Source organism: Lingula anatina, chromosome 5, assembly GCF_051362555.1.
Source record: "Lingula anatina isolate TDL-2025a chromosome 5, LinAna3.0, whole genome shotgun sequence".
Lineage (NCBI taxonomy): Eukaryota > Metazoa > Brachiopoda > Lingulata > Lingulida > Lingulidae > Lingula > Lingula anatina.
The window spans coordinates 21,603,156-21,727,914 of NC_141771.1; the positions used below are offsets into that span (position 1 = coordinate 21,603,156).

The following is a 124,759-nucleotide window of genomic DNA, read 5'->3' on the forward strand; positions in this document are numbered from 1 at the left end:
ACTTAAAATAGTTAAACTTTAATAATTTTGTCAAATCTTGTCCAATATTTCTGAAATTTGTGCAAATGATGCTTAACAACAATAAAAATCTGTGATAAGCTGATCAGTTGACCGTGTCTAATGAAAAGTGTTTTTTGGAACAATATATTTGGGAGAACTGAAAATTACACTGAAAAGACTGGGAAATCGCGGGCCTTAAAATAGTTAAACGTTAATAATTTTGTCAAATCTTGTCCAATATTTCTGAAATTTGTGCAAATGATGCTTAACAACAATAAAAATTTGTGATAAGCTGATCATTTGTCTGTGTCTAATGAAAAGTGTTTTTTGGGATAACATATTTGGGAAAAGTGATAATTACATTGAAAAGACTGGCAAATCCCAGGATTTAAAATAGTTAAATGTTAATAATTTTGTCAAATCTTGTGGAATATTTCTGAAATTTGTACAAATGATGCTTAACAATAATAAAAATCTGTGATAAGCTGATTAGTTATCTGAGCCTTTTTTTTAAGTGTCAAGTGTATGGGAAATTGATCATCAGAAGAGTGAGAATTAACCAAAACAAATATTTCAATATTGCAATGTATCATTTACTCTGAAAGTAAACAGCACATGTGATGATTTGAGGTTGTTTGTGTAAGAGGTTGCAAATTACCTATAACTGTCATCTGGAAAACAATATATACCAATACAAGAGTTCTCCTTACTACCTCTGCAAGATGCAGATTACTCCTTTCTGGAAGGGGTTGTTGTTATCACAATACTCAACAAGGCCCTAAATCTTGCCAAATATCATGTATTGTACACATGGAGAAGAAACAGTGCTGCTCTTGGTGGTATCTTTCACTGCCTGCTTTTTCAGCTTTTTCATGGTGAGGGTACTCTGAAACAAGAACAATATAACTGAAATGACTGAAAATTACATTTGAAAAGAATGACAAATTCGGTGACTTAATTAAAATAGTTAAACGTTAATAATTTTGTCAAATCTTGTCCAATATTTCTGAAATTTGTACAAATGATGCTTAACAACAATAAAAATCTGTGATAAGCTGATCACTTGTCTGTTTCTAATGAAAAGTACTTTTAAGGACAATATATTTGCGAAAACCAAAAATAACTTTGAAAAGACAGGGATTTTGCAGGACTTAAAATAGTTAAACGTTAATAATTTTGTCAAATCTTGTCCAATATTTCTGAAATTTGTACAAATGATGCTTAACAACAATAAAAATCTGTGATAAGCTGATCAGTTGACTGTGTCTAATGAAAAGTGTTTTTTGGAACAATATATTAGGGAGAACTGAAAATTACACTGAAAAGACTGGGAAATCGCGGGACTTAAAATAGTTAAACTTTAATAATTTTGTCAAATCTTGTCCAATATTTCTGAAATTTGTGCAAATGATGCTTAACAACAATAAAAATCTGTGATAAGCTGATCAGTTGTCTGTATTGAATGAAAAGTGTTTTTTGGAACAATATATTTGGGAGAACTGAAAATTACACTGAAAAGACTTGGAAATCGCGGGACTTAAAATAGTTAAACGTTAATAATTTTGTCAAATCTTGTCCAATATTTCTGAAATTTGTGCAAATGATGCTTAACAACAATAAAAATCTGTGATAAGCTGATCAGTTGTCTGTATTGAATGAAAAGTGTTTTTTAGGACAATATAATTGCAAAAACCAAAAATTACATTGAAAGGACTGGGATTTTGCAGGACTTAAAATAGTTAAACTTTAATAATTTTGTCAAATCTTGTCCAATATTTCTGAAATTTGTACAAATGATGCTTAACAACAATAAAAATCTGTGATAAGCTGATCAGTTGACTGTGTCTAATGAAAAGTGTTTTTTGGAACAACATATTTGGGAGAACTGAAAATTACACTGAAAAGACTGGGAAATCGCGGGCCTTAAAATAGTTAAACGTTAATAATTTTGTCAAATCTTGTCCAATATTTCTGAAATTTGTGCAAATGATGCTTAACAACAACAAGGCAGCAAAGCTGTCAAATGTACAGACAAAAAGCAGGAAATAACAAGATAGGCTACTGTCAATTCTGATGCAAAAGTACATTATGTTACACTGCAAATTCAACATCAAATTCTAATTATGCTCAACAGGTAATACCAATGTAAGTAAAATGTGTAACAAACATAAGGCTTCAGGCCCATGGGAGTTCAAGTTCACCCTTTGAAAATGTAAAACTTCCAGAAAAAGAAGTCAATTAGACTGCTTTTCCAACTGAGGCTGCATTTTAGTCCTGTATTTCTTTTTTGAAAGTTTGGCAATCATAAGTAACATGGTTTTCCCATAATGGTCATCATGGCAGCAGCACCCAAAATTGTGTTTTCTTCTATTCTGATGCAATATTACATAATGGTTACCAGCATAATGAAAATCAATTTTTAATAATAAAATATACGTATCATGGATTTTCAGAAAATGTGACAAGCATGGGTCTTCAGGCCTGTGGAACTTCAAAGTCACACCTTGAAAATGCCAATATGTGAAAAATTAAAATTTCACAAAAAAACTGTTTAACTGGCAGATTGCATTGCCTACTGAAGCTATATTTTAGTCCCATGTTTCTTTCCTGTAAGTTTGAGAACAGTAAGTGACATGGTTTTTCTTAAATGGTCATCATGGGAGCAGTGCCCAAAATAGGTTTTTTTCCAATTTTGATGCAATATTACATAATGTTTAACAGCATAATGACCATCAATTTTTAATAATAAAATATTAGTATCATGGATATTCAGAAAATGTGACTAGCAAAGGTCTTCAGGCCCATGGAACTTTAAAGTCACAACTTGAAAATGCCAAAATGTAAACAAGACAGCACTGTTCTGAAATGTTTTTTTTTCCATTTTTAACATTTTTTAACATAAAATAAAATTAACAGTTTACTGCCATTTTTATATGATCAACTAAAAAAATTGATGAGATGGGAAAAATATCAATAGAGCAGTGTTAAATGTCCAATTTCTTCCATTCTGAGATTCTGAACATAGTGAATGATTGAATCTAACAAACTGCAATGATATGAGTTTATTTCCAATTTTTGAAACTTTATTACACAATACACGATAACAAATTAACCATCATTTTTACAAAATCAACTAACAATGTTGTAAAGATGCAGGAAATGTCAAACAAAAACTTTTACGCATCTTATTAGTTTAATAATGAGACTGTTAACATGCCTAAGAATTGAATCTGAGGAAATGTGAAAAATATGCTGAAAAGTGAAAAAACAGCATAACTTCTACAATAATGGCCCGATCATGCTGATTTTCGAACTTGACCTGCGTTTTATGAATATTCATCAGCTCTGTAAATATGAAGCCAAAAAGTAAAACTGCCTTCCACTTATCGTGTTTACAAGGAAAGTGCACGGCGCCGGCATCGCCATCGCCATCGGCATCGCCATCGGCGACGACAGACGCAGGTGATGGCAATATGCACAGACACATCTGTGTCTGTACATAATAAAAATTTGTGATAAGCTGATCATTTGTCTGTGTCTAATGAAAAGTGTTTTTTGGGATAACATATTTGGGAAAAGTGATAATTACATTGAAAAGACTGGCAAATCCCAGGATTTAAAATAGTTAAACGTTAATAATTTTGTCAAATCTTGTGGAATATTTCTGAAATTTGTACAAATGATGCTTAACAATAATAAAAATCTGTGATAAGCTGATCAGTTATCTGAGTCTTTTTTTTAAGTGTCAAGTGTATGGGAAATTGATCATCAGAAGAGTGAGAATTAACCAAAACAAATATTTCAATATTGCAATGTATCATTTACTCTGAAAGTAAACAGCACATGTGATGATTTGAGGTTGTTTGTGTAAGAGGTTGCAAATTACCTATAACTGTCATCTGGAAAACAATATATACCAATACAAGAGTTCTCCTTACTACCTCTGCAAGATGCAGATTACTCCTTTCTGGAAGGGGTTGTTGTTATCACAATACTCAACAAGGCCTTAAATCTTGCCAAATATCATGTATTGTACACATGGAGAAGAAACAGTGCTGCTCTTGGTGGTATCTTTCACTGCCTGCTTTTTCAGCTTTTTCATGGTGAGGGTACTCTGAAACAAGAACAATATAACTGAAAGGACTGAAAATTACATTTGAAAAGAATGACAAATTCGGTGACTTAATTAAAATAGTTTAACGTTAATAATTACGCAAATCTAGTCCAATATTTCTGAAATTTGTGCAAATGATGCTTAACAACAATAAAAATCTGTGATAAGCTGATCAGTTGTCTGTATTGAATGAAAAGTGTTTTTTAGGACAATATATTTGCGAAAACCAAAAATAACTTTGAAAAGACAGGGATTTTGCAGGACTTAAAATAGTTAAACGTTAATAATTTTGTCAAATCTTGTCCAATATTTCTGAAATTTGTACAAATGATGCTTAACAACAATAAAAATCTGTGATAAGCTGATCAGTTGACTGTGTCTAATGAGAAGTGTTTTTTGGAACAATATATTTGGGAGAACTGAAAATTACACTGAAAAGACTTGGAAATCGCGGGACTTAAAATAGTTAAACGTTAATAATTTTGTCAAATCTTGTCCAATATTTCTGAAATTTGTGCAAATGATGCTTAACAACAATAAAAATTTGTGATAAGCTGATCATTTGTCTGTGTCTAATGAAAAGTGTTTTTTGGGATAACATATTTGGGAAAAGTGATAATTACATTGAAAAGACTGGCAAATCCCAGGATTTAAAATAGTTAAACGTTAATAATTTTGTCAAATCTTGTGGAATATTTCTGAAATTTGTACAAATGATGCTTAACAATAATAAAAATCTGTGATAAGCTGATCAGTTATCTGAGTCTTTTTTTTAAGTGTCAAGTGTATGGGAAATTGATCATCAGAAGAGTGAGAATTAACCAAAACAAATATTTCAATATTGCAATGTATCATTTACTCTGAAAGTAAACAGCACATGTGATGATTTGAGGTTGTTTGTGTAAGAGGTTGCAAATTACCTATAACTGTCATCTGGAAAACAATATATACCAATACAAGAGTTCTCCTTACTACCTCTGCAAGATGCAGATTACTCCTTTCTGGAAGGGGTTGTTGTTATCACAATACTCAACAAGGCCTTAAATCTTGCCAAATATCATGTATTGTACACATGGAGAAGAAACAGTGCTGCTCTTGGTGGTATCTTTCACTGCCTGCTTTTTCAGCTTTTTCATGGTGAGGGTACTCTGAAACAAGAACAATATAACTGAAAGGACTGAAAATTACATTTGAAAAGAATGACAAATTCGGTGACTTAATTAAAATAGTTTAACGTTAATAATTACGCAAATCTAGTCCAATATTTCTGAAATTTGTGCAAATGATGCTTAACAACAATAAAAATCTGTGATAAGCTGATCAGTTGTCTGTATTGAATGAAAAGTGTTTTTTAGGACAATATATTTGCGAAAACCAAAAATAACTTTGAAAAGACAGGGATTTTGCAGGACTTAAAATAGTTAAACGTTAATAATTTTGTCAAATCTTGTCCAATATTTCTGAAATTTGTACAAATGATGCTTAACAACAATAAAAATCTGTGATAAGCTGATCAGTTGACTGTGTCTAATGAGAAGTGTTTTTTGGAACAATATATTTGGGAGAACTGAAAATTACACTGAAAAGACTTGGAAATCGCGGGACTTAAAATAGTTAAACGTTAATAATTTTGTCAAATCTTGTCCAATATTTCTGAAATTTGTGCAAATGATGCTTAACAACAATAAAAATCTGTGATAAGCTGATCAGTTGTCTGTATTGAATGAAAAGTGTTTTTTAGGACAATATATTTGCAAAAACCAAAAATTACATTGAAAGGACTGGGATTTTGCAGGACTTAAAATAGTTAAACTTTAATAATTTTGTCAAATCTTGTCCAATATTTCTGAAATTTGTGCAAATGATGCTTAACAACAATAAAAATCTGTGATAAGCTGATCAGTTGACCGTGTCTAATGAAAAGTGTTTTTTGGAACAATATATTTGGGAGAACTGAAAATTACACTGAAAAGACTGGGAAATCGTGGGCCTTAAAATAGTTAAACGTTAATAATTTTGTCAAATCTTGTCCAATATTTCTGAAATTTGTGCAAATGATGCTTAACAACAATAAAAATTTGTGATAAGCTGATCAGTTGACTGTGTCTAATGAAAAGTGTTTTTTTGGACAACAAATTTGGGAAAACTGAAAATTACATTGAAAAGACTGGCAAATCCCAGGCCTTAAAATAGTTAAAAGTTAATAATTGTGTGAAATCTTGTGGAATATTTCTGAAATTTGTACAAATGATGCTTAGCAATAATGAAAATCTGTGATAAGCTGATCAGTTATCTGAGTCTTTTTTTAAGTGTCAAGTGTATGGGAAATTGATCATCAGAAGAGTGAGAATTAACCAAAACAAATATTTCAATATTGCAATGTATCATTTACTCTGAAAGTAAGCAGCACATGTGATGATTTGAGGTTGTTTGTGTAAGAGGTTGCAAATTACCTATAACTGTCATCTGGAAAACAATATATACCCATCATACAAGAGTTCTCCTTACTACCAATGCAAGATGCAGATTACTCCTTTCTGGAAGGGGTTGTTGTTATCACAATACTCAACAAGGCCCTAAATCTTGCCAAATATCATGTATTGTACACATGGAGAAGAAACAGTGTTGCTCTTGGTGGTATCTTTCACTGCCTGCCTTTTCAGCTTTTTCATGGTGAGGGTACTCTGAAACAAGAACAATATAACTGAAATGACTGAAAATTACATTTGAAAAGAATGACAAATTCGGTGACTTAATTAAAATAGTTAAACATTAATAATTTTGTCAAATCTAGTCCAATATTTCTGATATTTGTACAAATAATGCTTAACAACAATAAAAATCTGTGATAAGCTGATCAGTTGTCTGTTTCTAATGAAAAGTGTTTTTTAGGACAATATATTTGCGAAAACCAAAAATTACATTGAAAAGACTGGGATTTCGCAGGACTTAAAATAGTTAAACGTTAATAATTTTGTCAAATCTTGTCCAATATTTCTGAAATTTGTACAAATGATGCTTAACAACAATAAAAATATGTGATAAGCTGATCGTTTGTCTGTGTCTAATGAAAAGTGTTTTTTGGCACAACATATTTGGGAAAACTGAAAATTACATTGAAAAGACTGGCAAATCCCAGGCCTTAAAATAGTTAAACGTTCATAATTTTGTCAAATCTTGTGGAATATTTCTGAAATTTGTACAAATGATGTTTAGCAATAATAAAAATCTGTGATAAGCTGATCAGTTATCTGAGTCTTTTTTTTAAGTGTCAAGTGTATGGGAAATTGATCATCAGAAGAGTGAGAATTAACCAAAACAAATATTTCAATATTGCAATGTATCATTTACTCTGAAAGTAAACAGCACATGTGATGATTTGAGGTTGTTTGTGTAAGAGGTTGCAAATTACCTATAACTGTCATCTGGAAAACAATATATACCAATACAAGAGTTCTCCTTACTACCTCTGCAAGATGCAGATTACTCCTTTCTGGAAGGGGTTGTTGTTATCACAATACTCAACAAGGCCCTAAATCTTGCCAAATATCATGTATTGTACACATGGAGAAGAAACAGTGCTGCTCTTGGTGGTATCTTTCACTGCCTGCTTTTTCAGCTTTTTCATGGTGAGGGTACTCTGAAACAAGAACAATATAACTGAAAGGACTGAAAATTACATTTGAAAAGAATGACAAATTCGGTGACTTAATTAAAATAGTTAAACGTTAATAATTTTGTCAAATCTTGTCCAATATTTCTGAAATTGGTACAAATGATGCTTAACAACAATAAAAATCTGTGATAAGCTGATCACTTGTCTGTTTCTAATGAAAAGTACTTTTAAGGACAATATATTTGCGAAAACCAAAAATAACTTTGAAAAGACAGGGATTTTGCAGGACTTAAAATAGTTAAACGTTAATAATTTTGTCAAATCTTGTCCAATATTTCTGAAATTTGTACAAATGATGCTTAACAACAATAAAAATCTGTGATAAGCTGATCAGTTGACTGTGTCTAATGAAAAGTGTTTTTTGGAACAATATATTTGGGAGAACTGAAAATTACACTGAAAAGACTTGGAAATCGCGGGACTTAAAATAGTTAAACGTTAATAATTTTGTCAAATCTTGTCCAATATTTCTGAAATTTGTGCAAATGATGCTTAACAACAATAAAAATCTGTGATAAGCTGATCAGTTGTCTGTATTGAATGAAAAGTGTTTTTTAGGACAATATATTTGCGAAAACCAAAAATAACTTTGAAAAGACAGGGATTTTGCAGGACTTAAAATAGTTAAACGTTAATAATTTTGTCAAATCTTGTCCAATATTTCTGAAATTTGTACAAATGATGCTTAACAACAATAAAAATCTGTGATAAGCTGATCAGTTGACTGTGTCTAATGAGAAGTGTTTTTTGGAACAATATATTTGGGAGAACTGAAAATTACACTGAAAAGACTTGGAAATCGCGGGACTTAAAATAGTTAAACGTTAATAATTTTGTCAAATCTTGTCCAATATTTCTGAAATTTGTGCAAATGATGCTTAACAACAATAAAAATCTGTGATAAGCTGATCAGTTGTCTGTATTGAATGAAAAGTGTTTTTTAGGACAATATATTTGCAAAAACCAAAAATTACATTGAAAGGACTGGGATTTTGCAGGACTTAAAATAGTTAAACTTTAATAATTTTGTCAAATCTTGTCCAATATTTCTGAAATTTGTGCAAATGATGCTTAACAACAATAAAAATCTGTGATAAGCTGATCAGTTGACCGTGTCTAATGAAAAGTGTTTTTTGGAACAATATATTTGGGAGAACTGAAAATTACACTGAAAAGACTGGGAAATCGCGGGCCTTAAAATAGTTAAACGTTAATAATTTTGTCAAATCTTGTCCAATATTTCTGAAATTTGTGCAAATGATGCTTAACAACAATAAAAATTTGTGATAAGCTGATCATTTGTCTGTGTCTAATGAAAAGTGTTTTTTGGGATAACATATTTGGGAAAAGTGATAATTACATTGAAAAGACTGGCAAATCCCAGGATTTAAAATAGTTAAACGTTAATAATTTTGTCAAATCTTGTGGAATATTTCTGAAATTTGTACAAATGATGCTTAACAATAATAAAAATCTGTGATAAGCTGATTAGTTATCTGAGCCTTTTTTTTAAGTGTCAAGTGTATGGGAAATTGATCATCAGAAGAGTGAGAATTAACCAAAACAAATATTTCAATATTGCAATGTATCATTTACTCTGAAAGTAAACAGCACATGTGATGATTTGAGGTTGTTTGTGTAAGAGGTTGCAAATTACCTATAACTGTCATCTGGAAAACAATATATACCAATACAAGAGTTCTCCTTACTACCTCTGCAAGATGCAGATTACTCCTTTCTGGAAGGGGTTGTTGTTATCACAATACTCAACAAGGCCCTAAATCTTGCCAAATATCATGTATTGTACACATGGAGAAGAAACAGTGCTGCTCTTGGTGGTATCTTTCACTGCCTGCTTTTTCAGCTTTTTCATGGTGAGGGTACTCTGAAACAAGAACAATATAACTGAAAGGACTGAAAATTACATTTGAAAAGAATGACAAATTCGGTGACTTAATTAAAATAGTTTAACGTTAATAATTTTGTCAAATCTTGTCCAATATTTCTGAAATTTGTACAAATGATGCTTAACAACAATAAAAATCTGTGATAAGCTGATCACTTGTCTGTTTCTAATGAAAAGTACTTTTAAGGACAATATATTTGCGAAAACCAAAAATAACTTTGAAAAGACAGGGATTTTGCAGGACTTAAAATAGTTAAACGTTAATAATTTTGTCAAATCTTGTCCAATATTTCTGAAATTTGTGCAAATGATGCTTAACAACAATAAAAATCTGTGATAAGCTGATCAGTTGACTGTGTCTAATGAAAAGTGTTTTTTGGAACAATATATTTGGGAGAACTGAAAATTACACTGAAAAGACTTGGAAATCGCGGGACTTAAAATAGTTAAACGTTAATAATTTTGTCAAATCTTGTCCAATATTTCTGAAATTTGTGCAAATGATGCTTAACAACAATAAAAATCTGTGATAAGCTGATCAGTTGTCTGTATTGAATGAAAAGTGTTTTTTAGGACAATATATTTGCAAAAACCAAAAATTACATTGAAAGGACTGGGATTTTGCAGGACTTAAAATAGTTAAACTTTAATAATTTTGTCAAATCTTGTCCAATATTTCTGAAATTTGTACAAATGATGCTTAACAACAATAAAAATCTGTGATAAGCTGATCAGTTGACTGTGTCTAATGAAAAGTGTTTTTTGGAACAACATATTTGGGAGAACTGAAAATTACACTGAAAAGACTGGGAAATCGCGGGCCTTAAAATAGTTAAACGTTAATAATTTTGTCAAATCTTGTCCAATATTTCTGAAATTTGTGCAAATGATGCTTAACAACAATAAAAATTTGTGATAAGCTGATCATTTGTCTGTGTCTAATGAAAAGTGTTTTTTGGGATAACATATTTGGGAAAAGTGATAATTACATTGAAAAGACTGGCAAATCCCAGGATTTAAAATAGTTAAACGTTAATAATTTTGTCAAATCTTGTGGAATATTTCTGAAATTTGTACAAATGATGCTTAACAATAATAAAAATCTGTGATAAGCTGATCAGTTATCTGAGTCTTTTTTTTAAGTGTCAAGTGTATGGGAAATTGATCATCAGAAGAGTGAGAATTAACCAAAACAAATATTTCAATATTGCAATGTATCATTTACTCTGAAAGTAAACAGCACATGTGATGATTTGAGGTTGTTTGTGTAAGAGGTTGCAAATTACCTATAACTGTCATCTGGAAAACAATATATACCAATACAAGAGTTCTCCTTACTACCTCTGCAAGATGCAGATTACTCCTTTCTGGAAGGGGTTGTTGTTATCACAATACTCAACAAGGCCTTAAATCTTGCCAAATATCATGTATTGTACACATGGAGAAGAAACAGTGCTGCTCTTGGTGGTATCTTTCACTGCCTGCTTTTTCAGCTTTTTCATGGTGAGGGTACTCTGAAACAAGAACAATATAACTGAAAGGACTGAAAATTACATTTGAAAAGAATGACAAATTCGGTGACTTAATTAAAATAGTTTAACGTTAATAATTTTGTCAAATCTAGTCCAATATTTCTGAAATTTGTGCAAATGATGCTTAACAACAATAAAAATCTGTGATAAGCTGATCAGTTGTCTGTATTGAATGAAAAGTGTTTTTTAGGACAATATATTTGCGAAAACCAAAAATAACTTTGAAAAGACAGGGATTTTGCAGGACTTAAAATAGTTAAACGTTAATAATTTTGTCAAATCTTGTCCAATATTTCTGAAATTTGTGCAAATGATGCTTAACAACAATAAAAATCTGTGATAAGCTGATCAGTTGACCGTGTCTAATGAAAAGTGTTTTTTGGAACAATATATTTGGGAGAACTGAAAATTACACTGAAAAGACTGGGAAATCGTGGGCCTTAAAATAGTTAAACGTTAATAATTTTGTCAAATCTTGTCCAATATTTCTGAAATTTGTGCAAATGATGCTTAACAACAATAAAAATTTGTGATAAGCTGATCAGTTGACTGTGTCTAATGAAAAGTGTTTTTTTGGACAACAAATTTGGGAAAACTGAAAATTACATTGAAAAGACTGGCAAATCCCAGGCCTTAAAATAGTTAAAAGTTAATAATTGTGTGAAATCTTGTGGAATATTTCTGAAATTTGTACAAATGATGCTTAGCAATAATGAAAATCTGTGATAAGCTGATCAGTTATCTGAGTCTTTTTTTAAGTGTCAAGTGTATGGGAAATTGATCATCAGAAGAGTGAGAATTAACCAAAACAAATATTTCAATATTGCAATGTATCATTTACTCTGAAAGTAAGCAGCACATGTGATGATTTGAGGTTGTTTGTGTAAGAGGTTGCAAATTACCTATAACTGTCATCTGGAAAACAATATATACCAATACAAGAGTTCTCCTTACTACCTCTGCAAGATGCAGATTACTCCTTTCTGGAAGGGGTTGTTGTTATCACAATACTCAACAAGGCCTTAAATCTTGCCAAATATCATGTATTGTACACATGGAGAAGAAACAGTGCTGCTCTTGGTGGTATCTTTCACTGCCTGCTTTTTCAGCTTTTTCATGGTGAGGGTACTCTGAAACAAGAACAATATAACTGAAAGGACTGAAAATTACATTTGAAAAGAATGACAAATTCGGTGACTTAATTAAAATAGTTTAACGTTAATAATTTTGTCAAATCTAGTCCAATATTTCTGAAATTTGTGCAAATGATGCTTAACAACAATAAAAATCTGTGATAAGCTGATCAGTTGTCTGTATTGAATGAAAAGTGTTTTTTAGGACAATATATTTGCGAAAACCAAAAATAACTTTGAAAAGACAGGGATTTTGCAGGACTTAAAATAGTTAAACGTTAATAATTTTGTCAAATCTTGTCCAATATTTCTGAAATTTGTGCAAATGATGCTTAACAACAATAAAAATCTGTGATAAGCTGATCAGTTGACCGTGTCTAATGAAAAGTGTTTTTTGGAACAATATAATTGGGAGAACTGAAAATTACACTGAAAAGACTGGGAAATCGTGGGCCTTAAAATAGTTAAACGTTAATAATTTTGTCAAATCTTGTCCAATATTTCTGAAATTTGTGCAAATGATGCTTAACAACAATAAAAATTTGTGATAAGCTGATCAGTTGACTGTGTCTAATGAAAAGTGTTTTTTTGGACAACAAATTTGGGAAAACTGAAAATTACATTGAAAAGACTGGCAAATCCCAGGCCTTAAAATAGTTAAAAGTTAATAATTGTGTGAAATCTTGTGGAATATTTCTGAAATTTGTACAAATGATGCTTAGCAATAATGAAAATCTGTGATAAGCTGATCAGTTATCTGAGTCTTTTTTTAAGTGTCAAGTGTATGGGAAATTGATCATCAGAAGAGTGAGAATTAACCAAAACAAATATTTCAATATTGCAATGTATCATTTACTCTGAAAGTAAGCAGCACATGTGATGATTTGAGGTTGTTTGTGTAAGAGGTTGCAAATTACCTATAACTGTCATCTGGAAAACAATATATACCCATCATACAAGAGTTCTCCTTACTACCAATGCAAGATGCAGATTACTCCTTTCTGGAAGGGGTTGTTGTTATCACAATACTCAACAAGGCCCTAAATCTTGCCAAATATCATGTATTGTACACATGGAGAAGAAACAGTGTTGCTCTTGGTGGTATCTTTCACTGCCTGCCTTTTCAGCTTTTTCATGGTGAGGGTACTCTGAAACAAGAACAATATAACTGAAATGACTGAAAATTACATTTGAAAAGAATGACAAATTCGGTGACTTAATTAAAATAGTTAAACATTAATAATTTTGTCAAATCTAGTCCAATATTTCTGATATTTGTACAAATAATGCTTAACAACAATAAAAATCTGTGATAAGCTGATCAGTTGTCTGTTTCTAATGAAAAGTGTTTTTTAGGACAATATATTTGCGAAAACCAAAAATTACATTGAAAAGACTGGGATTTCGCAGGACTTAAAATAGTTAAACGTTAATAATTTTGTCAAATCTTGTCCAATATTTCTGAAATTTGTACAAATGATGCTTAACAACAATAAAAATATGTGATAAGCTGATCGTTTGTCTGTGTCTAATGAAAAGTGTTTTTTGGCACAACATATTTGGGAAAACTGAAAATTACATTGAAAAGACTGGCAAATCCCAGGCCTTAAAATAGTTAAACGTTCATAATTTTGTCAAATCTTGTGGAATATTTCTGAAATTTGTACAAATGATGTTTAGCAATAATAAAAATCTGTGATAAGCTGATCAGTTATCTGAGTCTTTTTTTTAAGTGTCAAGTGTATGGGAAATTGATCATCAGAAGAGTGAGAATTAACCAAAACAAATATTTCAATATTGCAATGTATCATTTACTCTGAAAGTAAGCAGAACATGTGATGATTTGAGGTTGTTTGTGTAAGAGGTTGCAAATTACCTATAACTGTCATCTGGAAAACAATATATACCCATACAAGAGTTCTCCTTACTACCTCTGCAAGATGCAGATTACTCCTTTCTGGAAGGGGTTGTTGTTATCACAATACTCAACAAGGCCCTAAATCTTGCCAAATATCATGTATTGTACACATGGAGAAGAAACAGTGCTGCTCTTGGGAGTATCTTTCACTGCCTGCCTTTTCAGCTTTTTCATGGTGAGGGTACTCTGAAACAAGAAAAATATAACTGAAATGACTGAAAATTACATTTGAAAAGAATGACAAATTCGGTGACTTAATTAAAATAGTTAAACATTAATTATTTTGTCAAATCTAGTCCAATATTTCTGATATTTGTACAAATAATGCTTAACAACAATAAAAATCTGTGATAAGCTGATCACTTGTCTGTTTTTAATGAAAAGTGCTTTTAAGGACAATATATTTGCGAAAACCAAAAATAACATTGAAAAGACAGGGATTTTGCAGGACTTAAAATAGTTAAACGTTAATAATTTTGTCAAATCTTGTCCAATATTTCTGACATTTGTACAAATGATGCTTAACAACAATAAAAATCTGTGATAAGCTGATCAGTTGACTGTGTCTAATGAAAAGTGTTTTTTGGAACAATATATTTGGGAGAACTGAAAATTACACTGAAAAGACTTGGAAATCGCGGGACTTAAAATAGTTAAACGTTAATAATTTTGTCAAATCTTGTCCAATATTTCTGAAATTTGTGCAAATGATGCTTAACAACAATAAAAATCTGTGATAAGCTGATCACTTGTATGTATTGAATGAAAAGTGTTTTTTAGGACAATATATTTGCGAAAACCAAAAATAACATAGAAAAGACTGGGATTTTGCAGGACTTAAAATAGTTAAACTTTAATAATTTTGTCAAATCTTGTCCAATATTTCTGAAATTTGTGCAAATGATGCTTAACAACAATAAAAATCTGTGATAAGCTGATCAGTTGACCGTGTCTAATGAAAAGTGTTTTTTGGAACAATATATTTGGGAGAACTGAAAATTACACTGAAAAGACTGGGAAATCGTGGGCCTTAAAATAGTTAAACGTTAATAATTTTGTCAAATCTTGTCCAATATTTCTGAAATTTGTGCAAATGATGCTTAACAACAATAAAAATTTGTGATAAGCTGATCAGTTGTCTGTATTGAATGAAAAGTGTTTTTTTGGACAACAAATTTGGGAAAACTGAAAATTACATTGAAAAGACTGGCAAATCCCAGGCCTTAAAATAGTTAAAAGTTAATAATTGTGTGAAATCTTGTGGAATATTTCTGAAATTTGTACAAATGATGCTTAGCAATAATGAAAATCTGTGATAAGCTGATCAGTTATCTGAGTCTTTTTTTAAGTGTCAAGTGTATGGGAAATTGATCATCAGAAGAGTGAGAATTAACCAAAACAAATATTTCAATATTGCAATGTATCATTTACTCTGAAAGTAAGCAGCACATGTGATGATTTGAGGTTGTTTGTGTAAGAGGTTGCAAATTACCTATAACTGTCATCTGGAAAACAATATATACCCATCATACAAGAGTTCTCCTTACTACCAATGCAAGATGCAGATTACTCCTTTCTGGAAGGGGTTGTTGTTATCACAATACTCAACAAGGCCCTAAATCTTGCCAAATATCATGTATTGTACACATGGAGAAGAAACAGTGTTGCTCTTGGTGGTATCTTTCACTGCCTGCCTTTTCAGCTTTTTCATGGTGAGGGTACTCTGAAACAAGAACAATATAACTGAAATGACTGAAAATTACATTTGAAAAGAATGACAAATTCGGTGACTTAATTAAAATAGTTAAACATTAATAATTTTGTCAAATCTAGTCCAATATTTCTGATATTTGTACAAATAATGCTTAACAACAATAAAAATCTGTGATAAGCTGATCAGTTGTCTGTTTCTAATGAAAAGTGTTTTTTAGGACAATATATTTGCGAAAACCAAAAATTACATTGAAAAGACTGGGATTTCGCAGGACTTAAAATAGTTAAACGTTAATAATTTTGTCAAATCTTGTCCAATATTTCTGAAATTTGTACAAATGATGCTTAACAACAATAAAAATATGTGATAAGCTGATCGTTTGTCTGTGTCTAATGAAAAGTGTTTTTTGGCACAACATATTTGGGAAAACTGAAAATTACATTGAAAAGACTGGCAAATCCCAGGCCTTAAAATAGTTAAACGTTCATAATTTTGTCAAATCTTGTGGAATATTTCTGAAATTTGTACAAATGATGTTTAGCAATAATAAAAATCTGTGATAAGCTGATCAGTTATCTGAGTCTTTTTTTTAAGTGTCAAGTGTATGGGAAATTGATCATCAGAAGAGTGAGAATTAACCAAAACAAATATTTCAATATTGCAATGTATCATTTACTCTGAAAGTAAGCAGAACATGTGATGATTTGAGGTTGTTTGTGTAAGAGGTTGCAAATTACCTATAACTGTCATCTGGAAAACAATATATACCCATACAAGAGTTCTCCTTACTACCTCTGCAAGATGCAGATTACTCCTTTCTGGAAGGGGTTGTTGTTATCACAATACTCAACAAGGCCCTAAATCTTGCCAAATATCATGTATTGTACACATGGAGAAGAAACAGTGCTGCTCTTGGGAGTATCTTTCACTGCCTGCCTTTTCAGCTTTTTCATGGTGAGGGTACTCTGAAACAAGAAAAATATAACTGAAATGACTGAAAATTACATTTGAAAAGAATGACAAATTCGGTGACTTAATTAAAATAGTTAAACATTAATTATTTTGTCAAATCTAGTCCAATATTTCTGATATTTGTACAAATAATGCTTAACAACAATAAAAATCTGTGATAAGCTGATCACTTGTCTGTTTTTAATGAAAAGTGCTTTTAAGGACAATATATTTGCGAAAACCAAAAATAACATTGAAAAGACAGGGATTTTGCAGGACTTAAAATAGTTAAACTTTAATAATTTTGTCAAATCTTGTCCAATATTTCTGACATTTGTACAAATGATGCTTAACAACAATAAAAATCTGTGATAAGCTGATCAGTTGACTGTGTCTAATGAAAAGTGTTTTTTGGAACAATATATTTGGGAGAACTGAAAATTACACTGAAAAGACTTGGAAATCGCGGGACTTAAAATAGTTAAACGTTAATAATTTTGTCAAATCTTGTCCAATATTTCTGAAATTTGTGCAAATGATGCTTAACAACAATAAAAATCTGTGATAAGCTGATCACTTGTATGTATTGAATGAAAAGTGTTTTTTAGGACAATATATTTGCGAAAACCAAAAATAACATAGAAAAGACTGGGATTTTGCAGGACTTAAAATAGTTAAACTTTAATAATTTTGTCAAATCTTGTCCAATATTTCTGAAATTTGTGCAATTGATGCTTAACAACAATAAAAATCTGTGATAAGCTGATCAGTTGACTGTGTCTAATGAAAAGTGTTGTTTTGGACAACAAATTTGGGAAAACTGAAAATTACATTGAAAAGACTGGCAAATCCCAGGCCTTAAAATAGTTAAAAGTTAATAATTGTGTGAAATCTTGTGGAATATTTCTGAAATTTGTACAAATGATGCTTAGCAATAATTAAAATCTGTGATAAGCTGATCAGTTATCTGAGTCCTTTTTTTAAGTGTCAAGTGTATGGGAAATTGATCATCAGAAGAGTGAGAATTAACCAAAAGAAATATTTCAATATTGCAATGTATTATTTACTCTGATAGTAAACAGCAAATGTGATGATTTGAGGTTGTTTGTGTAAGAGGTTGCAAATTACCTATAACTGTCATCTGGAAAACAATATATACCCATACAAGACTTCTCCTTACTACCTCTGGAAGATGTAGATATACAACTCCTTACAAAGGGTTACTGGAATCAGTGAGGTGGAAACGTGAAGTGACGCAGTGTATTGACAGTTCAGGTGAATCCTTCCTTTCAGATGTTTGTGGGGTTTGTGGACAAGGAAGCCTGTAACCCGATTTTCTCAATATACCTCCTCAATGCTACAAGGAATGCTGCACTTCACAAGGTCAAAGGTAATGTCAACGTCATTTCTGCTTTCTCCAGTCCTGTATATGTCTGCAGTTACTGTCACAAAAAACATTTCATTTCACAGTGTGAGAATTAAGTTTTGTTCTCTGACACTTGATCATTAACGCACTTATATTCGTGACAACAATCCTTACAGGTGTTTACATTACGGCCAGCAGCAAGCAGCAAATTTTCTCCAGATAGACCAAGGTAAAGATGACAGCACCTCCATGATAGTTCCAGTGTGGGTTTCCAGTAGGGAAAATCCGTCACAGAAAATCCTGACATCAGCTCTCCTGGACACGCAAAACATTTTAGATATTTTTTTTCACTTTCAATATGGCAGATAAGGTGGTCCATGCTAGTAAAAGTGGTAAGCAGGGCAGAACCATGTCTCTGGACACTACCATAATGAAATGGCGTAAGCTCACAGACTTTGTAGCTGATCCAGTTGTAAACACCTCGCCTAGTTTAGACTAAGAATATAATGATGAATGCAATAAGAGTGACAAATTTCCAAGGCCGTTATGTCCCAAAGTTTCGGTTCATTCAAAGGGGAGGAATCTTGCACCGCAGGACAAAAGCAACGTGATAGTGATAGTGGATATTGGCTATTTTAAAAGCCATAGCGGACTCAGAGGCTAGAGTGATGCTGCGAATATCTCAGCTGGATCAACACTTTGAAGAACGCATTTTAGGGAAGGTGAATGCAATTATCGATAGCAAGGTGGAAGCGGAATTACGTGGGATACGTGACGCGTTTGAAGTGTCATTAAATAATGTAACAGACAAGCTATCTTCCATACGCCAAACTACAGTGCCCACGGAGGACCTGTGGCTATAAGAAATTTTAATTATGGTGATAATTAATGAAAACATGATGAGCAAGGTGAATGCTTTATTACGAGAGGGCCTTAAGCTCAAGGTTCAGGTAGCAACAGCTGAAAGAAAACCTGTGTACAACAATAGACTGGCATTGTCATCGCCCGTTTTCACACAAACGAGGACAAAAAATGTGTTATGCAGGTAAAAAGCCGATTGAAGGATTCTTGTGTACATTTAAATATCTCAGTTAATCACAACAAACCTAAGCACGTACGTGACATGGAAACAAGCATGCAAAACCTTATGTAGGGGTCCATGTTCCACCCTACCCAGGTTCTTCTAATATTTTACTTGTCACTGATGCATGGGAGAGGGAATATAACTACAAACTCACATCTTCAGTTCCAAGTCTAAAAGTCCTTTATTAAGTCCAAGCATTCAGCCTTTATACACATTATCTCCAGAGAATCTATCTGCATGCCACAGTGGCAGCAACTCATTTAAATACTAATTGCAATGCAATAGATAACAATTGAGGGCTTCTACTTTTAAGTTATACCTTGTGAATAGCATTCCAGGGCCCCGTAACTCAAAAGCATTGCGCATTGTGACTGAGCACAAGCGTCTCAATAACTCACCCATACCATATAATACATTGTAGCCTCTATGTGATATCGCTATTTGCAATGCTTTCGAGTTGAGGGGCCCTGGTACACGGGACCATGTGATATTTGCAGGTAACTCCATTGTGGAAGCCTGCCATTATAATAGGTCCAGTAACCTCAGATCAGGAGCTAGTGCTAGAAACCGCAATGCTGGCTGGACTACTGTTAATCCAGGTCGGCGTAGAGGTATTCACAGGGACAGGTCAAATGATGATAGGGAGGAGGTGTATTATTGTATTATTGAAATGTGAGGCGATTGGATTTAGAACTCGACAATCTTGAATATGTTGTATTCGAGGTAATAGGACACGGTAACCAGAAACATGGCATAGTAGTGTGTTACCGTCCTCCTGCTTATGACGCTGTATGAACTCCTGAATTTATTAGTCAATTCAGAACTATTTTAGAAAACTGAGAGAACGGTTACTGATTTATGCGTTATGGCCCTTGGGTGATTTCAACTTTTCCAGTATTGACAATCAGTATACAATGAAGCACTGTGATCCGTTCTTTAATTTTACTTTGACACAGATGGTACATGAACCTACACATTGGTCAGGGAATACTCTCGATCTAGACTTGTAAAACAGACCTGAGCAAATATGTGATTTAGAGGTCTGGCCTGACGGTTTTTGCTTGGATCATTATCCAGTAGTGTTTACGTTTGAAATGAATGCGAGTAGGGTACGCTCGCTGATTCAATATTAGATTGGAAGCATGCAGATCTACAAGGGTTGAGAAATTTCTTTTGTGAGAGGCTTATTGGTCATGGTTCTGATTTGAGGGTAGATAATGCCAATTATAATGTTAAACGTGTGGAATGATTGGCTGTTTTGTGGTAAATGAGGGAATAGATTGCTTAGCACCATAGCGCTATTGGTCATTTTACCACAATAGAGTAAATGCCGATAGAATACCAAAATCTGTTAGTTACAATGGTGTGAAGGGAGTTGATTGCAGTGATAAAGCCAAATTGTTCAATGATTAATTTACTGTTGTCTTTTCTAATGGTGATTTTTTTATTGCAATAAAAAAAAATGTAAGTACATTTAAACGTTACAAGCACACAATACTCATTACAATAGCACAGTCCACAAGGTTTTAACATACAGAAATAATTACTGTCGATAACTTGTATACATTTAACTACACAAACCATATACACATATCCATTTCTGCCATATAACATTGAATGTTTCTACATTTTGAGATACAATGTATTTTTCCTTATAGATTTTGAGGCTTATAGAGACGCTGTTCTATGAAGAGATGTATGACAAAGGATATAGACAAGTGAATGATCTTATTAATGAACATGGTAGACTATATTCATATAAAGAATTTACTGAACTCGCTAACATTAAAATCAACTTTTTACAATATAATATTATTGCGACCATAAATGATCTGTACAGAAAAAATGACAATCCCCATAAAATCAAAACTTACTGTCCGTGGCAACCAGAAAGTACACAAATTATTGTTAGACATACAAGTGGCTCAAAAGATATGTACGACATATTCTAATGATAGTATAGTTTTGCCAGATATTGACAATGTGGTCGAACCTTCATTAGAATGTTTTGAATTTATGACCGAAGAGGTGTTAAATTGTATTTCAAGTCTTGATGTAAACAAAGCTTATGGTCCTGTCAGAATTCTGCCAAAACTATTGAAGGAATGTGCCACGTACATCATAAAGTGACTCTTGTGCATTCTTATTTAATTTTAGTACGTTGTCTGGCGAGCTGCATATTATTTGGAAGTTGGCGAATATCACGCCTATGAACAAAAAGGGTAACAAGGGTAAGGTAGAAAACTACAGGCCAGTATCTTTGTTATGTACTATTTCCAAGGTTATGGAGAGGTTGATCCACACTAAACTGACCGAACTAATCCTACCTTAACGTTATGACGCTCATCATGGTTTTCCTGCACAGCATTCAACTAGCACCCAGCAAGTACAAGCATTACATTCAATAGGGGAAAATTTGGATAGAGGTGAACAGATTGTCATTTATCTAGATTTTAGCAAGGCATTTGATGTCATGCCTCATCAACTTTTGGTACACAAGCTGCGTAGTTTTGGCATAAATGGTAGATTATTGAACTGGTTTAGTGGTTATCTATTTGGAAGATAGCAAAGAGTATGCTTAAATGGTGAAACCTCATATACTAATGGTGTAACTTCTGGAGTTCCACAAGGATCAATCTTGGGGCCACTGATGTTTTTACTTGATGTCAGTGACTTACCTGAGGTTGTTGACCAGTTATTGCATTATTTTAAAGTGTCGTACTATTATTTGCCAGTTGTTTTAATTATGCTCTTTTAAGTTCATATATATAATTTTGTAATCAATAAAGTCATTCAAATAAAAAAATATATATTACAAGAGCATTACAGCATAAAGATAGCTGTTGTTATCTTAGATATTGTTGTCAACAATGATCGCCACAAACAGTCATTAATTGTTCCCAGATTTCTGGCTTACAGGTAAATTCATCTGAAATTGTACCCATTATTTCCTGTTTCACTAAAGACTTTATTCCAGCAAATCGATCCCACATAGCAGTTACGGAAGGCCTTTTGATTGGTTACAACTGTCCGATAGCCCTTGCTCCTAGAAAGTCTTGATTGGAAGTGAAAATCAGCCATTTGCAGTCCAGACTCTAGTTGGTTGGGGGCATGGAAGGGTATTCTATTTCTTCCAGTGTCAATGTCAATGTTAACATCGCTCATCCTACTACCATTAAAGAATGACCCCAGTGTTTTCACGAGAGGTGATCAGAGTGCTAGAAAGAAGCTTCCCTCATGATAAAAGCTGTGATGCTCAAGTTTCACAGGAAGACACACAGTTCCTCGACTTATTGGAGATGAACATCTGCCAACGAGGTGATGGTCATCTTGAAACGCCACTACCATTTAAGAGACAACCAATGCTTCCCAACAACAAAAACCACTTGCCTGACTCCACCTGAGTCACCTGAAAAGAAAAATAGACTAGATACCAAAGCCAGCAAATATACAGACATCTTATTTGAAACGAGGCAGCAAAGCTTTCAGATGTTCAAACATTAGACAAAACTGCTCAAGCAAACATTGGTCAAGGTGGAAAAAGGGAATATGTCATTCAGATTTCTCTCTGACAGTAGTGGCATAAACCTTGTTGTAATATCATTATGTTTACCTGCAAAAAATCCATTGCCCATTTTTATTTCCCAAACAAGGTGGATTCCTATTTGTGCTGAAACTTGCCACATCCCACATCTTGCAGGCCTGGGTGAGACAAAGGGTTGTTCCTGCTGGCAGCACTCCCTGGCTTCTACCTGTAAAAAAGATGACAGGCACAGGCGAAGGCTCTATGTACAGACAGTGTCTCTAGACTGTGTCTGTACATAAAAACCATGCCCAGCCTGGTAACGTCAGTACATGTGCACCTAGAAGCCACCATGCAGTGTGGAAACAGGAGCTGCAAAAGGAGACAGGAGAAGATATGTGATGGACACATTTTCTGCTAAAAGACAGAGACAGTACTAGAACCAGTTGTGACAAAAATTACCAAAAATTATTGCACCCCGATCCTTTCTGTAATTTGATGAAGTTTATTTCTAGTTAGCGTTGTTTTACCTGAAATACTATTACCGCACTGCCGTGATAAACAGACGAACATGGGAGCCGCCATTGTGTTACATCATATAGCCTTGACATATTTAGGTGGCCTTGTGACCTCAGAATATAAACAAACAACAATGGGGATGGAACCTAGATGTAAATGATGCGCACGTACAACATACGTTAAAGTAAATTGTGAAAAAAGAAAAAAACGCAAGGAGAGTGTTGGAGTGGAAGCATTGTAGTTGGGTTGAAGAAAACAGTACAAAGAGACGTATGTAGAAGAGCGGAAGAGCGGAAGAGCGGCAACATGAGTTACACTGATCTTTCGGACCGCAACTCCAGTAATGTGTTAGCGTAACTGGGAAAACTCTTTAGTTTTGTTATTTTTGAGTTTCTTAGATTTAGCTCACTTGACCAGCAGCCGTTCATGGAGAAATTTTTACTCTTCTGACCCGCGTTTAAATTTACGTGCCCACTGGACTCCCGAATGGAGGGCTCGTGTCACACTGGTGTCAGAAGTGGGATAGCACACACAAGAGTGGAGTATTGTGTATGTATTGCTGTTCATATCGATTCTCCCCAAGAAAAGAAGAGGAAAGGAGAAGAAGAAAGGCAGAAGAAAGAAGATGGAGAATAATTATGAAAATCCAGGACAACAGAATTCGGATGACGGGTGGAGGGAGAGTGTACAGGGCAGCCTACAACAACTATGCGACAGTAAGGAATTTGCTAAGCCACTTATTCAGCTCATCTCTGGCTCTGCAAGTTAACTGGTTAGGGAAAGGGGAAAGGGGGCTTTTTCAAAGCTGAAGCAAATCAGACATCTTGTTGCAAGTAAGTGGAAATAAGTGTTCAAATAAAATGTACTAGAAATGACTATCCAAAAATGCACTTGGGTTCTTTTCTCCTTAAACTTTACTTAATTGTCTAATAAATATAACTTATATATTTTCAGGGAAAAAGAGATATGCTGCAAAAATTCTATAACTCAATTACTCATTCCGTACACCTCACTAGTGTTGCAGAAGTAAAATATGATGATGGTTAAATCATTGCTAATCATCCTTTGTTATCTTTTCTTCCAGCTACTGTAAGGAAGAATAGGCTATGTCATGTGGTAACAGAAGCCGAAATAAGTGAGACTATCAAAAAAATGGTTTCGATATGCATGTGACAGGAACGGTGTGCCTATGAGGAGGCATAAGAACAGCATGGTGTCATCACCACCCTGCCTCAATGAACCAAGGGAATACTGCACCATACTGTAGGTTTACATGCCAAGCTAAATACTAGTAAATTGCTGCAATGTGTTTCAGCAATATTAGACATTCACAAATCACTCATCTTTGTCTCTGACCATACTCATTACCACTTTATATTTAAAAAGTCACAGATCACAATATTAAATAAAACCGAACTAAATATTAAGTAATAGCATGACGAGGGGATTATCCGAAAAAAACAACATGCTTTTCCAACAAAATATATCAAAAACAAAATCTACAGCACATAAAGCTCTATGACACATACAAGGGAGACGGAGACAACTTTTTATGAAAGCAACAAATTAGACATTGGCAAATGATTTCGTTCTTTCAGAGACAAAAAGGGCACTAAGATATCCACTTCAGCATCAGTTATATGTAATTGAAGTTCATCAATATTATCATTTTTAGTATTTCTATTAACGTTGCAACTGCTTTATTCCATTTTATATTTCAGGTTCATGTTGTAGTCAGCAAAATAAATCATCACCTACCTCCATCCACTTGGTTTTCTACACCAACAGACAGAAAAGCTACAAAAAATTACAGTTATGGAGGAATAAGGAAATGCTTGCAAATCTATGCTGTAATTTCTGTGATTCTGAATTTTAAACAGCAAAGTTAATTTACTTTGAATGATTTATAAATTGGTAAAACATGGCAGATAATTCTAGACACATTTTCCTTAAAAATCTCAGTTGTAGACAAAGGAGAAAGATACATAGTTTGTTGTGTCTTTGAGTGCATTTGATGGAGCTTAAATTTGCAAGTTGGTGGGATTGTTCCTTCTTCACAAGATAAAGGAAGAAATCTGGCGGAGTTGCGCATATAACATCTGTGGGACTACAGAGACAACTGCATTAATTGGAGTAATACAATCTTGTGCTGTAAGAACATGCAACATATTCAGAATAGAACCACAGGCCTACCCAACTACCAGACTCGATACCTACAGATCCAGAATAAACCGGTATATCAGACCACACTACCCGTTTTCAAGGTGTGTGTCAGATCGCATTACAGAGTATCATACCCCATCACAAATTTTGTAGCCCTACCTGTCGTCCGGGTATCGCGCCTCGTTTTCGTCAAGTAGGAGTCGTATGAATATGTACAACAACATGGCGACAGACGGTAGTCGGTGAAAAAATCACATAATTTTATTTAACCCCTGACAGAATATACTTCCGCTATCAAAATTAGGTATACTTTTCTAAATTAATATATAAGTTTGCAAGTTCTTATTTATAAACCATCATTGGCTATGTTCAAACCTAAATTTTATGTAAAAAAATTGCGGTATTGTCAGATTTTTAGCATAAACAGGGAAAATTGCAGCAGCACATGAATCTAGATGAGATGCACTACTTTCCAACCCTGCTTAGGATCATGGCTATCACATAGCGCACCAGGCAAAATCAGTGTGGTGGCTGATACTCTGTAATGCGATCTGACACACACCTTGAAAACGGGTAGTGTGGTCTGATATACCGGTTTATTCTGGATCCGTAGGTGCCCAGTCTGGTAGTTGGGTAGGCCTGAACCAGTTGAACTGTTAAAAACAGTTTGCCTTGCTTTAACTGTAATTATGAACCTAAGAGCAGCTGAATTCCTAAATGTAAATCTGAAAAACACAATCCTTTTCACAAGCTGAACGCAGAACCTATTTATGAACATGTATAAGAACTCAAATCACCCCCTTGAAGTAATATGAAATATTATAGGGAGTGTGGAGGAGGTTGGCACATGGGGCAGCTTAAAACATTGCCTTTCTTGGAAAACTAAGGACTCTGCAGGAGACGGTGCTGCCACGTACATGCATATACATATTTAAGTAATTATAATAGTGAATTCAACTTAGGAATATGCTTCAGCTGTAACTAGTAGTTTGTAGGTGTAAAGAAAAAAACAATACATATCCTAATTCCACGCTCGGAACTCTCCCCTCTTATGAGGTGAGAAAATACATTGGGCCAAGTGCCTTATGAAATGGTCAATAATTCTTATAAATCACAATAAATGAAATGTTGTGTGTTCTGACAATCCATGTATTCGTCCCTAGAAGATATTTCAAGAGAAAGATTTATCTTTCAAAGAGTCTTTTCATGTTTTACACCATATTTTTAAGAGGGTCAAAGTGGGGATTCCTGGCGGGATTCCGAGAGCAGGAATTCTCCCTTAAAGCGCTACGACATGGGTGGAACTCCCCCCAAATTTGATCGAAATTGAAAATTAAAGATTGATAACAATTCATTGATTTATGAACCTAAGAGCCTATGAACCTTTGGAAAACACTTCAACTACTAAAATCAACGAACTGTTGTTGGTGTCACAGTGTTTATTAAATTTATTTTTGAAAAAACAAATCATCAAATGGTGTCAAAAATGAATAAAGGTAAATATTACCCAATCAAGAGCCGATCAGTCATAGGGAAGATCAATATTGATTGGAGACGATAATTTCCTGCGGATCTATGGGTATATGAACGAGCAAAAATCACTAATTGCACCTATGTTTCTCGGGAGAGATGGCAGCATACCTTATTTTCAATGTCGAAAAAGTTCAGACACCCCACGTCTACAGGAAGAGGATTGACCAGCATGGCTGATTCAAGGATGCTGAAACAAGCAAAGAAGAGATCTGGAGGCTGGTGAGGGTATGGAGCCGGCACTTGTAAGATCCATCAACACACCGAGGTGCGCAGAACTCAAAATGACTTCCATTCCATCGCCGGATTCCCGAGAGTGCTGGGGTGTGTGGATAGCACCATGATTGCCATTAAATCCCCTACGGCTGACGTTGAAAACGCCTAAGTCTGCCGTAAAGGCTTCCATGCCATTAATGTCCAGGCTATTTGTAATGCTCAACTTATGTAAGTACATGTTTTTCTTTTATCATTTATTTTTAACAGTACAAGGTCAATATATATGTATATTTATATATATCTGTCATGATATCATCAAAATGTAAACACACATAATTGGGTCACGTGTAGCAATCACAACTACCGCAATTGTGTTGGTTGTACTTCCAGTCATATTAAACTATTAATGGTTGAGAAAAAAGAGAAAAAAAAGATTTTGCATTTCTGTACACAAAAAAACAAACAAAAAAACTCATTGTTGAAAGAAGAAATCATTTTAATTTTCAATAACTTTTTTTACGCTTTGAATATACAGCAACTTTAAATTAAGTATCTTTACCATTGTAAAATATTATTTCATTATAATCATTATTTATTTATTTTATCTATTTTATTTATTTTTTTGTTTAAATTTTTCTGATGCAGTGTGCAGATGGCCAGGGAGCACTTACAATAGCTTCATTTTCACTAACAGTGGGATTGGACAGCATTTTGAAGGTACGGATGCAGAGGATATTCCAGGATTCCTCCTGGGAGATTCCAGTTATCCTCTGTGCCCATATCTTATGACTCCTAAAGCCAACCCTCAAACAGATCCTGAAATTAAATACAACAGGGCACATATATCAACAAGGAACACCATCGAGAGGGCCCTTGGTGTTTAAAAAAGCAGGAGGAGGTAATTATTTTCTTTCTTTTTTTTTTTTTTTTTTTTTACTTTTACATCATTAACTTGCAAAACATTCGTAAAATTTTTTTAAATAAGTTTTCTTACATCAGCATTTGCTTTCTGGATTAATTGAATTTCTTGTTTCATTTTTCCAGGTGTCTGGACAGATCAGGGGGCAGCCTACAATACTCCACAGATGTGGCCTGTAATATCATTATGGCTTGTTTCAGGTTGAATAACTTATGCATTCGCGCTGGACTCCCATTACCAGGGGATGTCCAGCAGTTGGAGCCTGATGAGCTGCTCCCCCACCTTGGCAAAGACTGTCCAGATGGGTTATAAGAGCCAGGGAAGAACTCATCAGGCACAAGTTTTCATGATTTTTTTTTTCTTTTTCTTTTTTTTTTTGGTATGGGCATAGGGCACCGTCCTAGTTACTAGTAAGAATGCAACATAAAAGACTGTGTCAATTTCATTGTGTTGTATATATTGCATACATTGGCAAAAAAAAAAAAAAAAAAAAAGGGTGGAGCAGGTTGGAACAATGTTTTTTCAACAACTGACAGACCCTCTCTTTATGCCTGGAGATATTTGGCCTTTTGGTTAAATTGCACTAAAAATCAGGTGGAAGAAAGTCAGGGAGAACTAGATTCTTAACACACTTTTTTACAAATGGATTCTTAATTGCACAGCAAGCAACATGAAGAATTCAATGAAAACTACTGGAAAAAAGAAATCAAAAACAGGTTAGCATTTGGTTGAAGCCACTCAGCAGTAATGCCATTGGAGACAAGCAGCCAGGACAACGCCAAACAAAATAACGAATAAACAAGAAAAAGTTGCAATTGTACATTGCCAGACAAGTGTCCTCAACCAGGGGAATGCGACGTTGAATGTGAAGGCCAAATATAAATAGGTCACCACTAATGGCGCTTTAATCCCTGCGAATTTTTGATCAATGCGATGAACATTTACATTTTATCTTTATTTTTTTATTTGGTTTTTTGCATGGACAAGTTGCGCAAGTTGTGTAAAGAATTGTGTTTAGAACATGTGTCCACATAGGGTTTGTAAATATGAATCCAAATGTTCATTGACATATATAAAGAAGTGTTAAATGAGAAATGTCACTTTATTGTTTAGACTGGATTGACATTCTGTGTCAAGTGTCAGTGAAACTACAAGCATAACCATTCAATATTAACATTATTCAAATGTATGCACCTACTGTACTGGTAGTGTGCAGTTATATGTTTTATGCAGAGAGCAATGCCTCCAATGACCTTGACACTGACTGAACTCCATATGACCTAATGGATAAGACGGCTTGATGGCTGTGCCTTTAAAGAGGCGCAAATTGGAATGCTGTATGTTGTATTCAACAACAACTTTATGTCCTCATTACTAGTAAAAGGAAAGTCAAGTACCTTGTTACAATTCACTGTCAAGCTTACTGTTTGTAATTAGGGATGGTTGTCCCATTAAAGACCACTATAACAGAATTAGTGCTTCTCTATGGACACTACCACCAGAGTCCTAAAGCTTGGAACTGAAAGCAATGAGAAAAATATTGGAGGAAAACCCCACCAAACTGACCTAGGACAGTTGAAGACATTGTTTTAGCAAGAGGTGCCTCACCAGAAGTGCCTTCAACAGGTTGTTCAGAAGACAGTTTACTGACCATGTTGACGCTTGCTATGAAAATATTCGATTCTCCGCCTACTGACTGAATAGTTTTGATTATCATTGTTTTGCACAAATGTGTGTTGATAACAAAAATATAAATATATTTGTGTTTTCAAACTATGTATACAAGAGATAATTATTAGCAATGGGAATTTCCAGTCAGAACAACATGCACCTCTATATCAGATGCATCAAACTAAAATTACATCTTAAATTTATACACTGAACTCTTTGTCACATGAAAGGGAGATGGGGGCAACTTCCTTCCAAAAGGGCCAAGCCAGCTTTGCTGCACAAAGACAATCACTGGATTCCAAACATGATGGACGAGGCCAGATAGAGGTATGCCAAAACTTGGAGAATTGAGGTATATAAATCATTAAAAGCACTTAATAATAAAATGTATAAAGCTAATTTTAAAATATGGAATATTACATACCTTACAGCTTAACCATTTACTTTGGCAATTTTGAAAATTGTTTGAACTATGGTAAAGTCAAATTACAGGAAATGTCTTCAAAATACTGCCATCTGATCTCATTTTTGGAAGTAGCGATAAAGTTAAAAACCTTGTAATTCTTCATTCTAAATTTTTTATTTTCAAAAGTACAAAATTAAATTCTAGATTGCTACTTAAACCGGAACTTAAATCTACTTTAATGAGTATAGCAAATCAAAACATATAGTTATTGTTTCAGTTTGTCTTTTTTACTTTTTATTACTTATTAGTTTACTTCTAATTATACATGTATATAAATCTGTATATATTTGTTTGTATATAAATAGGGTGTGCGTGCTAGTGTGTGTGAGGTTGGGTATGTGTGAGTGTGTGCAGGAGCCTTTATTTAAATAAAAATTAAAAAATTGTGATAAAAATAGATAAGTCACTCTGGTACACTTCAAATGTTATCAATTCCTTATCAACCTGAATGTTTAACGTACCATAAAAAATTTAATTAATATAACATAGTATATTTTCTCTTAAGTGTGAGAGTGGGAGTGACTGTAGTTTTCTTTTTTGTACTACATATATGCTGTATTTGTGAAGTATTGTGTCAATAAAAAAAAAAAAAAAAAAAAAAAAAAAAGAATGGTAGACAAGTTGAAAAAATAAGATGTAAGACATTACTGTAGTCCTATGTTTTTTAAGACTGAAAAATTGATTATATATTTCAAGAAATATTGATATATGTTTCAGATTAGATATCTGGCAGCGTATACGATTGACAACATCGGTGCCGAAGAGTAATAAAAGAAACTGTAGCCCACGATGTGCAGTTGTTATACCATGTGTTACAATATCGAAAACCAGTTGTACCATTACTATAGTACAATACACCAAATTAAATATGACTTTCTGAACGATATTTCAGAATGTGATTCAGCATATTTTTACAGTGAGAGATAGAAGTTTTTTTCTAAATATTTATTCTTTATTTCTATTTACAGAGGCAGTTAGGTCGCATCATTCAAACAATGTCTCTGAAGACATTTTTAGATCTTATGTTAAAAATTTTCTGAACGGATTGCAAGACAGGAATGGCAGAAGAAGGAAAAGAGCCGTGAAAGATCTAATTTAAATTATTTGGCTAATTATTAAAGGGGTTCTTACCAATATAGATCAGGCTTATATACCTGTTGGAATTTTAATTATTTAATTTATTTAATTACATGTTTGTAAACATTGTAACAGGATAAGGAAGATTCTTAATTTATTACCTCATGTTAGGGGGTAAGTGCTCTCAGAGCAATGTCTGTACTTGCAGAGAGTTTGGCATGTGTCAGGGATATTGTTATTTACAAGGTGCCTTTTTCATGGGTATTTTTTATGATCTGTTTTGCTTTGCTGCATTGTTAAACTTTGCATTCTATTTGTACTTTTAATATGAACATTATATGTTGCTGTTACTTTTTATTTTAATCTATTAATCAGCTGGTAACATTTGAAGCTGCATTCAGCACGTTTTATGCAGGTGTTGCTTTTATCTTTTTAATGTATTGATCAGCTGAATGTTTTTTCTTGTACATTAGAGGTATTATTCTTATCTTCTATTTTATGTATTAATTGGCTAATTATTTTTGAAACTGCATTCTATACGGATATTGCATTTGAGGAGTGGCCCTTAATTTGTTACATGTATGTTGCCAGCAAGGTTATATAATGTGTAATAATTTTGTTTAGTTTTGAAGCACAGAATAAATACTCAAACCTTGTATGTCTCTTTTTATAGTAATCTTATTGAATAATTTAAAATTTATTATTATTTAAAAAAAAAAAAAAAACTGGACCATATGTGGTCCACATCCGGCCCTAATCTGGCCTCTTTGATATTGATCTGGCCCACATCTGGCATGCCATAGTGATAATGAACTTAGAAAATGATTTCTTATTGCAGAGAAAAGGAGCGGCCAAGGGCACAAAAATGGCCCCTCAGTATGTTAACTAATTTATGATCAACTTACAAAAGTCTGTCCTTAACAAAGCCCTGAAAAAGCCTCTATTCTATTGATGACATCTTAATACTTTGAACACAGGGAGAAGCAGACCTTAAAGAATTTGCAAAACTTTGAAGAAAACCCTTGATTCGCTTTACTCTCAACTACTCTAACCAAAAACAAAACCTTTTGGATACCACTGTCTCCATAAATAACAATAGACTGGCAACATGCATATATAGAAAATCCACAGATCACTGACCTTACCCACATAACAATAGTTTCCATCCTTTGCATATAAAAAAAATCTATTGTATATCATCATACTTCAAGATATTATCATCATGCAGGTGAATTTATATGCATGATAATATCACAGAGTGACCTTGGAACCCAAAGCATCAGTTCACTCATAGAGTGCTGATCTAAGAGCAGATCACAAACCCCAAATGGTGCCACAATAGGAATGTGTGGAAAGGATTCTGGGGTGGTTTCTCTCTGATTTCAAGAGAGTGCACATGCAGTGCAACAACATGACAATAGAAAGTGTTCCAAACATGCCTAGCACCCAGGAATAGTCATGGACTGGGACCTAGAATTGCCTTATGATATTTTTTGCAGTGTCATTGCCTCCTAAACATCACGTCTGCACCCTGTATTCAATATCAACATCAGCACTGACAGTGTCACGTCTGCACCCTGTATTCAATATCAACATCAGCACTGACAGTGTCACGTCTGCACCCTGTATTCAATATCAACATCAGCACTGACAGTGTCACGTCTGCACCCTGTATTCAATATCAACATCAGCACTGACAGTGTCACGTCTGCACCCTGTATTCAATATCAACATCAGCACTGACAGTGTCACGTCTGCACCCTGTATTCAATATCAACATCAGCACTGACAGTGTCACGTCTGCACCCTGTATTCAATATCAACATCAGCACTGACAGTGTCACGTCTGCACCCTGTATTCAATATCAACATCAGCACTGACAGTGTCACGTCTGCACCCTGTATTCAATATCAACATCAGCAGTGATAGTGTATCTTCTTAAAATTATCAACAGAAAATGACCCCACTAATTCATGGCCATTTTCTTACCATGTTATACACATTCACTGCACAAAATATTATTGATATTTGTTATACATTTGTGTTAATTCAACTTCTTGCAGAATTTACCATTGCGTGTTGTATTAATAAAGAGAAAAGTGTCCTTCCAAGTGAGTTGTCTCAGATTCCTTTGTACCTCAGCTGGTACCTTGTGAAACAATAACGTCCCCCCCTCCCCGTTTGGATTCCAATACCACATTTTTACCTGATCTCTTCAGAGTTTCAATTTGGTAGGGTTAGCAGTAACGTACCTGCCCTCCAGCTTTGATTCCCCCTACTGTAATTGTTTCTGTCAATTGTAAGAAACTTTAATCTTAAGATGACAAAACTAAAACTACAGTGCATTGACGATGGATGGAAGCTGCCATATTTGCCACTTCATGCTGACCTATGCAGCACGCGTAACTCGTGCTCTACGCGACTGCTGATGTTGCTGCGTCAGTGTATAAATAGAGAAGCGCGCTGATGGAAGCGTCCTGTCTGGCTGTCGATTCAAAAGGGATGGAGAAGAATCAAGGACAGAAAAGACTAAGAAAAGAAGAACCATCAGTGAGTGTTAGGGCAGCCCTTTCGGGCTAGTCCGCTTCATTTTTATTATTATTATTTTTTATTTATTTATTTAAAGGGGGGAAACCCGATAAGGAATTTAAATGTTCAGTAGATTTAAAGGTAGATCGTAACCGCATTTATTCCATTGCTAGATTAACGTAGAACTTTTATGGAAATTTTATTCCCATGCAGCCCCAGTTGTCATTACTAACTGTAACAGTTCATACTGAGTCCAATTATGGACACAGATCAGTTAAGTTATTGTTACTGCAGTCGTTTTATTGACAGCAGTAAGTATTTTAGTTCATTATTTTCATAGCCATCAATCCCTTGACAGTGCGTAGTTAAGGCTAAGCGTAGGGTAGTTCTTATTTTAATTTTTTTATTATCTTGTCGTCACTTCAGTCATTGTTAGGTTAGGTCGTCTTTTAGGGACAATGTCAGTTATTACATGTTGTCATCTAATGACCAAGTCATATTTCAGTCATGGTTAAGGCATGTTGTTTGTTTTAGGGATAACATACTAGGGTCACATTTAGCACTGTACGCATAATAGGTTGTTATGTTAGTATACGGGGCAGGGGGAGAGATTACCAGTGTTTAGCACAGTGCATATTGGGACAGTGACTCTCTGTACACCAACAGCTAATTAACTTGGATTCCCTAAGTGACTGCGGACTTGCGATGTGGTATGAACTCCCTACCATGAGGACATCTTGAAGAGAGAATTACAGAACAGACAGCACCACAGAGATGAGTGACATTAAGAAAAAAATGTGTCTGAGCCTGTCGGCGGTTTGTGCTGAGATAATTTCTTGACCACTTCAATATCAGCCAGCCACGGCGCTACCATGAAGATGACTGTGCAAGCAACAACGCTGCCATAAGATGACTACGTACCATAATCCATACAAAGGGATATGTGATCTATGAAACTGCGGTACTATCCATAAGATGACAACGCAAGCCACGACACTAGCAGAGATGTCTTCTTTCTACTACCCAGATGATGCCGTCAAGCACAACATTTGAAATTTATTTACTCTAATGACCATAAGTCATGTCAAAGGAAACTTGGAAATGCATGAACTATTGTGGCCATAAGTCACGTTTAGATTGCATGAATTTTTGCATTCAATGTTTGAAGATTTAATAATCATATTGGAAATGTAATACATGTCTTTTTATTTCCGAAGGTTGGGAATAAACTTTCCCCAAGGTACAGGTAACATCAATCCCATACCGCGTTGGGGTGTTGTCGCCGACTCGAGGTGGACGGCCGCGTCGCATAATAAAATAATAAAACACATTTCCTCTTGTGCTGTGTCAATATTCATATAGTACACTTGGGACTGGGTTCTACATAGGAAGTGTAATACAAAACCCTGTTAAATTAAACAAACTTCTTAATCTGAAAAATATGAAAGAAACTAGCGAGGAATCTCCAAGCTACATGTTTTGTTCATGACATTTTGTTTTGTAATATGTCACACTGGAGAAAATGAGAGGATGTCGGTTGGTGCCTAGAGAGAACATTTTTTATAATTTCTAACATATTTTATCACAAGAAAACTGAACTGCATATTAAAAACCGGGCCTATCTGAAATAATAAACAAACAATAACCAGCTAGATCTGGTTACTCCCATGGAACTAGTTCAAGGTTATGAAGAATCATTTCTCATCAAAAATAAAAAAATAAAGTCTCCAAAAATTGACATTATTTGCTGCTGCAACATTTTGTATTGCTATAAGTTGCTTTTGGAAAAAGGCGCCACTATCTCCCTTGCATCTGGTGTTGAGGTCATCATACAAAAGATTTTAATTTTGGGATATTTTGGTGTCATAAGGTAATTAAACCTGACAACATACACATAATTTAGTTTTGAATTTTGGTGAATTATCAGTGATGTGACATATGTGACATATATATTGTTATAATTAAAGGCTTGCTTTAGGAGACAATTTTTCAAGAGTAAAACAGCTTTTTGCACTTTGGGTCAAAAAAATTTTACGATCTGTGAAGGGAGAATAGTCTGAGCTCTGAATGGCCACATTTGCCATGTTTTACCCTTTCTGCGAAGGGAGAATAGTCTTTTGAGCTCTGAATGGCAGCATTCGCCTTGTGATAACCCTTCTGTGAAGGGAGAATAGTCTTTTGAGCTCTAAATGGCCATATTTGCCATGTATTACCCTTTCTGTGAAGGGAGAATAGTCTTTTGAGCTCTTAATGGTCATGTTTGCCATATTTTACCCTTTCTGTGAAGGGAGAATAGTATTTTGAGCTCTGAATTGCCATATTTGCCATGTGTTATCCTTTCTGATGCAATAGAAAATCACACATTTTTCAGCTCTTAATGCACAATTTTGATAATAAATATAATCAATTTAAAAAAAAAAAAAATTATTTCATAGTATGTTGATGGGAATTACATGTAAAAATAATGTAAATTTTGATTTCAATCTAATACATCAAAACTAAAATCTAATGTACATATGTAACTCAAAGTCACATGCAAATTAAAGATAGCAGCAACGTTTTCCAGAGGCAACCAAATGTGACAGCAACAAATAAATTTAATCTTTTCAGAGACTATAAAGGTAAAAAGTGTACTTTTAATAAGCCTGGAAAGAGTTTCACTAGTTTCAGATCTGTTTATTGTTTGTTAATTATCACAAACAAGATGCTAAATGATGTATAATGACAATCAAGCTAGATGGGCCTTCTATCAGGGACTCAATCCAGACCTTGCCACTGACAGATGAATGGTAATATATGGCTGTTGGATAGAGATAATTAGAATTAATGTTGACTCCTCGCATTATGGAACGACCAAAACCCAAACTGCAAGTTGCCGTTTTTACCCAGCATGCAGAGCATAAGCAATTCCTGTTACCACGTACGTTTCAAAATAACTGGACAAGCCCTATCAAAACTATAATTGACTGAAAGAGAATGCCCCACGTTGCTGTTATGCAATGCACATGTTATAGCCAAACACAACAGGTGAAATTGTTTTCTAACTAACGCTAATTGCATAGGAAATGAAAGTAGAAATCACTGTTGCATTGTTTTTCAGGTCCATTAATCTTGTGTGCCATCTGTGGCCTGTATTAGAGTCTGGGGACATGCCCTCTGGAAACATCTTAGGCGATTCGGCCTATGTTCTGAGGTCTTGGCTCATGACACCCAAAATACAGTCGGGTAGAAGAGAAAAGGAAGAAAAGATGTGGGGAGAAGAGGAAAAGGCTGAAGAAAACGGGAGAGCAGAAATGTGAGTTACACTGTTCAATACAGCCCATAAGAAGACATGAATTCTCACCAAGTGCGCTTTTGGGGTCCTTAAGAACTGTTTCAGTTGAATGGTTAATTTTAATTTGTTACTTATACTATGTAAATTTAGTATTACACATTTCTTTCCTTGTGTGAAATTTATTTCAAGTAAAGTAATAACAATTACACTGTCATTCCTAGTATTATTACTCTTACGCACAGTTGCTATTATCATAATTAATGTCATTTTTCATAACAAGGCAGCAAAGCTGTCAAATGTACAGACAAAAAGCAGGAAATAACAAAATAGGCTACTGTCAATTCTGATACAAAAGTACATTATGTTAAACTGCAAATTCAACATCAAATTTTAATTATACTCAACAGGTAATACCAATGTAAGTAAAATGTGTACCAAGCATAAGGCTTCAGGCCCATGGAAGTTCAAGTTCACACTTTGAAAATGTAAAACTTCCAGAAAAAGAAGTCAATTAGACTGCTTTTTCCAACGTCAGGATGCATTTTAGTCCTGTATTTCTTTTTTGAAAGTTTTGCAATCATAAGTAACATGGTTTTCTCATAATGGTCATCATGGCAGCAGCATCCAAAATTGTGTTTTCTTCTATTCTGATGCAATATTACATAATGGTTTACAGCATAATGACAATCAATTTTTAATAAGAAAATATACCTATCATAGATTTTCAGAAAATGTGACTATCATGGGTCTTCAAGCCTGTGGAACTTCAAAGTCACACATTGAAAATGCCAATATGTGAAAAATTAAATTTTCACAAAAAAATGTTTAACTGGCAGATTGCATTGCCTACTGAAGCTATATTTTAGTCCCATGTTTCTTTCCTGTAAGTTTGAGAACAGTAAGTGACATGGTTTTTCTTAAATGGTCATCATAGTAGCAGTGCCCAAAAATAGTTTTTTTTTTCAAATTTTGATGCAATATTACATAATGTTTAACAGCATAATGACCATCAATTTCTAATAATAAAATATTAGTATCATGGATATTCAGAAAATGTGACTAGCAAAGGTCTTCTGGCCCATGGAACTTCAAAGTCACAACTTGAAAATGCCAAAATGTAAACAAGACAGCACTGTTCTGAAATGTTTTTTTCCACATTTTTAACAATTTTTAACATAAAACAAAATTAACAGTTTACTGCCATTTATATATGATCAACTAAAAAAATTGATGAGATGGGAAAAAAATCAATAGAGCAGTGTTAAATGTCCAATTTCTTCCATTCTGAGATTCTGAACATAGTGAATGATTGAATCTGACAAACTGCAATGATATGAGTTTATTTCCATTTTTGAAACTTTATTACACAATACACGATAACAAGTTTACCATCATTTTTACAAAATCAACCAACAATGTTGTAAAGATGCAGGAAATGTCAAACAAACACTTTTACGTATCTTATTAATTAAATAATGAAACTGTTAACATGCCTAAGAATTGAATCTGAGGAAATGTGAAAAAACAGCATAACTTCTAAAATAATGGGCCGATTATGCTGATTTTCAAACTCAACCTGAGTTTTAGTAAGATTAACCACTCCTGTGAGTTTCATGACAATTGGCCTATCTGTTTTTCTTATATTGTGTTAACAGTGTTGTATATATGCTGAAAAGTGAAAAAAACAGCATAACTACTAAAATAGTGGCCCGATCATGCCGATTTTCGAACTTGCCCTGCATTTTAGTAAGATTAACCACTCCTGTGAGTTTCATGACAACTGGCCTATATGTTTTTCTTATATTGTATTAACAGTGTTGCATATATGCTGAAAAGTGAAAAAAAAAAACAGCATAACTTCTACAATAATGCCTTGATCATGTTGATTTACGAACTTGACCTGCATTTTATGAATATTCATCAGCTCTGTAAATATAAAGCCAAAAAGTAAAACTGTCTTCCACTTATGGTGTTAACGATAAAAGTGCACAGCGACGGCAACATGGACTGCGACGACAGATGCAGGTGATGGCAATATGTACATAATAAAATATATGTATCGTGGATTTTCAGAAAATGTGACTAGCATGGGTCTTCAAGCCCATGGAGGTTCTAAGTCACACCTTGAAAATGCCAATATGTGAAAAATTAAATTTTCACAAAAAACCGATTAACTGCCAGAAAGAATTACCAAACAGACTGCATTGCCTAATTAAACTGTATCTTAGTCCCATGTTTCTTTCCTGTAAGTTTGAGAACAGTAAGTGACATGGTTTTCCTTAAATGGTCATCATGGGAGCAGTGTCCAAAATAGGGGTTTCTTCAAATTTTGATGCAATATTACATAATGTTTAACAGCATAATGACCATCAATTTTTAATAATAAAATATTAGTATCATGGATATTCAGAAAATGTGACAAGCAAAGGTCTTCAGGCCCATGTAACTTCAAAGTCACACCTTGAAAATGCCAAAATGTAAACAAGACAGCACTGTCCTGAAATGTGTTTTTTTCCATTTTTAACAATTGTTTACATATAACAAAATTAACAGTTTACTGCCATTTTTATATGATCAACTAAGAAAATTGATGACATGGGAAAAATATCAATAGAACAGTGTTTAATGTCTAATTTCCTCCATTCCGAGTTTCTGAACATAGTGAATGAATTAATCTGACAAACTGCAATGATATGAGTTTTTTTCCATTTTTGAAACTCTATTATACAATACATGATAACAAGTTTACCATCATTTTTACATAATCAACTAACAAATGTTGTAAAGTTGCAGGAAATGTCAAACAAACACATTTACATATCTTATTAGTTAAATAATGAGACTGTTAACATGCCTAAGAATTGAATTTGAGGAAATGTGAAAAAACAGCATAACTTATAAAATAATGGCCCCATTATGCTGATTTTTGAACTTGACCTGCATTTTAGTAAGATTGATTACTAATGTGAGTTTCATGACAACAGGCCTATCGGTTTTCCTTGAAATGTGTTAACAATGTTGCATATATGCTAAAAAGTGAAAAAACAGCATAACTACTAAAATAGTGGCCCGATCATGCCGATTTTCGAACTTGACCTGCGTTTTAGTAAGATTGATTACTCCTGTGAGTTTAATGACAACAGGCCTATCGGTTTTCCTTAAAATGTGTTAACAGGGTTGCATATATGCTGAAAAGTGAAAAAACAGCATAACTTCTACAATAATGGCCCGATCATGCTGATTTTCGAACTTGACCTGTGTTTTATGAATATTCCTCAGCTCTGTAAATATAAAGCCAAAAAGTAAAACTGCCCTCCACTTATCGTGTTAACAAGGAAAGTGCACGGCGCCGGCATCAGCATCGGCGACGGCATCGGCGACGGCATCGGCGACGACAGACGCAGGTGATGGCAATATGTACAGACACTTCTGTGTCTGTACATAAAAATCATACTCTTAAGTTAAATATAATAATAAATAACACAGTTTTCTTTTCATAATGTTTGCAGTAGCAGTGCAAAAAGATTATTGTCAATTTTGATGTAACATTACATAATAAATTATACACTTATCGTGTTAACAAGGAAAGTGCACGGCGCCGGCATCAGCATCGGCGACGGCATCGGCGACGGCATCGGCGACGACAGACGCAGGTGATGGCAATATGTACAGACACTTCTGTGTCTGTACATAAAAATCATACTCTTAAGTTAAATATAATAATAAATAACACAGTTTTCTTTTCATAATGTTTGCAGTAGCAGTGCAAAAAGATTATTGTCAATTTTGATGTAACATTACATAATAAATTATAGAATAATTATCACCAATTTTTGATTATTGACTATAAATAGCATGAACATGTAGAAAATTTGATTACCATCCGGCTTCATGTCCATGGGAGCTCCGAGTCCCACAATGAATATGCCAAAAAGATAATGAATATTTCACTAAAATGAATAACTTCCAGAAAAAGAAGCCCATTAGACTGCTTTTCCAACTTGGGCTGCATTTTAGTCCTGTGTTTCTTTTTTGAAAGTTTGACAATCATAACGAACACGGTTTTCCCATCATGGTCATCATGGCAGATGTGGATGATTGAATCTGACAAACTGCAATGATATGAGTTTATTTCCGTTTTGGACACTTGATTACACAATACATGATAACAAGTTTACCATCATTTTTACATAATCAACTAACAATGTTGTAAAGATGCAGGAAATATCAAACACACACTTTTACGTATCTTATTAGTTCAATAATGAGACTGTTAACATGCCTAAGAATTGAATCTAAGGAAATTTGAAAAAACAGTACAACTTCTAAAATAATGGCCCGATAACACTGATTTTCGAACTCAACCTGCATTTTTGTAAGATTGACCACTCCTGTGAGTATAATGACAATTGGCTAAGCTGTTTTTCTTATATTGTGTTATTAATGTTGCATATATGTTGAAAAAAGTGAAAAAACAGCATAAAAAAATTAAAAGAAAATGTAAAATAAAACATAACAAAAAATACCAATAAAGCTGCTATTCAAACTTTTAATCTAGCTGTACAATTACTAACATGATATGAATAACCCTATTGAGTTTGAGAATAATAAGGCACTGTTATTCATCTTTAGCATTAATGTAAGCGTTACACAAATTTTTTTTTGTAAACTTATTTTCCATATTAAATAACATTTACCTGCATAATAATCATCGATTCCTAATTATGTGACACAGTTAAGAAAGCTAAACCGATGGGACTTTACAATGAAATCTCAATGTGTGTTTTTGTAATCTCATTTAATACCCACTTGAAAATTAATTAAGCAAATTATTTTATAACCCTGAAATAACTTGAAAATCAATTAAGCAAATTATTTTATAACCCTGAATTAACTGCCTACTATCCATATACATTTATTGCACCAAATAGCACTGTACTGCATTGCTTTCAAAACAGAAAACAATTACGATGGTTTTCCAACACAAGCTGCACTTCACTCTTTTCAGTAAGGTTGATTATCATAAGTAACATGGTTTTCCCTTAATCGCTATCCTGGCAGCAGTGTCCAAAATAGGGTTTTCTTTAACTTTCATGCAATATAACATAATACTTAACAGCATAATGACCATCAAATTTTTTATAAAAAAATAAAAGTATCATGGATATTCAGAAAATGTGATATGGAAAGGTCTCCAAGGACATGGAAGTTAGGGTCACACTTTCAAAATGCCAAAATGTTAACAAGAGATAACTGTACTGAAATGATTTTCTTTCCATTTTCAACACCTTTTTTACATAAAACCATCATCAATTAACTGTCATTTTCAAATGATCAACTAGGAAAATTGTTGACATAGGAAAAATATCAATAGAACAATTTATAATGTCCAATTAGCTCCATTTGGAGATTCTGAACATAGTGAATGATTGAATCTGACGAACTGCAATGATGAGTTCCTTTCCATTTTTGATACTTTATTACACAATGCAGGATAATAGGTTTACCGTCATTTTTATATAATCAACTAACAATATTGTTAAGAAGCAGAAAATGTTAAAACAACACTTTAACATATCCAATTAGTACCGTTATGAGACTGTTAACATGCTTAAGAATTAAATCTGAAGAAAAACCACTTATATACAAAAAGGCTAATAACTTCATCAAAACTTAACTGATCAAGCTTATTTTCAAACTTGATCTGTATACTGGTCAGATTGATCACTCCTGTGAGTTGCAAGACAAAAGGCTGATTGGTTTTCCTTAAAATGCGTTATCAGTGTTGCATGTATGCTGAATAAAGGGAAAAAAACAGCATTACTTTTGTAAAAATAGTCCAATCATGCCAATTTTCAAACTTGACCTGCGTATAATAAATATTCACCAGTTCTGTAAATTTCAATCCAAGGAAAGGAAAAACATTTTTACACTTATCATGTTATCGGTGTTATAAAAGTGCTGAAAAAATTGAAAAAAAAAAAAAAAAAAAAACAGGATAACTTCCATAAAAATTGCCCGATCTTGCTGATTTTCAAACTTGACCTGCGTATTATGAATATTCATTAGTTCTGTAAGTTTCAAGCCAAATGAAAAAACAGTTTTCCACTTATTGTGTTATCAGTGCTGCATATATGCTGAAAAAAGTGAAAAAAACAGCATAAATTCCCTAACAATAATCGAATCATGCTGATTTTCGAACTTGACTTGCGTATTATGAATATTTATCAGTTCTACAAGTTTCAAGCCAAAAGGTAAATTGGTTTTCCACTTATGGTGTTATCGGTGCTGCATATATGCTGAAAAATAGTGAAAAAACAGCATAAATTCCCTAAAAATGACCCAATCATGCTGATTTTCGAACTTGACCTGTGTATTATGAATATTAATCAGTTTTGTAAGTTTCAAGCCAAAAGGTAGGATGGTTTTCCACTTATCGTGTTATCGGGGTTGCATATATGCTGAAAAAAGTGAAAAAAACAGCATAAATTCCCTAAAAATGACCCGATCATGCTGATTTTCGAACTTGACCTGCGTATTATGAATATTCATCAGTTCTGTAACTTTCAAGCCAAAAGGTAAAATGGTTTTTCACTTATCGTGTTATCGGTGCTGCATATATGCTGAAAAAAGTGAAAAAACAGCATAAATTCCCTAAAAGTGACCCGATCATGCTGATTTTCGAACTTGACCTGCGTATTATGAATATTCATCAGTTTTGTAAGTTTCAAGTCAAAAGGTAAAATGGTTTTCCACTTATCGTGTTATCAGTGCTGCATATATGCTGAAAAAAGTGAAAAAACAGCATAAATTCCCTAAAAGTGACCCGATCATGCTGATTTTCGAACTTGACCTGCGTATTATGAATATTCATCAGTTCTGTAAGTTTCATACCAAAAGAAAAAACAGTTTTCCATTTATCGTGTTATCGGTAAAAGTGCACGGCGACGGCGACGGCGACGACGGCAACGACGGCGACGACAGCGACGACAGCGACGGCGACGACAGACGCAGATGATGGCTATATGTACAGACACATCTGTGTCTGTACATAAAAAAGGAAAAAAAAACAATCTGCCCTCAACAAAACTTTATTTTTTAATGCTTTCAGGTGCCTTCACAAGTCAAGAGGGTGCCTGATGTATTCTCCTGAGGCCAGTGCCAACATCATTCTGGCATGTTGCAAGCTACACAATTTTTGGATCAGGGAAGGGATATGCCTGATGTTGAGGTGGAGGCTTGTGTTCAAGAGTGTCAAGATGTGCATCTGGGAGAGTACCCAGCTGATGGGATACAGTGTAGAGAGTGTCTCATTGCTATAGTACAATACACCAAATTAAATGACTTTCTGACCAATATTTCAGAATGTGATTCAGCATATTTTTACAGTGAAAGATAAAATGTTATTTTCTGAATTTTTTTCTTTATTTCTATTTACAGAGGCAGTTAGGTTGCATCATTCAAACAATGTCTCTGAAGACATTTTTAGATCTTATGTTAAAAATTTTCTGAACGGATCACAAGACAGGAGGAAGGAAAAGAGCCGTGAAAGATCTAATTTAAATTATTTGGCTAATTATTCTATCTTTGATGAGAATGGCTTAACACAAGAGAACATTATTGGATTAACATCAGATGGCACTAGCAACATGACTGGAAATGGAAAGGGGTAATGTTGCCCTATTCAAAAAGGACCACTCTCAAAAGTTACCATGGCATTGTCCTGCCCAACATCTCAAGCTGGGCTGGCTTTCACAAAATGTTACGCAATTTGCATACTCACTATAGTTTGCGCACTTGCGTTAATTATTTTTTTGAATAACTTTCACGAAACCATTTGCAATTTTCTTCGCTAAGAGCGCACAATGTCGTGACAGGAAGAAACATTGTAATCTCGAAACCCAATCCTTCGGCAGCAATGGCAAGAAATATAACAACAAATGCTTGTCCTCCATTGCGCTCCGTGTCCATGTGTACAGTTATCGCAATGAAGGAGCTGACAGGGTTTCCAAAGAAGAGGAGTCATTTTTTCCGACAAAGAAATAGATATTTTCACAAATATGTGATGTTTTATTCCTAAAAACTGGGGAAAGTTTACATAAAAAATGAAATAAATTACTGTGATTTATATAGATATATATTGTTATATTCTTTTTTATCAGGATCAACAGTGTCTCCCTAAATATATGGAAATTTTCAGAGGTGAGAAAGAAATGGTACGACTATTCCAGTTGTACGAAAAGGAAGGAGGCAGAGAGAAGAAGAAAGGAGATGAGGAGGACTGGGGGAGGTCCAGAACCTCCACAGCTCACAGCTAGGGGGCAAAAAGTAAGTTTATAAAAATATAGTTTAAATTATTATTTTAAAAAAATTGTGTCCTGTGTCTATTATTATTATAAAAAATTATTTACGAAACTAATATATTTAATATATTTTGTCCAGGTCATAGAGATCATTGGTGACGTGGCCGTAGAGGGTGTAAGAAGGCTGGAGCAGAATGACTCTTTCTGCTTTGAATCTGGTACTTCTGGTTATGATTTACTTGATTTATATTCATTCATTGAACTATTATTTTGAAAAAAAAGGGGGGGGAGGGGACTTTGCACAATTTGCAAAATGTTTCGTGAAAGCGGGGCCCTGGCCCTGAAGGATGCTATATGAAAAACTGCATAATTGATAAGATAACCTCCAGTTGGAAGAGCTCAATGAAGTTTTATCTACAGGGCTTTCAAAGGTGTGGCCCTAATGGGAGCCATTCCAAAGATGAAACACAGGGCCAAAATGGTCGCACACTTACGCCAAGTAATCACAGACAGTTTTGTTACTTTTCCAGATAAAGTGTTTATGTCTATGAAAGTGTTAGGTGGAGGTAAAGACGAGGAGGATATAGGAAAACCACCAGCTAAAATACCTTGGAGCATAGGTGTTGTTTGTCTGAAGTCAGTTGTGAAAATCCTTCAATTTTATCTAAAATAGACTATGCAAAAGAACAGGTGGCCCAGTGCTTCACTACTCTCTATTCACAGCGGGGGCCATTCTGATTATAAGACAGTGAGTCAAAAAATTGTATCAGCTGTTGACGTTTTTGATGACATATGGTCTAGCTTTTATCATTTTCACTTTAGGAAAGGTTTTGTTGAAAGAATTAAGAGAGGATTTTAATGGACGATCTCAGTGTTCATTCTAGGATGCGCCCTTGCGTCATTGACGCAGAAAAAATGTGATTGACGCATTTCGTAGAGTGAGCTGCGCCAACAAAATTCAAGAGAATTAACAGCGGCGCATTTTTGTGTTCTAAACGCGCCCTCCAATTCAGCAAATTCACGGCCGAAGTTTGATTGTTAACTCGACTTCTCTTGACATCAAGATCTAATGTTAAACGTAACGAAGATATTCTTTACGCGTCGCAGTTTTAACAAAGATCTTAATTTATGCTGACGTCATGCGCTTTATGCTAATCAGTGGCGATCGCCCCTCCTTTCCTGAATCCCTGATAGGCTGAGAATTGTCCATGTAAGTCAATTTGATCAACCCGTACATTGTGCATGACGGCGGAGAAAGCAAAATGGTATTTTAAGTTTTTAAAAGAAAATCGATCCCGAAGATCACGCTAAAACGGCTCAGAACAGTAGCGACGGAGATGGTCATGATCATGCACAGCAGACATTCCCACCAGAAAAGAGAACAAAAGTTTGTGCAGCCGTCACGACTGCTGATACCGCGTCGAATAGCAATGCAACTTCCAAGGTCGTTTCAAAAATGGTGGAGAAATACTTACAAGTGACTTGTACACGACGATAATGCTTATGCATTGAAAAAAAGGACAATATCTTCTTTCAAGGGACTAATAAATTTCGAACGAGTATCCTTATGTGACATGAGACGTCCGCTGCCATGCAAGAAACGTCGGAAGCAGCTCAAGCTAAACAGACTTTTTGCAGAGCTTTAGAAGGTAAGATATTATTTTTTTGTCAATATTTATTTAAACACAGAGCAATAGACATCAAAGTGATTATCGTGACGGTCCCGGACCCACGTGTTGTAATTATATTTGTGCAGTTTGAGGAACTCTTGACAGTGCATTCTGGGATATCGCAATGCTGAACAACTATGTAAACAATGTGTTTGCTGCGTCGCATTGACATAGGGCGTCAAGCTCATGTTATTTCCCTGAACCTTATTTTTTGTATATATAGGTAAAAATTTTCACATTCATTGTTCATAATTTTATTGTGTTGAGAAATTTGGTCTCAGTTGATGGTGATTAAGGGAAAAATAAAGTAAGGGATAGTGTGCTGGAGTATTCTTTGTGGATACCTTCAACACTACTTAACATTTTATGTAGGTTTTTATGCCCAAATTAAAATTTAATTGTAACTTTTATAACATTTCTAGGTAGAGATGGAGCAATCATGGCAGTGGTGAAATCAGTTTACTGGATTGTTTAAGAGGGCATTGCAATTCACAAGTTCGGAAGGACTTAAATGTTGTCTGGTATACCTGGCAGCTAAATTGAAGAATTTCTCCTGAAAGTGGGGAAAAGGTCATCGTAAATTCTCCAGGGACCACCTTGTGACTTATGCTAATTATGAGAAACAGTGCAAGGCAATACAGTGTCAATTCATTGACAATCTCATTAACAACATCAAAAAAAGGAACAATTCTCAGTGATTTTTAGTAAGACCTATGTCTCTGCTGTCGAAATATGTGTGATATCATTCTCAATCTGGTAGCTTTTTATCAACGAATTATATATCATTATCAGGGATGAGACAATTAATTTCATAAGTCATGAATGCATGCCAGTTAGTCAAGGGTCATTGATAATGGGACAGAGGACAGAAGAGGTAAAATTAAATGGATTTTTCATAAAGTGAAGCCAAAAATGGGTTTAAAATGTTGTTATAGTAAGAACTTGGTTATTGGTGAATAAATCGTGAACATATTTTAGTGTTATCTTATACTTGTTAACAAAAATTGGAGCGTCAACTCAAGGGTTTTGTTTTAGAAAATTGGGATTACTTATTGAATTTGATCAACTATAAGTCAACATATTTTTATAATAAATTTTTTTCATCTCTGAACATAAATACTACAGCAGTAAAACAACATGCGTTACATATTGTAATTTCAAGATTTGAACAAGGGCCCACTTTAAAATGTAATGACCCACTTTTTTTAATGTTGGGGGCCATTTGTCCCACATTGAAACATTCCTAGAATGAACACTGCGATCTCACTAAAATGCTTAATGTTATAATGACATGCACTGGACTTAGAAATGGATGAAATTCTGCCCTTGAATTATAAAAAAGTTATTATTCGTAGACTTAATGGTGTTTGGAGCTAGATTAGTAAATATGAAACTTGGGAATTCTGGCACAATTTTATACATGGGACTATTTTGCTTATGTGTCATACTATCTAGCTATTCATACTGGGAACTGATCACTAAGAAGGGTTTGTTGTCAACATAAACTGGGCACCCTTACAGTAGTAAGGCATTAATAGGGATATAAAATAAGAAAATAATAAACTCTCCCTCAGAGAGTTTGTTCAATAGGATGATTTACTACCTTCCCTTTAGAGCTAAGGTCTTAAAAATCATTGAAAACATTATTCCACATGGTAAAAAAACAAGAATTACCATACAAACAAACTGCTGTTAAGTTACAGTTTGGAAAAAAAAAAAAAAAAAAAACATTATCTAAAGTACATAAGTGCAAGCCAGTGTTCACTGTTTAGTGTCAACATTGATTTAATAAACGATGCCAATAAAATCCCACTTATACACATTTTTACAAAAGGAGTGGCAAACAAAAACCAGCGTCAGGATTTGTTGAACTTTCTTTATGTAGGTAATAAAAAATATGGAAAGTTTCTCAAATATAAGATATTAAAACAAGATGAATTACAAGAAAGAGACATTTTGCATACTTTTAGTACAAAATTGGAGAACAGTTCAATTAAAAAACGACAAATGGATTATCAAAAACTTTCAACTGATAGCTTTAGGAAAAAAGGGCAAAAAAAAAGGGGGGGGGGAGACTACCAGTAAATGTTCAACAAATTATACCAATACCTTTGGCTATATGTGGAGAAGATGGATCCCCTTATAAAGGAAATAAAGTCTTTATCCACAGGCTTTTAACATAGCGTTCCCTAAGGAAGTTACTTATTACTAGCGTAGTTCTTGATGCAATGTTTTAGGTTACATCAACCCCCGTATCATAACATAAAACTTTCAAACAATATGCACAATCTTTTTACAATCAGATATTGTAGAAATTCACATCATTTTTGACAAACCAGTCTATAAAAATATTTTCCTAAACAAGTTGAACGTGAAAGGAGAGATAAGGGCTCCTTAGGATTAAATGTGGAAGAAATCACCAACAGTCTGGCATAATTTTATAAGCAAAAGAACTAACAAGGGCAAACTATAATTGCCTACCTTGGTGATACCTTATTGAAGCTTCACTGTGAGCAATTACACTAAGATAGGTGAACTAGGTTGTATGTAGCTGGTAGTTTTAATGATCTATGCAGGGTAGCTGTAAATGTTCTGTTAAGGTCTTAGGAGGATGCTTTACTAAGTTCAAACCATGAAGAAGGGGACAGTTTAGTTTGGCTTCACTATCTGAATTGTTCACCGAACAACGTGATAATCTTATCACCAGATACTGATATACTAGAAATAGGGCTTGGTTTATATGATAGCAGAAAGTATCGAAATAAAAAAAACATTTTGATAAAAATAAGTTGTAAATTGTATGAGGAAACATATGTTAATGTTAAAAAGGTGCATGACCACATAGTGAATGATCCTGTCTTGAATAGGTTACATAGATCAAAGGTAGGTAACATTGTATTTTCAGAGTGTGGTGATGTTTCATATTTTGGGGGATTTGGCTTAAAAAAGTCTTCTCTGTATTTCACAGGCATGCTGACATTACATCTGGGATTAATGCAATATTAGGGGCTCTTGATGAAGTTGGTGCAGGGAACTTTAGAAGTGGACTTTTAGCTTTTTACCATCTGTTAGGTTGCCTTATTTTAGAAAATGTTCCAATGCTTTTTTTGCCGGTTATTCGAGACAGTAAGCCCTGTTAGATACTAAAGAAGTTTGTATGATAAGAAAAAAAAAAAATTATTCAGAAAATATTTCTATTTGATTAGGTAATATAAGGTCAGTTTTGTTAGATATAGAATCCTTGGAGCATGTATTGCCACTAGAAGATAGCTTAGAGTTACACTGGTTAAGGACTTGTTGTATAGCACAGATGTGGGGGCAAGCAGGCCAGAATAGGATAGAGTATTTAGATGTCTTAGAATTGGGGTATGGGTTAGAAGAAAGAAAGCTCAAGTATGAAATCTCAACTAATGAGGTGAATAAATTAGTACAGGATAATTTTAATTTCTTAATGAAAGGATGTAGTTGTAGGAAGGTAGATACTACATGTGGCAATCGTTGTGGATGTAGAAAGAAAAAAAAAACGTGGGCCAAGTTGTGTATGTAGTGGGGAGTGTTTAAATAGCTTAGATAATTTATGTAGTGAAAAAATTATAAAAGAAAACAGCAACAGTGAAGATAGTTGTAGTGAACCAGAACTTTAAAAAAAGTTATAATAATATAAGACAGATGACTTTTTTTCCATTACATTAAAAAAGACCACCTGCTCCTCAGCAAAATGAGATAAATAGGGAATATGCATTGCTAATGCTGTCACCAAGATGAATTCAATTGATTAACTATGGGAGGTCTTCAACAACTTTTAAAAACTTCTAAACCATCAACAACTGCTGACTGCCTATTTTCCTTACATCAACTTTGGATTCTGCCTTTTTGACCACCTCACCCACACAGTAAAGATTGGCCAGTTATAGCTGAAACCAAACAGTGGACATCTCTGATTCACTGTGATAAAGAATACAGACTCACAAGCAACACATTTAGGTTTCACTGGGGCAGCGATAGCCCCCATTTGTATGCCATTCATCCCCGTTCCAAGATACCATCGAGTGGGGGCGTGCGAAGGGAAACCACCCAGAAAGGAACTATATGCCGAAGAGGACAGTGCCCGTACCACAGAAGCTGCAAATACAAACATATCTGCCTAGCTCCAAGGAAACAGCACCTGCTCTCACAACACGGCATACAAGACGGACAGCAAAACACAGGGAGAAATGGACAGGGAAACTAGACACAGTGAGGTTGGGAAAACGAACTCAAAGGCGATTTTGACAGAGAATTTCTTTTGGGTGGAATTAAAGATGGTTTTAAAATTGTAGATGCAGAAAAAGTGAATGGAACAAAAGAAATGAATAACGCAAAAATGACAGGTCTGTTTAAGAGTGAGGTAGAAGAGCAGATTAACACAGAAATTTAATAGAAATGGTATATATTCTCAGTTGACTTCACAAAAATTTCAAACTTTTGGCTCTGCTGACTTGGCGTCTGGGACCGTTTACCACGCGGTGGTTAGGGGTTTACAAGTTTATACTTGCAAGTTTATACAACATCGGTGCCGAAGTCAGAAGAGTAATAAAAGAAACTGTAGCCCACGATGTGCAGTTGTTATACAATGTGAGCGGGACAGGCGTTCAGGAAAAAAAAGCTTCAAGGGCCTCAATTTATATGGCACTTTGTTTAGTAAGATATATAAGCGCTTCATATATCTGACATAATCACATTTGCACTTAATAAGGAAATCCATGCCTTAGCACTACTATTGACGATTCTGATATATAGTGGCTGTGCTAACGCATGAAAGCAAAGGCTTTAAAATCTTGGAAATGAAGACCAGTTGCCGAACCAACCACGGTGCGGGAGCTCTCAGGGTTTTATCTTACCTCTTATCTCCTTAATTAAATTAATTAAATGGTATTAAAAGTATAGATGTGGGATGTAATTGTACATGGATTAAAAGAGATCACCTTATTTTTGTAAAGCAAAAGGTGTTCTCCTTGAAAACTTTTGATGAAATGGGGTAAATACTTATGTGTTACAATATGGAAAACCAGTTGTACCATTGCTATAGTACAATACACCAAATTAAATATGACTTTCTGACCGATATTTCAGAATGTGATTCAGCATTTTTTTTACAGTGAGAGATAGAAGTTTTTTTCTGAATATTTTATCTTTATTTCTATTTACAGAGGCAGTTAGATCGCATCATTCAAACATTGTCTCTGAAGACATTTTTAGATCTTATGTTAATAATTTTCTGAATGGATCACAAAACAGGAAGGAAAAGAGTCGTGAAAGAGAATGCCTCACGTTGCTGTTATGCAATGCACATGTTATAGCCAAACACAACAGGTGAAATTGTTTTCTAACTAACACTAATTGCATAGGAAATGAAAGTAGAAATCACTGTTGCTTTGTTTTTCAGGTTCATTTATCTTGTGAGCCATCTGTGGCCTGGGGACTGTATTAGAGTCTGGGGACTGTACTAGTCTGGGGACATGCCGTCTGGAGACATCTTAGGTGACTCGGCCTATGTTCTGAGGTCTTGGCTCATAACACCCAAAATACAGTCGGGTAGAAGAGAAAAGGAAGAAAAGATGTGGGGAGAAGAGGAAAAGGCATGCTGAAGAAAACGAGAGAGCGGAAATGTGAGTTACACTGTTCAATACAGCCCATAAGAAGACATGAATTTTCACCAAGTGCGCTTTTGGGGTCCTAAAGAACTGTTTCAGTTGAATGGTTAATTTTAATTTGTTACTTATACTATGTAAATTTAGTATTACGCATTTCTTTCCTTGTGTGAAATTTATTTCAAGTAAAGTAATAACAATTACACTGTCATCCCTAGTATTATTACTCTTACGCACAGTTGCTATTATCATAATTAATGTCATTTTTCATAAAAAAGGAAAAAAAAACAATCTGCCCTCAACAAAACTTTATTTTTTAATGCTTTCAGGTGCCTTCACAAGTCAAGAGGGTGCCTGATGTATTCTCCTGAGGCCAGTGCCAACATCATTCTGGCATGTTGCAAGCTACACAATTTTTGGATCAGGGAAGGGATATGCCTGATGTTGAGGTGGAGGCTTGTGTTCAAGAGTGTCAAGATGTGCATCTAGGAGAGTACCCAGCTGATGGGATACAGTGTAGAGAGTGTCTCATTGCTATAGTACAATACACCAAATTAAATGACTTTCTGACCTATATTCAGAATGTGATTCAGCATATTTTTACAGTGACAGATAAAATGTTATTTTCTGAATTTTTTTTCTTTATTTCTATTTACAGAGGCAGTTAGGTCGCATCATTCAAACAATGTCCCTGAAGACATTTTTAGATCTTATAATATGTTTAAAATTTTCTGAACGGATCACAAGACAGGAATGGCAAAGGAAGGAAAAGAGCCGTGAAAGATCTAATTTAAATTATTTGGCTAATTATTCTATCTTTGATGAGAATGGCTTACCACAAGAGAACATTATTGGATTAACATCAGATGGCACTAGCAACATGACTGGGAAATGGAAAGGGGTAATGTTGCCCTATTCAAAAAGGACCACTCTCAAAAGTTACCATGGCAATGTTGTCCTGCCCAACATCTCAAGCTGGGCCGGCTTTCATGAAACGTTTCATAATTTGTGCATTCGCTGTAGTTTGCCCACTTGCGCTAAATTTTTTTTAATAACTTTCACGAAACCATTTCCAATTTTCTTCGCTAAGAGCACATGCCGTTGTGACCGAAGAAAAACTGTAATCTTGAAACCCAACTATTTGGGTGGAGGAGGCAAGAAATATAACAACAAATGCTCATGCTCACCCGCTCCATGTTCATGTGCACAGTTATCACAGTGGAGGAGCTGACAGGGTTTCCTAAGAAGAGTCAGTTTCCCGACAAAGAAATAGATATTTTCACAAATGTGTGATTTTTTTATTCCTAAAAACTGAGGAAAGTTTAAATAAATAAATAAATTACTGTGATTTACAAAGGCATATATTATATTTTTTAAATCAGGATCAACAGTGTTTCCTTGCATGTGAGGAAATTTTCTGAAGCGAGGAAAAAGTGGTACAACTACTCTATAGTGGAACCAAAAGAAAAGAAGCAGAAAGAAGGATATCGAAGGAGATGAGGAGGACTGGGGGAGGGCCAGAACCTCCACAGCTTACACATATTAACCTACTTCTGTACTTTGGTGAAATCATTCGGTTTTGTTACTCCTGTTTAAACCATTTTTGTTTAGTGTCCAATTTAGCACTGTTAAGATCGGAGGATTAAGTAAAGTTTTATGTATTTTCACAGATGCAGGTAGATCGAGAGCTACAGAGGCTGAGCTAGACACATGTATCAGATTGTGGCTATAAAGAATCCGCATGATAGGGATGGTGGCAGAAAATTGAGGGCCATTAAAAACATACATAGGAACCGTTTCCTTATGTGTCATACTATCTAGCTATCCATACCAGGGAGCTGGTCAATTAAGCTCATTTGTAACATTTTTTATTCTGTTCAGTCTGATTTCTATTACTGTTTACAACTACACCACATAGCTGATAAAACCAAGGTATTTCCAGAACTGGTAGTAATCATTTCATATTAGGAGGCTCTGTTGTCAACATTACTAAGCACACTTACAGTAGTATTGCATTTGACAAAGCACACAAAATCTGCATTAATTGGGATATAAATTAAGAAAATAATTAACTCCCCCACCGAGAATTTATTTAGTGGGATGATTTACTACCTTGCCTTTTGAGCTAAGGTCTTAAAAACATTTAAAAACATTATTCCAAACAGTAAAAAAAAACAGGAATTTCCCTACAGACAAAATGCTGTTAAACTAGTTTGAAAACATAAAGCATTATCTATAATGCATAAATGCAAGCCAGTGTTCACTGTTAAGCATTAGAGTAGGTTTAATAAATGATGCCAATAAAATCCCACTTATACCCTTTTTTTTACAAAAAAAAAAAAAAAAAAAAAAAAAAATCAAATGAAAAACTAGTGTCAGGATTTGGTACTACAATTTCTCTAGAAAGTAGGGGTACAGCCCAAAGTTGCAGAATAAATGGGAGGGCCCATTTAAAATACTACAGAGTATATCAGACCTAGTGTACCGTATTCAACGCAGTGAGAGAAGTAATCCCAAGATTGTGCATTATGATAACCTCAAACCATTTTATGGGTCTTTATAAATTCAATATATTTGAAAAGTAAAATTATTTGCTATGTTTAATAATTATGTATTTATGTTGGGCGTTAACGGGAGTCACCCTTACAATTTTATGAAAAGGAGTAAAAGAGCAGAGCGTAACAGATTGTGAAATGCGTACCGACATACCATGGGCCCAGGGGCCCAACTGCTCCATGATAAGTTCTGAAAGAGAAATCTGTACACAGCGAGATGTCCGTAATACATCCTCTACATAATTATTAAAGGTGGGAGTATAAATGGGTTGCTTATGCTCAGAGCATTTATCTTACAGGTTCCAGCCAACAGATTGTTGACGGGTGGAGAGAAAGAGTGCGGGGCAGTCTCCAACAATTATGTGAGGCTGCCCTGCACCCTTACATCAACAAGGAGAATATTGGAGAATTTTATACATTTGCATGGCGAAGAAATTTGGAAGAGTTGACTGAATTTTGTATAGATTTTATTTTAGAGAATTTTGTTTTAATCAAACAAGAAGTAATACATGGAATTGTTCAGGAAGACCCCATTTTTCTTTCTGGACAACTACATGTACTGTACAGAATGAATATTTAATAATAATGCAAGATTTAAACTTTGCTACAGTGTTGAGTGACTATTCTTTTCGGTATTTGAAATATATACTTCTATTTTCATTAAGATCTATACGGTGAATTAACATGAATCCTCATGTTTCAGGTTCATGAAAGTGAGCAAAATAAACCATCACCTACCGCCATCTGCTTTGTTCTCTACACCAGCAGACAGAAAAGCTACAAAAAATTATCGTCAAATAGTGTAAAAAAACGAAGGTTAATATTACCCAATCAAGAGCCGATCAGTCATAGGGAAGATCAATATTGATTGGTTCCCATAATTTCCCATCATCTATGGGTATATAAACGAGCAGAAGGCAAATATCACTCATTGCACCTATGTTTCTTGGGAGAGATGGCAGCATACCTTTTTTCCGATGTGGAAAAAGGTCAGGCACCCCGCGTCTACACGAAGAGGATTGATAAGCTTGGCCGATTCAAGGATGCTAAAACAGTATCCAGTTATCAGCTAAGTAAGGAAGAGATCTGGAGGCTGGTGAGGGTATTGGAGATCCACCAACAGGTCGCACGCTTTGACCCCAACCCAGCAGGTGCTGGTGGTGCTAAGGTTCTTTGCGACTGGGAGTTTTCAGTCAGTCGTAGGGGAAATTCGTGGTGTCAGCCAACCCTTAGCCTTTTTTATGCTTTGAATATACAGCACTTTAAAATTACGTTCTTTACCATTGTAAAATATTATCGCATTATAATCAGGATTTAATTAATTTATTTATCTAATTTTTTTTTGAAGATTTTCTGATGTAGTGTGCAGATGGCCAGGAAGCACCCACGATAGCTTCATTTTCACTAATAGTGGGATTGGACAGCACTTTGAAGGTATGGACGCAGAGGATATTCCAGGATTCCTCCTGGGAGATTCCGGTTATCCTCTCCACCCATATCTTATGACTCCTAAAGCCAACCCTCAAACAGATCCTGAAATTAAATACAACAGGGCACATATATCAACAAGGAACACCATCGAGAGGGCCCTTGGTGTTTTAAAAAGCAGGTGGAGGTAATTTTTTTTTTATATATATATATATATATATATATATATATATATATATATATATATATATATATATATATTTTTTTTTTACACTTTTATATCATTAACATTTGTAAATTTTTTTAAAATAAGTTTTCTGACATCAGCATTTACTTTCTGGATGAATCAAATTTCTTGTTTCATTTTTCCAGGTGTCTGGACAGATCAGGGGGCAGCCTACAATACTCCCCAGATGTGGCCTGTAACATCATCATGGCCCGTTTAAGGTTGAATAACCTATGCATTCGTTCTGGTTTCCCATTACCAAGGGATGTTCAGCAGCTGGAGCATGATAAGCTGCGCGCCCCTCCTTGGCAATGACTTTCCAGATGGGTTAACAGCCAGGGAAGAACTCATCAGGCACAAGTTTTCATGATTTTTTTTTTTTTTTTGGTATGGGCATAGGGCACCTTCCTAGTTACTAGTAAGAATGCAACATAAAAGATTGTGTCAATTTCATTGTGTTGTATATATTGCATACATTGGCAAAAAAAAAAAATAAATAAATAAATAAAATAAATAAATAAATAAATAAATAAATAAATAAATAAATAAATAAATAAAAATATAAAAAATTGTGGGGCAGGTTGGGACAGTTTTTCCAACAACTGACGGACCCTCCGTTTCTCTTCTCACACTGCACCCACTTTGCTTAAACTGCACCCAGGTAAAAATCAGGTCTAAGAAAGCCAGGGAGAACAAGTCTCTTCACACAAATGGATTTTTAATTGCAGAGCAGGCAACATAAAAATTCAATGAAAACAACAATTGGAAAAAAGAAATCAAAGATATGAATTAGCATTGGTTGAAGCCACTTAGCAGTAATTGAAAATGAGTAGACAGAACAACGCCAAACAAAATAATGAATATACAAGAAAAAGCTGCAATTGTACATTGCCAGACAAGTGTCCTCCACCAGGGGAATGTGACCCTGAATGTGAAGGCCATATATAAATACACTGTCGGTCATCACTAATGGCACTTTAATCCCTGCGAATTTTTGATCAATGGCGATGAACAGCATACCGTCAGGCAATGCATCAATTTTGGCCTTTGAAAGAGAGAAATCTTCAAAATTTGTGATTCTTCATAAGAGCAAATAATTTGGAGAAGGTATCTTTATTTTCTATTTGTTTTTTGCATGGACAAGTTGCGCAAGTTGTGTAAAGAATTGTGTTTAGAACATGTGTCCACATAGGGTTTGTAAATATGAATCCAAATGTTCATTGACATATATAAAGAAGTGTTAAATGAGAAATGTCACTTTATTGTTTAGACTGGATTGACATTCTGTGTCAAGTGTCAGTGAAACTACAAGCATAACCATTCAATATTAACATTATTCAAATGTATGCACCTACTGTACTGGTAGTGCGCAGTTATATGTTTTATGCAGAGAGCAATGCCTCCAATGACCTTGACACTGACTGAACTCCATATGACCTAATGGATAAGACGGCTTGATGGCTGTGCCTTTAAAGAGGCGCAAATTGGAATGCTGTATGTTGTATTCAACAACAACTTTATGTTCTCATTACTAGTAAAAGGAAAGTCAAGTACCTTGTTACAATTCACTGTCAAGCTCACCGTTTGTAATTAGGGATGGTTGTCTCATTAAAGACCACTATTACAGAATTAGTGCTTCTCTATGGACACTACCACCAGAGTCCTAAAGCTTGGAACTGAAAGCAATGAGAAAAATATTGGAGGAAAACCCCACCAAACTGACCTAGGACAGTTGAAGACATTTTAGCAAGAGGTGGCACACCAGAAGTGCCTTCAACAGGTTGTTCAGAAGACAGTTTACTGACCATGTTGACGCTTGCTATGAAAATATTTGATTCTCCGCCTACTGACTGAATAGTTTTGATTATCATTGTTTTGCACAAATGTGTGTTGATAACAAAAATATAAATATATTTGTGTTTTCAAACTATGTATACAAGAGATAATTATTAGCAAGGGGAATTTCCAGTCAGAACAACATGCACCTCTATATCAGATGCATCAAACTAAAATTACATCTTAAATTTATACACTGAACTCTTTGTCACATGAAAGGGAGATGGGGGCAACTTCCTTCCAAAAGGGCCAAGCCAGCTTTGCTGCACAAAGACAATCACTGGATTCCAAACATGATGGACGAGGCCAGATAGAGGTATGCCAAAACTTGGAGAATTGAGGTATATAAATCATTAAAAGCACTTAATAATAAAATGTATAAAGCTAATTTTAAAATATGGAATATTACATACCTTACAGCTTAACCATTTACTTAGGCAATTTTGAAAATTTTGAACCTGTAACAATAAATTATCTGATTCCGATAAATATAATTAAGAATGGTAGACAAGTTGAAAAAATAACATGTAAGACATATTACAGTAGTCCTATTTTTTTTTTTAAATCTGAAAAATTGATCACATATTTCAAGAAATATTGAAATATCTTTCAGATTAGATATCTGGCAGCGTATACGATTGACAACATCGGTGCCAAAGTCAGAAGAGTAATAAAAGAAACTGTAGCCCACGATATGCAGTTGTTATACCATGTGTTACAATATCGAAAACCAGTTGTACCATTACTATGGTACAATACACCAAATTAAATATGACTTTCTGACCGATATTTCAGAATGTGATTCAGCATGTTTTTACAGTGAGAGATAAAATGTTATTTTCTGAATATTTTATCTTTATTTCTATTTACAGAGGCAGTTAGGTTGCATCATTCAAACAATGTCTCTGAAGACATTTTTAGATCTTATGTTAAAAATTTTCTGAACAGATCACAAGACAGGAATGGCGGAAGAAGGAAAAGAGCTGTGAAAGATCTAATTTAAATTATTTGGCTAATTATTAAAGGAGTTCTTACCAATATAGATCAGGCTAATATACCTGTTGGAATTTTAATTATTTAATTTATTTAATTATATGTTTGTAAACATTGTAACAGGATAAGGAAGATTCTTAATTTATTACCTCATGTTAGGGGGTTAGTGCTCTCAGAGCAATGTCTGCATGTACTTGCAGAGAGTTTGGCATGTGTCAGGGATATTGTTATTTACAAGGTGCCTTTTTCATGGGTATTTTTTATGATGTTTTGCTTTGCTGCATTGTTAAACTTTGCATTCTATTTGTACTTGTATTATGAACATTATATGTTGCTGTTACTTTCTATTTTAATCTATTATTCATCAGCTGGTAACATTTGAAGCTGCATTCAGCATGTTTTATGCAGGTGTTGCTTTTATCTTTTTAATGTTTTTATATGTTTTTAAAACTTTGCATTTTTTTCTTGTACATTAGAGGTATTATTCTTATATTCTATTTTATGTATTAATTGGCAAGTTATTTTTGAAACTGCATTCTATATGGATATTGCATTTGAGGAGTGGCCCTTAATTTGTTACATGTATGTTGCCAGCAAGGTTATATAATGTGTAATAATTTTGTTTAGTTTTGTAGCACAGAATAAATACTTGAATCTTGTATGTCTTTTTTTATAGTAATCTTATTGAATAATTAAAATGTATTATTATTTAACACAAAAAAAAAAAAAAAAAAAAAAAAAAAAAAAAAAATCTGGACCATATGTGGTCCACATCCAGCCCTAATCTGGCCTCTTTGATATTGATCTGGCCCACATCTGGCATGCCATAGTGATAATGAACTTAGAAAATGAGTTCTTATTGCAGAGAAAAGGAGCGGCCAAGGGCAAAAAAATGGCCCCTCAGTATGTTAACTAATTTATGATCAACTTACAAAAGTCTGTCCTTAACAAAGCCCTGAAAAAGCCTCTATTCTATTGATGACATCTTCTTACTATGAACACAGGGAGAATCAGACCTTAAAGAATTTGCAGAACTTTGAAGAAAACCCTTGATTCGCTTTACTCTCAACTTCTCTAACCAAAAACAAAACCATTTGGCTACCACGGTCTCCATAAATACCAATAGACTGGCAACATGCATATATATATAGAAAATCCACAGATCACTGACCTTACCCACATAACAATAGTTTCCATCCTTTGCATATAAAAAAATCTATTGTATATCATCATACTTCAAGATATTATCATCATGCAGGTGAATTTATATGCATGATAATATCACAGAATCAACTTGGAACCCAAAGCATCAGTTCACTCATAGAGTGCTGATCTAAGAGCAGATCACAATTCCCAAATGGTGCCACAATAGGAATGTGTGGAAAGGATTCTGGTGTGGTTTCTCTCTGACTTCAAGAAAGTGCACATGCAGTGCAACAACATGACAATAGAAAGTGTTCCAAACATGCCTAGCACCCAGGAATAGTCATGGACTGGGACCTAGAATTGCCTTATGATATTTTTTGTAGTGTCATTCCGATTGCTTTACAGAGTAACACATGGTGTACCTCCTAAACATCACCTCTGCACCCTGTATTCCATATCAACATCAGCACTGACAGTGTCACCTCTGCACCCTGTATTCAATATCAACATCAGCACTGACAGTGTCACGTCTGCACCCTGTATTCAATATCAACATCAGCACTGACAGTGTCACGTCTGCACCCTGTATTCAATATCAACATCAGCACTGACAGTGTCACGTCTGCACCCTGTATTCAATATCAACATCAGCACTGACAGTGTCACGTTTGCACCCTGTATTCCATATCAACATCAGCACTGACAGTGTCACGTCTGCACCCTGTATTCCATATCAACATCAGCACTGACAGTGTCACGTCTGCACCCTGTATTCAATATCAACATCAGCACTGACAGTGTCACGTCTGCACCCTGTATTCAATATCAACATCAGCACTGACAGTGTCACGTTTGCACCCTGTATTCCATATCAACATCAGCACTGACAGTGTCACGTTTGCACCCTGTATTCCATATCAACATCAGCACTGACAGTGTCACGTCTGCACCCTGTATTCAATATCAACATCAGCACTGACAGTGTCACGTCTGCACCCTGTATTCCATATCAACATCAGCACTGACAGTGTCACGTCTGCACCCTGTATTCCATATCAACATCAGCACTGACAGTGTCACGTTTGCACCCTGTATTCAATATCAACATCAGCACTGACAGTGTCACGTTTGCACCCTGTATTCCATATCAACATCAGCACTGACAGTGTCACGTTTGCACCCTGTATTCCATATCAACATCAGCACTGACAGTGTCACGTTTGCACCCTGTATTCCATATCAACATCAGCACTGATAGTGTATCTTCTTAAAATTATCAACAGAAAATGACCCCACTATTTCATGGCCATTTTCTTACCATGTTATACACATTCACTGCACAAAATATTATTGATATTTGTTATACATTTGTGTTAATTCAACTTGTTGCAGAATTTACAGTTGCGTGTTACATTAATAAAGAGAAAAGTGTCCTTCCAAGTGAGTTGTCTCAGATTCCTTCGTACCTCAGCTGGTACCTTGGGAAACAATAAGCATTGTAACGTCCCGTCCCCCTACTGTAATTGTTTCTGTCATTGTAAGAAACTTTAATCTTAAGATGACAAAACTACCGCTACAATGCATTGATGATGCATGGAAGCTGCCATATTTGCCACTTCATGCTGACCTATGCCGCACGCGTAACTCGTGCTCCGCACGACTGCTGACGTTGCCGCGTCAGAGTATAAATAGAGGAGCGCTCTGACGGGAGCGCTCTGTCTGGCTGTCTATTCCAAGGTACCGGTAGAAGACAGAGAAGAACCCAAAACAGATTTCAAAGAAGAATCATCAGTGAGTGTTAGGGCAGCCCTTAGGGGCTAGCCCGCTTCTTTTTTTTTTTTTTTTAGGGGGGATCCTGATAAGGGATTTAAATGTTTAGTAGATTTAACGGTATATTATAACTGCATTTATTCCTTTGCTAGATTAACTAGAAGCTTTAATAAAATTTTATTCCCAGGTAGCCCCAGTATTCATTACTAACTGTAATAGTTTATACAGAGTCCGATTATGGACACAGACTAGTTAAGTTTGTTATTGTTACTGCAGTTGTTTTATTGACAGAAGTAAGTATTTAAGTTCGTTACACAGCCGTCAATTCTTTGACAGCAGTGAGCAGTTAAAGCTAAGCATAGGGTAGTTTTTATTATTTTTATTATCTTATTTTCGCTTATTTTCCTTTCTAACCATTCCATGTGGTCATTTAAGGACCATGTCATTTCAGTCATAGTTAAAAGTCATGTTGTTTTCCGAGAAAATGTCAGTCATTCCATGTTGTCATCTAATGACCGCGTCAATTCAATCATTGTTAGGTCAGGTTGTCTTTTAGGGACATCATGTTGTCTTCAGGGACAACGTTCGTCAGTCATTCCGTGTTGTCATCTAATGACCACATCATTTCAGTCATAGTTAAGTTAGGTTGTCTTTTAGGGACAACGTCATGGGGGGGGGGGGGGATTACCAGTGTTTAGCACAGTGCATATTGGAAGAGTTACTCTCTGTGTGCACACCGACAGCTGACTTGAATTTCCCTAGTGACTGCGGCCTTGCGATGTGGTATGAACTCCCTACCATGAGGACATCTTGAAGAGAGAATTACAGAACGGACAGCACCACAGAGATGATGTCGTCGCGCGCAACATTTGAAATTTATGAACTTTAATGACCATAAGTCTTGTCAAAGGATACTTGGAAATGCATGAACTATTGTGGCCATAAGTCACGTTTATATTGCATGAATTTTCATATTCAATGTTTGAAGATTTCATAATCATATTGGAAATGTAATACATGTCTTTTTATTTCTGAAGGTTGGGGATAAACTTTCCCCAAGGTACAGGTAACATCAATCCCACACCGCGTCGGGGTGTCGTCGCCAACTCGAGGTGGACGGCCGCGTCGCATTGCAGTATAATAAAACACATTTCCTCTTGTGCTGTGTCAATATTCATATAGTACACTTGGGACTGGGTTCTACATAGAAAGTGTAATACAAAACCCTGTTAAATTAAACAAACTTCTTAATCTAAAAAATATGAAAGAAACTAGCGAGGAATTTCCAAGCTACATGTTTTGTTCATGACATTTTGTTTTGTAATATCTGTCACACTGGAGAAAATGAGAGGATCTAAAAAATATGAAAGAAACTAGCGAGGAATTTCCAAGCTACATGTTTTGTTCATGACATTTTGTTTTGTAATATCTGTCACACTGGAGAAAATGAGAGGATGTCGGTTGGTGCCTAGAGAGAACATTTTTTATAATATCTAACATATTTTATCACAAGAAAACTGAACTGCATATTAAAAACCGGGCCTATCTGAAATAATAAACAAACAATAACCAGTTAGATCTGGTCACTCCCATGGAACTAGTTCAAGGTTATGAAAGTCATTTCTTATCGAAAATAAAAAATTAAAGTCTTGAAAAATTGACATTTTTTGCTGCTGCAACATTTTGTATTGCTATATGTTGCTTTCGGAAAAAGGCACCACTATCTCCCTTGCATCTGGTGTTGAGGTCATCATACAAAAGATTTTAATTTTGGTGTCATAAGGTAATTAAACCTGACAACATACACATAATTTAGTTTTGAATTTTGGTGAATTATCAGTGATGTGACATATTGTTATAATTAAAGGCTTGCTTTAGGAGACAATTTTTCAAGAGTAAAACAGCTTTTTGGACTTTGGGTCAAAAAAATATTACGATCTGTGAAGGGAGAATAGTCTTTTGAGCTCTGAATGGCAGCATTCGCCTTGTGATAACCCTTCTGTGAAGGGAGAATAGTCTTTTGAGCTCTAAATGGCCATATTTGCCATGTATTACCCTTTCTGTGAAGGGAGAATAGTCTTTTGAGCTCTTAATGGTCACGTTTGCCATATTTTACCCTTTCTGTGAAGGGAGAATAGTATTTTGAGCTCTGAATTGCCATATTTGCCATGTGTTATCCTTTCTGATGCAATAGAAAATCACACATTTTTCAGCTCTTAATGCACAATTTTGATAATAAATATAATCAATTTAAAAAATAAATAAATTATTTCATAGTATGTTGATGGGAATTACATGTAAAAATAATGTAAATTTTGATTTCAATCTAATACATCAAAACTAAAATCTAATGTACATATGTAACTCAAAGTCACATGCAAATTAAAGATAGCAGCAACGTTTTCCAGAGGCAACCAAATGTGACAGCAACAAATAAATTTAATCTTCTCAGAGACTATAAAGGTAAAAAGTGTACTTTTAATAAGCCTGGAAAGAGTTTCACTAGTTTCAGATCTGTTTATTGTTTGTTAATTATCACAAACAAGATGCTAAATGATATATAATGACAATCAAGCTAGATGGGCCTTCTATCAGGGACTCAATCCAGACCTTGCCACTGACAGATGAATGGTAATATATGGCTGTTGGATAGAGATAATTAGAATTAATGTTGACTCCTTCTCGCATTATGGAATGACCAAAACCCAAACTGGAAGTTGCCGTTTTTACCCAGCATGCAGAGCATAAGCAATTCCTGTTACCACGTACGTTTCAAAATAACTGGACAAGCCCTATCAAAACTATAATTGACTGAAAGAGAATGCCCCACGTTGCTGTTATGCAATGCACATGTTATAGCCAAACACAACAGGTGAAATTGTTTTCTAACTAACGCTAATTGCATAGGAAATGAAAGTAGAAATCACTGTTGCATTGTTTTTCAGGTCCATTAATCTTGTGTGCCATCTGTGGCCTGTATTAGAGTCTGGGGACATGCCCTCTGGAAACATCTTAGGTGATTCGGCCTATGTTCTGAGGTCTTGGCTCATGACACCCAAAATACAGTCGGGTAGAAGAGAAAAGGAAGAAAAGATGTGGGGAGAAGAGGAAAAGGCATGCTGAAGAAAACGGGAGAGCAGAAATGTGAGTAATTACACTGTTCAATACAGCCCATAAGAAGACACGAATTCTCACCAAGTGCCCTTTTAGGGGTCCTAAAGAACTGTTTCAGTTGAATGGTTAATTTTAATTTGTTAGTTATACTATATATATATATATATATATATATATATATATATATATATATATGTAAATTTAGTATTACACATTTCTTTCCTTGTGTGAAATTTATTTCAAGTAAAGTAATAACAATTACACTGTCATTCCTAGTATTATTACTCTTACGCACAGTTGCTATTATCATAATTAATGTCATTTTTCATAAAAAGGAAAAAAAAAAAAAAAAAAAAACAATCTGCCCTCAACAAAACTTTATTTTTTAATGCTTTCAGGTGCCTTCACAAGTCAGGAGGGTGCCTGATATATTCCCCAGAGGCCAGTGCCAACATCATTCTGGCATGTTGCAAGCTACACAATTTTTGGATCAGGGAAGGGATGCCTGATGTTGAGGTGGAGGCTTGTGTTCAAGAGTGTCAAGATGTGCATCTGGGAGAGTACCCAGCTGATGGGGTACAGTGTAGAGAGTGTCTCATTGCTATAGTACAATACACCAAATTAAATGACTTTCTGACCAATATTTCAGAATGTGATTCAGCATATTTTTACAGTGAGAGATAAAATGTTATTTTCTGAATATTTTTTCTTTATTTCTATTTACAGAGGCAGTTAGGTCGCATCATTCAAACAATGTCTCTGAAGACATTTTTAGATCTTATGTAAAAAATTTTCTGAATGGATCACAAGACAGGAGGAAGGAAAAGAGCCGTGAAAGATCTAATTTAAATTATTTGGCTAATTATTCTATCTTCATTATTGGATTAACATCAGATGGCACTAGCAACATGACTGGAAATGGAAAGGGGTAATGTTGCCCTATTCAAAAAGGACCACTCTCAAAAGTTACCATGGCATTGTCCTGCCCAACATCTCAAGCTGGGCTGGCTTTCACAAAATGTTACGCAATTTGCATACTCACTATAGTTTGCGCACTTGCGTTAATTTTTTTTTTTGAATAACTTTCACGAAACCATTTGCAATTTTCTTCGCTAAGAGCGCACAATGTCGTGACAGGAAGAAACATTGTAATCTCGAAACCCAACTCCTTCGGCAGCAAAGGCAAGAAATATAACAACAAATGCTTGTCCTCCATTGCGCTCCGTGTCCATGTGTACAGTTATCGCAATGAAGGAGCTGACAGGGTTTCCAAAGAAGAGGAGTCATTTTTTCCGACAAAGAAATAGATATTTTCACAAATATGTAATGTTTTATTCCTAAAAACTGGGGAAAGTTTACATAAAAAATTAAATAAATTACTGTGATTTATATAGATATATATTGTTATATTCTTTTTTATCAGGATCAACAGTGTCTCCCTAAATATATGGAAATTTTCAGAGGTGAGAAAGAAATGGTACGACTATTCCAGTTGTACAAAAAGGAAGGAGGCAGAGAGAAGAAGAAAGGAGATGAGGAGGACTGGGGGAGGTCCAAAACCTCCACAGCTCACAGCTAGGGAGCAAAAAGTAAGTTTATAAAAATATAGTTCAAATTATTATTTTAAAAAAATTGTGTCCTGTGTCTATTATTATTATAAAAAATTATTTACGAAACTAATATATTTAATATATTTTGTCCAGGTCATAGAGATCATTGGTGATGTGGCCGTAGAGGGTGTAAGAAGGCTGGAGCAGAATGACTCTTTCTGCTTTGAATGTGGTACTTCTGGTTATGATTTACTTGATTTATATTCATTCATTGAACTATTATTTTGAAAAAAAAAGGGGGGGGAGGGGACTTTGCACAATTTGCAAAATGTTTCGTGAAAGCGGGGCCCTGGCCCTGAAGGATGCTATATGAAAAACTGCATAATTGATAAGATAACCTCCAGTTGGAAGAGCTCAATGAAGTTTTATCTACAGGGCTTTCAAAGGTGTGGCCCTAATGGGAGCCATTCCAAAGATGAAACACAGGGCCAAAATGGTCGCACACTTACGCCAAGTAATCACAGACAGTTTTGTTACTTTTCCAGATAAAGTGTTTATGTCTATGAAAGTGTTAGGTGGAGGTAAAGACGAGGAGGATATAGGAAAACCACCAGCTAAAATACCTTGGAGCATAGGTGTTGTTTGTCTGAAGTCAGTTGTGAAAATCCTTCAATTTTCTCTAAAATAGACTGTGCAAAAGAACAGGTGACCCAGTGCTTCACTACTCTCTATTCACAGTGGGGCCATTCTGATTATAAGACAGTGAGTCAAAAAATTGTATCAGCTGTTGACGTTTTTGATGACATATGGTCTTTTATCATTTTCACTTTAAAAAAGGTTTTGTTGAAAGAATTAAGAGAGGATTTTAATGGACGATCTCACTAAAATGCTTAATGTTATAATAATGACATGCACTGGACTTAGAAATGGATGAAATTCTGCCCTTGAATTATAAAAAAGTTATTATTCGTAGACTTAATGGTGTTTGGAGCTAGATTAGTAAATATGAAACTTGGGAATTCTGGCACAATTTTATACATGGGACTATTTTGCTTATGTGTCATACTATCTAGCTATTCGTACTGGGAACTGGTCACTAAGAAGGGTTTGTTGTCAACATAAACTGGGCACCCTTACAGTAGTATTGCACACGAAATCTGCATTAATAGGGATATAAAATAAGAAAATAATAAACTCTCCCTCAGAGAGTTTGTTCAATAGGATGATTTACTACCTTCCCTTTAGAGCTAAGGTCTTAAAAATCATTGAAAACATTATTCCACATGGTAAAAAAACAAGAATTACCATACAAACAAACTGCTGTTAAGTTACAGTTTGAAAAAAAAAAAAAAAAAAACATTATCTAAAGTACATAAGTGCAAGCCAGTGTTCACTGTTTAGTGTCAACATTGATTTAATAAACGATGCCAATAAAATCCCACTTATACACATTTTTACAAAAGGAGTGGCAAACAAAAACCAGCGTCAGGATTTGTTGAACTTTCTTTATGTAGGTAATAAAAAATATGGAAAGTTTCTCAAATATAAGATATTAAAACAAGATGAATTACAAGAAAGAGACATTTTGCATACTTTTAGTACAAAATTGGAGAACAGTTCAATTAAAAAACGACAAATGGATTATCAAAAACTTTCAACTGATAGCTTTAGGAAAAAAGGGCAAAAAAAAAGGGGGGGGGGGGGGGAGACTACCAGTAAATGTTCAACAAATTATACCAATACCTTTGGCTATATGTGGAGAAGATGGATCCCCTTATAAAGGAAATAAAGTCTTTTTCCACAGGCTTTTAACATAGCGTTCCCTAAGGAACTTACTTATTACTAGCGTAGTTCTTGATGCAATGTTTTAGGTTAGATCAACCCCCGTATCATAACATAAAACTTTCAAACAATATGCACAATCTTTTTACAATCAGATATTGTAGAAATTCACATCATTTTTGACAAACCAGTCTATAAAAATATTTTCCTAAACAAGTTGAACGTGAAAGGAGAGATAAGGGCTCCTTAGGATTAAATGTGGAAGAAATCACCAACAGTCTGGCATAAGAATTGCCTACCTTGGTGATACGGTAATTCTCCAATCTATACGAACGATTTAAATTAATTATTTTTGGAAGATAATCATTTTGTTCGTAAGTCTTGAAATTCAGTCTGCTAAAAATTGCCACGCGTTCGTATCCATTGAAATACGGATGGAATACGGCTGTACCTGAAGTTATTTCCACTTACCTACATTGCTAAGTGTAAGCATTACTTTCAGATTAAATCACTGTGATCAGCTAAAAGCACAAACAAATTATTCTTGCGATATTGCAATGAATTAAAACAAACTAAACAAAAGTCAGGAATTCAAGTTAAAAAACAATTTCTTCATACTAAAGAGGTACATTTCTCCCAAGACAAGACAACATCGTTTTTCCCTGTTATGTTTTACCAAGACAGGACAACATCGTTTTTCCCAACTTCTGTCAAAAACAGACATGAATATTTTCGTATCCAGTTGCATATTTTATTTATTGCGTGTTTACTTTTAATATGATTTCACATATAGAAAATGTGCAATATTAATAATGTCACCCCCCCCCCCCCCCCATTAGGCCTACATAAATTTCTCCCGCCAAAACAAAATACTTGAAACTCCTCACAGTAGATATCACTGACGTTAATAGAGATTTATACTTGATATAAAAAATAACATCAGCTCAATTCAAGTCTATTTATGAAAGTCTTATACAGCATATTAATTTGCACGCAATCAATGTAAACTTAATTAGAAAAAATACAGAAAACTGCAGGCAAATTTGTAAAAGGTCATACGGCACCTTTATTTTTCACAATCACTAATATCAGTAAGGTTTACCTAATAGTTGTTCATGAGACAAGGTCTTTAACAAGGAAAAACAAACAAACAAACAAACAAACAAACAAAAAGTACATTAACTTTATCACAACTCCAATTAGAAAAATAAATACAATACAAGACAGAACTCCTCTTAAAAAATTAATTTCCTGATGACTACCAAAAACAAATGAAAAACTCGATCATTGACAATGGATTTCTCATACTCTTCTGTTGTGCGTGGGTTTCAAGTTTATAGATTTTACTAGAAACCAGTTATCGGTGAAACACTGATGGTGGATGTTGATGATCCAGTCGGCCGGCAGAAGTTAAGAAATGATAATAAACAGTAAGTAATTTATGCGTAATGATGCTGTCAATAATTTCTCAATAACAATAGGGTTTTAAAACTACTGGCCTGTAGCTGCCGGCGGGCAGGTTGAGTCCTCCTATCGTCTCATTCAAAAACAGCACAAATACATGATAACAATCTCTCCTGTCAAGTGGCAGTTCCTTTGTTTGGAACGGTGGTCTGAAAACTCGCTTTGACGAATCATGGGGCGAGTTTCAATCGGGCACACTTTCTTGCGTTCGGAAAATTTAAATTGTGCCCAAGGTGAGTTTAGCGATCGTTCGTACAGAACGGAGACAAAAAATTCAGATTCAGAGAAAAAACGTTTCGTTCGTAATTATTGCGGCGTTCGTATAGATTAGAGAATTACCGTACCTTATTGCAGCTTCACTGTGAGCAATTACACTAAGATAGGTGAACTAGGTTGTATGTAGCTGGTAGTTTTAATGATCTATGCAGGGTAGCTGTAAATGTTCTGTTAAGGTCTTAGGAGGATGCTTTACTAAGTTCAAACCACGAAGAAGGGGACAGTTTAGTCTGGCTTCACAATCTGAATAGTTCACAAAACAATGGGATAATCTTATCACCAGATACTGATGTACTAGAAATAGGACTTGGTTTATATGATAGCAGAAAGTACCGAGATAAAAGACATCTTGATAAAAATAAGTTGTAAATTGTATGAGGAAACAATGTTAATGTTAAAAAGGTGCATGACTAAAAAGGTGAATGATCCCAGCTTGAATAGGTTAGATAGAAAGGAACAGAGGGCATTGGAGGTGAAACGTAGAAAAGAGAAGAAGGAAGAAGAGAAAAGAAAGAAAACAGAGAGGAATGTAGTAGAGGGAAATTTCTCCCTTGAAGAACCTTGAGAAGGAACCGAGGCACCAAATACACCCTTTAGACCGGCACCGATCTGCAGCATTTGCAACGGTATGGAGCCACCATGCAGTAGCACCACTGATGTGGTGGAGGAGGTGTAAGAATTTTTATGTTACGTTGTTTGTAACGTGCAAGAACATATCACTTGCGTTAAAACCCCTACATTTTTGGACATTTTCCTGTGTTATAACTGCTGGAATTTATCTCAGTAAGGGACAAACATTGGTTGAGTTCTTTTGTTTTATTTTATTTTTTTAAAAGATTTATATTGTTTTTTTCTTATTTATACTGCAAAAGTAAACATACAAGTGATATGTTCTTGTGTGTTACAAACAACGCAACGGTTAACTTCTAGTGGGCTGGACATTGTTTTCCGTTACAGAGCCGTAAATATACTGTTACATATATACACAAAAATATTGTGCATGACAGTCCTGGCTGCACGGCAGTGTAATGCAGCGGAATTACCCCTGGGTGGAGCCAGGTGAAGGTGCTTCTGGGGAGGAAGATTGTGAACAATCCAGCAGCGTTGCCATCAATCCAAGATCTGTATGCCCAACGACAAATGTACAGCAATGTTCTTCATCTGGTGGATATAATTTTAACACTACCACTCTTCTGCTGTTTGTGAAAGTGGCTTATCATCTATAAAGCAAATCGAGTCAAACTAGAAATTCAGTCTGAAAACTGACACAGCATCAGATCTGCTAGGTGTTTCCACTGAAGGCCCTTCTTAAGAGGATAATAATGCATACTGCTCTATTTAGCAAAAAGTGACTTTTATCTTTGTGTGTGCAGCTACATACAATAGTTTGATGTGCATGAAATTGCTGTGAAAATTGTGAAAGTCTCAGTTAATACAGTAGATACAGTTCCAATTTATAAACATTAAATTTCAGTCAATTAAAGGGGCAGTCAGTCTGTTAAAAGTGCAGAAAAATGCCATGAAGTAACCAGTGGCATGAAATTTAGAATTTTTTTTTAATGAAAAGAGAAAAAAATTAAATTACTGTCCTTGAATTGACTTCAAAATTTATTTGTAAAGACTGCAATGTAAAGCTGGGTGAAAGCTCTACTAAAGATCACAAACTTATCTTAAATTACTGTCTGAATTCGGACTTTTTCAGGTTTAACCTAAATTATTACTCCATATTCTAATGGATTTTATTTCCGGTGATAAGAACAAAATGTCTAAAATTGAATGGAATATCCATAATATTGCCATCAACAGAGGAGACCCACTTCCCCGTGACGATGGGCAGCAGCGTCCCCCAAGCGACATGGGCATCATATATCAGGGTCCAAATGATGGACGGGCATTTAGGGACCATATTGCTCAAAAATACTTCTAGAGCATTAAAATTGTCAAGTGTTACTCCTTTGGCATGAGGTGTATTTTGAAAAAGTTATTGTATTATATCCAAAGTAAGTCAGTAAACAAACGCATAAAGATCTATCATCAGAAACGAAAGCAATCAAACACAAATGCTGCACTACAATGGACAATCTCTTAAAAACGCATGATGTTCTTTGCCAAATTCACCAAGAAAAAGAAGAACAAAAGTTAACCACGGGAAAGGCTCTTAAAAACGCATGATTTCCTTTGCCAAATTCACCAAGAAAAAGAAGAACCATAGCTGTAAAACTTGCGACAAAAACTGCACTTGTATCACCAAAGTCCTCAATAACAGTTGGGAACCCTTGCACTGACCAGAGAGTGAAGAAAGAAGTGTTAGACTTTTACTGTAGGGATGAAACCTCTTGGCGGGTTCCTGGGTGTAAAGACGGATATTATTTGTAGAAGTGATAGAAATGGAGAAAAGAAGATGACAGACTTGCAAACTCGATATATGCTTACCTCGCTTTCTGAAGCATATGAAAATTATTGTAAGACAGTTGCTACTGACAAAAAAGAAAAAAAAAAACTACAGTACCCTGTTTTGCAACAAAGAATTGTTTGTCTTGTACATTTTAATGCAATGTGTTACACATCGCCGCCATGGACGACGTGCTGCATCATGTGTGGCCAATGACGTGGCTCACGCGTGGAGGCCATGATGCTCTCTGCATCTTTTGATGCTGTAGTTTTGTTTTGTTTGATGTTCCGTGAGCTGGTTTATTCTGTTATGAAGTGTAATTCACAATATTTGACGTTCTTGTAGCTTCTTAATTCTCTACTACTATGTTATTACTTATTAATGTTATTACTTCTCTTCATTCAATAACCCTATAAATAGAACTCTGTTTCACTCATCTTCTTTATGTAAGTGCATGATAAAAGGCTAGTCAGAGTCTGAGTGTACACAGGGAACTAACAGTAACTGTTCTTCTTTTCATTAGACCACAGCACATCCACAGGGTGCTCTGGAAGCCTTATTTCTATTCTTAATTTTATTTCCAAGAATAAATTTAGTGTAACGTCTCCCCCCCCTTCTGTTTTGCATTCCAATACAACATCTTCACCTTATCCCTTCAGAAATTCACTTTGGAAGGGTATGTTAGCGGTTAAGTACCTGCCCTCCACTTTTACTTGATTCCCCCTACTACAATTATTTCCGTCAATTGTAAGAAACTTTACTCTAAAGATGACAAAACTACAGTGCATCGACAATGCATGGAAGCCGCCATATATGCCACTTCATGTTGACCTATGCCGTACGCAAAGCTCTTGCTTTGCGCGACTGATGACATCGCCGCGTCAGAGTATAAATAGAGTGGCGCGCTGTATGAAAAAAAAAAAAAACGTTTTCACAGATTGGAGTACAGAGAGAGTGTTTTCACAGATTGGAGTACAGAGAGAGCGTTTTTCACAGATTCAAGTACAGACTAAGACCAGACTTAGAAGAGAGTTATCAGTAAGCCTTAGGGCAGCCCCTAGGGGCTAGCCCGCTCTGTTTTTCTTCTCATTTTTAGGGGGGTCTTATTAAAGAGATTTAAATGTTTGGTAGATTGAACTATAGATTATAACTGCATTTGTTCCATTGCTAGATTGACGTAGAAGTTTTACGGAAACCTTATTCCCATGTAGCCCCAGTTTTCAATACTAACTAGAACAGTTTATACTGAGTCCGATTATGGACACAGACTAGTTAAGTTTGTTATAGCTACTGCAGTTGTTTTATTGACAGCAGTAAGTATTGAAGTTCGTTATTTTCACAGCCATCAATTCCTTGACAGCAGTGAGTAGTTAAGGTAAAACATGGGCAGTTTTAATTTATCATTTCATTTTCGCTTATTTTCTTAATTTCTAATCATTCCATGTTGTCATAAAAAAAAGCCGGCCAGGTCCGGGACGCCATAGTAGAGCGGACGTCCACTTGGGTCTGATGCCGAGTTCCAGCCCAAGAGTGTTCCTCCAGTGTGAAGGGAGTCGAGTTACCCCGTGTGAAGGGGCAGATTTTGCTTTTGTTCTTTTAGTTCAGTATGTCCATCCGGAGGAGTAGAGTGGATGCCAGCTGACTGTGACCTTAGAAACGGAGACGTGGTGAAGATTGTCCAACCCCTGCCAAGGGACGCAAGGCCATAGCGGGCCGATCCCTTACAGTGCTTCCCTGCGAACCCCCGTCCCCACCCATGCGAGTACGGAGATTTCACACGGAACAGACGGTGCCCAGGGAGTGGAAAATGTGGGCTTCTGATATGTGAAGATTAACCTTGCTCTTTCCGTGCCAATGATCACTGGTCCCGAGTCAAAGGGTTTCATCGCCGCCAAGATCTCCACCGATTGGTTTGAAGGCCGCGGCGATCCCCTGCGCCCTCGTCACTGGTGACCGGAAAGATTGTCAGTATTGAGTTGGTTTCACTTGACCTGCACCCTTGCGTATTTCTGGTAGAGAGAATCGCCGTATCCACATCAGAGCTGGTGAAGCTGGAATGGGGCTGTCGGGAGAGGGTGCACACCGAGAGCTGACTTGGATTCCCCTAGCGACTGCGGCCGTGCGATGCGGTATGAACTCCCTACCATGAGGCCAACATCTTGAAGAGAGAATTACAAAACGGAGAGCACCACGGAGATGAGTGACACTAAGAAAATAATGTGTTTAAGCCCGTCGGCGGTTAGTGCTGAGATCATTTCTTGACCAATTCACTATAAGCCGTCGGGTTTGTCGCCAGCCACGACGCTACCTTAAGATTGACTACGTACGATAATCCATATGAGAAGACACGCGATCTACCGGAAACGCTGGGCTACCCATAGGAAGACTACGCAAGCCACAACGCTACCATAAGATGACTACATACGATAATCCATATGAGAAGGTACACGATCTACCGGAACCGCTGCACTACACATAAGAAGACTACACGAGCCACGACACTACCAGAAATGTCTTCGTTGTCTTCGTTTTACTACCCAGATGCTGTCGGCGTGCGCAACATTTGAAATTTCTGAACTTTAATGACCATAAGTCACGTCAAAGGATACTTGGAAATGCATGAACTATTGTGGCCATAAGTCACGTTTATATTGCATGAATTTTTGTATTCAATATTTGGAGATTTAATAATCATATTGGAAATGTGATACATGTCTTTTTATTTCCGAAGGTTGGGGATAGACTTTCCCCAAAATACAGGTAACATCAATCCCACACCGCGTCGGGGTGTCATCGCGATTCGAGGCGAACGGACGCGTCGCGTTACATTGCTGGCAGCTAATAGGAACACCCCTTGACAAGTACCCAAGTTCCCTGCATAGATGGAGAAGAAGACCAGCCAAGCCAAATTAAAAATTATCTTTAAAATACCAAGTGTTGTTCTATCCAGCTTACATTATTAGATGTGTAAAAGTGTATTCTGAAGACTCTAAAGGGTTATGCCAATCAAAATTTCAAAGTTTACGGAAAAAGCTGAACGCCAGGAGATTTTTAAAAAAAAAAATGCATGCAGTGACATAATGAAAAATTTTCTTTGCTTACTTCTTTAGAAATATTCCTTTCTCTTGGTATCCAATTTCCCTCATTGAATTAATAGATGGTTTTCTTATTATTAATATTATTACTATGGTTTATAGATATTAACCAATAAATATTTATTGTCATTGGCAACCATTATTGATGCTTTAAAAAGTTTGAGTAGGTTTGGTGATGATGCACTTTCTTTCTTGTAAATTGCCGTAATTTCACACTACTAATATATTCATACTGTATCGGTACCATTATTTCTTTAAATATAGCTATAGACACATCTTTCAATTTGATTTAATTGAAAAGTCAAATCAATTTTACTTTGTTGGTTGTAAAAAAGAAAGAAAGAAAAAAAAACAGTATTGTGACAGATACTGACACATACATTGATTGTGGCTGTTAATAAAAGAAACTTCTGTTTTGAATTTTGAACCTCCCCTTTTTTTAGAGGCATATATATATAGGTTAATTTCATTGCTCAAATACAATATATCAAAACCAGTTTAGACGGCTCACTCTCTTCCCTTTACCAGTCTTCGACGTTAAGCGGTGGACCATGGACCGAGTCCACTAAATTTTCCGTCGGTCCAGTAAATATTGAAATTTAAGTGGACCGACGGTCCAGCTAAAATATTGAGAGATGCATGGGTTGCGTTGAGCAAAATTTAGAGCACATAAAATCAAATAAAAATTGTGTTATCTTCGCGAATATATAGTCTAAAGGGTTGTGATAACGCGAGCCATAACCAAAATAAAATGAGTGTGGCAGATGAGCCCAAACACAATGGTTGTGTGCAATGTGAGCTTTGAGAATTCTGATTGGTCAATTATATTGGGTCATCCAATCACGGTCTTGAAAGTGTGAACCACGAGGTTTTACGAAATGGCGTTCCTGAAGCATTTTGCAAAACCCAGAGTAAAAAGAAAAGTGTTAGATCTATAAAGTCAAGAGTACGAACGAAAAAGGATAGGGAAGTTTCAAAGTTCGTGGCAGCACAGTTTTTCCTGGCTTGTGTATGACACCGAGGCTAACACCATGCATTGTAAAATCTGCCGAAGTCTGAAAAATGATTCTGGTGGGGATTCCCCCTTTATCGCGGGAACGTCAAATTTTAAGATAGATGTTGTTAGGCTACATGCAGCATGTAAACAACACCAGCGGAATTCTGAACTTATCGCAGCAAAATCTACGCCCATTTCCCAGAGTGTAGCGGCAGACTGCCTGGGGAAACTGAAGTTTGAGTTTCAATTTGTTTAAGACATTTTGTAAACTGGACACGGCCAAAGGCCTTGATGTTGGCACTTCTAACACCACTGACAAGTCCGCTGCACAATTTGTGTCTGCTATCGCAAATGTGGAAAGGAGAAGGGTAATTCAGAAGATTGAATCATGCAAATTTTTGAGCTTAACTATGGATGTGATATTCTGGGAGGTTTGTCACTTTATGTGTTTTTTTACTTAAATTAAATCAAGACATTGCTGTTATAATAAAATGTTATTGCTGTGTGAATACTTATGAAATGTTTTCAAATAAAATTATCAAAATTTAATAGTCACTTTTTATTAAGTAAGGTTATGTATTATTTCTTTTTTTATTCTGTATTATTATCATTTATTTAATTATTTATTTATTTATAATTAAATTATTGCCAATTTCATTTACTATAAACATCTCATCTTTTTTTAGAATAAATAAATAAATAAATAAATAAATTTGGTACAAAAACATCAGCCTTATTTATTATTTTCTTTTAAACCAAAAATTATTAGAATTGGTCCAGTAAAAGTTGGTTCGGTCCAGTAGGAATTGCAGTCTTGGTGGACCAAATGTCCACTAATTAAAAAATTTATTCGTGAAGACTGCTTTACTTCCCCAGCAAGCAGTGTGCCTACACAGTTCAACAGTCACAATGTTTTAATTGTTGGGGATTCTATGTTAACTAATCTTAAAGAAAACTTTTCTTCATTTTTGGACCTTCACACCACAATATTATCAATTTACGGTGCCAAAACTGAGTAGGTTTATTCAGGCATACAAAAAGCAAACCTGTCTCTTGCGAATTATAAAATTTTGGTATTGCATGTCGGCACCAATAACATCAAATTTGGTCAAAGTCAGATACACAAATACAAGGACAAGAGCATGGTATCACAACCCGTATTAAATTTGGAAGAATGCCAATCAAAATGCGGACTGGCAAAAAATAAAAATAAATAAATAATACATAAAAAAAAGTTGTGGTGGCACAGCAGTACCCAAGAGACTCTACTGCTCATTTGTGGGGGCTCATTGCACAGCATTATGGACAACACTCCAAATTTAATTAAATGTTTCATTTGCTCTGGTACATCCTACATCTGATTCTCAACCCAAAACCAAATCGTCACCCCTTTGAGAAATCGTATTAGTCCTGATCACTATGATGAAATCATGTGAGTGCAAATTATGCAAGATGATGTAAACATCATTTCGTATACTTTATGCTAGAAACAGAGACTGTAATACCCTACAAACACATCTAACAGAAGTGTCACAGAAGCACCAAATTATTTGACACCAAAGCTTTTCCACTTGGTCATTCAATCTGGAACTGTAGCTTTAGCTGAGGCCCATGAGACTTACATAAATAGGGATATTAAAAAGACTATTAATTGTCCTTCAGAATATGTTTTTTTCTAAGTTAGTTTACTATTTACCATATTAGGCTAGGGCACTGAAAAACTTGTATTTACTTCCAAAGAGTAAAAAAATATGAACTGCCATATAAGCAAAATACAGTTAAGTTACAGTGTGAAGAAAACACTAGGCATTATATAAGGTTCATTGAATCCAATCAGTGTTCTCTCTTTAATGTAGATGTAGATAGGTTAGGTGTAGAGGAGTGTTGATGAACACACTTGCACACAGGAAAAGGTCAATGAAAACCAAAGGCAGGATTTACTTAATTTCTTGGACTTCAACATTGATGAATTTAACAAGTTTGTAAAATACACAAGAATCCTCAGCAGTATAATCCACCTAGACAGAGAAGAGGAATTTTCGAAGAGAAGTATTTGACTTTGACAGCTATAGTGACTCTGAACTGCGTGCAAGGTTTTGTTTTGGCAAAGAAGGTATTAATTTGATAGAGAGAATGTTGGAAGAGGATCTGCAGCCTGCGACTGGCAGGAGCTGTTCTCTCTCATTGAGGGAACAAGTTCTCATTTTTTAGTGTTTTTAATGCCTGTGGCTCATATCTTCAAGTGGTTGGTGATACTATTGGTGTCGACAAGAGCACAGTGTGCAGGGTTGTAAGAAAAGTGTCATTGGCCCTGTGCAGAAGAAAAGATCAATTCATTCAGTTCCCGATAGATCCTTGGGAGAAGGCCACGATCCGGGGTGGCTTTTTTAGGACTGCCAGATTCCCTTGGGTCATCGGCTGTATGGACGGTACTCACATTAACTTGGGCCTGCATTCGTCAACAGAAAGAATTAGATCTACCACAGTATGAACGTTCAAGCTATATGTGACCACAAAGGTATTGATCTTTATTACATAATCAAAGCTTAAATATTATGAGCTCACCGTAAATAACACGTCCAACAAGTAGGCCCCTATTGACTGCAAAGTAAATAAAGACTAACATGATGGAATTAAGTGCTTTTAAGTAAATTTTATTTTCAACACCTTATCATATTCTATCTCATAAATATCCCCTGTTAAGCAAAAAAGAAATCAAAGAAGTGCATGTGGTATTTGATAAGCCAGGTGATGTAAATAATTTTTATCCTGAACATGGAGAGAGAGACAGATAGGGGTTCAGTAGTGTTAAACATAGATGAAATTACACATACAACTTCTCTTCATTATGTCTGGCATGATTTTCTAAAGAATAGGTCCAATAAAAGTAAATAATTAAATTATTTAGGCACAAATTTACTGCAGACTCACAGTGAACAGGAATACTTAGATAAAAATGCCAGACTAAGGCTGCTTAGATGGCATGTGTAAGATAGCTGTTCATGGAGGTATTATAGACAATCCTTCATTTAGTTCCAATCACAAAAGAGGGAGACAGTTTAGTATGGTTACAAAGTTTTGAAGATAATGTTATTATCCTTTCACCAGATATTGATGTCTTAGCAATAGGACTAATTACGTTTGTTTGATAGAAGAGAGTACAGAAATAAGCACATTTTGATTTAAGTAGGGCTGAAACCTTATGAGGGGATATTTATGTCGATGTAAAAAGTTGCATTATTGTATATGTACTGACCCTAATTTAGGCAGTTTAGATATGGAAAAGGTTGGTAAAATCATGCAGGTTTTATTTATTTCCTCAGGTTGTGATTTTGTTTCATTCTTCAGAGGATTTGGTAAGAAAAGGTTCTATACCACTTCCTATAGGTATGCAGACTTCATATCAGGAATGAGTGCCAAGAGATCTCTTAACCAAGTAGGCATAGGAGATTTTAAAAGTGGGCTTCAAACATTTCTCTAATATTTGTCTCAACAAGTGAAATAAGAGAATTAAAACAGGCTGTTTGGAAAAATACTAGAAAGATGTGAACCCAGTCCCAAACACACACAAGACATACTTTGTGAAGGCTAATGTCCCACACAGCGTAATAGTAGGTGATGTTTCCGAAGGTGAGGTATTTAATGAGGTAGTCATCAGGTGTGACTCTGACTCTTATACCTGTAGTTCCTCAGATACTGAAACAAGTGATAGCTCCTCAGAGAGTGAAGCAAATGCTAGTTCCTCAGAGAGTGAAGCCATGCAGTGATGATGTTAATGATGGCCTTACATGTGGTACAGAAAATGTAGTACTAGGTAGTATCAAAGTCATTAAGCAGCATCATGCCTGTCATGAAGCAGCCATGGAAAAGTTCAGATCATACATTTCCAAACGTCACTATAGAATTGTGGGCGTTATGTTAAAATGCAATTTCTGCAAAGAAATCTAATTTCTAACACTTTTAAATGACCACGCTTTCTAGCCAGTGAGCGCATTGCTACAAGGTTTGTTTTCTGTGGCCCTCTTACATTGATAGGAACAGAGCCTATTACTATTGAAGATTTTTCTGCTGTGGAAAAGGCCATCTCTGTTGTTAAGAAATATGTGAACAAGAAGTAATTTAACCTTTATTAGGTATTATTTGTTCAAGTTTTCCACCATATACTTTGCAGAAAGGAAAAATTTACCTCTTTATGAAAAAATGATTGTTTGTATACTAATTAGTTAGTTGATCATTCTGTTCAACTAAATAAAGTTGTTTTAAAATCTCCTTTTTTTGGTGAATCTTGAAATTCCAATACATATGTGAAAATAAGTTCTAAATTATATTTAATACAAAGCCTAAAGTTTTGAACATAACCAACTTTTTACATCATTTTTCGATAATTTACATCATTACTTTCACAGATTATGTCCGTTACTTATGTCCGTTACCATCACCCAGCAATCAACATCACTTAAAGCTGGTAAAAACGGAAAGGAAATACAGATTGCATCCCCAAACACTGAATGATCTTCTGACCATTAAACTGGAAGGACCAACTGTTGCTAAATTTGACCCAATGAGAGCAATGAAAATGTGGTGGGTAAGTAAACAAGCAGTTTAAACTAGAAGATGAGAGAGGCGATACCACCTCCGGGTATCGTACCACCAGCTGGAGGAAGCGCATTCGTATGTAAAGGCAAAAAAAGGACACCACCTCTAGTGTTGTGCTTGACAAAATCTACAAAATATTTTTAATTGAAAATTAAAATTTAAAACAAAATCATGGGGAAGAGTAAAAGTTTAAATTCAAATTTGTGAAGTGCCATTCATGGCGAAAAGAAGGTCAAAGGTCAATTTTAATACCACAGATTGTCAGTATATGACTTCTTATTCAAGTTCAGTAGTAACTATGGGCATATCTATGCCAGTTTTAAAGGTATAAGCATCAAAAAAGTTGCAAAATTCAGTTCTTAGTGAAAAGTAGGTCTATGATGGGGTGTAGAAATGCCATGGGGGTTCAGCTGAAAAAAAATTAACCCCTACTTACTACAATTTCAAGCTTGCACTGTGTACAGAAAAAGCTGCTTCTAAGTTAGTAATGCAAAAATATTTGAGTTTAGACTTATTTTATATTTAATTTCATTGCATTATTTCATTTCTAAAAGTATTCTTTTTACTATTTTTGATGTATAAATTGTAAAGTGATTGGTTGCAATTTGCCCAGTGCCCTGCCACATTTTTTTTTTTATCAAAATCAAAACAAAACTGATTTAAACTAAACAAAACAGATTTAAGATCTTATAAGTCATTATTAATATATTAAAACTGTTTGTTTGAAATTCAGAAGTAATTATTGTCCTCAGTATTATTTCCAATGTTTACCTAAGTATTAATGAATTTGTGTTGACAAAGCTTCATTTTTTTCACATTATTTTAATTGAAGGTGACATTCATACCCAGTTACAAAGACACATTGACTTTCATCTATTATTACTTCAAGATGTCATTGGTGCGTTGTGACAAGCTGCAGGAAATCCAAACAATACGAGATGCCCCACAATTAAAAGTCAAAGAGAACCACCAAGTGAGACGGTTTGCCTTTTATAAAAGCTATGACTCAGTACTCATTTATTGGACTGACATTATTTTGATGTCTATTATTCCTTTAAGTAACTGACCTTAGTTTAAAGTTCCAGAAGGAGGATTTGAATGTTGCAATGATTGGACCAAGTGTCAGAAATGCGATTCACCAACTTGCTGTGACATATGAATGTACAGACGTATTGGAAAACCTGGACAGTAAAATTACAAAAGATGACGATGGGCATTTCACTTTGAAAGACATAGCAATTTACAACAAAAGGCTAGTCAGAGTCTGAGTGTACACGGGGAACTAACAGTAACTGTTCTCCTTTTCATTAGAGCACAGCACATCCACATGGTGCTCTGGAAGCCTTATTTCTATTCTTATTTTTATTTCCAAGAATAAATTTATCTTAAAAATACCACCTGTTGTTCTATCCCGCTTACATTATTAGATGTGTAAATGTCTATTCTGAAGACTCTAAAGGGTTATGCCAATCTCCTTCAAAAAATTGTACCTTGATCAACAGGTAAAACAGTTCAAGTAGGGAGCAAAACATTTGTTGACGAACTTAAAGCTTTAGAGGAACGCTTCCCAATAGAAACACAATCAGAATCAAAGAAACTGAAACTGAAATGGATGTCATAATAAACAATACAGCTGTATATTATTTAGCTGACCAGTTTACCCATTAAGTTGTTCCAGTGACCAGACTGATGAATTAATGCAATATTTCACAAAAATTTTCAGTCACTACAAACACTCATAAAAATCTAATACACTGGGGTTTCCCCCCTTTCTTTAAAAACCAGAGCCAAGCTGCTATTAGTACAGGTGTTTGATATTTCAAAATAAATGAATCAGTGAATGACATAAACCATGTAAGTTCTTTCTAGAAATTTCGCATGTCTTTGGAAACTTACAACCCTTTTCTTTAAAATTGTTCCTGCAGTTTTAGTAGCATAGTTAAAGAATTTTTTGTTAAGACCTAGTCATTGTATAATGCACCTGTATCTAATCAATCATTAATAATAAAAATTACAATGGTCCTAGTGTAAGATTAAAAACAATCGTAAAGGGGTTCGATACATTATGAACACATTTGGCTAAATAGATTTCTCCCATGGTTCATCCATATAAAATGACTTGATATAAAGACAATAAAAAAAACCTATAAAAGTAAAAACTACTTTGTTGTTTTCTTCAAAACCTCACATGTTCTGCACATTGAGTGGCCAAGCTTATGTAGTCAGTTTAACTGCTCTGTAAATAAGTGACTGGTCTACTATGTAATTCTGTATCTAAGTAAGATATCACCATAAAGATTAGCATGGCAGGCAATGGAGGTGTCAACTACAACTCAGTGCCATCTCTTTTAGTTTGTTTGTTTCAGAGATATGAACCCAAAATTATGAAGTTCCATTAAAAAGACAATTAATACATTTTTGATGATAAGTTCAGAAGCCTTTCAAGAAAATTTTCTGGCAATTGTAGTATCTACTGTAGTTATTGAATAGTTACTGAATAGGCATTAAACCAATGCTGATAGCTCTTCAAGTTCAAGTGAGGAAAATGCAGGCAAAATCAATATATAATTGTTCACCCTAAAAACATTGCTGTTATGTCATTAGTTCTAACTGGCAAACTTACCTTGAAGTATTTAACACCTGTAGCATTTATATATCTCATAACATGACAGTGTTTATTTCTACAGATAAAAAATACAAATGTATCGACCCCCTTTAGTAACACACCTTGAACTTCTCTGAGGAAAATTTGTTAAATATCTGTTTTTTGTGCAAAATCTTACACTAGGCACCTCTAATAAATTACAGACTTTGGCTTCCTGATGCTGACTTGTAGTAACACTTGTTGTTATTATGGAGAAGACAATATACCAATGTTCAGGGAGATCTGTGAGAAATTCGAGATCCTCAAGATATGCTGACATGAAGCAAAAGTCGATAATTTATTATATATAATTCATTACCTGAATGTCAATGTCCTCCAAGATGGCATCAAAAGTTGCAACACTGCTGCCGAGCCAACATGACATGTCCTGACAAGTTCAAGATGTACTTCCTTTGTGGGGGGCTACTGAAACTGCTGACACTGGCACTATCAAAAGCCTGAACAAAAAATAGTAATTAACAATAATTACTACCATCCACATCTCTGATGATAGGTCTTTCAATCACCAAAGTTTCAACTTCTCACTCTTACTGTGTATGAGTTAGCAAAAATTACACTATGAAAAGAACTTAGAATCATCTACACACCCTCCCCCCCCCCCTAAAAAAAAAAAAAAAGACAACATTCTTAAATCATCTCAACAACTATGATAGTACTTTTCCTCAGTTTTTATGCCTCTTTAATATCACTTTGCTGTAATAATAAAGTACAGATGGGAAACTAGAAAAGCACTCAGAGAGTGCAGACTTCTGCCAAGGCAGCAAAGTCTCCATCCAATGCTGTTTTGCAATATTTTTATTACTGTCTGATTGATTATTGATCACCACCAAAACTAATCATCTGTTCCTTGGCCCACTTCTGACAGTTCCTGAAAATTTCATCGAAATCCGTCCGTAACTTTCTGAGTTATGTTGATGACAAAAAAACAAACAAACAGGGGTGAAAACATAACCTCCTTGGCGGAGGTAACTATTTTCCAGTCATCCTTCCACACAGGCAAAACAGAGGTATAAAGTTAAAACTCACTTAAAATTAAGTCACTTTGTCAACTGGAGTGAACTGCCTTTGTCATTCTTATAAATATCTATGGTGAATAACGCACTTTACACACTTTTTTGCCTTTGCAAGTCCAATTTTTGGTTAACATGCACAGCTACTGAAGCTGGTGGTATATGTATAGACATATACAGAATGAAAATGTGTTAGTTGAGATATTCTGGTTGCGTGTGGGTGAGAACTAGTAATGCTGAGCACTGGGTGACAGTAGAGCCATATCTACCCTAGGTTCTAGATTTTCTTGTGTAAGAGGATGATTTTTGTTGAATTATCAATGATTAATGGATCATCCCCATTTTAAAAATAAAAATATTATGAATGTGTGGGAATATATCTATTCTTGTATGAAATGAGCAAAAAATTCCTGAGGATATTGATGAATGCAAAGAGCTTGATTTATTTTAGTGAAAACAAACCAAGACTTCATCCACTTTTTTCCAAGTTGATCCAAAGTACTCAAATTTTCAATTCAGCAATAACCTCAAGTAAAATGAAAACACTACTAATAGTATTGGTATAACCAGTATTTCGTGTGTGTGTGTGTGTGTGTGTGTGTGTGTGTGTGTGTGTGTGCGCGCGCGCGCGTGTGAATGGATACAGATGCACTACAGACAATTTAAAAGTAAGTTAACTTTCCCAGATTTGACAGGACACCTTGTTGAATGCTGTCTGGAACTAGATCAGATTCTATGACATGTAGCCTGCCCTTGCTATTGACTGTGGTAGATAGCCCTAGTGCTGGTAGATGAATTCATAATCACTTCATTGTATTATGATGGCAATAATGTTCCTATTATGCACTCAAACCATTCAAGTAAACCCCTTGATTATTAAACCACATCAACATTCAGAGCGGGAAAAACGACTTACCCATCAACCCCCAGTACTTGGAAGCTGCACGATCACCGTCTCGTCCATCTTGGCTTTTTTATCTTGTGTATCACTTCCCTCCACCTCTCTATCGTTTCTTCAAAATATATCAGCCATAGTTTGAACTACCCTCCACTTCAACTGTCACTCTTTCTCTTTTTTCCGAGATGCAGATAGCATCTCGCTTCGCTTTCTCCTCCATTTGTTCTTCGTTTACCGCCATACTTGTTATGCAAATGAGTAAACGTCATCCGTTTGGCGGGCTTTTGCCTTGGGGCGGAAGAGGGGGGGGGGGAGACAGCGCACTGATTTATTTTAAGCGTTTATTAAGTCTAACATGAACACATTTCTTTAGTAATTTTAATGGCATCTACCAGGGGCGGATCAAGGATTATTTAAAGAGGGGTCCGCGGATGCAAAGCCGACTCTCCCCCCCCCAACGCCCTTGGCGTGGGGGTGGGGCCCCGATGAAGGGTCCCGAAAAAATGATATTTTAGATGGCAAACGGTGACATTTGGCACGATTTGGAACTATGATTCAGCTTGTCAAAAAACTAATTTCAAGAGGGGACCATTGGTGTGATTTTTTTCAGAAATAGAAGGGGGCAGTCTGGATCACCCTGACACCTCCCTTATTCCGCCGTTGATCTACTAGTAGCAGTATATATATATATATATATATATACGGTAAATTGTTTGAGAGGGCTACGGCTCTAATTTGATTTAGAATGTCAAAAGGTAACTACATGCCAAATTTGGTGCTTTTATCCGCCGTGTCACGATTTTTTCCTTAAGTCACAGGACTAGTAGGCCCCTAGGCATGATGATAAGGACTTGACAACGTTAAGAAAGCGGACATTTTGTAGTTCGTTGATTGATTACATTTGAATTTTTCTTTCTTTTTTCTTTTTCTTTTTTTTTCATCCATTTTACTTTCTTTTCTTTTTTTTTTTTTCTAGAATTAATGGTCATTACATTTTAATTTTTCTCAGTGCATTTATTCTGTGGCCATTGAATAGATTCTGAACATTCTACAACTGGCTTTTATTCATCGTTTTATTCCATAACACAAAAAATCGTTTACTCTCTCTTAACCTTTTTTATTTATTTTTACTCATTTCAGAAGTGATTTAAAGTTTTCTTTTGTCAAATGAAATTGTTTACAGAATGATATTGAAAAGTGTTATGAAATTCGTATATAAAATTTCATGGGTAAAAACTGACATCCACATTACTGTCACATTTCAGCAGAAATAACAAAACAATAATAACCTAAAAATCACCAGTCGTACATTAAAACAACGCTCTTTTAATTTTGATGTGGTAATCGAAGCCGCCATTTCAATAAAGACCAAGATGACGCGCAGTGAGAAATCGTGACGCCATAATGAACGTGGCTTGTCTTGATATATGCATAATCACCACGTTACCAAGGTAATTTAGAATTTCCGAATGCGTGACAATGGGTGAGTAATTTTTTTAGCTCTCTTTCACCAATATATTTTCAGTGCAAGATACGAAATTATATGAAGCATGGTGAAATTTATTACTTCTTTATCTTCTATCTATGTTTTAAATACAATTTTATTAACTAAATCAAAATTTTCGTAGTATAAATGAATATAATTGAGGAAGGCCAAGAATATATTGCAAAATCGACAGGCCTACAATAAATTGGTTTTTTTACTCATTTGCTTGGCAAATCTCTTAAATTCCAGGGCACACCACATTGCAAAAGACGTTTTACAAAATGCAATATATACTCGTTGTGAATTATTCTGTTACATAAAAAAATTAATGGGTCGGGTATGTCTAATGCTGTCCAATGGGACTTTTTCGGGTAAAAAAACTACCATCAAACGGGGACTGACAACAAAGATAGAATATTATTCGAATGGTGTGCACATACGAATATCTAAATACCATGTTACATGGTTTTGATTTCGCATCGCCCTCGATATATCAGAGTAAAATACTCCAATCCATTTTTCATTACTTTCCTAAAGGCATAACTAATTCATTGTATGCCTATATACTAAATTATTTCGGAGAACTTGGAGAGAAAAAACTTTATCTTGTCGTTGAATACAGTCTTTATATTATAAACCAAGACAAGGTGGGCTCAAAAAGAAATCGACGCATTCGGGCATTTACATAAGCAATCACATGTCTAAAACTGGCGGATTCGGGGTAGCAATGATGGGCTAGTGGGTGCATATTATCATAAATATCATATTAGATAAACAGTCAAATTAATTCTGGGGAGTTGAAATCCAATGTTAAACTGACACAATTTGCCATTTGTGTCCTAATATTACGATTTGAAAAAAATCACGTTCTCGCGTTCTTATTTTAGGTCTATTTAAAATTCGGAAGAAAAGAGCGATCGAGGTTTCGAATGAACTAGAACGTGCGAAGATTAATCACCACCTAATGGTATTGAAATGCCAGATGGACGAAGTGTTGAATAGAGTGAACACGAACAAAAGCGCTCTCCAGAACACCAAGGAGGCTATCAGTTTTGCAGATACACATACTGAAGAAACCACTTCAAAAATAGCAGATTTGGAGAAACGTATCGGTAGGTAATTTTAAAAAGGTTTATATTTCGCTCATTAATTATCTTATTTATGGAATAATAACAAACCGGCAATTGAACTGAAATAAGGGGAAAAACTTTTGAGGAAAGTGTTGTAAGATTAGGGAAATTGTCAATGTACCGGTATGCTACTAAGTATAGATAGCGATTTATATAATCCAAACAGTGATTTTCTATCGTCAGGATGAACCGTTTTTGTGGATGTTCTTTTAATGAAGGCTTTTAACTTGCCGTTCTGTTTTTGTGCTGTGCAAATTGACTTTTTATCTTTTTTCTCTCAGACTTCTTGGGCAGCGAACGAGAGATTAACACTGAAAGGATGGTCACTCTTGAAAGGAGAATGGCCCAATTGGAGAGGGAGTTTCGACGCGAGAAAGAGGATAAAAAGCTGCTGAAGTGGGAGAAAGAAGCAATGGTGAATCGTGTTACTGGGCTCATGTTGACTATATCTCGTCAACATGACGAAATTGACAGGCTCAATGGACTTCTGGAGGCTAAGGTAAGGACATTCTGTTTTTATAATATATACCTATATATTAGATTTACATTATATACCTATATATATATATATATTTTTTTATTGCAATAGAAAAAAAGCAAGTACATAAATTTTTACAAGCACACAATATTCATTACAATACCAAAGTCCACAAGGATTTAACGAATAAGAAAATTATAGTCAATAATTTGTATACATGCAACTACACAAATCCATATATACCCCTCCATTTCTGCCATATAACATTGAATTTATCTAAGTCTTGAGATACAATGTATTTTTGCTTATAGATTTTGTATATATTTTCTAAATAAAGTTGAAGTTTTGTGAGTAACAGTGCGTCTTTCTGACATTTTGTTTTGTATATGAAAAACTTAATGTGTATAGTCATGATTATATTGGATACATTACGTTCATTAATGTCAATTAAAATAAACTGTATATTACTGAAATTTAAATATATATTACAAGAAATTAACCATGCTTCTACTTGGCGTAAGAAGTTTTGTACAATATTACAATCCCAAAGTATATGATATATAGTTTCTACCTCCTCGTGGCAAAATGTACACATAGGTGATTGACTTAGGCCAGTTTTATATACAAAGTTATTTGTGGTGAGGATTCTATAGAAAATTCGAAACTGGAACCACAGCATTTTTGTGTCCTTTACCGACACATTGGTTTTCTTATATATCTTTTCCCAAAAACTATGATCCCGAGGAGTAAAAATATTTGACCATTTTTCCTCAAAAATAGGCCTAACATTCGAGCTATTTAATATGTCGTACATATCTTTTGATCCCCTTGTTTGTCTTACAATAACTCGTATACCTTCTGGTTGCCACGGACCGTACATTTTGATTTTATGTGGATTGAATTTTTTTCTGTATAGATCATTTATTGTTGCGATAATACCATTGTATTGTAAAAAATTGATTTTAATATTGAAGAGTTCAGTACCTATATATTAGATTTCCATTTAATAGACAGATACGCCAATCATTTCTTGTCCGCACTGCGTCCAGCTTTAACAATAATATTAAAAAAAACAAAAAAAAACAAACAAACAGGACCTTGGTCTACTCCCCCAACGGACAATATTCCTTTCTTTACGATTAGATTTATTTTAAATTGCTTACATGGTTTTGCATTGTGTGGCTTGAATTTTACTTCATTATTCAGCCACCTGATGATGCTACAGGTATGACGGGACTGAGCAAGCCATATGAAGAAGTCGGGCCTATCGTGATCAAGATTACTGGAGGTTCGTATTGATAAAGAAGCAGATGAATTTGTGACTCGGTATTATGTTTTGTGTTTAATGATGCATCCAGTTGTTTATGTGCTGAATTGTTGATCTGTCGCTGCCATGCATTGATCTTTTTATAAGTCTTGATTAATATATATTTTTACAATCGATTATTCTACAGGTATGTTGATATTTACCCTTACAAACACTGTATTATTCTGCATATCATAATTAATTTTTCAGTTATATATCCAATTTCCCATACTAATTAACTTATAAAAATGATGTAACATTTTAGATGCGGATACTCCTGGAGGAGGGGATAAGAACGATACTAAAGCTGCCCAAGACGATGAAAAGGTGAAAGATTCGTTTATAATAAATGGTTCCATTTTTTGTTTGTTTTAGGTCCATTCATCAGCCATTCATTTTTGTTCATTTAAATTGTTCTGATATTTCGGCAACTTGTACACGTGTACCATATATATGTAGTCGCCAAATATCTCCGTCAGTTAAAATGGATTGTCTGTTGACCGCATAAATCTGTTTCCTAATAAATTTTTAAAAAGTTTGGTTCTTATTCCAGGCTGAAAGCGCCCGACTGAAACGTCTGGAAGTCGAGATAGACCAGATAGGGGAAAAACTTGGTCAAATGGAAGGTCCGTACAAATGTCACGTTTCTTTTATTTAAAAATCATCAGCTTTTCAACTGCCCTGTCCCATCTAGCACTGCATATTTTCGGATCATTTTTGTTCTTTTTTTTCTTAAGAAATAACAGCACTCAAATAAAAAGTATCTAATTAAATAAAATATCGTTGAATGTCTTGATCGTAGTTTTTCATCTTTGTCTTTGTAATGTCCTTTGTTACCAGTTCACTCATTTTCATTGCATTATTATAGAAGAAGGGTATGCAGCTAAAGATCACAGTGTTGCCCCAAAGACAGACACTCTGGATTTCCTAATGAAGGAAGAGGTTTGTAAATAGATATTATCATTTCGCTATAAAATGAATACATATCGTTTGTTTTTATTCTTGGTTATAGCGCAATATTGTCGGCTTTATTGTTTACATTGTTTTAAACACAACCAAAGCGTACCATGTAAATCGAAAAGTCATTGGTCTATGGCTAAATTATGGACAGAAATACGCATAATGCACAGCCTATTTTGTGTAGACCATCAATGGATCCTACAATCAAATATTTTGTATTAAGCTGGTGTATTTTTTCAGACACAGCTTACAGTCAAGGCATCTCCAAAAGAAGGGGGTGACGAAGGAGGTGGGGCCATGCTCAAGAGACTGGAGGACATTGCCCTCTCCATGGACGAGAAGCCCATCGCCATCCTTGACGACCCAAGCCTTCAGGCTGAGGCAGGCGTGGCAGAAGACAGCACAGTTATCCCTGAGGTAGTCATGCTGGAGGCCGAGATGAAAGAGGTTTGTTCATGAATAATGCAGGCCCTGTACAAATGAAATTTATTTATATTTGTATTTAGTGCTCGTGATATTAAATTTAAATTAGATTATTATTTAAAGGGGACTTATTTCAGTAAAGTATTTAATTTTTTCTGACTTAGGGAGTAATTGGACTTAAACAAATCCAACATTTGAGCGTACATACATGTAACTACCGGAGCATGTTCTTATAGAAATAGGCCAGTAGTAAACTATACAATCAAAGGCTCTATTCCCATAGATTTTAGATCGATCTATCCCCGCGGGGAGTCTCACTAGATTACTTTCAGATAATCCGACTTAAATGTCCGTCCCGCCTACTACAAGCTGTAAGAGGGTAATTAACTTTCGTGTCCGCCCGGCTGACAGCTATTTAGCGTGAACCCCCGGGGAGTTAGGTCGATCTAAAGTAGGTCGATCTAATCTATGGAAATGGGGTGAAAATGTACAAATTATTGAATTTTGGTCCGTTGCAGCCTTCTGTCAAAGCATGCCCAACTGAAGAGATGCCAAACACCGTTCTCGAGGACACCGCCGGGGACGACGCATCTCCCAACCTTGTCCACCTGGAGAACCAGGAGCCAATAGCCGACGTGGTGTTGGCAGCACAGCCCCAGGCCGCAAAGGACAAGAAACGCAACAAGAAAGTCAGGAAGGGGCGCAATAAGAAGAAGGGCGTCTTCCGTTACCACTGCTTTTAAGTTGACATCACGAGCGGTGGACGAGGCGTGGGACATTAACAACATCACAGCTTCAAATTCTAATATTTAACAATCATTTGTAAGCGAAATGCAAATTTAAAGATTTTTTGTCAGATTACAGGGGAAAAGAGGGTGGGAGGGGGTTAAGGGGGTTAATTGTTATCAAACTGTGTCAGCTTACTCGCGTATATCTATAATTTATATAGCACTTGATGATGGAACAAAATACTCATGCATATGCCTGTACTATAATTATATTTCACAATGTAGAATAATCTCATAACTGAAAATTAAAATAGTTCTTTTCTTACACAACTCTTTTGTTGTCATTTTTCAAAATGATGAAAAGATTTAAAAATCTCTTTTCAAACGAACTGCTACGTTACTGAAGTGTGAAGGGGGGCTGCCCTTTTATACAGACTGACTTGATAGAGGGGTTGAACTCCCAAGAGGACGCAGGTTGAGTAGATTGATAATTTAGATATTTACACTCTTTTACACAAAGTTCACTTTGAAAAATATGTGCACGGGTTTACTTCATATCTTGGACTGGGTTCCCACCGATTTAGATCGATCCAACTGGATCGACCTAACTCCCTGGGAGTTCACGCTAAATTGCTGTCAGCTTACGGGAGCCGAGCGCGCACAAAAGTTAATCACCCCCTTACAGCTTTTAGTAGGCAGTACAGACATTTAAGCCGGTTAACCTGACAGCAATCTAGTGAGACTCCCCAGGGGGATAGATCGATCTAAATATCTGTGGGAATGGTCTCTTGGTTTTCTTCGTTCCAAATGTACCCATACAGTGTAGCATAGGTGCTGAGCTGACATGTGTGCTCCAATTGGAGCGTACATCAAAAGGTTCACAAAAGACGAGAGAGGGAGAGAAAATACCAGAATTATATTAATCAACTTATAGGCCTACTGATTCTCGATATATAGGTCCAAGCAAATTAATTACTTACATACAAAGTGAACTTAATTGAATCAGCGTGGACCAAACGAATCACGTGCATACAAAATGGAAGCGCTAAGGTTGTATTTAAATAACCTTGTCGTTCGTGTAAGTTTTGAACTCGGGTTTCTGAGTTATTTATTAACACGCCCTTCTTGTCTTCCCTCCCTCATGCCAATACTACTTGTTGCCAAAAGGGGGCAGTAGTATAGCAGTTTAGAATATACCAGGTGTTACAACATGTGTTGTATCAGTCACAGTTTTATTTTACAGTAACAATTCTTGGATACATGGACGGTACGTGTTGTAGTATGGTGCGTGTACATAAAATGTCAGTTATCTATTTTGAAACTCCTTTTCTCGGAAATGAAAAACTAGGTACAGCTGGATGCAGCTTTGTTCAAAAACAATTAGGCGCCATTTTGACAATTCATAGCCTATCTGCTCCAATTGGGGCATTTAAATCTGGTCATTTTAACGTAAAAATCTCTACGAACCGAAAAGGGCTCGTAAAAACGTTGCTAACAAAGCGACGGTGCAAACTGAAAAAATGTTTTATTTAATATTTTAATAATAAACTCAACAGTCGATATGTAGGCCGTTCAGTAATTTATCCATAAAATGAATGAAATTATGTCGAAAGTTATACTCATTTCGTTAGAATTAATCATGATCAATTTACTCCTCGTTAACAGTTCATCACTCACCATGGAGTGACGGAGGTGCTGCCCTCTGCCACGCCACAGATGAATTATTAGCCAGATATATACCTGTGTATACCTAGTGAAAACTCAACCTGTGACCCTGGTATATAGAGGACGGCGGTGCCTGTGAATTGACTCCATTCAAAAACAGTCATCTTCATAATAAAGTTTATTCAGCCACTGTGTAATACACATGAAACTGCTTTACCATCTCAGGCTTATAAGAAATATGAAATAAAATAAAATAAGACCGACAAAAATAAGAAAAAAAAAGAAAAGAAAATGATGTGGATAAAAGCTTTCCTCTAAAAGTTAAAAGTCAACGTACATTTGCTTGGGAGAAAATTAAACGTTCATTAGCAGGGTGATTAGTGTCGTTCATAATCTTTTCAGTTTGGACGCCATCCTTTTCACATAAATGCTTCTAAGAGAGGGGAGATCCAACCCCAAGATTCTTGGGCACGTATCTGCAAGTACCATATGATCTATTGTTCTCCTCCTCTGTGGCTCGTTCAGATCATGTTGTTATGGCGACAGTTGTAACACTTTCAGTGCATCTGTAAAATTTTTACGTGCTACTAGTATGTAAAAGGAGGAAGAGGTGTCCCTCGAGATCGCCTTACCAGTGACCAAAAGCATGATAAGACCCTGTGAGAAATAAATTGCACACAAAAATTGCACATTTTAAACAGCTGATACTCTCAACTGCCACATTTCACAGCATTGCAGAGAGCAGACGACACGGTCGTTTGAGGAGAGGCAGGTGCTCCAGACAGATGTTTTACTTGGTGACCATATATATAATTGTGATGGATGAAATAAGTTGTTTGCCACTGTGAATCGCAGCTCAACTTAAACTCAATTCAACCATCTTTTTTCACTAAAATGCGTACGTATTTGCATTTTAGTTCCCTGTCTACTGACTCGCACAGAAGATGCTTAGAACTATATTATCGCAGTAGATACATCTATGGTTGACTCTCGCATCACCGCCAACAGTAAATTGTTCATAAATATCTAAGATGGAGTGTTTCGTGCATGTTATAACACTAACACGAGATACTGTAATTTGTATGACTAGATTGTCATACATCAAGATGTATACCTTATATCATCAGGGCGTTGAGCGCAAAAAGATTTTCCCTTTTAACCGATGTTTAAGAAAATTAAACCACCTTCTGGGAACGTTTAATATAAATTGAACAGGTCGTTTAAGTCATTTAACCATTGGTTGGTGCAAAACCAGCTGTGGATGGCCTACATATTTAGGTGGTAGACAGAGTGCAATGTTGCTAGGGTCAGCTGTGGATGGCCTACATATCTAGGTGGTAGACAGAGTGCAATGTTGCTAGGGTCAGCTGTGGATGGCCTACATATCTAGGTGGTAGACAGAGTGCAATGTTGCTAGGGTCAGCTGTGGATGGCCTACATATCTAGGTGGTAGACAGAGTGCAATGTTGCTAGGGTCAGCTGTGGATGGCCTACATATCTAGGTGGTAGACAGAGTGCAATGTTGCTAGGGTCAGCTGTGGATGGCCTACATATCTAGGTGGTAGACAGAGTGTAATGTTGCTAGGGCCAGCTGTGGATGGCCCACAGTATCCAGGGCACGGCAGCTGGTAAGTGCTGTCTCCCGAGGCATTGATCTAGGTGTTGACTAGAAGTCTTAATTTTACAAAGACCCCCAAATTTTGTTTTTCAAAATTCCCTGTAGAGGGCCCAATCACCCCCCCCCGCCCCTGGTGCTCGGGGCTGGTGTAGTCGGCAGAAGTGGTAAGGGTAAATCTACAGTAACACTGTACTAACGAAGTAATAAAGCATCAATCCTATGATGCCGTCGGTAGAACCACTCTTAAGCAGAGAAATAAGTGTCAGTGACCCTTTCGTCTGTATTCCCATTAATATGTACTGTACTTTAGATTACTAAGGTAATTGGGACTTGGAAATCCAGGGCAAAAACAGGGAAAACGAGAAGAAATGTGCATGTTCTAGAGAACGACCCCGGACAGTCAAATATTCAGAAGTGAAAAAATGTCAGAATTCAAAAGATTACCGTTTGAGTTCCCCTTCGTGGTTGTTGAGGACAAAAATGACTGATTGTAAGGGAAGACAAAATTGATAAAATAGTCAATTAGTGCTCCCTGCACCAACCCTTATTGGGGGGGAGTTCACATGTTTTCGCATCCCTCATTTTTCAAATAAAAATGTATTGCCTATCGGTTTGGCAAGGGAAAAGAAACCTTAATACTGTGATATGCTTTAAAACTGGATTTGGCATTTTCAACCCCTAAAAAATTAAAAGGAAGAAAAATCTGGACGATTCTGAAATTTGGCCACTAGGCTCGTTAAACATCTTATGATGAATGTTAACAAAAAATCCACTCAGCTCACCGAGCTTGCCGTTGTTTACAGGGTGTCGGCGCTATCTATCAATTTTAGCCGGATTAATGCTATAAATAACTGATGATCCAATTACGCGCCACTAATAATGTTCCTGATGTAAAATTGCATTTCGCTTAATCTTGATTCGTGGATGCAGAGTTTCTCATTAGAACTACTGAATTAAAGATTGGCAATGTGGGTTTTTGTTTGGATATTTATTAACATGAGATTTAGTGAGGAGAAGAGGTTTGTATTCATTTAAAGAGTAAATTTGGCAGTGTATGTGTTATTGTATAGGTCTATCAGAGATTGGACGTAAAACGCTCGGACTGACAATATTTTGTAAACTGTTCTTTTTTTCTCGCTGTTTTTATCAGTAGATAATGCCTGGTAGATAATGTCTGCGAAGTCTTCAACTAGTCTGTACAAAGGTTTCATGTGCATGAACAAATATGATCATGTACCTAACCTACTGAACGGCCACAAGCCCGGTCCGCGCACACTATGTGTAAGACACCTCAATTGCAAACTATGAGATTCCTGGTAATTTCAAGTCGATGGGAATGTATTTTTTTAAATGTTCACAGTACAACGATCCATATAAAGCAGTTTTTGAGTTCTACGTTTCAAAGTTTATGAGTATCTCTCGAAATGGAGATTGAAAATGGTGAATTGCAGTCCTAACTGTAAAACTTGTGTCTAGAACGCAACAACTGTATGCTTTAATTTCTTAACAGTTTTGGGAAGGGTAAGTTATAAAGTTAAGAAACGATTGTATAATCTGCAACCATGTTACAATTTCCCCTATTTCTCAACATTGACTTGTTTAATATGAAAAATTCCATCTAGAATGAATACAAAATAGCTATGAACGCACAGGGCACATCAGTGCCACGCTCTGACACTGTGACTGTCTAGTGTGCGTGTTGGATTAAATATTAGGACAGGCAAAATCAAGTCTACACAAATCATGTTTACTTTTATTTGTTTTTGCTTCATTTTTTAATTGAATCAAGCGTTTTATTTATTTATTTATTTATTATTTTTATTTGGGTTCAACGAATTTTCAAAAAGTGCTCTCTGTGGAGAAGAATGGGCCAGGTCAACACTGGAGGTCTCGCACACTCCATGAAGAGAGGCCACTAGCCTGTATCAGAGCCAGGGGAGGGGACACGTTACTGAACAATATACTACCATGTATGCAACACCATTGTATGCAAAACCATATTAAAACTATAGATATTTAAAAACTTGTTTTTCCTTCTTTGCCTACACTGTAATATATCTAGACGTAAAGGCAAGTTCGACTGCAGCATGATGCATCGTTGTAATTAATCAACCAGCATAGAGCATACATATATTTTATTCTTCTCTATAAATAAATAAATAAATCACATACAAATGTTTGGTTCTTCCTCTACTTGTTAATATCTCGACATGACCCGGTGATATGCTTAAAGCAACGTGGAACTCAGAGTTGTGAAAGATGTTCTTCCCTGGAGAGGAGGAATCTACTAGTTCAGTTATCGAAAAGAATTTGGTTTTCTATCGATTCATACATAAATGTTTGTTCACAAATATTTGTTCACGCACCTGGTAACTGAAAAAAGTAATACATTTCTTGCTCCTTCATTTGAATATATTATACTTTGTTATACGCTCTTTCAGACTTGAACGGTAATTCTGAATTCTACGTGTCATTCCCCTTCAGTGAGAGGGATAACAATTTTTTATTTTGGCGGGAAAAGTGCCATAAAAAGATTTTACTGAGGTAAACAACGATGTTCTCATACTAACCGATGGTAAATGACTCCGTTTTGACATTCAAAGTTAGTTGATTGTTTTTTTGAAAGTGTCTCTTAAGACGGTATTGCGGAGGGTAGCCTTGTAAGACGGTCCACATGGTCTGATGGCAAGCATAGATTTCAGAATAATTGCAATAACCGCCGTTTTGGTGGTAAAATGGAATTTATTATATGTCTATGTGTTGTTTACAATGTATTTAGTATGGCATTTTTGAATCTCATTTGAAGTGTTGTTAGAACTTTATCCCTCTAATATTTACATTGTGCATGATGCGTCAAAATGGCATGCCCTCTGAATTCCTTTTAATATATAGATATCGGGTCACATACAGATTCAGGGGTTGACACTTCTATTGTCCATTGTGTGTATTTGTACTTTTTGTTCCATTAGTGAGCTCATTAGTGTTCCACATGGAAAGTGTACATTAGCACATCAATATATCATGAAGTGATGTTACGGTACCCGTATGATGCGGAGTGAAAAAGCGTTAGTGAATTTCGTTCTTGGGCTAGTTGATCTCGATCCACACATTTGAACAACGACTACCCAAGATGAGGTGGTTCTTGCTTCGTCGTGCGATACTGGGTTTTCTTTGCTTTAGTTTTTGCCTTTTTGTCATCTCATTCATCGTGAGAGGTAAGACCCTCGTCTCTCTCTCTCTCTCTCTCTCTCTCTCTCTCTCTCTCTCTCTCTCATGAACAGCAGCGGCAACAACAAAAATAATGTCTGTGAGAACGATTATTATTCCAGTAAACATGTTAAGACGATAATTTGAACACTTTTCAATAGCTAATGCGGAAAATATAACCATAAGACATTTACGGTCTGAAATATTAAATTTTATATTTAAAAGACACTATTAATTCTAGGGCGTGTTGCGCGTGCTACTACTCACTTTAAGTGTACAGGTGGAAAGCATAATCATCACGCGTCTGAAATATTCAATTTTACACTTTAAGCTGCATTTAATGAATTCTAGGGCGTCTTATGCGTGATACTACTCATCTTAAGGTTGAGGAAAAGGTAGATCAGCTCGAGGCGACTACGATACCTATACAAGATATAATGGCAATGATGGGAAATGGACAGAGTGAAAATGACCAGGTAAGAAATCAGTGTAAAAATATCTATGCACCAAAGTGGACAATTTTGTACATTCCCTCCATCATACAATTAATAGGTTAGCGTGAAAAAGTTCTTTTATTATATCAAAACTGATGTGAATTCAAATACCTGGTGTTCGAGTGAAACAGAAAATTCCTTTTGCTAATGCTGATAAACAAAAAGAAAATATAAACACAGAAAAATAAATCAATCTTCAACAAATAGCACGGGGCGGGGCCCGCGGCAAACATTATCTTTCAGGAGGTAAATTTGGCCATATTTCCCTAAAAAGATAAACATATCTTGTTATGGTATACCCAATGAGCTGTTAACATACCGAGGGCAGGGAGTACGTGGCACACGTCATAACTCACTGACCGTTTGACCAACATGAGGTTGTCTTTTACAAATTTCAATTAATTTTTGTAGCTCAGACCCTTCGGTAGCACACCAACGAATGTTATGCATATTGTATGTACATACATTGAAGAAAAGCATTAAAGGGATAATAACTCTTTATTTCACAATAAGATCTTTATTTCACAATAAAAACATTGTGAGTAACTCATAGAAATATAATATATTCTGAGAGAACAGTTTCATTAGCTCTGTATGTATAAATTCAAATTACTGTTTTTCTTTTTATCAAGAGCTTGTAAAATATGTGGGTATTACCTCCAATATTTCTGTGACTGTCAGTCACCATCATCGGGGAGTAAATGACTAGGGTCATTTCACCTGGAATGAAAATCCAGGTCAATTGCCCCTAATCACTGGCCTTGTGTTGTAACTGTTACTTGCTCCCCCCGGGGCTCCTCTGCATCCCTCTGGAGCACCGTGAGGTAGATAGCTGGTAAATCATACCCCCCCCTGTCTGTTCAGGTCTGGTTGTTTGGTCCTGATGTGTACAGCTTCTGCTATTTTTCTTTGGAATGTCCAGTTTTCCCTCTCTATCACTTTCAGGCTGTCAAAGTCTATGTGGTGACCTGGATGTTTGCAGGTATGTTCTCCAAGGGCTGATTTCCAGTTGTTTTTGGCCACTGAGTCTTTGTGTTCTTTCATTCTTGTGGCTAATGGTCTTCCTGTCTCGCCAATGTATTCTCCTTGGCAGGTTCCACATTTGACTGAATATATCACACCACATTGCTCTCCTTGGGTTAGAGGATCCTTGGGCTTCACTAGTGCTTGTCTCAGCGTCCAACCTGGCTTATGGTGGAGTTTGATGTTATATTTTTTATAAACCCGGCTTAGTTTTTCTGACAGACCTTGGCAGTATGGTAACACTATACTCTGCTTTGCACCCTCAATGAGGCCCATTGCATCCTTTTCTTTGTCATGTCTGTTCTTGCCTCTTTTTTCCCCTTGTTTTAGTGCCCATTTTGGATATCCACATGCTAACAGGTCTTTTTCAATCTTCTTCCTTTCTGTTTGTTTGTCTTCTGTATCGGATATCACGGTCTCACATCGGTGGAAAAGTGAAGCTGGTACACTAAGTTTTTGCGAGGTTGGATGATGAGACGACCACTGTAAGTAGTGATCTGTGTTCGTGGCTTTCCTGTACACTGTGGTTTTAATCCGTTCTTTGTCTTTGGTCATCTTTACATCTAGCATTGGCAGAGAACCTTCTACATTTTCTTCTTCTATTGTGAAGTGTATGCTTTGGTGTTGTGCATTAATGTGTTCAAACAGTGCCTGCACATGCGTCTTCTTGGATACGACTCCTGTGTCATCAACATATCTTCCCCAGAACTTAGGTGGGTTGGGTGTTGTTTGGAGTGCTTTCATTTCAAATTCTTCCATGAAGATATTAGCTATGACTGGTGACAGGGGGGAACCCATTGCTGCTCCATAGGTCTGTTGGTAAAATTTTCCTTTGTACTGAAAGTAGGTGGTGTCCAAGGTCATAGCTAGTAGTTCGCCCATGTCTTCAGGTGTTAATGCTGTTCTACTTGCCCAGGTGGTGTCTTTTTGGCATCTGTTCACACACATTCCTACTACTTCATCACACGGGACGCTGGTGAACAAGGCGGAAACGTCAAAAGATACAAGTGTGTCATCCTTTTCAAGTGTTATACCTTTCAGCAGCTTAACGAGGTGTTGCGAGTTCTGTATATGGTATTTTGTTTTTCCGACAAGAGGCTTCAATAATTTTGCTAGGTGTTTTGCTAATTCATATGTAATAGAGTTTATCCCGGATACTATTGGTCTGACAGGATTGTCCTTTTTGTGTATTTTTGGAGTGGCGTAGAACCGGGGGGTCACTTCTGCTGTAGGGTATATCTTCTGGTATGTGGCATCATCAATCCTATTCTCTTTTCTGATGTTCTTCAACTTGTTGATAAGTCTTGTTTTCAGCTTCTGTGTTGGGTCTTTTGCTAATTGTTTGTATGTTGTTTCGTCCTTCAACAGGTTGTTACATTTTTCTTCATATTCATTCCTATCCATAGTAACCACTGCTTTCCCTTTATCTGCTGGTATTATAATGATGTCCTTATTATTCTTGAGGGACTTTATGGCGTTTCTTTCCCCTTTGGTCAAATTTGGTTTGGGTGGGTTACTGGATCTCAACGTTCCTACTACTTCATGTCTCAATTTAGCTGCTTGTTCTATATTCAATTTTTGACATGCCACTTCAGTCTGTATGATGACATCTCTCACAGGTAATTTGCTTGGTGCTATAGCATAATTGAGCCCTTTAGCCATTAGCTTCATTTCATCTTCAGTAGGTTGATAATTAGATAACACCTTGACCCACTTTTTCAGCTGTGTTCCTGTTAGGTCAACTTCAGTTACAGTGTTTGATTTTTCTATATGAACAGACAGGGGGGGTATGATTTACCAGCTATCTACCTCACGGTGCTCCAGAGGGATGCAGAGGAGCCCCGGGGGGAGCAAGTAACAGTTACAACACAAGGCCAGTGATTAGGGGCAATTGACCTGGATTTTCATTCCTGGTGAAATGACCCTAGTCATTTACTCCCCGATGATGGTGACTGACAGTCACAGAAATATTGGAGGTAATACCCACATATTTTACAAGCTCTTGATAAAAAGAAAAACAGTAATTTGAATAATATATTCTGTTTTACGACAAAAACAGCATTTAAAGCTATTATTCTGATATCTGAACTTGTCTTCAGATCACATGATCTCCACTGATGGCTATACTCTGTTATAATCTCTTAAGACATTTTAACAAAAAACCAAACTTTTTAGAAAAAAAAACAGGGACTAACTTTGAATGTAAAAATGGATTCATTAACCATTGGTAAGTGAGAGAAAATTGTTGTTAACTCCAGGAAAATTCATTTTTTGGCCAAAACGAGGAGTTATTATCCCTTTAAGCATATGTAGATTCTTAACCTGTTCTCATATAGGCGGCCCACAGGTAGTGCAGTGCACTGTCCTGAGGGGACTCCCAGGCTTAGTGCCCTGTGAGAGGACATGGGACCTCGACGTCAAGCTGAGGGTACTATTTTTGGTAGAATGGATTTTATTTTTGGACGTGAGACGTTAAAAAAATCAGTTTTATTATTATTACTATTTCATGAAGTGGCACTTTCCTTTGTCCTCCCCGATACAAGAGAGTTAGCACTATTCCTTTGATTACGCCGATGTCCACCAAAGTATAAAAGTCAGCTTTCAGTTTTGAAGTATCTATATATTATCCTTTCTGACGTCATTACAAAGCATCATGTCTACCCGTGACACTCCTGTCCCATTGTTACGTCATCTCGACGCAGGGTCGCGCTGTCCAAGGAAAGTCCGTGGTATCTGGCCAATGAGAGGGCTAGAATTATTTGGCGTGATAAAGTTAATGCAAATTTTAGGAAAATATTTTAATTATGTAATCCTATCTTTGATTATAGATCTACATAATCGGTAGGTTATGATGGATCGAACGCTTTGTTTTTGGCTTTATGACTTTGCTATCAGTGCGCACACCTGGGCCATTGATTGACTATAGGATTTGATATTGGTATAAATTGATCAATTCATCGGAAATATACAACGATCAACAGAGCACTGTAAAATTACAATAATTTTTTGTTCAAAATATAAGTCTCGGTTAGTGCTTTGACCATATCAGATGGTGCCTGGAATTTCGATTCCGAATGTATGTCTTTTATGTGTGCCTCAATTGAAAGGAGTCTCTGAGACTAGTTTGCTGTCAATTTTTAAAACACATGTTGTTAGTCGAAAATGTAATTTTATTGACATTTGTTCTTTGATTAATACACAAGAGTACGAATTATAAATACAGGTACAGACAGTTACATATGATTCTGCGATTGATTATTATGTATAAGATATAATTAAAGTTTCAGCAAAGATAAATTATCAACCCTTTTGAACGTGAAACCCAGTTACAAACATACATGTAGGTGTGTGCACGCGCACGTGTGTGTGTGTGTGTGTGTGTGTGTGTGTGTGTTTGTGTGTGTGAGAGAGAGAAAGAGGGAGACTTACATTATGATTCAATGCCTTCAAAATGTACCTGTCGATCAAGCCAAGTGTATAAACTATTATGGATCTAAACGAGGTCAAGATAAACATCTGGTTTTATGGACAGTGTGAGGAGCACCAAGATGTCAAATAATGCAGAACCTCTTATAACTTTCAGCAGAGCGAATTGGATGATGACGTAATTCCCGAAGAATGGCTTGAGGAAATACGAAGAAGAAAGAAACTTGTGTCCGAGGCATGCGAGAAGTTTAAAACTGTAAAAATACCTCTGACAAAAGAATGGATTGAAGAAAACGGCGACCATCTCATCGTAGAAGACAAGTATAAAATCATTTATTGCCGCGTACCTAAATCTGGGAACACAAGTTGGAAGCGCTTATTGCTAGCACTGTCTGGTATTATAAACGATACTTCTATGGCTCATAGCAAAAACGGATTAAACCCTCGTGATTCGGTTGAAAAATATTTGCATACGTTGGATACGCTGTCGTTTTCGGAAGCAAAACAAAAACTTAAGACCCACTTGAAAGTTATGTATCTTAGGCACCCCTTAGAACGATTACTTTCTGCATATCGTAATAAGTTGGAAAGAGATCCTTGGACACATGATGGTGTCTCTTCGCAAGTGGTTCCATACGTTATGAAGCACTATCGCGGTGTAGAACCCATTCTTCCCGTCAGTGTTAGCCAAAGCCGTGGACGGATATCTGGTGTCCTTCCATCTGGAGAAGAGTTCAGTTTTCCAAAAGACAAACCTCCAAGTTGGGTACCAAAGATAACATTTGAAGAATTCCTTCGTTACGTTGGTGACAATCCAAACTTTCTGAATGGTCATTGGGCACCCCCAAACGATTTATGTCACCCATGCGTCATTCAATATGACATCATAGGGTATTTTGGGACAATAAGCGAAGATGCAAACAACATTTTGAAACTAGTGCATGCATACCCAGCATTCAAATTTCCAAATATGTACCTTAATCCAGAAACAACGTCTGATTTGTTGAACAGATATTATTCAACAGTATCAAAATCGACGTTGCAGAAAATTCGTCCAATTTACGCTCTTGATGCAGCAATGTCAGCAGCTAATTTACGTATTTAGTTAAAGATGTATTTGAAGTTGATTTTTCGCCACAAAAGCCATCCAAATGCCACCAAATCCAAATAGTGTATCTTAGAGGAATATCAAAATATATCACTTAATATTAACTGAAAAATGATATTTGAAAGTATTTTTCTGCTTGCTTTCTGTGCTGTAAATCAACGGGGCAGATACCAGTAGACAGGCTAGATAAGTAGGTCAAATTTGCGACACATTTAAAGAAGGTGCAGTTTATAGCTCTTTTTGGCTCATCGTGTCATTAGTTCATTAAATAAATTGAATAATTTTTCATCCTTTGGCATGTAAATATTATTTGAATTGTATTAAAAAGCAGTAGAAGTAAAACGCTTTATAGGCGTTAATGAGGATTCACGTTCCACAAACGTTCGGTTCAAATGTGCCTTTAAACTGAGTTTGCTTTCTGTTAGCACGTTATTGTATTTAGATTGTCAACCATCTAGGGACAGAAGGCCAAGCATGGGGAGAACCTCACAGCAATGCCTGCACTAACTTTTCTTGGTCAACGACCAAAATACAACGCTGAGTCAATGTCACATTATGACGGCGTTTTGATGTGGCTGGATCAACATTGATTTGACGTTGAGTTTAGGTAGTTCAACGGCGATTCAACGTCCCAACCTGTTTTCAACGTTGATCCAATGTCACTATGCCTGCTGGGTCAATATCGGCATTATAGATGGATAAATAAATACGGAATTTAAATGAACATATATCTTGTTATATATTTTAAATGAAACTGGTTTTATTATCTGAAACTAAAATGGATGTAAATATTGCTGTTTGCATAAAAAACAGAAAAGCAGCAAACACATATATAGGCCTACCCACACTTTATATGTACATCTTCACACATACACACACTTTATATATATCTACACATATACCCACACTTTATATACATCTATACATATACCCACACTTTATATACATCTATACATATACCCACACTTTATATACATCTACACATATACCCACACTTTATATACATCTACACATATACCCACACTTTATATACATCTACACATATACACACACTTTATATACATCTATACATATACCCACACTTTATATACATCTACACATATACCCACACTTTATATACATCTATACATATACCCACACTTTATATACATCTACACATATACCCACACTTTATATACATCTACACATATACACACACTTTATATACATCTATACATATACCCACACTTTATATACATATATACATATACCCACACTTTATATACATCTATACATATACCCACACTTTATATACATCTACACATATACTGAGTACGACAATGAATAGGAAGGCTTATAAAATAAAGGCGCCATGAATTAATAAATTTTAGTTTTCATTCCGTGTTTGATCGCCCTATTTTTTCCCCCAAGACCCGTGCATGTTGATCAAACGTTGATTTCCTATTAATTATTAAAGGAAAGGTCATTGACGTTTTTATTCTATTTTTTTTTTTAATTATGGATATAATTTTATCACAATGCCTGAATTGATACTGAGTCATGATTATTTCCAACTTGCCAAGTTTCATCCAGATCAGATGATAATTGGCAATATTGTAGAGTTTTAAACAGTCCTTAAGATAGACTTCTGCGAAAGAGGGTTCATGACTGAATGGAATGTTAGTCTCATTTCAATTGTTAACAGCTGTTTCCACGTCTATATAAGGGCAGGAACCACCAAATAATTTTCATTTGACGACCATACTATGAAATATTTATGAAACTGCCTGAACAAATAATTTGGTGAAATATTCCTTATCCCATAACATAACTCCTAAAGACACAAAAATACACTGTTGAAGTACTACTTTTTTCACCGTCAGTACGTGAACACGTGCAGCCTTCTTGTTTGTAAACAAACCACTCTCTGTCAGTATAGCTCCTTCCGCCAGAGGCCCCACACTGCACGACACCTGCACTGTGAAAACAGTGTTCAGCTCCTTAACACATTTCTAAGCGCATGTTTTGTCTCATTTTTTCGACGCATTTAGCTCCTTAGCACATTTAGCTCCTTAACATGCTATAACATGCTACACGCTTTTAGACCAAATGTGTTTAGCAGTATGACGCGTTTGACGCCTAACAAATGTAGGGTGTAGTTGTTAACTTTTAGGCGTTAAGGGTTTCAACTGTTTTAGTCACACACACACAAAGTCACGGCCACCTTTAACTGCTATAGCTTTATCTATAACAGTGTACCGTGAACTGTCAACATCGTTGACTTTCCACCATCATATTTACAGCTGGATTGATCCATCCTTGTGTTAGCTAAACTTGCGAGGGAGTTTATTAGAGTGTATTTCTGAAAAACAAGATAGGAAAATTCAGTAGTTCAATAAAGATACTAAACAACAGTCATTTTATTTTAAAACACCTTTTTTTCATATTTGGATAAAATGCGTTACGGTAGTGATGTCTATTTATTTTTTCCGGAAGTAATGAACAATAGAACATCAGAATGATGGTGGGGTATTCATTATAATAGTCAAATTAAACTTTCATCACATGCTGGTTATTTCAGTACCGATAGTCCGAATATTCTACAATTCGCACCGCTCTAGTCGCCGACTAACCCCAAGCCCATTTTGGAATTAACCGCTAACTGTGGTTCAAACAGCATAAGACGTGTTTTGGTTATTTATAAAAAAGGTTTTCAAAACATTATATAATGTTTTTCCAGAATGTTATAAAAACGCTGATAAAACTCCACAAAATAACGTTATCATTAAATTTTCTACAAATTATAACGTTACTATGCATCATTTTGCATGGAGTTAAAAATACCCATAAATTAATGTTCTTCTATAATGTTCTTCTATACCATTACCAGCATGTAACCTGATAATGTCGTAAAAACGTTATTTGTTATTTAGATTATTACTTAAAGGTACATGTGAACCGAGCATCGGCGGAGCGTGGGTTGCCAGTAACACATATAAACCACTTCTACTAGATTCTTATACGACTCAAATAAAGTCGACATGCCAAAGGACAAACTAAATAAATCACTCGATCAGCTATAAAAGAGCTTTAGACTGTTCTTTAAATGTTTGGTCAGAAATTTAACCTACTTATGTGACCTACTTTTCTGCCCCATGTACAGGATATATACAGGATAGTAAACTAGCAGAAAAATCCATTCAAATATCATTTTTCGGGTAATATTAAACAATACCTTCTGGCAATTTTCTTAATTATACTGTCTGAAACTATATGCTGGCATTTGGTTGGTTTTTGTGGTAAAAAATTGACTTTGTATGCATCTTTAATAGGCCTATTTTAAATAAGCACACGGTACTGCAAGGATGGACACAAAGCGTTCGAGCAGGCTGCTCCACGCCTTCAACAGCTCCACACGTTTACAAGGGAAAGTGTTAAGCCAAATTGTAGAGCCTTGTAATAAACTTATGGGACCGGTGAAACTAATCACATAGCTAAAAGTGCGACACTTCTAAGCATGTCAAACATTTTTATTTCTTCTGAAAGAAGCTTGAAAAGCTAAACGTGTTGTTCAGCTACCCTCTACCAGGGCGACAGATTGATTTTTCACAGATATTCACAGATATGTCTCTAGATAAGAAGACAGTCATTTGGTCTGATGTCGCCTTAGCAAAAAATGTCCACAATAACTGCGGCCCTGGTAGAGGGTATTGTTCAGCAATTTGTTTAGTAATTCCACACCTAGCAGTTCCATATGTTTAGCAGCCTCACGCGCTGAATAGGGGAACTGCTTAGCCAATGTCCTTATAGCTTGTGATAGACTTATTATAGATTCATATACCGGTGAAGCTAAACACATAGCTAAACGTTAACACTGCCAACGTGTCTAGCTTTTTCTTATGTGAAACGCTTGAAAAGCTATATGTGTTTAGCTTTTACACATATTTCTAAATACGTTAAGGTGCCTAATACGTGTGTTGTATGTATTAAAATGCTAAACACTGTTTTTACAGTGTGTGCCTGGTCCTGAAAAAGAAATAGGTAGCATATGTAGCTTACACCCTGAACTGCTAGTTGACACCAAAACTTAATTACTCTAGCAACAAACAAGAAATATCAGGAAAAAATTGGAAAAATCACTAACTTATCTCACAGCATTACACTCGTATAACAGTCCGCGACTGGTCCATTTGGTGGATTCTGACCTTTACTAAGCTGTTGGTGCAACAAAAGAATTTTTTAATTTCCTAGTGTAATTTTTAAGTTAAAAGACGAGAATGACTACCCGCCCAAACAACGTAGATTTATAACAATGAACTGATGTCAGAGTGTATAAAAGTTCATGAACCACCAGTCAGCATCACAGCTGGTTTCATAAATAATTGTACAGGTAAAGTCTCAAATCTCCACCACTATCGCTTATTCAATGTATTGCACAATAAAGGTACAATTAAACTACAGGTGGATCATTGATAGATCATTATATTATATTTTTGTTTCTCAAAACATCATTTTAGATACAGGTGCTAGCTAGTAAGCCACAGTTAAATTGTTAACCACTGTCATCAAATTGTTTCCACATCTGTAAGTCATCTGTTAGTGCAACAAAAGAATGTGTTTTTATAACCTCATGTTATTTAAGCCAATGGATGACTACAAGCCCTAACACCGTAGATTTATTTGAATTAACTGATATCAGAGTGTTTCAAAGTAGATAAGCCACCTGTAAGCATCACAACTGGACTCAGAAATAACCCAGCAGGCATAGTGACGTTGGATCAACATTGAAAACGGGTTGATACGTTGAACTACCGTTGATCTACCTAAATTCATATATATAGTTATAGTTATTTTCTTATATATATATATATATATATATATATATATATATATATATATATATATATATATATATATATATATATATATAACCTTGGAAAACCTAACTTAAAGGCCATACATACATGTATATACCCTTCATATTTAGCCATCAAACATGTCCTACTGCTAAACACATCCAGGCCAAAAGGGTGTACCTTGCTTAGGAGCTAAATGCGTTGAAAAAATCAGACAAAGCAGGCACTTGGATGTTTTTACAGTGTACATTGTGTACATTGTGTAATTGTGTACCTGTGTTTTGTACCAAAAATAAAAACATTTCAGGGCATTTTCATGCAAGAATGTTGTCTAACAACTGGGGTTGATACAATGTTGTTATCTGACATTGATCCAACTTTCAAAACCAACGTTTATCCAACATCTTATCAACGTTATGGTTCAACTTTGTTTCAACGTTAAAACAACATAATTTGCCCGCTGGGAATTGTCTACATAAAGGCTCAATTATACAGCACTGTCTCTTATTCCTTTGACTTAATGTAAATAGTACATTTAAACTACTGGTGGTTTAGTTAATATTTGACAGATCATTTATATTTTAAGCATCAGTTACGCAAAACATCTAATTAGACCCATAGATTTTGTTGCAAGCATCATTATTTCATAAATTCAAGCTGTATCATTGCAGATTAAAAATTCATCCCTACATGTGCAAAAGAATGATCACACGCCATTACATTACATTACATTGCATACTTCCTGTGGATTTTAATGGGTTTATAATTATGGTCCCTGTAAATGAATGGGTTCTTTTCATTACAGATTGTGTTTAATACAAAAACGTACATAATTTTTCACGTTACACTCAATTTCGAATTTTTACACAAATTTCTTTACTGCGCCTAGTATTCAGTTATTCATATCAATAGAGGGAGTGCTCCTCACGTGCACGATAACGGACAGGCAGCAGGACACTCTGGCTTATAGTGCCACCAGTCTTTGCTTTGGGATTCATAGCAGGGCTTTTGGTGGGTTGGATTATGAGTAGAATGTTGTTGTCGTTTATAAAATCTCTTACCAAGCGATTTGGGGTAGCATTATCATGCTGCAAGCGAAAGTTACCCTAGAATATTGCACGTGCATCTAATGATTTTGTGAGATATTTCTGTACGCCACAGCTTTAAAGTTTTCTTCCAGAAGAACCGATTGGCTGGCCCCAATGGAACAAAAACACCACAAACATGGACAGAACCGCCCCCTGCAGCCTTATTTCTTGTACATTTTGTAAGCTATTTTGTCAGCACACCGTTTTTGTAATGTTTCGTTTATCTTTTTCACTGCTAAACGTTGAGGAAAACAAACATTTTTGACCATAATCGGCCCATATTATTTCGCCAGCTTTGGTCTAGATCAGTGATTCATTGTTATCCTTTCACATAACGGATTGATGAAATGGACAGATTCGCTTTGAATTCGAACCCGATCGAGATACTCAGATAGGTTGACTTGTTTAATGTAGTTGTTCTTTTTTAAATAATTCATTTAAAGTCTAAAATCCATCTTTGTTCAATTGATTTTTCAATTGGAAGATAAAATATACGATTTAAGTTAAAGTAAAACAATTAAACAAAAATTAAGTGAAAACACCGCCAATTCCACAGGTATATATCAGGGGTTTAGTCACATGGCATTTTAAGGTCACGCATTGAAAATCGCAAAAGAAACCAAAACAAAACTGCATTACTTCAAATACAATAATCTAAAATGCTGTTATTCACACTTGCCCTGCGTTTAAAAGGATGTCAGTTTTTCACTCTGGTGGGAAAAGTGCCATAAAACGGATTTTCCTGGTGTTATCGGCAATTTCATCATATTTTACAATTGTCAACGGATATTCAGAATTAGTGGATTGGTCTTTTCAAGTGTTGTGTCATAAGAGGTTATTACGGAAGGTAGCCTTCTATGAAGGTCCACGCAGTCATTGACTGAGTTTCGTTCAATGATTATCTTTATTTCTTTGCAAAACATTTTAAGATGTGTTCACTAATCATTTAACAGGATTCTCACTGGTTTGAAAAGCTTAATTTATCTAATTCAATGAAGAAGATTCAAAGTAAAACAATGAGAAAGTTAATATTGATGGCATGGAATGTATTGTAGATTCCATTTAATATATAGATATCAGGCCACAAATATGTAATTTTGTATAACACAAATGAACCATTTACTGTCCCGCATGGAAAGTAAAAATAGTAATCATGAAATAATTTAATAATCGTATGATGAAATGGCTGTGGTGCATTTCCTTCATCAGGTAGTTGGCTTTTCGATCAAAACATTAGGAAGACGACTTCCCAAGATGAGGTGGAGTTTGCGCCGTCGTGTGGTCCTGGGTTTCCTTTGCTTTGGTTTTTGTCTTTTTGTCGTCTCATTCAATGTGAGAGGTAAGACCCCCTTTCGCGGCGGCTCTCTCTCTCTCCTACTTGTACAAAAAATCAAATATTGTCTTGTCCATACTAATAATTAACATTCCGAGGAATATGTTAAGGCAACAATTTGATCACTTTTCATTAGCTAGGGCGGAAAATGTAACAATCAGCCCTGTACGGTCTGAAACATAAAATTTTATATTTTAAGCGACACTTAATGAATTCTAGGGCGTCTTCCACGCAATACTTATCACCGTAAGGTTGAGAAAAGGGTAGACCAGCTCGAGGCGACGACGATACCTATAGAAGACATAATGGCAATGATGGGAAATGGACAGAGTGAAAATGACCAGGTAAGAAATCAGTGTAAAAATACCTATGCACCAAAGTTGACAATTTTTGTACATTGTGAACATTATACAATTAGTAGATTAGTGGGAAAAAGTCTTTTATATGTATTAAAACTGTGAAATCAAATATTTCAAGTTCAACTATAACTGAAAATCTCTCTTGCAAATATTGATAAACAAAAATAAAAGATAAACATGTAAAATAATTTTCAATATTAATACAATGTACAAGCGATATCTATAGTAACGATAACTAAGGCAGCATTAGGGCAAGTGCAGGCTCGAGAAGAAAATGTTTTGCTAGGGGCGGGGCCCGCGGGAAACATTTTCTTTAAGGAGCTTAATTTGGCCACATTTCCCAAAAAAATAAACACATCTTGTTATAGCATTGACAATTAGCTGTTATCATACCAAGGGTATGGGGTATGTGGCACACATACTTATTCACCAACCGTTTTGACCAACGTAACGTGATGTTGTCCTTTACAAATTTCAATTAATTCCCATTCCCATTTTCCTGGAGTGGAATTTTTAGTACAATATTTTTTTTTGTTAAAAGTATAAAAGAAATGACACAAATCTCTGTGAGTGATTTCACTTTCCTTCACCCACCCATCAGAGGGTGCATGGAATTTCGATTCCAAGTCAACGTCATTTATGGAAACTAGTACGTGAAACCCAGTAACAATCATACATGTAGGTGTCCGCGCACACACGTGTGTGTGATTGTGAGTGTGTGTGCGTGTGCGTGTGTGTGTGTGTGTATGTGTGAGAGAGAGATAGACGGAGAGAAAGAACATTACTGCATTAAGATTCAGTGTCTCCAAAATATACCTGTGGTCAAACCAAGTTTAAAAACTACGGTTGATCTAAATTATGTCAAGATAAACATCTCGTATTATGGACAAAGTGTGCCAGCGTAAGGAGCACCAAGATGTCAAATAATGCAGAGCCTCTTATTACTTTCAGCAGAGCGGATTGGATGATGACGTAATTCCCGAAGAATGGCGCGAGGAAATACGAAGGAGAAAGAAACTTGTGTCCGAGGCATGCGAGAAGTATAAATCTGTAAAAATACCTTTGACAAAAGAGTGGATTAAAGAAAACGGCGACCATCTCATCGTAGAAGACCAGTATAAAATCATATATTGCCGCGTACCTAAATCTGGGAACACAAGTTGGAAGCGCTTATTGCTAGCACTGTCTGGCATTATAAACGATACTTCTGTAGCTCATGGCAAAAACGGATTTAATCCACGTGATTCGGTTGAAAAATATTTGCATACGTTGGATATGCTGTCGTTTTCGGAAGCAAAACAAAAACTTGAGACCCACTTGAAAGTTATGTATCTTAGGCACCCCTTAGAACGATTACTTTCTGCATATCGTAATAAGTTGGAAAGAAATCCTTTAATGCATGCCGATGTCTCTTCGCAAGTGGTTCCCTATGTTATGAAACACTATCGCGGTGTAGAACCCATTCTTCCTGTCAGTGTGAGCCAACGCCGTGGACGGATATCTGGTGTCTTTCCATCTGGAAAAGAGTTCAGTTTTCCAAAAGACGAACCACCAAGTTGGGTACCAAAAATAACATTTGAAGAATTCCTTCGTTATGTTGGTGACAATCAAAACTTTCTTAATGGTCATTGGGCGCCTCCAAACGATTTATGTCACCCATGCGTCATTCAATATGACGTCATAGGGTATTTTGGGACAATAAGCGAGGATGCTAACAATATCTTGAAACTAGTGCATGCATACCCAGCATTCAAATTTCCAAATATGTTCCTTAATCCAGAAACAACGTCTAATTTGGTGAATAGATATTATTCAACAGTATCAAAATCGACGTTGCAGAAAATTCGTCCAATTTACGCACTTGATGCAGCAATGTCAGCAGCTAATTTACGTATTTAGTTAAAGATGAATAAGACGTTTTTTGCCACAAAAGCCAACCAAATGCCACTACATCCAAATAGTGTAATTGGGAGGATTTTTTTGCTTGCTTTCTGCGCTGTATATAAATGGGGCAGATAAATAGGCTAGATAAGTAGGTCAAATTTACGAAAAATTTATTGAAGATGCAGTTAATAGGTCTTTTGTGGCTAGTCGTTTCATTACCTTTGTAGATCATAGTCGCTTGCCGCGCCCTTTTTCACTCCCTCTTTTGTATCTGACCTTTAAACTGAGTTTGCGTTCTGTTAGCACTTTATTGAAATTAGATTAGCAACCATCCAGGGACAAAGGGCCAAGCATAGGTAGAACTTCAGAGCTATGCCTGCACTAACGACTGCTATGCCCATATTGATGGCGATGACAATTTTCCGGTAATTTGGCGTCCTTAATAAGGTGGGAGCAACAAAGTGGCGGGACTTATGAGGCTTCGGGAGTTGGGTACGACTTTGGCCTCAATATCGGCATTATTAATGGATAAATACATGTAAATACGGAATTCAACTGGAAATAATTGTCCAGATAAAGGCTCAAATTTCCAGTACTGTCTCTTATTCCTTTGATTTCATGCAAAAGGTAGACTAAAACTAATGGTGGTTAAGTTAATTATTTGATAGATCATTTATATTTTTAACACCTGTTACTCAAAACATATAATTAAATCCATAGATTTTGTTCCTAGCATCATATTTTCTTAAATGCACAGTAGCTGTATCATTGCAGATCGAAAATGTTTAATCCATTCGCTGTTATATTTAGAAAAAATAATCATTGACCATTACCATCTCATATTGGTCTTCACTCTTGGGTCTAGAACGTCAACATTTGCTCATCGTGTTTGTTGAGGTTCATTGTTATCCTCTCACATAACGGATTGATGAAATGGACAGATTCGCTCTGAATACGAACCCGATCGAGATACTTATATAGGTTGCCTTGTCTGATGTAGTTCTTCTTTTCTTCTTTATTTAAAGCCTTATGTTCAACTTTTCAATATGAAGATAAAATATACGATTAAAGCTAAAGTAAAGGAAAATGATTAAACAAAAAGATCTTAATTAAGTGTAAACACCGCTAATTATATACAGTATATCAGGTAACGTGGAGAGTAAGAAAATGTAACTAGTACAGGGCTTTAGTCACATAGCATTTCAAGGTAACTCTTTGAAAATACCAATATGAAAAATATGAAAATTTCACTAAGAAACCAAAACAAATCTGCATTACTTCAAGAATAATAATCCACTAAAACTGTTATATATATACAACTGATATGCTAATATTATGCACCGGCATTGCATGCAAAAGTATATCAAGACCATAAATATTTAAAGCTTGCGTTTCTTTCTTTGGCTTGTATACCTAGACGTAATGGCAAGATCGTCTGCAGCGTGATGCATCCCTCCAATTGGTCAACCAGCATACACTATCTATATTTTATTCTGCTCTAGAAAAATAGAAATCACTTGCAATTGTTTGACTCCTCCTCTGCTTGTTAAAATCTAAACGCCACCTGGCTGTCACTTTAAGTTTATTATATTTTGTTATACGCCCTTTGAGACTGAGAGGAAACTCTGAATTCTACATGTCGTCCCCCCTTAGTATGAGGAAGAACAACTCTTCATTTTGGCGGGAAAAGTGACATAAAAAGATTTTCCTGGGGTAACCAACGATGTTCTCATATTAACCGATGGTAAATGAATCCGTTTTGACATTCAAAGTTAGTTGATTGTTTTTGAAAATGTCCTTTTTGTAGAAGTCTCTTAAGACGTCATTATCGAGGGTAGCCTTGTATGTCGGTCCACGTGGTCTGATGGCTAGCATAGATTTCAGAATAAATGCGATAGCCGACGTTTTTAATGGAAAAATGGAATTTGTTATATTTCTATGTGTTGTTTGCAATGTATTTCATGTGTAATTTTGAATCTCACGTGAATTATCTCTTTAAGTGCCATAAATCTACTGTTTTCCATATATTGCGTTATCGGTGAAAAGTGCACAGCGACGACGACGCAGCTGCCGACAGATGCATGTGATGAGTATAAACAGACACACTGTTTCTGCACATACAAAGCAACATGGGCATAAACTAAAAGGTTTAAGATAATTCGTCCTTTTGTGGGTAACCAGTGATGTTTCAAATAGGTACGATGTGACTGTCACCACGTGCGCGGGTTAGGATCAGCACGAGCAGAGATATCTGGAATGCGCTGTAGACGTTGGAAGTTTTACTTGCAGACATCAGTACAGAAGAGAATTACAGTGATCAAATTGAGGTTATTTTATATCTAGACGTAAAGGCAAGTCCGTCTGCAGCATGATGCATCGTTCTAATTAACCAGCGAGCATACATACAGGTACATACATTTTATTCTGCTCTATAAATGAATAGACGTCACCTAGCGGTCACTTTAAAGCAACATGGAACTCAGAGTAGTGAAAGAACCGCAGATGTTCTTACCTGTACAGGAAAAATCTACCAGTTCAGTTTTTGAAAAAAATTGGTTTCTAGCGATTCGTACACAAATGCTTGTTTATGCACCTGGTATCTGGAAATAGTGCTACATTTCCTGCTACCTAATTTGAGTATATTGTACTTGGTTATACGCCCCCTCAGACTGAGCGGAGATTCTGCATGAATTTTACATGTCATCCCCCCCTTAGTATGAGGGAGAACGACTCTTATTTGGGCGGTAATCTCTTAAGAGGTTCTATGAAGGTCCACATCGTCCGATGGCAAGCACATATTTCAGAATAATTGCGATAACCGCCGATTTGATGGTAAAATGGAATTTATTATATTTCTGTGTGTTGTTTACAATGTATTTAGTATGGAATTTTGAATCTCATTTGAAGTGCTGTACGAACTTTATCCCTCTAATATCTACGATGTGTATGATGCGTCAGAATGGAATGCCCTCTGAATTCCATTTAATATACAGATATCGGGTCACATAGTTGTACTTTCTGTTCCATTAATGAGCTCATTAGTGTTCCACATGGAAAGTGTACATTTGTACATCAATATATCATGAAGTGATGTTACGGTACCTGTATCGTGTGGACTGAAATGACCATAGTTAATTTCGTTCTTGGGTGAGTTGAGTTCGATCCACACATTAGAACACAACAACAACTTCCCAAGATGAGGTGGTTCTTGCTTCGTCGTGCGATACTGGGTTTTCTTTGCTTTAGTTTTTGCCTTTTTGTCATCTCATTCAGCGTGAGAGGTAAGACCCTCGTCTCTCTTTCCCTCTTTCTCTCAAATATTATCTATAGGGACGATTATTCGAGTAAAAATGTCAAGGGGGTAATCTAAACTCTTTTCAATAGCTAAGGCGGAAAATATAACCATAAGACATTTATGGTCTGAAATATTCAATTTTATATTTTAATCGACATTTAATAAATTCTAGGGCGTGTTACGCTTGATACTAGACACCTTAAGTTTGAGGAAAAGGTAGATCAGCTCGAGGCGACTACGATACCTATACAAGATATAATGGCAATGATGGGAAATGGACATAGTGAAAATGACCAGGTAAGAAATCAGTGTAAAAAATACCTATGCACCAAAGTGGACAATTTTGTACATTGTGACCATTACACAATTAGTAGATTACTGTGAAAAAGGTCTATTGTATGTATTAAAGCTGTAAAATCAAATATCTCAAGTTCAACTGTAATTGAAAATCTCTCTTGCAAATATTGATAAACAAAAATAAAAGATAAACATGTAAAATGAATTTCGATATTAATACAATGTACAAGCAATATCAGTAGAAACGATAACTAAGACAGCAATAAGGGCAATTGGACACTTAGAATAAAATCGGAGTCTAAGTAACTCCAAACTTGGAGTCCACCAGTGGTGCCTAAAATAACTCCCAATTGGGGTCAAGTTGACTCTGATGGAGTAACGCCATTCCAGACCCCACAGGAGGGTCACAATTGACTGCATTCACACATCCCTTCATCCCTTGATTTATCTCTACAAAAGAGTCACCATGACCCCATACTAAGGAATTTTTGACTCCTTGGCCCATTGTAAAACGAAACAGAAACAACAATGCCAAGCGGGGAGACAGCAGGTACCGGTTTTCAAAGACCGACGTGTCCCGGCGGAGATTTGAACCCACGTCCTCCTGATTCGGAGGTGGGGACTCTAACCACTAGACCATCCGATTGCATATGACATAGGAAAAGCAATAACGAACAGTTTGTAAATCTGGTAATAAACAGCATGACACACACACACACACACACATATTCCCAGCCCGAGAGCAACTGAGCTGCCGCTAGGGGGAATTTAGACACACCGGAAGTTATAATATTTTGAATCGAGTAAAATTCTGAAGATTTACAAGGTGTCAGAAACGGTGGAATATCTGGACTATTAAGCCAATGAAAGTACTATTATGCATTTTCTCATTTAAAAAAAATAAATTTCAATTTCGATGGGATGCATTTTGAGTTGATCTAGGTCCGATTTTGTGTAAAAAAATGAGTTTGAAATCGAAATTCTGTGAAAGCAATTACATTATATATACATTATATATATATATATATATATATATATATATTAACTGTACAGATCTACTGGAACCATTTTCAGTGGTTAAACTACATTGTGATGATACAATAACAATTGGCATAAGCAACAGCATAGGTCAAAAATATCCTTAATTAATTGCATATGCCAGAGGTTGTGTCATGGTGCTCTACATGAATGTTGCAAAGCATTTGGAATTGATGGGTGCTACTGTCATCAGGGTTGCAGGTTCCATTCATGTGGTCTTCATTTAAGCCTAGTAGAAATAAAAAAATCAATAGCATATAATATTCCAACTATGAAAATATTCTTTATCTAATGATAAAAATAACATACCGGGAAAATTTACACACACATGCACACAAGAACTGAAATAAATACAATAATAGTAATTTCTGACAATTTAGTCTTTAAGCCACTGTATTGAACATTCTCAATCAACGACAGTATAAAAAATGGAAGGGTAAAAAAATCTTATATGTACCCCCGTATTTAGGTTATTATAGACTACCCCCACCCCCCGCACACACTCGAGAGCGCATACACACCCGGTACGTGTGTGTGTGTGTGAGAGAGAGAGAGAGAGAGAGAGAGAGAGAGAGACGTAGAGAGAGAACTTACATTACAACATTAAGATTCAGTGTCTTCAGAATGTACCTGTGGTCAAACCAAGTTTAAAAACTACGGTCGATCTAAATTATGTCAAGATAAACATCTCATATTATGGACAAAGTGTGCCAGCGTAAGGAGCACCAAGATGTCAAATAATGCAAAGCCTCTTATTACTTTCAGCAGAACGGATTGGATGATGACGTCATTCCAGAAAAATGGCTTGAGGAAATACGAAGAAGAAAAAAACTTGTGTCCGAGGCATGCGAGAAGTACAAATCTGTAAAAATACCTCTGACAAAAGAGTGGATTAAAGAAAACGGCGACCATCTCATCGTAGAAGACCAGTATAAAATCATATATTGCCGCGTACCTAAATCTGGGAACACAAGTTGGAAGCGCCTTTTGCTAGCACTGTCTGGCATTATAAACGATACTTCTATGGCTCATGGCAAAAACGGATTTAACCCACGTGATTTGGTTAAAAAATATTTGCATACGTTGGATACACTGACGTTTTCGGAAGCAAAACAAAAACTTGAGACTCACTTGAAAGTAATGTATTTGAGACATCCTTTGGAAAGATTACTTTCTGCATACCGTAATAAGTTGGAAAACAATCCTTGGACACATGAGGGTGTCTCATCGCAAGTGGTTCCATACGTTATGAGACACTATCGCGGTGTAGAACCCATTCTTCCCGTCAGTGTGAGCCAACGTCGTGGACGGATATCTGGCGTCCTTCCATCTGGAGAAGAGTTTAGTTTTCCAAAAGATGAACCGCCAAGTTGGGTACCAAAGATAACATTTGAAGAATTCCTTCGTTACGTTGGTGACAACCCAAACTTTCTTAATGGTCATTGGGCGCCCCCAAACGATTTATGTCACCCATGTGTCATTCAATATGACGTCATAGGGTATTTTGGGACAATAAGCGAAGATGCAAACAACATTTTGAAACTGGTGCATGCGTACCCAGCATTCAAATTTCCAAATATGTTCCTTAATCCAGAAACAACGTCTAATTTGGTAAAAAGATATTATTCATCAGTATCAAAATCGACGTTGCAGAAAATTCGTCCAATTTACGCACTTGATGCAGCAATGTCAGCAGCTAATTTACGTATTTAGTTAAAGATGAAGAAGTTTTTTTGCCACAAAAGTCAACCATATACCACTGCATCCAAATAGTGTAACTGGGAGGAATATCAAAAAACATCACTGAATATTACCTGAAAAATGATATTTGAGCAGATTTTCTGCTTGCTTTCTTTGATATAAACGTTTGATATAAACGGGGCAGATATAAAAGCTAGATAAGTAGGTCAAATTTATGAAAAATTGAAAGAGAATTAAGGTGCAGTTTATAGCTCTTTTGTGGCTGATCGTGTGATTTATTCAGTTGATCCCTTGGCATTGTACACATTATTTTAGTCGTATTATGGCGCATTCAGAAAAGCAAACTAACAGATCCGCGGATCAAATATGACCGACCCACTTGAATGCTTGTTGCGTGATCTCCAAGGGGAATCTTTTCAGTGCCCAATTCGAAATTAAGCGGCAAGCTTTTTAGTGTGTCGCCAAATTTGATCCGCGGATCTGTTAGTTTGCTGCATCAGCCCCTAGAAACCAGTGGGGATTCACGTTCCACAACGCTCAGTTCGAATGTACCTTTAAACTGAGTTTGCGTTCTGTTAGCACCTCAGAGCAATTCCTGCACTAACGGCTGCTATGTCCATATTGATGGCGATGACAATTTACCGGTAATTTGGCGTCCTTAAGGTGGGAGCAATAAAATGGCGGGACTTGTACGAGGCCTCGTTAGTTGGGCACCACGTTGGCCTCAATATCGGCAATATAAATAGATAAATAAATACGGAATTTAAATGAGCATATATCGTGTTTTATATCTAAAATGAATCTGTTTTTATTATCTGATACTAAATACGTAAAAATTGTTTGCAAAAAAAAGCAAACACACACACACACACTTTATATACATGGAGACGTACATTGAGTATGGTAATCGGTAGAACGATAACAGTATATATTTGGATTATAAAGATGATTTGCCCGCATAATCACTTTTTCAGGTCTAATCTTGATAAAGGCGCAAAGAATTGATAAATTTCAGTTCTCATTCAGTAGTTGTCTGTCCTATGCATTACCAAGATCAATGCATGCTGATCAAATATTGATTCCAGTGAATGTAGAAAACTGCCCACATTATTGAAAAGACACCGCCAACTGGCACGTGATTACTTCACTAAACACGGCACGTTGGTGAAAATAGTTCTTGGTGGAGGTCTTCGCTGTGGTTTCCTAATGGAATGGAAGGTCATCTGGAGTCGTCACTGCATCGAGACTTCTACGCACCGATTCCCCTCGCCTCCAGTACCTGTCGGCTGCTGCGTCGTCGTCGCCGTGCACTTGGTCTTACCAGCCAATACTTCGTCTGCTTGCAGTCTTACCAGCCAATATTTCGTCTGCTTGCAGTCTTACCAGCCAATATTTCGTCTGCTTGCAGTTTTACCAGCCAATATCTCGTCTGCTTGCAGTCTTACCAGCCAATATTTCGTCTGCTTGCAGTCTTACCAGCCAATATTTCGTCTGCTTGCAGTCTTATCAGCCAATATTTCGTCTGCTCGCAGTCCTACCAGCCAATATTTCGTCTGCTTGCAGTCTTACCAGCCAATATTTCGTCTGCTTGCAGTCTTACCAGCCAATACTTCGTCTGCTTGCAGTCTTACCAGCCAATATTTCGTCTGCTTGCAGACTTACCAGCCAATACTTCGCCTGCTTGCAGTCTTACCAGCCAATATTTCGCCTGCTTGCAGTCAGACATCATCATGTTGTCACATCTATCACAACCTCATTCCCTGGCTGATAAGAACAGACAAATACAAGTAGTTATAGACAAAAAGAATCTTTACAAGTCTATGGACCACAGTATCTTGATAGGCTACTGAGGGTCTCAGCAATGTACATGCAGTGCTTATGCCCCTATTTCACACAGACCACGAATCCCACGAATCGCCAGGAATTGAAAAATTTCAGGATTCGTGAGATTTTGCCAATTTTCTGGTCTAATTCGATACGCTCTACGATTCAGTTACCATACAGGTGCGATAGTGTTACGAATATTCGTGGGATTCGGCTGGAATCTCACGAATATTGTCCATACATTCACTACGATTTTTTGGAATCGTGAGTTCGTGGCCAAAATTTTGAACAGCTCAAAATTTTTGCGATTCGTGGGATCGTGGTCTGTGTGAAAGAGGGGCATCAAAGTTTTTGCCACTAATTCCTGTTGGTCAAGAAGTGCAAGAACTGACTACGAATATATACGAATCTGTTAAGAACTTCACGAACTGATTTCGATTCAACCACGAATCCTGAAATTTATCAATTCATGGCCATTCGTGGGATTCTTGGTCTGTGTGAAATAGGGGCATTACGTAGACACAATAACTGCATTTTACCGTCATTGGCCATCCGTATTTAACCGTCCAGGACCTGAGGTAGGATGTAGAGTTATTTCATTTTCGTTAAGGGAATGTCAGGGTGTTTGGAAGGAGGGTGCAGCTGAGTATCGGCAGTATATATTGTACTGAGTTCTTCAAGATATTGCGGTGTATATTTTACTCTATAATAATAATAAGGGGCCCTAATCCGAATACAGAAGATTCAACATTCGGTACATTCCCGACTTGGGTTATGCCAGGAGAGAAAAGCACCACAACACCACAGCTTAGTTATCAAATCCAGGCCTACCCAACTACCAGACTCGGCACCTAATGATCCTGAATTCACCGGTAGATCGGACCACAACAGCCATTTTCAAGGATTGTATCAGTACGTGCTTCGAAGTAACAGACGCGACACCGCTCTTGCCTAGAACGCGATGTGATAGTGATGATTCTCAGCGGGGTTGGAAAGTAGTGCATCTCATTTCAAAATTTGTTCCGGTGTAACATGAAAATCTGACTCCCCCAAAATGTGACTCCCCAGTCAGATTTTCACTATGAAAATGTGACTCCCCCCATGAAATTTTGACTCCCCCCCCACAAAACTTTATAAATCTTATTTTATTTTGAGTATATGGTTTTTATATTGTAGTATGCATAATGGAGGATACATTGGTACTTTTTGTTAGTTTGCAGCTGAAAATGTTAATGAGAAAATAAGAAAATTAAAAATGTGTATTTTCCACCCAGTGACTCCCCTAAGAAAAAGCTATTTGATATTTGGCGATCATTTCAACATTTTTCCCTTAAGTGCACTTTATGAAGAATAGATTGGATATATCTTCATATTC

At 35.8% G+C, this 124,759-nt stretch overlaps 3 protein-coding genes and 2 long non-coding RNA genes across 8 annotated transcripts; 4 read left to right on the forward strand and 1 right to left on the reverse strand.

The window, feature by feature from the left end:
- Positions 1–20,823: 20,823 nt before the first annotated feature.
- On the reverse strand, positions 20,824–86,942 carry LOC106160384 (uncharacterized). Of its 4 annotated transcripts, none has more exons than XR_015334562.1 (4): positions 86,697–86,942; positions 85,069–85,207; positions 23,008–23,146; positions 20,824–22,803 (listed from the first exon to the last, which is right to left on the reverse strand). It is a non-coding gene; the product is annotated as an uncharacterized LOC106160384 (long non-coding RNA). The 4 variants fall into 4 exon arrangements; XR_015334563.1 differs by lacking the exon at positions 86,697–86,942 and adding an exon at positions 86,481–86,684; XR_015334564.1 differs by lacking the exon at positions 86,697–86,942 and adding an exon at positions 85,797–86,286.
- On the forward strand, positions 46,806–48,227 carry LOC147761883 (uncharacterized). The gene is made up of 2 exons (XR_015334421.1): positions 46,806–47,234; positions 47,678–48,227. It is a non-coding gene; the product is annotated as an uncharacterized LOC147761883 (long non-coding RNA).
- Positions 86,943–89,055: 2,113 nt separating the features above from the next.
- Positions 89,056–93,315, forward strand: LOC106158164 (uncharacterized). The gene is made up of 8 exons (XM_087014078.1): positions 89,056–89,276; positions 89,576–89,793; positions 90,979–91,060; positions 91,344–91,405; positions 91,632–91,704; positions 91,947–92,020; positions 92,279–92,485; positions 92,980–93,315. Exons 1-8 carry the CDS (start codon positions 89,129–89,131, stop codon positions 93,202–93,204), a joined length of 1,089 nt encoding a protein of 362 aa, XP_086870204.1. The 5' UTR covers positions 89,056–89,128; the 3' UTR covers positions 93,205–93,315.
- A 5,901-nt stretch (positions 93,316–99,216) lies between these two features.
- On the forward strand, positions 99,217–106,851 carry LOC106162252 (carbohydrate sulfotransferase 11). The gene is made up of 3 exons (XM_087014105.1): positions 99,217–99,687; positions 100,031–100,155; positions 104,780–106,851. Exons 1-3 carry the CDS (start codon positions 99,603–99,605, stop codon positions 105,725–105,727), a joined length of 1,158 nt encoding a protein of 385 aa, XP_086870231.1. The 5' UTR covers positions 99,217–99,602; the 3' UTR covers positions 105,728–106,851.
- A 6,162-nt stretch (positions 106,852–113,013) lies between these two features.
- On the forward strand, positions 113,014–116,069 carry LOC106162253 (carbohydrate sulfotransferase 9-like). The gene is made up of 2 exons (XM_013539471.2): positions 113,014–113,330; positions 114,297–116,069. The coding sequence occupies exons 1-2, from the start codon at positions 113,292–113,294 to the stop codon at positions 115,242–115,244; spliced, it is 987 nt and encodes a 328-aa protein (XP_013394925.2). The 5' UTR covers positions 113,014–113,291; the 3' UTR covers positions 115,245–116,069.
- Positions 116,070–124,759: the final 8,690 nt, after the last annotated feature.

Coding starts and splice junctions, on each gene's coding strand:
- LOC106158164 (XM_087014078.1), top strand. CDS start 89,129: ATGGTATTGAAATGCCAGATGGACGAAGTGTTGAATAGAGTGAACACG. Junction 91,406..91,631: donor CTGCCCAAGACGATGAAAAG/GTGAAAGATTCG, acceptor TTCTTATTCCAG/GCTGAAAGCGCCCGACTGAA. Junction 91,705..91,946: donor AAAACTTGGTCAAATGGAAG/GTCCGTACAAAT, acceptor GCATTATTATAG/AAGAAGGGTATGCAGCTAAA.
- LOC106162252 (XM_087014105.1), top strand. CDS start 99,603: ATGAGGTGGTTCTTGCTTCGTCGTGCGATACTGGGTTTTCTTTGCTTT. Junction 99,688..100,030: donor CATCTCATTCATCGTGAGAG/GTAAGACCCTCG, acceptor AATGAATTCTAG/GGCGTCTTATGCGTGATACT. Junction 100,156..104,779: donor GACAGAGTGAAAATGACCAG/GTAAGAAATCAG, acceptor TATAACTTTCAG/CAGAGCGAATTGGATGATGA.
- LOC106162253 (XM_013539471.2), top strand. CDS start 113,292: ATGGCAATGATGGGAAATGGACAGAGTGAAAATGACCAG. Junction 113,331..114,296: donor GACAGAGTGAAAATGACCAG/GTAAGAAATCAG, acceptor TATTACTTTCAG/CAGAGCGGATTGGATGATGA.